Raw genomic sequence first — 144,179 nt, forward strand, 5'->3', positions numbered from 1 at the left:
ACATTTTACATTTTTAACCTAGGTCAGCTTTGCAGAATATGCTACTTCAGCTATTCAAGGCTTATACATGTAACTGTGGCAGCCTCCTGCATTTCTGCAAATTTAAAAGCATTGTTTTTCATCCAAGGCCTAAATGTTAATTCTATTTGTTATTCCATTCATTTTCAGTTTTTCAAAATGCTCTAATACCCCCAGTAGCTTGTCTGGCCAGAAAATAGTGAATGCCTCCTATTGTGAGTCTTGGACAGACTGGGAAAGAACTTTATTTTCCTTTGAAATGTATCTATTAAACTGTATCCCCACATTGCAAACTTCTGTTTTTGTGCTTGCTTTGTTGTAGCTGCTGCTCATCATTGACATGTGCTTGGTTATGGTGGTGGTAGCCTTTTATTTCCATATTATTGGCTCTGGGGGAGCATCTAGTGTTGGGCCCTAAGGATTAATCTGACCTTAACTTTTAGTTGGCTGGTAGTAGTTAGCAGCAGAGTGCTCTTACTAAGACATAATTTTGGACACTGTAAATAAATTGGATTACTGAACATTTGTCTGTTTGCAGTGCTATCTTAAGACTTTTCTGGACCCCAGGCAAGACCTATTCTGGGACATCCTGCTGAGAACTCCATTTAATTAATTACTAAATCTAACTTGAACCTCATATTGTCTAGAATCATGCAAAAACAGCTAAAGCTCCAGTTGCCTGAAGTCTTCCAGCCAAATGGCACCAAAAGAAAGGGCGAAGAAACATTAATAAAGCCAATAATATTTTATGTGGGATTCAGTGTCTCACCAGCCAAATTGTAGGAAAATCATGATAGGGGTGACTTGGAAGATATTCAGTGGACTCATGCACAATATAAAAAAATGTACACATGGCGCTGGAAATTGTAGCTTTAAATGCCCGATATGCTTAATACAAATAAATTCCACTTCACAACTGTCCTTTTCTCTACAATAGTGAATTTCAAAACTTTTCTCTGTGGATTTTCACAAATGTCATCAGTGCAATAATAGTTCCTTAATTTTCTTCCTCTGCCTTGTCTCTCCTCTCCACTTCCTCTTTGTATACTCCTCAAGATACACAATGACCTCCGGGTGTGATGAGTAAGAGCAATAGGAAGGGGTTACAGAAAGTACAAGGTCTGAGAGGTAATGAGAATGGCAGGAAGAGTGAGGTGAAGTACAGGGGGACAAGACGTACAGATAGAGATAAAGCACAAGATACGCAAGGGAGAAATGGATGTAGCGTAATGAGAGAAAGCTGAAGTAAGCAGAATGAAAGCTACAGAGAGGTAGAAAGAGGAAGAGGTTAAGTTGAAAAATAAAGTTAGAAAGATGGGTTAGGTGTGAGAGCAGGCATCTCCAACGAGTAGCTTGTGAGCTACTGGTAGCTCTCCGGCTACTTGCAATTAGCTCTCCAGAGTGCCTCCCAGCCTACTAAATTAGGAGCTTTAGCTTGGCTGAATTATTGTGTGTATCCCAAAACTGAAAAGGTGATATTTGATTGTTCAATCACTCGTCTTTATGGAGACATATTACTAGTATTATTACAGATGCAATGCAGCTATGGCTGTCATATATTAACCATAAGAGGCATTCCAAACTCATAAAGCATTTTTCATGTTACTTCTGGCAACCCTGACTGATGAAATGAGGTGAACATTGCTGATAATATTGCATTGGCTGGCCGCTTATGTAATCTTCTCTGAGGAGGTCACTGTTACCACACTAGTAGATCTGGATGATTTTCATTTACCTTAAGTAGCTCTCATCACAGAAAATGTTGACGTGAAGTAGAAGTGAAAATAGAGGGAAAGAAATAAACAAATAGGGATGGGGATGGGTACAGAGAGGAGTGAGATACGGAAGCTAGTTAGGTAGAAAGAAGTGACAGTGATACTCCAGAAGAAAAGAAGAAAAGGTAGACAAGTAGAGAGCTAAGGTTTTCATAGCATTATAGAGAGATGGACGGTAAAGAGAGAGCGGCGAAGGGCAATACGAAAAATGAGATACAGGTCAGGTAAATAGAGTAATGTGGCAGAGAGAGAGATGATAGGTAAAAATAGAGAGAAGTTGTAGACAGAAAAGAGATGAAATAAAGCAACATCGAGTAGAGAAAGAGAATTGAGATTGATAGTGGTTGATGGAGTGGCGAGGTGAAGAGACATTTAATAAGAGAGTGGTAGGGAGGGAAGTGCAGTAAAGAGGGTGAGTTGAAAAAGGGGTGGTGTGGGAGATGTAGAGAGAGGGACAGAAAGGGGGAGAGAGGAAGTAATGACAGAATTTTAAAAAAGAGTAAAAGACAGAGAAGCATGGATATTGAAAAAGGAGTAAGGTAGAGAGAAAGAATGAGGTAGGGGGGACAGAGGAAGACAGATAGAGGGAGTAGTGAACAAATAGTGAGGTTTATTGAAATGTTATGTGATGAGATAGAAAGAAGTGGATTCGAGAGAGATGCTGTAGTGAGTAACATGTTAGGGGTTCAGCACATGAAGATGTAGAGAGAGATAAAGTTAGAGGTGAGGAAAAAAGAGAGGGAGGTGAGATGAAGTAAAGAGAGAGGCATGAGACAGAAAGATAGGTGAGGCAGAGAAAGGGAGGAAGAGAGTGGTAAAGGGACGCAATCAGAGAGAAGGTTAGAAAGAGAAGTGAGATAGAGAGAAGGATGGAGTGTTCAGTGACTGGTGAGGTACAGAGAAATGACAGAGAGGTAGACAGAGGTGGAGTAGGGGAAGGTGAGGTAGAAAGAGAGAGGGAAGGTATAAAAAGAGTGAGGCAAGGAGACAGAGGTGAGATGCACAGTATGAAAAGTAGAGATGGATGAGCTAAGTAGAAGGATATAAAATAGAGATGGGTGAGGAGACAAAGAATAGTAGATAGAAATGTAGAATGGTGAAGTTGGGCTAGAGAGAAAGAGAGCGAGAGACAGAGGCAGAAGTTGCTAAAGGATGGTGAGATGGGCCAAGAGAAAGAGAGAGAGAGAGGGTGAGAGAGACTGATGAAGCCAGATGTAGAGGGACGTAGAGAGAGGGAGAGTGCTCAAAGGTAAGGGTCTCAAGTCACTAGGGGGAGGGCAGTTGCAGTTCAGTCGAAGAGCCAGGTCTTGAGGTCCTTCTTGAATTGAAGCAGTGAGGGTGATTGTCTGAGGTGTAGCGGAAGAGCGTTCTAGGTCTGAGGAGTAAGGTATGAGAAGGATCTTCCTCCAGCTGAGTTCTTGCGGATCCTTGAGGTTGTGGCGAGGGCCAGTTGGGTGGAGCAGACGTGTCTGGGGGACATGTAGAAGTACAGGTGCTGGTTGAGGTATGTGGATCCAATGTTGTGGAGGGCCTTGAAGGCATGCGTGATGAGCTTGAAATTGATTCTTTTGTTGATTGGGAGCTAGTGAAGGCTCTCAGGTGAGCGGTAATGTGGCTGTGGCGAGGGATGTCCAGGATGAGTCTGGCCAAGGCATTCTGGATTCTCTGCAGTTTCTTTTGGAGTTTTTGGGTGGTGCCGGCATAGAGTATGTTGCCATAGTCTAATTTGCTGCTGACGAGCACCTGGGTGACTGTCCTTCTGGACTCAATGGGATCCATTTGAAAATCTTTTGGATCAAGCTGAGCGTGTGGAAACAGGAGGATGAGACGATGTTGATTTGGTGGTTCATTGACAGCAGGAGTCGAGGATGATGCCGAGGTTGCATTTGTGGGTTTGGGGGGGGGGTGGTTCATAGCGCTGAGGGCCACCAGAAGTTGTCCCAGGCAGAGAGGGTGGAACCTGAGATGAGGACCTGGGTTTTGTTGGAGCTGAGTTTCAGGCCGCTGTCCTTCACCCAGGCGATGACTGCCTTCATTCTGTTGTGGAAGTTGCTTTTGGTGCTTGTAGGGCCGTCGGTGAGGGAGATGATCAGCTGGGTGTTGTTGGCATAGGAGACGATGCTGAGTCAGTGCTTTTCTGATGTTTGCAAGCAGGGCCATGTAGAGGTTGAAGAGGGTGGGGATCAGAGAGGAGCCCTGAGGAACTCCGCAGCTGATCTCTGTCAGTTTTTAGGAGAACGGTAGAAGCCTGGCTCTCTGGGTTCGGCCGGTGAGGAAGGAGCGGATCCATTCTAAGGCTCTGTCGCAGATGCTGGCGTCATGGAGTCGGAGGCAGAGGGTGTGGTGGGAGATGGTGTTGAAGGCAGCAGAGAGGTCCAGGAGGATGAGGGCTGCAGTTTCACCTCAGTCGAGGATAGTGCGGATGTTGTCTGTTGCTGCGAAGAGTGCGCTCTTGGAGCTGTGGTTGCTTCTGCAGCCTGATTGGGAGGGGTCCTGGGTGTGGTTGGTTTTGATGAATCCAGTGAGTTGGACATTGATGGCCTCCTCTATGACTTTAGCTGGGAAGGGCAATAGTGAGATAGGTCTGTAGTTTTGAGGTCCTTCTGGTCAGCAGAGAGTTTTTTCAGCAGGGGGTGGATTTTTGCGTGTTTCCAGTCTTCCGGGAAGGTGGCAGACTCTACGGAGCAGTTGATGGTGTGGCATAGTTCAGGGACAATGGTAGCTCCGGCTCGGTTGAAGATGTGTCTGAGAATGGGTCTGAGGGGGTTCCAGAGTAGACAGTTTTCATGATCTTTAGGGTGTCGTCTGTGGTGACGGTGGCCCAGTTGAACAGGGTGGGGTGGGTCTTGGGTTGTGAAGCTGTTGTGGATGTCTAAGATCTTGCGCTGGAAGATGGCAGTGAGGTTATCGCAGAGGTCTTGCGAGGGGGATGTCAGTGGAGTCCCTGCAGGGTTTGGTGAATTCTTTGATCATGGTGAAGAGTTCTTTGCTGTTGTGTGAGTTGGCTTTGATGCGTTAGTCAATGGCCATTTTCTTTGTGGTTCCGATGAGGTGGTGGTGTGTGATGATGGCAGATTTGAAGGCTGTGTGGTTGGTCGGGTTCTTGCTGCTCCTCCATCTTCTCTCAAGCCATCTGCGGGTGTGCTTTGACTCTTGGAGGGCAGGGGAGAACCAGTTGGCTTTCTTGGGATGTTGTTTGTCAGAGGGTTTTCTGAAGGGGGTTAATGTGTTGGCGCAGTCAGTGATCCAGTGGTGGAGGATGCATGCTAATGTGTTGGTGTCTGTGGTAGCTGGCGGTGGTGTTTAGTGGAGGGTGGTGGCAAGTTAGTCTTCGCAGACCTTGTTCCGGCTTCTGCCTGGGTGGTGGTGGGCAGGGTGGTGTTCAGTGAGTTTGGTGAAGGAGATGAGGGCGCAGTGGTGGTCGGTCCAGTGCAATTCAAAGGTGTGGATGATGGAGATGTTGCTAGCAGAAAATATGGGGTAGAGCATGTATCCATCTGAGTGGGCTGGGAAGGTGACCAGTTATTTGAGTCTTAGGGTGGCAAGGTTCTCCAGTAGGGATGATATGTTATGGTCGTTGAGGTTTTCCAGGTGGAAATTGAGGTCACTGAGGAGGATGTAGTCCATTGAGGTGAGGGTGTGGTGTGAGATGAAATCAGCTATGGATTCGCTGAAGGTGGGTTGGGGTCTGGAGGCGTCTGTAGATGAGGGTGCCACAGAGGGTGGTGTTCGGCTTGGTCTGGATCTGGAAGTGGAGGTGCTCCATGTCAGGAGAGTGGTCGTCGGAGCTGGTAGTGAGGTGGAGGGTGTTTTTGTGAACGATGGAGATGCCTCCTCCTGGTCGGTTGATGCGATCTTTATGGATAATTTTGTAGCCGTCAGGAATGGTGGTGGCAATGTGTGGGACTAAGGTGGTGTTTTGCTTCACTAATGACCGAGCTGAAATACTCACGCACTGACAAAAATCTCTGGCATGCGCTTCTAAGGCTAAAGAAGACATTTATTATTTCACTTCGCAAGGTTCGTAAAGGTAGATTAGCTTAAAGCACACATTTAAAAATGGTCACAGCAATGAAATTAAAACATGTACAAATGATTCTCCACTGAAATATACACAGCAAATATATGTATCTATATGATAATGCAAAGCAAATAATGAATTAAAAAATATGCATCACCATGAGGCAAGGACACAACTGCTTCATCTCCCTCCTATTCAGCATCAGATCGCTAGATCCCAGAATCGACTGAGGAGAGCGAGATCAATTATCCTCCCGGGAAGGATGACACACCCCGGCATCCTGGGCATGTCTGAGATCTGAACCACTCTCAGTCCCCGGTCCATCTGGTCTCAGCCTCTTATACTTTGAAAAAACAAGAGAGGAAAATTCTAGAACCTCCCTCTCACTGCAGAAGTTTATTATTAAAAAAATGCTGATTACTTTAAGGCAGCTTTGAAAATAACATGTCGAGACTTGGTCACAATCCCAAGGTGCCACTTCAAAACAGGACCGTTCCCTGCGATCTCAGCACATTCTTATCAGCCTAAGCCCTTTGTGGGAAAGAACACGAAAAAAAAACATGAGTACAGTGTACAACGTGGAAAACTACTTGGAGCTTTTAACGTGGAGGTGGCTAATGCTAAAATAAAGTCAATAGGCAAAATTAAGCTGGTGGTCACTAATGTGACGGTGTGCTGCTAGGCTAAGAGCAACATGGAGTCAGTGGTCAAAACACACATATCATTACAGGTGGGGGTCATCCAGTTTCAATGAAGAAGGCGACGTCTGGAGAGATGGAGTCAAGCAGGTCCCAGATCTACACTGCGTGTCTGATGAGGGCTACTTGCACAGCCTGCGCTGTATATATGGTAATAGCAGTTGTTAGGGCAAGGGTTGATAGTCTCCAGCTGTCAAGTGTAAATGAGGATTTTCTGCCTATGCTTTATCTCCACATGCCAACTCCACGACCTCATTGCCTTCTGCTGTTTGATTTGAAATTGTTTTTGTATACATTTTCTGTTGACTGTAGTGTCAAGCACTAGTGTAAGGAGCTTTGTTCTTGGTGGCCTATTTTTTCTCAGACATAAAGAAGACAGATACCTGCCCCTTCATATCTGTCTGTCTGTTTCTTACCACTATAGCAATAACCACACCTCTTTCTCACCCATCAACTATTTGCATGCTTCTCGTTAATTTCTTTTTGCATTATGGAATCTATCACCTGTACGGCTCATTCTCTGTGGCTATCCCTAGCCTTCCACTCTCCACCTGTGCCACCTTCCCTTCTCTAGAGCCCTGCCCTTCCTGACTGCATGTGTGTTGCTCTTCCTGACACTGTGGTCCTGCTGTTGTCCATTATCTATGTCTGTTCAAACCCCACCTTCCCTCTTCCTCACCTCTCCACCTCGCTCTCACAATGCCCCTTCTCTCATCCCTATGATCTCTATGTCCACAGGTCTATTGTTTTTCTTTAAATTCTATCTGTGACATTGCATGTTTCTACTACAGTGGTATGTGTACAACAGGCCAAGGCACTGTGTGGATGACTTCTGTTCTTCTTAATCAAGGTACTAAGTGCTTTCATTCTTGCTGGGAACCAGCTTTTTACTTGTAGAGTCTGACTTCTGGTCGCATTACTGCTAATGTTGCATCATCTGATCCCACCAACACGTTTATTACCCATCAAGACAGATTGTGAAGTGTCCAAAGTCCAGTGAGATACTATGTCAGAGGATGCTGAGAGCACAAAAAGCACACTGTCAGCTGTGCAAGTATCACTCACAGAACAAGCACAGCTGGACATTAGCGGAGTACGTTTCCCTCTCTCACAGAACCAATAAACGTTGTGCATCAGTTGACAAGCTTCCCATCTTCCCAGAACAAGTACACCATCACATTATCCCACACACAACAGGTACATCTGGCCATTGTCAGTGCAGGCTTCCATGCCTCATGGAACAGGTACAGAAGTGCCTTCCAGTGTTCTTCTCCACTGAACAGGTACAGCACAGTAACCGCAGTAAAAGCTTCCACAACAGTAGTACAAGCTTCCTGCCGTCACAGAACTCCTCTCTCAAATAACAGTATGGGTGTCTTGATTGGTGCGTGGATGTTTGAGCAAGTAAAATAGTTAAGTATGGCTGGATGAGTATGTTATTTCAGCGGCAAGATGCCACTAGGGGTGAACAAGCACTTACAAATACACATATCATATCATGATATGCTACGTATAAAGGGTGAATGGCTGTATTGATACACGACTAAGTGAATGTAGAAGTGAATGGTGGTGTCAAATGGTGGACAACTCGGTGAGTGGGAGACTGAATGTCTTGTGAATTTATATTTGATCAATGCTAAATTAGTGTGGACAAATGGACGAGTAGATGAATGGAGAATGTGGATGTAGAATGCATGTGAAAGCAAAATATCTGTGTATTGATGGGTATTTGCTCAAGGATATTTGATAGTCTTGGTGTCTGAGTGGATTAAAGGTCACTTTGCGTATGTGGCATATGTGTATGCCAGTTGTGTCCGATGGATGTGTGTATGATTGAAATAATCTTCTGTATGTGTATCTGTGTGTGCCCAAGTGGATGTACATGTGGATGGATATGTTTAAAGGATCTTGATGCTACTGCATTTGAAGCTGGTCCTCTTGTTTGTATGCTGAGTTGTAAAAAAGAGGCTATTAGCTTTGAAGGGCTGTGCAACAAGGCATGGAAAATCTCTCTGATGGGGAAGCACTCTTACAGAATCGCATCAAGGATTCTGATACTGCACAGTGAGTGATGGTTGTCTTATGTGCAATTAGGTGTCATTCCTCAGTAACGGAAGATTCTATACTGGCAGTAGGTTGCTTTGATATGGCACTGTCACAATCCACTGTTTGCTGTAAGAGAAGTTCATAACAGAACGAATTGCAGTGAGCCATCTCAGATTTATGTATAAAATGTTCTTGACATGTATGCTTCCATTTTAAGGTCACATATGTAACTATGACTCCAGCAATTGAGTTAACCATGTGCCCAGATTTATCAGACTATTCATTATTTACAGTGCTTCAGAATGGCACAACATTAAGCACTATAAGAACTAATCATTGAGATACTAATGAACTGTCAGTAAAGAATACCTGTTTGCACTGCTACTCTATGAGTAGATATGAAACTGCCACACATATTGGCCCTTGACCACTGTCACACTCCATAGACAGAAGGGTGACAGTCCAGGCTGAGCCTGAGGGAAGCAGGTGGTGTGGTGCTGAAGACCTGAACCTGGAGAAAGTCAACAAAGATGTATTTTGTTAGGACCCGACAGATCCTATGTTTGATAACTCTCATGTAAACAAGGGAATTAATACAGAGGAAACTCAATGCTGTTATAATTTAAGAACTGACTTCAGCTGCTGAAGCACTGTGTCCCAGGTGTCAGAGCACCACACATGAGGCCTGAGGGGCGTGAAGCTCCAGCACTGTGCGTTGATTGGATCACTGTGGTCATCATCCCAGGTGGCCGGTGCTTCACCTGTGATGGAAAAGGTGAGGAGTCTCTAAAAGGGGAACTGGCAAAGAAGTGTAACTAGGAATTCTTTCCAAGAGGCTTGGGCTATGTAATTAAGGAAGTAGCTTAAAACATGAAATCTAAAATCTTACGCTTTACCAAGCATCCCACCTGGTTCCTTGGGCAGTTACTCCCCATGAGTTGTATGGTATAGCATCCACACATAACACTCCCACAGGCATACACCTAAAAACAAGCCAGACCTAATGGATTTGCAAGTGCTTGTTAGTAGTATTAAATAAATGAATATCAAACAGTTTTAGTGACTAATTAGAATTGAAAATGTTTCATGCATTTAGCTTTGCTAAGATCTCTGGAAGGCTAGACAGTCTTTAGTGTGTCTTAGTCACTTCTGTTCCCCTTCATGCCACTTGGATCTGCTATGAATCACTGTTAGACCCTTCACTCCCTTTTCCCCCTCATCTTTCTGAAATCCTCTATCTGCATATCCGTTAGCTGCACAAACGTCTGTTTATCACCTCACTACACCATCCTCCCACACACACAACCTACAAGCTCAGCTTTAACCATTGCATTGTTTCCCTTTGGTGTGGTCAATATTTGGACAGCTGTGTACCCCCTTCAAACATTTTGTCATAGAATCAGACTTACAATTGTCACATATGTGAGCTTCACTCTGTACACTCTGCAGAAAGACAGAAGACTGCATGAGTATGAAGTCTAAACACCCTTATGGTCCAGTGTGAGACATTCACACTACTTTGATACTGATCCTCTGAGGTCACACTCATGCCCCTTCATGGTCACTCACTCACAACCTCACCCAGACTCCTAGAAGCGACTTGTTTCACATAGGTTATATGTTATAGGACAAAAAGACAGAAACACAGCATATGGAAAAAAATATTCTTATGGAATGCAAGATGAAGCTAAAATGAAATGCTAAAATGAAATGTTATGGATTACTTCAAGGGTTTCTACAGTTGTTGTTGGAAATCTGAACATTGTTGTTGCCTCTAAAGGACATGGATTTAGAACACAAAATGAACCCATTTTACAGACAGCTTTTAATTACAGTTGCATCAGAAACTGGGCAGAACCTGACCCACTTAAAGCCCTGCAAGCCGCACACTGAAATGTAGTGAGTTACGGGCAGAGGCCATTCAGATCTGTGCCCTTGGCCCTGCCTGCTCATCCTACACATCTTCATAAGTAACTCTGCCATGCCAGACCCAATCTTAGAGGTGAACGAGCCACCGAAAGCTCGATCCAGATGCTTGGCTCATCTCGAGGTCTTCTTAGATCCTCCAGCCCAACAACAGCAGAGCTTTTAGGTTACTTCTGCTTGCCCTCATGCTCTAACCTCATGCGTCAAGAATTAAAGGCAAAGCAATGACCTTTGATGTTAAATAAGAGAGAGAGAAAGAGATATCTCTCTGGTAGTTAATTGCATAGTGTGAAAGCAGAAAATGAATATTTATGCAGCAAACGAACAGTAATAAAGCGAAAATTTGACACAAGAAAAATCCCAAACTAATTTTAAAAAATTTAGTTAATTTTAATAAAATGTCTCCAATACAAACAAAATCCAATCAGGAGAACCAGAGATAATAGTTTTTAAAGTTTTAGGTCAAAATAGTACTAAGAAGCAGAACACACTGGACCAGAGAAGAGTCGTCTACGTGTTGGCTACAGGGACCAGGTTCGTACCACTGAAGAGTTACATTCTTAAGTCTGGTACAAAGAGTTCTGTTCACATTGGAGAACGCTGCAAGGAGTAGGTCTAGTGTCACAGATGGTCACTGCTGTACCATGAAGAGCTAGTCGTTGCTGGAGCTTCACATTGATTGGTCTCGCGTAGCCAGTTATTGCGGACGGTCACTGTCAGAATGAAGAGCAAATTGCCCTGTAGCTTTGCATTGGTAGTTGTTGTGGCTAGTCAATTCTCTGCATTGAGGTCACTTTGCGGTTGCGAGCAGCCCAAACGTCGGGATTTTCACCTTTTGTTCGCAGAAGAGTTCTTACTGATGTCAGACAATTTTCAATGACCTGGGGGTACTTCTTGGGGATCAACACTCACTCCAGCTGATGCCAGCAGCATGGGTCAGGCAGTTCCAGGCAGGTCCAGGAAGGTCCAGTTGGTGCTGGTCTGTTACAGGTAGACCTATAAAAGATTGTTGTGTTGTGTACCTTAGATAGGAGGTCAGACAAGTGACCCTTGGAGTCACTCTGGGTAGCCTGGGATCAAGGCAAGCAAGACCAATCTTCCTTATTCAGATAGCAAGGCAGTCCATCCAGCAGCTGGGTAGTTCTTCTGGCAGCGGGCAGTCCTTATGAATCATAAACCGGTCCAGGAGTGTTCTGATGAGAGGTTCTGCAGGTACTACTTTTATCCGAAGTACCAACCTGTGAGTAGGACATTCCCCCTTTGTCTAGCTTTCCCCCTTTCCTGGGTTTGACTCCAAACTGTCCGGGGTAGCAAAGGGCAGGCAGGCTTAGATGTGAGTTGCATTTTGTCAGTGGCAGGGTAGGCAGCCCTTACAAGGCAGGGAGGGAGTGGGCAAGCCCTGACGCTGCCCTTTGAAGTCCAAGGACGCAGCAACCAACCCACCAGGACATCCTGCTCAGAAGAGCAGTGCCTTGCCAAACACCCAAGGCCCTTTTGTCTCCATGTCTAAAAGGAATACACAGAACACCACAGGAGAGTCAATCACAGTCACGTGGCACTGGCAGAAAGACATGGTTTGTTTAGGCACAAAAATACCAACTTTCTAAAAGTGGCATTTTCAGTATTGCAACTTAAAATCCGACTTTACCATTAAAGAAGATTTTAAATTACAATTCATTTGAGTGTGAACAGCATATCTCTATCTGGACCCCAACAGAAGTAAGCATTTATTAAGAGTAATAAGGTAACCCAGTGTTAGTCTATGGAAGAAATAGCCTTACAACAGTGAAAAGTGACTTTGGGAGTTTTTTACTGTCAGGGCATGGAAACCTTAAACCCACAAGTCCTACTTTTCTAAGTACCTTGCCCCCAATCTTCAGGACCTAACTCAGGGGTGACTTATAAGTATTAAAAGGGAGGTTTAGGACTAGCACAAGGTTTATTTTGCCAGGTGAAATGGCAATTTAAAACTACATCACAGGCTGCAGTGGCATGCCTAAAACATGTTTTAAGAGGCTATTATACAATGAGTGCTGCTTACAACTAATAGCATTTAATTACAGGCCCTGGGTAGAGGTAGTACCATTTAATAGGGATTTAGAAGTAGTTAAATAAGTCAATTAGGTGTAGGCCAGTTTTACCAAGTTTTAAGGAGAGAGCACAAGCACGTAAGCAATGGTTTGCTGGGATAAAGTGCACAGAGTCCTAATGCCAACATCATCGAGATCAGCAAAGTAAGGGAGTGAAGGCAAAAAGTTTGGGAGAATACCACGCAAATGATATCAGGTCTAATAACCACCTTCTCTTTCTATTCGTTGTTGTATAATTACTTGTTTAGCAGTTTTTCTAACTATTTCCCAATTCACGCCTTAGGGTGGTGGTTCGTAGCCTGGGGTCAACAGATCCATGTGGTTCCACAACACCAACTCAGGGCGTCTGCAGCTGTTAAAAAAATTAAATAATAGTACCAGATTAATAAAGTATATCTACATAAAAAATAAATGTGTAACTGAAAGTTTTAAAATAATCTGCAAACTTGAAGGAATTTGAAATTAGAAGCTAAAAATAAAGTTGGTATGCTTAGCTTTATTTGTGGGAGCAGTTCAAGTGCAGTGAACGGTAATATAGATAATTAGTGACTGTAATTTAAGCGCTTGTATGCACTGATAAAAAGCATACATTAATAGTAAAAAAAACAAAGCAATAAGCTAGAGCCTAACATATTGCTTTGCCTTTTAGAAAAAAGTCCAGGTTTTCGAAATGCTCCAACCTTCCAGTTAAAATTTATATTTTGACTTTTATATATCTGTGTATTATACAAAATGCACCCCCAAATGTTTGGACTGATGCTGCTGTTTTTTTTACTCTGACAGCAGTCTGAGGCCTGCTTACTAGACCTCTGTGCCCTGACCCTAAAATATGGATGTTGAATTGGTTTACACCCAATTGGCATAATATAACTTATCTATAAGTCCCTAGTGTATGGTACCCAGGGTACTCAGGGCATGTAACCTGAGGGTCACCCGAGGGATTGCAGCACTGGTTGTGCTACTGGGCATGCCACAGGTAAAATAAGTCTCAAAATCCACCAATGCAGACTGGAAGGGCAGTTTTGAACTGCTGACCCAACTTTGCCATTTAAAGGCAATGGCAAAGCCAAGCCTCTCACTACAATATGTAGAAGCCACCCCTATGGCAGGCCTACTGTGCCCTAAGGCAGGCTGTGGTATATTTCACAGGCAGAACATACATGTTACATGTTTTGACAGTAAAGAAACATGAAAGTGTCATTTTTAGTGTGGAAATAATTAGTCACCTGTTAGACCTGGCATCTTTTTGGCGTGTCTTCCTTGTTTTTTGCCTTCTGACTGCCTGTTTTTATGGTGTACTGGACTCTGTTTTTGCTGGTTTATTGTCTCTGTGCACTTTACCTCTGCTAATCAGTGCTAAAGTGCATGTGCTTTCTATAAAAAATTGTACTGTTGATTAGTTTATCCATGATTGGCATATTTGATTTACTGGTAAGTCCCTAGAGGTGCCCAGGGCCTGTAAATCAAATCCTACCAGTGGGCCTGCAGCACTGATTGTGCCACCCACATGAGTGGCCCTGAAAACATGGTTCAGACCTGCCACTGCAGTGTCTGTGTGCAGTTTTAAAACTGCCAATTCGACTTGGCAAGTGTACCCATTTGCCAGGCCTAAATCTACCCTTTTACTACATGTAAGGCACCCCCAAGGGAGGTCCTAGGTAGTCCCATGGGCAGGGTGCAGTTCATGTTAAAGGTGGAACATGTACTGATGTGTGTTACATGTCCCAACAGTGAAATATTGCTAAATTTAGTCTTCACGTTTGCAAGGCCTATCTCTCTCATAAGTTAACATGGGGGTTGCCTTTAAATAACCTTAAAGTGCAGATTCCCTTTGAGAGCAGATAAAAATGTGGAGTTTGGGGTCTCTGAACTCACAATTTAAAAATACATCTTTTAGTGTAGTTGTTTTTTTGATTGCTAGTTTGAAAATGCCACTTTTAGAAAGTAGGCATTTGCTTGCTTAAACCATCCTGTGACTCTACCTGTTTGTGGATTCCCTGTCTGGGTCAGTTTGAAAGTTGGGCTGTTTATACCTCTCCTCTAGACAGTGGCACAAAGGGAGTTGGGGTGTAGCTTGCATATCCTGATGAGCCATCTGAGCTACAGTGGAGGGAGGAGTGGTCACTTACACCTGAAAGGACTGTGCCTGCCGTCACAAAATGCAGTCTCCACCCCCCTGGTGTGTGTCTGGGGCCTGGCCTGGACAAGGAAGGATCTTGCAAGCAACTGAGACTTTCCTTTCTAGTTTGCCAACTTCAAAGGCAGAAAGGGGTATAAGTATTGGACCCAAAACCCCAGACTTTTAGAATCTTTCTGGAATCAAGGGGAACCTCTGCCAAGGAGAAGAGCTGAAGAACTGGAGGAGGAGTCCTGTCCTTTTGCTGTGTTGTTGGATTGGCCTGCAGTTGCTGCTTCTGCCTTAAAAGAGAGCAAAGGAGGAACTTTGCTGTGTATCCTGCTTGGGAAAGTTCTCCAAGGGCTTGGAGTAGAGCTTGCCTCCTGTTGGAAGTCTCAGGGATATCAAAGACTTCAGTTTCATCTTCCTACAGCACTGGAAACTATGTGTTTTGTGCTGTTCAAGGAGAAAAATCAATGTGATGCCGTCAACGACGCCGCTGGCCTGCACCGTGACCTGCCAACGCCGCACGGAGCCACACTGCCCCTCTTCACACCACGACCCATGTCTCACTGATGCCGTCATCGGACGACTTCACTGAGCTGCTGCTCGCACCATGACCAGTGGGCCCCGCACTCCGGCATCGCCTGCTCACACCACAGCTGGGCATCCCTTACGACGAGGCTCCTGCTGACACCAGCGCCGCTGCCTGCACGGTGGCCTGTGGACACTGCTCGTGAGATACACGAAGCACCATCCCATCCCGCACCACAGCCCCGGTCCACCGATGCCAGCACCATCGACTCCAGTGTCGTCAACAGACGTCCCTGTCTGCACTGCAACCCGTGGATGCCGCATGGAGCTCGTCCCTCACCGCACCGCCGACTTGGGCCTACTGACGACACCGCTTCAGCAACGATGACGGAGCTGCCTGCACCATGACCTGGTGACACCGCAAATCACAAGGCCCCATTTCACACCGCAGCCCTGGTCTCACCGACGCCACTGGATGCCATCACCGAGCCACTGCCTGCACCATGACCTGTGGGCACCGCGCGTCGCATCGTCCCACTTTGCACCGCAACCCCAACCCCATCCACGCTAGAGCTCCTGACTTCATCAGCGTGGAGTTTGATCTGCAACGGTTGTGACTTCAAGGGTCTGACGACCCCCGCACCGACTCCGGAACCATCACTGTGACGCCAGCGATGCCGCTCTTCGGATCTCATCACGAGGATCCGAAACCCTGCAAATCCAAAGGTACTGTTTGCGGGTCTTCCCGACACCGTAGCTGGCCAGTGACGCTGCGGCCAGTCTGAACTGTTGGTTTTGTTGATCACGACGCCGTGATAGCCCCAGGTGAAGCTATCAACTTCAAGGAACTGTATTTTTAAGTTAAATCTTGCAGAATTCATATCTTTATTACTATATGTCGGATTTTTACTAGTTTGGTTTTGTTTTACACAGATAAATATTGGCTATTTTTCTAAAACTGGTGTGGTGTCCTTTTGTAGTGTTTTCACTGTGTTACTGTGTGTTATGTGCAAATGCTTTACACGTTGCTTCTGAGATAAGCTTGACTGCTCGTGCCAAGGTACCAAGGGGGTGAGCAGGGGTTATCTGAGTTGGTATCTCCCTTATCCTGACTAGAGTGAGGGTCACAACTTGGACAGGGTGCAAACCGCCTACCAACTAGAGACCCCATTTTTAACATCGCCCAATTAGTGACTACAGAATTGCATTCTGACCCCTCAGCTTCGCTAACTCCGGAACGGTCTGACCAAAGTTGATAATCCAAGGTGACAAACAACTCGTTACATTAACCCCCTTTGATACTTAAGGCGAAATTAATGTAACTTGTTGTGGTGTGCAGCTTTTGTAAAGTTGCTACTTTGTTGCCTTTTGTTTCCTGTGCCCTGAACAGTTGCACATGAGGTCTGTCCTGGAGACAGCTTTCTGCCGTCATGGAGAGGCATGCTAATGACTCCCAAGACAGGTTACAATAGAAGCCTGCACAGGAGACAAGTGTTACTTCCCTCCTGCAGGAAGCCGCACCAGTGTTCGCCCAAAAGGTGAGCTTTAAAGGAGAAGCCTCCTTTTAAAGGGCGAATGGGAAACATCTGGGTGAAGACTGCTCTATTGTTCAGGCAGACAGACTGGCACTAGTACAGGGAAGGGGAAGTCGGTTGCCAAAGTGGTTTTCCAGGAGCGTGTAGTCCCCTTCGTAGCCACACCTCTGGGTTGTGCTACGGAGCTCTGGACGCGAGGAGCGGGGTTATTCCATGTTGGTAGAGGGCAGAATGGTGCATCCTGGAATAGCCAGATGCCACACTTCCCAGGAAATGGTCATCAAGAGGGAAGGAAAATAGTAACCCATAGGCTACTGACCCCTTCTAACCTGACAGCAAATAAAAAGGGAACCCCAACACCCAGAATTCAGATTTCCACTGTATGGAAAAAGGACAAAGGAGGATTGCCCTCCTGCTGCAAGGACCTGGCAAAGAGAGACAGCACCGAAGTGGAAATACCCTGCTGAACCTGGTGGTTAGCAAAGGAGAAGGGACTGTACCTGCTGGGTCCTGCTTGTGGAAAAGTTGTTTGTGGAGCCCAGCAGAAGCAAGAGACTCCTAGGGGCAGTTGGCTGAACTCCAGTTTGCTTTGCAGGGCCACAACAGCTGAAAAAGCTTCCCGGGAGAAAATGTTGCCCAGAATCTTCACACCACTGCCAACTGCCGCAGTGCAGTCCAGAGACTAGGATGTGACCGTCAAAGTTGCACCCAAGTCCCCTGGATCCAGGACAGTTGTCGTTCTGCAGCTTGGTCACACAGAAGATGAATTATTGCCAAGGGAAGGATTTGACTGTGACCGCAATAACAGGCGACTGGTAGCCTAGTGACAACTGGACTTCTATCAGGACAGAGAAGACTTTGAGGAACTTCAAACCTGTGGTCAGGACCGCCTCACCCCCTCCAGGGACCAAGGAGTAGCCGCAGGAAGACCCCATTGACTGCATAGCGTACACAACATTTTTGAGCATCTTCAGCACACTGTATCCCTTGCATCAGGACCACTGCCACAGGAACATACAGCAAAGCAATAAAGTGCCTGGAACAGACTCCAGACTGCTTTCTCTGCCAAGGTAACTGTTTCTGAGGACTTTACTGGTCCACCTGACTGGCTCTATTCTGGAGTCGGTCACCCAATGTGACTCTAACCAACTACAATACAACTAGCCAAAGTTTTTGCTCAAAACATTTCAATGTGACAAATTCACTGAATTTGCCAATGCTTGTTCATGGTTGAGTAAAAAGTGCATACTTACTGTACCTTGTAAAATATGCATTTCCGGAACCCTCTGGCAGATCTTTTTGCATTTTGGTGTCCAACATTATATGAAAATCTGCTCTGTTTTTATAAATTGGTGTTGGATTTCATGAGCATCTCAGTTATTTCTTCTTTAATTGCTTTGGTGCTGTTTAAATACTTTACGTGTGTTCCTTAGTGTGGGCCTGACTGCTCAGAGCCACAGCTACCCAGGGTAGAGCCAGAGGGTTTAACAAACACAACCTACTGGTCCCACAGGGGTGGGTAAGTGTATTACACAGCGGGGTCACACAACCACACCATAGAATACCCCCAGTTCCTTACACAAGATATTTCAGAATGCATGTACTAGTTTAATGTATACTTGTTTCAGTAGTTTTGTGTTTTGTTTTGAGGATCAAATTGTAGACATTGCTAGGAAGGGGTCCCCGGTGTCAAGTAGTCATTCACTGGTTGGTGCCCAGAAGTCAAAAGGTTAAGATCCACTGCCCTAGAATACTGAAAGGGTTAACTAGGCTGTTACCTATTGGTATTTTATCACTAACGTCTTGATGTGTCATGACTGTTAGGTTGTCCCCTGAGGACAAAAACTAGATGTGAGCATAGACATACACCAGTGCTGTTTACATGTGTTACATGCAAACCCCTGTTTATCATTTTAAAGCCAGTCCTATTGGCGTTGACAACGCGGGGGAAAGCGTAGGGTTGGTTTCTTTACAGAATATGGGAGAGAAATAATTGAATTTGACAAACAGCTCGATAATAGAGTGTAAATGTAAAATAGTTCCTCATGCATTCCAAAGGAAGCACTAGGTAGGAGGTGGAAGGATACAACAAAAAACAATACTTCGCTTGGTGGAGCAATCCCTACACCATGTATATTTTAAAGATTTGAGCCCATATTTATACTTTTTGACGCTAAACTGCGCTAACGCAGTTTAGCGTCAAAAAATTTAGCGCCGTCTAACGCCATTCTGAAGCGCCATGCGGGCGCCGTATTTATGGAATGGCGTTAGCCGGCGCAAGCAGACCGGCGCTGCCTGGTGTGCGTGGAAAAAAACCACGTAGACCAGGCAGCGCCGGCGTTGGGAAAAAATTACGTTAGGGCGTCTTAAAATGGGGCAAGTCAGGTTGAGGCAAAAAAATCGCCTCAACCCGATTTGCGCCATTTTTTTACGACGCCCAGACGCCATTTCATGACTCCTGTCTTAGTAAAGACAGGAGTCATGCCCCCTTGCCCAATGGCCATGCCCAGGGGACTTGTGTCCCCTGGGCATGGTCATTGGGCATAGTGGCATGTAGGGGGGCACAAATAAGGCCCCCCTATGCCACCCCAAAAAAATAAAAAAATATAAAAAATTATACTTACCTGAACTTACCTGAATGTCCCTGGGGTGGGTCCCTCCATCCTTGGGTGTCCTCCTGGGGTGGGCAGGGGTGGCAGGGGGGGTCCCTGGGGGCAGGGGAGGGCACCTGTGGGCTCATTTTGAGCCCACAGGCCCCTTAACGCCTACCCTGACCCAGGCGTTAAATAGTGGCGCAAATGCGGGGTTTTTTGACCCGCCACCTCCCGGGCGTGATTTTTGCCCGGGAGTATAAATACGACGCATTTGCGTCGCCGTCATTTTTTTAGACGGGAACGCCTTCCTTGCATCTCATTAACGCAAGGAAGGCGTTCACGCAAAAAAATGACGCTATTTGGCCATACTTTGGCGCTAGACGCGTCTAACGCCAAAGTATAAATATGGCGTTAGTTTTGCGCCGAATTTGCGTCGAAAAAAACGACGCTAATTCGGCGCAAACGGAGTATAAATACGGGCCCTGATAACGTCTTGCAAATGACTGCGCTGATAGGCTAGACCTAAAAACCTTTCAAGAACGTGTTTACAGCACATTTTCCCTGTTTGTGTGTGTGTTTTAAAGTAATGAGAAAACCCGCTATGGGGTGTGTGTCTGTACTGCGTCAGTGGGACGGTGCAACCACAAAGCCCTTAACAACTTGTATTTTTAATGTCAAAATAAAACTGGTGATAACTGTGCGGTGAAGAATATCAGAATGGGGTCTCTCCCTTACTCCACCCAGCTCCTCCTTCTGTTTGGTCCAATGTTAGTGCTATGAAGTAACTGCAAGGGCGCATGCAGCGCTTTACAAAGCTTCTCATTCCATAAATAAACACACTTTAGGGTGGCACCAGCACGAAGATTTCTGCCAACGGGGGGAGGGGTTCTTTTCTGAAAGGGATGTGGTTCTGTTTTGCTCTGAGAGCAAGACGTGCCTTCCCGGGCTTTGATTTAAAAAAAATTACTCCTGTGTTGTTGCTTTCTGACAAAGATTGGACATAGCAGAGTGCCAGGGCGCTTCTCCGGAAGGAGCATGCCTTCTATGCGCTGAAGGTCGGGGTGACTGAAGAGGGGGTACTGGGATCCGAATGAAAGCGGAAGAAGAATTAGGGAAAGTGTGGGCTTGTTATATATGACTTATAAAGTGCTCTTGTGGGGTGGGAAACTCAAACTGCAGTGTTGTGAGTGTGACCGGCATGTAAACACGTGAGTGTGAACCCCTGGGTAAGCATGTGGGAGTGAAGCACATGTGAACACATCAGTGTATTGGTATGTACTCTTGGACACCGCCATCTCTTGTTCACAAATTTCCTTCATCTACACTCCGTTGAAAGATAAAACTCCGGGAATTAATTTATAGGGATTTATACAAAACGTATGACCACTCTGTCCAGCACGCAGCGCCTTGAGGCCATTTAGCTTATGGAGTCGTGCAATACACCCCACTCTAACGTAAAATTAAATCAGAAATGCGTATTCAGTATAGGAAGATTCGTCATTGATAATTGACAGATGACATACTGTGCAAATGTTTAAATCAACCTTTAATTAAATTTAATTATAGATGTATTCATTCTACATATGCACACACTTATCTTACCAGATCACACGATATCAGATTCAGGTCTGGCGCTGTTATTTAACAGATCAGTGCATTCTGGGATTTGTAGTTCATGGTTACTGATGTGACTACCGCGCCTAAAAGAATGATTTGTGAACAGAGGTAGCTGGGCTGGAAAGCCTGTATCCGGGTGCCACGGAGCCCTTTACTCTGCTGTTGGGGTTTGCTGAGCTGGGCTCCCTGGGCACCTCTGGACACACGTAGTTACCCTCCTAGATCCTGCTAACGTCACCACTGCACGTGTGAGGCTTGCGCGCTCCACACACGGAGGTTGCCCCTCTCGTTTCTATGTGACATGAAAGTTACCTGAAGTGTCCCCCGCGGGGGTCTGTACCCTTCACCGCAGGGCAGCTCTGCCCGGTTCTCGCCCACGCCTCGCTCTTCTCAGGGGTATGTTGGCATGAGAGCTGAGGCAGAGGGGGCTTTTTATAGCCCTCCGGGCCCACCCTGACTCCTGCAGCTATTTATACGCTGCTGTGTCACAACACGTCCCAGCTCTGTGCAACTGCACCCCAGACCCAAGGATGCGGTTCTGTCTTTGTGTTATGCTAGGGTGTTGGCATATGTATAGCACACAGCGCCTATGGACGTGGCCTTGTAGCACTTTGTTGGACAGGTAGTGCTCCTACAGGGCACAGGTGGGGTGCGTGGTTGTCACACATGCCCATGCCATCAGGGCACCATGTTTACAGTCTTGGGCTTTTACTTCGCCTTTGGTGCTTGAACAGTTTTCAGAGCGCTGCCATCTTTTATCACACTTCAGAATTACAAAACATGTGCTTCATTTGTTCTGTACAAAAGGATGATATATTCTGACATATTTCTGTAGTTCATGTACAGGTATTTACATTTTGTTGTGTCTTGGCAAAAATGGCATCCTACAGACATTCCTTTCACACTCCCTATGTCCTCTGTACCCCAGCAGGATTGTCACCTCGTCACTTATAAAATCCTCTCACTTTGCAGTTAGAAAAAGTAAACACTGAGCTTCATATTAAAAAATGAGCAGCCAATTGGCAGAAGACAAATTGACCTACGTCATTGAAGCCGCAGCCAATGGTAGAACACATTTGAAAGGACTCGCTATTGTCCTTCATCTTTTGAAATCCAGCATGGTTATTTTGGGGGTGTTGCAGCGCCCAAGTATCCACACTTCCAGTGCCTGTGCCCTTCACAGGCTCTTGGGTTCTGTAGTCACGGTTTGTTTCCATCTAGCAAACAAAGTTATGATTTGTAACAGGAAAGCCCAGGCCTGGAGCATGGGATGATGACGTGTAGCTAGGCGGTAACCCTGGTTGGGTGGAGGGAGTCCTGTGTTGCATGTAGTCCGGTGTTGTGTGTGATGGTCTGCAGTGTGCCATGCACCTTGTTACTTTGGACACTGGGTACCAGCGTACCCAAAGACACAGTTCATTGTCAGTGTTTCACCAGGACGGGGCTCTAGGCTTGACCCATGTTTGACAGGGTACCAGGATGAGGTGTGATCCATGTCAGAGGATGTGCGGAGTCATGTGTGACGACCTTTAATGTCTCCTCGAACATCTCCCTGTCTCTTCTGCCAATGTGGCTTGGCACGTCTGCTGGCTCAGTGGACTAATGCATCCAATGCTGGAATCAATGTCAGGCCTCTAAATCCTAGTGGATGCACCCTGCCTTTCATCCTTCTGAGGTCGATAAAGTGAGTATCTTTGAGTTGGATGAGTGTACACATCTATTATTCAGTATCAAGATACCCCAAAGGGTGAATGTGTACTATACAAATATCCATGGTACTCTGCACAGAGGTGTGTTCCTATGCATAATGTTGCTTATGTGGTCAGCTTTTCAGTTTAATGTTTACATATTGAACAGTTTTAGACAGGACTACACGTCACAGTTCGGTTACTGTACAGTGCTGTGTGTGAGTTGTGGGTAAATAAAAAGTCTGAATGTTTTCTTGATGGAGGACGCTCAGCTTGGGAAATGGGAACATCTGTCTAATATCCTTTAGTCACTGCCCCCAAGTATGTGGAATTCAGAAGTAGGTGATCCAGGGCAATTTTATTTTCAGGCCTTTTCTGAAAAGTGTGTACTTTGGCACAGTCCTGAGGTGGGGGTTCACTGCGCCCCACAGGCTGGGCTTGGACCTCCAGAGACCCTTCTCTGTGCTCCAGTCTGCTGAAGGTTCTTTGGAAGATGACAATTGCCCATGCTGAACACTGGAGGATCCTGCTGGGAGCACAGTGTGGTGCAAATTATTGTAGGGCAGGAAAAAGACAGACTGGCAAATAGTGGCATTGTTTGTCTAATTTAGAGATAGGCACCACACGAGGTGCATATGAATTCAATATACATTATTAATGACTGTTGGACTTTTGCTTATGCAGGGTCATCCTGAATCTTTTTGCCTCCTGCCGCCTATTTTTTTCTGAACTGTTGCTGTTGGCTTTTGAACTCTGAGCACTTTCCCACTGCTAACCAGTGCTAAAGTGCATATGCTCTCCGTGTAAATTGTATGTAATTGGTTTATCCATGATTGGCCTATTTGATTTACTAGTAATTCCCTAGTAAGGTGCACTAGAGGTGCCAGGGCCTGTAAATCAAATGCTACTAGTGGGCCTGCAGCACTGGTTGTGCCACCCACATAAGTAGCTCTGTAATCATGTCTCAGACCTGCCACTGCAGTGTCTGTGTGTGTATTTTTACACTGTAAATTCGACTTGGCAAGTGTACCCACTTGCCAGGCCTAAACCTTCCCTTTTCTTACATGTAAGGACCCCTAAGGTAGGCCCTAGGTAGCCCCAAGGGCAGGGTGCAGTGTAATTGATAAGGTAGGACATATAGTAATGTGATTTATATGTCCTGACAGTGAAATACTGCCAACTTAATTTTTCACTGTTGCAAGGCCTGTCTCTCTCATAGGATAATATGGGGGCTACCTTTAAATATGATTAAAGTGTAGATTCCCCTAGAGAGTAGATGGACATGTGGAGTTTGGGGTCCCTGAACTCACAATTTAAAAATACATCTTTTAGTAAAGTTGATTTTAAAATTGTGCGTTTGAAAATGCCACTTTTAGAAAGTGAGCATTTTCTTGCTTAAACCATTCTGTGACTCTGCCTTGTTTGTGGATTCCCTGTCTGGGTCAGTTTGACAGTTGGGTTGTTTTTCACCTCGCACTAGACAGTGACACAAAGGGAGCTGGGGTGTAGCCTGCATTTCCTGATTAGCCATCTCTGCTAGGAGGGAGGGGTGGAGTGGTCACTCTCATCTGAAAGGACTGTGCCTGCCTCTGACAATGCCGGCTCCAACCCCCTGGTGTGTGTCTGAGGCCTTGCCTGGGCAAGGCAGGATTTCACAAGTAGGTGTGAGTCCCCTTTGAAGAAAGGTGACTTCAAAGACTAAAATGGGTATAAGAAGGGCACCCAAATCTACAGACTTCAGAAACACTTCTGGATCCAAGAGGAACCTCTGCCTGGAGAAGAGCTGATAGCTGAGGAAGAAGTCCTGCCCTGCCTGTGACTGTGCTTTGTGGAGCTTTCCTGCAGTGCTGCGTCTGCCAGAGTAAGAGGGCAAAGACTGGACTTTGTGTGCCTTCCATCTTGTGAAGAAATCTCCAAGGGCTTGAGTTAGAGCTTGCCTCCTGTTGTTTGAAGTCTCAGGGACAGCAAAGACTTCTCTCTGCCAGCACCTGGAGTCTCTGGAGAGACTCCTGCCCCGACAAGTGGTGTCCTATCCAGTCCTTGGGCCCTTGAAAGGAAAGCTGGTGGAATCCAAGGAAATCGACTTCGGACGACTTCGGACAGACGCCGCTGCTGAATCCGGTAACGCCGCCTGCACCTGACGGCGTGACCTTCGCTGGAACGCGACGCTCTTCGCAGGCCCGACGCCGCAGCAGCGCCGCTGAAGTCCGCGACTCCGTGGAAGTCGCCGCACCACGTCGTGACCGACGCCGCTCGAAGTGCACGGATTCAACGTTTCGCACAGACGCGCAATCCCTGACTTCGCGCATCGGCTTGTTCTCACTCTTCACCAAAGGTACTGTACTTGGGGGTCTACACAACTCCGTGTCCGGCGCCGCTGGTGTCGGCGTGTTGGGAACTACTCCGTCACGACGCCGTGTTAACATCTCATCGAAGCATTTTTGTTTCTAAGCGCTATTTTTGAGTTTAATCTTTAAAAATTCATAACTTGACTTGTGTATGTCGGATTTTTGTCGTTTTGGTCTTGTGTTGTTTAGATAAATATTTCCTATTTTTCTAAACCGGTGTTGTGTCATTTTGTAGTGTTTTCATGAAGTTACTGTGTGTGTTGGTACTTTACACCTAGCGCTCTGAAGTTAAGCCTACTGCTCTGCCAAGCTACCAAGTGGGTAAGCAGGGGTTGGCTGAGGGTGATTCTCTTTTACCCTGACTAGAGTGAGGGTCCTTGCTTGAACAGGGGGTAACCTGACTGCCAACCAAAGACCCCATTTCTAACAATGACTAACCCTTGCCACCCAAGCCATTCTTGTACCACTGTGGCCTGGAATAGTCTGAATTGTCACACTTGTAGGAGTGTGATGGTTAGTAGTTGTGTTGGTACTGGCCTTGGCAGCACTGACAGGGGCAATGGGTGGTTCAAGCTGCAGAGGCCTCCTGCCGACGGCCCTATCATCTATATTTTTACACCTTAAGCGCTGGTTCAGGCATCATCTAGCAGCCTGACCTTGAAGTCTTTGCATCCTGTTATTGAGCTTCTGTGGGAGACTAAATAATATTGCAAGAGTCCAACGAAGACAGCAGCAAAGCTACTGAAGAAATGAACAGTGAACTTTTGAGATTCTTTGCCACAGTTTTGCGTGTTATGCAAAGCGACGCAAAGCATAGAATTGATTTACTCATCAATGTATGAGGTCAGTAGGAGTGCCCAGAATTACTACTTAAGGAAGAAAATCTGGGAAAAGGCCACAGCAGAGGAAGGAATGTGGGATAGACACAGCCTGAGAGGTGTAAGTTGTTCTGCAGAGGATGTGAACAAAGTTAACGACCAGGAGGAGAAGGTATGGTTGGTGAGACAGCTACCTATATGGGTTTACAAAACCATTGAGAACACATCTTGTAGCCACCATGTAAGGAAATGCCTCTTTGGCATGGTTACCCCCTAACTTTTTGCCTTTGCTGATGCTAAGTTATGATTTGAAAGTGTGCTGAGGCCTGCTAACCAGGCCCCAGCACCAGTGTTCTTTCCCTAAACTGTACCTTTGTCTCCACAATTAGCACAACCCTGGCACTCAGGTAAGTCCCTTGTAACTGGTACCCCTGGTACCAAGGGCCCTGTTGCCAGGGAAGGTCTCTAAGGGCTGCAGCATGTCTTATGCCACCCTAGAGACCCCTTACTCAGCACTTGCACACTGCTTCACAGCTTGTGTGTGCTGGTGGGGAGAAAATTACTAAGTCGACATGGCACTCCCCTCAGAGTGCCATGCCAACCTCACACTGCCTGTGGCATAGGTAAGTCACCCCTCTAGCAGGCCTTACAGCCCTAAGGCAGGGTGCACTATACCACAGGTGAGGGCATATGTGCATGAGCACTATGCCCCTACAGTGTCTAAGCAAAACCTTAGACTTTGTAAGTGCAGGGTAGCCACAAGAGTATATGGTCTGGAAGTTTGTCAAACACGAACTCCACAGTTCCATAATAGCTACACTGAAAACTGGGAAGTTTGGTATCAAACCTCTCAGCACAATAAAAGCACACTGATGCCAGTGTGCAATTTATTATAAAACACACCAGGAGGGCATCTTAGAGATGCCTCCTGAATACCTACCCGACTTCTAGTGTAGGCTGACCAGTTCCTGCCAGCCTGCCACACACCAGACATGTTGCTGGCCACATGGGGAGAGTGCCTTTGTCACTCTGTGGCCAGGAACAAAGCCTGTACTGGGTGGAGGTGCTTCTCACCTCCCCCTGCAGGAACTGTAACACCTGGCGGTGAGCCTCAAAGGCTCACCCCTTTTGTTACAGCACCCCAGGGCATCCCAGCTAATGGAGATGCCCGCCCCTCCGGCCACTGCCCCCACTTTTGGCGGCAAGGCTGGAGGAGATAATGAGAAAAACAAGGAGGAGTCACCCATCAGTCAGGACAGCCCCTAAGGTGTCCTGAGCTGAGGTGACCCCTGCCTTGAGAAATCCTCCATCTTGAGATTGGAGGATTCCCCCAATAGGATTAGGGATGTGCCCCCCTCCCCACAGGGAGGAGTCACAAAGAGGGTGTAGCCACCCTCAAGGACAGTAGCCATTGGCCACTGCCCTCCCAGACCTAAATACACCCCTAAATTCAGTACTTAGGTGCTCCCCAGATCCCAGGAAATCAGATTCCTGCAACCTGAAGAAAGAAGAAGGACTGCTGACCTACAAGCCTGCAGAGAAGGAGGAAGACGACAACTGCTTTGGCCCCAGCCCCACCGGCCTGTCTCCAACTTCGAAAACCTGCTCCAGCGACGCATCCGACAGGGACCAGCGACCTCTGAAGCCTCAGAGGACTGCCCTGGACTACAGGACCAAGAAACTCCAGTGAACAGTGGCCCTGTTCAAAACCAGCTACTTCTTTGCAACAAAGAAGCAACTTCCAAGGACTTCACGTTTCCCACCGGAAGCGTGAGACTCTACACTCTGCACCCGACGCCCCCAGCTAGACCTGCAGAAAACCAACACCTCAGGGAGGACTCCCCGGCGATTGCGAGCCCGTGAGTAACCAGAGACGACCCCCCTGAACCCCCACAGCGACACCTGCATAGAGAATCCAGAGGCTCCCCCTGACTGTGACTGCCTGTAACAAGGGACCCGACGCCTGGAACCAACACTGCACCTGCAGGACCCCCAGGACCTGAAGGAACTGAACTTCGACGCAGGAGTGACCCCCGGATGACCGTCTGCCTAGCCCAGGTGGTGGCTGTCCCGAGAAGCCCCCCCTGTGCCTGCCTGCACCGCTAGAGTGACCCCCGGGTCCCTCCTTTGAAACCTATACAAAACCCGACGCCTGCTTTTCACACTGCACCCGGCCGCCCCTGTGCCGCTGAGGGTGTGTTTTGTGTTCGTACTTGTGTCCCCCCTGGTCTGCCCCCGAGGACGCAGGTACTTACCTGCTGGCAGACTGGAACCGGGGTACCCCTGTTCTCTATAGGCGCCTGTGTGTTTTGGGCACTTCTTTGACCTCTGCACCTGACCGGTCCTGAGCTGCTGGTGTGGTAACTTTGGGGTTGCCTTGAACCCCCAACAGTGGGCTGCCTATGCTCCAGGACTGAGACTTGTAAGTGTTTTACTTACCTCCTAATCTAACCTTTACTTACCTCCCTCAGGAACTGTTGATTTTTGCACTGTGTCCACTTTGAAAATTGCTTATTGCCATTTTCACAAAGACTGTACATGATATTGTTTTCATTCAAAGTTCCTAAAGTATCTAAGTGAAGTTCCTTACATTTAAATTATTAATTGTAAATCTTGAACCCGTGGTTCTTAAAATAAACTAAGAAAATATTATTTTTCAATATAAAAACCTATTGGCCTGGAGTAAGTCTTTGAGTGTGTGTTCCTCATTTATTGCCTGTGTTTACAACAAATGCTTAACACTACCCTCTGATAAGCCCACTGCTCGACCACACTACCACAAAATAGAGCATTAGAATTATCTACTTTTGCCACTATCTTACCTCTAAGGGGAACCCTTGGACTCTGTGCACCCTCTTTGTTACTTTGAAATAGTACATACAGAGCCAACTTCCTACACGCCACAACAGACAGGATATGGGCAAAGTTGTTCATTGTTATTTTCAAATTGTGATACAGAGAAATACTTTGTAAGGAGAGTTCAAATGAGGAGGAACGTGGGATGGAAAAGAGGTCAAGAGTCCTTGCCCAAGTGAAGACTGGACACAGGCAATTCCAATATATGACGTCTATTGTGCAAGAGGGAGCCAGAACACAGTGTCTCATACTGAAATACATAGATGTAATAAGACCAGCAGACAGCAGCTTTGGTAGCACAGTCTGGTTAAGAAATAATGAGGAGAACAGAGCAAAGAAACGTGAAGATGGAAGAGTGATGAATGGTGAACTTTATAATGGCCCAGGATTGCATTCAAAGGTGTTAACGCTCAATTTTACTGACAAATATTCATGTATTCTGCATGTTCAATCAGCATAGAAAATGAGTTAATATAGAAAAATGAGACACAAATTTGAAAATGTGCCTACTTGAGTGGCCTTCAGTAATCACAAAGTGCCTTTATTAATTGCTTATTAACATGAAATGTCGTGCCCATGTTTAGGTTAATGTAGTAATATGTTATATTAATGAATATGTATTATGTATTTGCTCTAAAAATCGTAGGCCTTAAGTTAATGAGGTCTTGGGTTCAGTTGCACAGCCTCATGTTAAGTTGCACTGCTTAAAAAAAGTCACATAAAATGCCCGCAAAGAGAAATTAATATTTGTATTTTGCCACCGTGTTGACCAAATGCTACTTGCTAGAATATGCTCTATTAGTTTGTAGTAAAGTACCTTCTTTTTGGCATGTTACCAGTCACGGTTTGCGGGTGTAACAGGGGAAGGGTGGCGTGATTAATATTAATAAAATATATATATATATATATATAAAAAACACTTACCTCCTCTGTCGCGCCGTGATGCTCCTCTCCCTCCTAGTCACAGCAGGCACAGGCGCCCAGCCTGCCCTGCACCAATCCTGACACTGCTCAGAGCAGCATCAGGATTGGCTGGGAGGGCCCAGCCTGGGCACTCCTAGGCAGACTGGGAGCCTGTGCAGGCTCTTGCCAGCCCAGCGAGACAGCCTATTGCGCATGTGTGTTTGGCCGGCCCAAGACAGCCGGCCAAACACACAAGCGCTCTGAGGGGAGTGAACTGTGCACTCCCCTCACAGCTCGTGACCCAAATGCCCTGCCCCTTTCGCAAGGAAAGGATAATAAACATGGTTTCTTGGGAAAGGAATTGCAGCGGTTGCTGCTGGCGGGGGGCAACGCTCCTCCGCTCTAGCGGAGGAGCCGCCACTGCATGTTACCCCCAAATTCTGCCTGATGTCAGTGTGTTTTGACTGTATCAGTGGGATCCTGCTAGCCAGGACCCCAGTGCTTATGGTTTTTGGCCTGCTTGTCAGTATGTTTCACAGTTTTTGAAAGTATGCTTGACTGTGTCACTGGAGTCCTGCTAACCAGGACCCCAGTGCTTATGCTCTTTCTCCTCTCAAATTGATCACTACATACTGGTAACCCAGTATTTCATCCCAATTGGCATACTGGTCACCCCTTATAAGTCCCTAGTATATGGTACTTAGGTACCCAGGGCATTGGGGTTCCAGGGGATCCCTATGTGCTGCAGCATTACTTTTGCCACCCATAGGGAGCCCATGCAAATACTTCTGCAGGTCTGCCAGTGCAGACTGCGTGAAATGGTGCATGCACCCTTTCACATCCATTTTCACTGCACCAGGTCACTTATAAGTCACCTATATGTCAGGCCTTCCAACCCTGAAGGCTGGGTGCAAAGTACCTGTGTCTGAGGGCACCCCTGCACTAGCATAGGTGTCCCCACATCACCCAGGACCATTTTCCCATACTTCGTGAGTGCAGGGACACCATTTTACGCGTGCACTGGACATAGGCCAATACCTATGTCCAGCTTCACAATGGTAACCCTGAATATGGCCATGTAAGGTGTCTAGCAACTGGGAATTGTACCCCAATACTGATTCCAGTATTAGTTGTACAATCCCATGCACTCTGGGGGCTCCACAGTGGACCCCCATTACTGCCAAACAGCCTTCTGAGGTTTTCCAGGCAGCCCCAGCTGCTGCCACCTCACAGACAGGCCTCTGCCCTCCTGTTGCTTGAGCAGCTCAAGCACAGAAAGGCAAAACAAAGGATTTCCTTTGGGAGAGGGGTGTTACACCCTCTCGCTTTGGAAATAGGTGTTACAGGCATGGGAGGGGTAGCCTCCCAGAGCCTCTGGAAATGCTTTGAAGGGCACAGATGGTGCATTCTTTGCATAATCCAGTCTATACCAGTTCAGGGATCCCCAGGCCCCGCTCTGGCATGAAACTGGACAAGGGAAAGGGGAGTGACCACTCCCCTGTCCATCACCACCCCAGGATGATGCCCAGATCTCCTCCAGACTGTCACTGGGTTTTGCCATCTTGGTTTCCAAGGTGGTGGGGCACTCTGGGAGCATCGGAGTGGCCAGGGGCAGTAGATGATGTCAGAGCCCTCCCCTGATAGATGCTTACCTTGTTAGGTGTCCAATCCCCCTTTCAGGGCTATTTAGGGTCTCTCCTCTGGGTGTTTCCTCCTATTCGGATTGCAAGACTCCAGTAGGAATCCTCTGCATCCTTTACTTCATCTTCTACCGACGGAACCGCAGCTGACCCCTCCAGGAACTCTACAAAGTCTAACAAAGACCCAAAGACGACTTCTGCAACATTGTATCTTCATTTCCTACCAGCAACTGCAACTGTTTCTGGATCGTGCATCCTCTGAGGACTGCCTGACTTCAGCCTGCACCAGAAGAACCAAAGGAATCTCCAGTGGAGTGATGGAGTCACTTCCCTGCTTCAGCAGGCACCTCTCTGCAGCGTCGACTGGTGGCGTGGGTCCCCTCTCCAGATAACAAGCGTGGATCCAGCAACTCCGATGTTGGACTAAAGTGACCCCGTCAGTCCCAAGGTCCAGCTGTCCAACTTTGGTGAAAGTAAGGGCTCGCATCCCCATGCAAGACAGTACCCCGTGCACTGCGTGACTTGCAGTTGCCAAGGCTTGTGTGTGACCTTCCAAGACGTTCTTCGTGCACAGCACAGCTTAGGCCCCCAGCACTCCATGCTGCAACGTACAGTTTCCTGAATGGTTCTCCGGCAGCGTTGGATCCCTTTGTGTTGTGCTGCGTGGGCCTCCATTTGCATCTTCTTTGTCCCCATGCTATGGGACTCTTGTGCATCCTGCCTGGTCTTCTGAGGGGTCTCTGAGTTGCTGAGAGCCCCCTCTGCCTCCCCCTCCTGGGTAGCGGCCACAAGGTCCCTTCTGGTCCCGGGCAGCACCATTTTCTGCTAACTGCGAACTTTGCGTGTGCCAATGCTTGTTGAAGGAATCCAGTGACACAAACCAGACTACAATCATCCATCCAGCGTGAGACATTTTCTGCACCAACCAGGAACCTGCATCTGTCTTCTTGGATGCATAACTGACTTTGTCTTCTCACCAATGGTTCTTCTTTTGCACCTTCATCCGGGTTAGCAGGGGCTCATGTTTTCCCTGGACTCTTCAGTGCTTCTTGGACTTGGTCCCCTTCTTCCACAGGTCTTCAGGTCCAGAAATCCATTGTTTGTGACTTGCAGTCTCTTATGGTTCTTGCATAATCTTCTATCACAACTTCTTGTGTGTTTCAGGAAACCTACTGTGATTTACTCCTGTTTTCCTGGGCTCTGGGGTGGGTTCTATTACTTACTTTTGGTGTTTTCTTACACTCCCAGTGCCCCTCTACATACTACACTTCCCTAGGTGGGAAACAGACGTTCGCATTCCACTATTTTAGTTTATGGTTTGTGTTCTCCCTAGGCCCATTGCAACCTATTGTGATTTTCACTATTTGCACTGTTTTCTAACTGTTTACTTACCTGTTTTTGGATACTAGTGTGTATATATTGTGTATATTACTTACCTCCTAAGGGAGTATAGTCTCTAAGGTATTTTTGGCATTTGTGTCACCAAAATAAAGTACTTTTAATTTTGTAACACTGAATATTTTCTTTCATGTGTGTGAGTACTGTGTGACTCCAGTGATATTGGAAGAGCTTTGCATGTCTCCTAATTCAGCCTTTGCTGCTCAGCTACAGCTAGCCCTAGGCAACCTGGTTCTAGACACTGACTACATTTCACTAATAAGGGATAACTGGACCTGGTATAAGGTATAAGTACTTCTGGTACCCACTACAAACCAGCCCAGCCTCCTACATAGCTATTGTTACAGTGTAAGGTTTTGTGTGTGTGAAAACGATGTTCCCAGGAGTGATTAATGGATGTACTGAATGGAGGATGGAGAGATATAAAATTGTTACCTGACGAGTCCGATGATGGGAACAGGAGAAAAGGAACCAATCATTGACATGTGAAAGACAGGTTAGTTATATCTTAGATTTGAGGTTCTACATTCATTGGACTAAAAGTAAACGTACAATTCTTTGACCAATAGCAACATGGAAAGAAGAGTCCTAAAGAACTTTAAGTTAGCCCGACTGCACCGAGAGGAGAGCGCTCACTTTTTCTTAATCTTTTACTGAGAAGCGCCATTCCGATTATCCCCATTCCTTGAGAGACATTTTCCCATTTTCCTTCTTCACCGATGAGGTGTACTGGCCTTGATTCTTTACTAAGAGAATTCTATCTTGAACTTTATTGGGAGTTCCTGATGCTGATTTTGACCGAACAGATGTCCAATTGACGAAGACTATCGCAGCTTGCTGATCCATACCTAGGAGAGGTATATCAGAATGTTATTGTTCTTGATGTAATTTGTCTTTTGGTACCAACCGCTAATTTTGATAGAGCCATAGCTAGATGTTTTTCCAAATTTGTGTTGACTAAATTGTTTTGCTTGAAGCCCAAACATGCTATTCCAATCAGAAGGTTAGTTAGGAGACTCACAGAAGATGTTTGCTAATTATTAACAACAGTTGATGTCAGTTCTTTGCTGAGTCTAAATGCAAGCTATTTCTATTGCACAACTATTCTTGCTATTGATTTGTACTGCCATTCTAGAGTGCATAACCATCCATGCTTTGATTAAATTGAGATTCTTAGGAGATTTGGTCAACCAGTATTGTTTCTGTATGTCTATCATTTGATTTTGAGATTAAGTTAATTGATATTAGCATTGTTAATATAGGGGAATAAACATTCTAACTCTTACAAAAGAGGTGTGGTTATTCATGGCCAAGGGGGTCATGGTGAGTGGAAATTACTGACTCTCTTTGTCAGCTACTGTATGTGTGAGTGTGGCGTCATTGGAGCCGCGCTGGGATAGGTCACTTCGTGAGAAAGATCGCGCATGGATTGGCGGACAACCGTGAAGCACAATTGGTTGAGAAGGTCTGGGAAAAGGATTTTGGGATTGAAAGTCACTTCCTGATTTGATTGAAAGTTGCATAAAAGTCGCAGAAATTAAATTTTTCAAAGCTTTAAAGAGTGCCTTAAGGGGAGATACGTATATTTCAACGAGTATAGGAGAAATTACACCGCCAGAAGGTACATCCGCCTGCATTGTATTCAAAGTGAAGGGTGCTGAGCCATGTATTTGGCTGAAACAAGTGTGCAAAGTGACTGGGAAAGATGGGAGCTTAGCGTTCCCTGCCCACAGAACATTTAATTTCAGGAGCTTAGAGAATTTGTGGAGGGTGCTGCATGATTTGAAACGTCCTCCGAGACCAGCACAGTTTGAGGTCTAAGCAATTTGGGAACTAGTAGCCAGACAGCAGCAGCAACCAAAATTTGAGAGAAGAATGAGAAAAGCGCAGAAAACACTAGTAGAGGCTAGATGGGACAGTGATCAGAAATTTTGGAGAACTGAGACGTTACAGGGAGTTAAGTTGTTTCACGCAATTACACAACAGAATGAGAACAAAGCTAGAAAGAGTACTAAAGAGAGGGATTCATATCCTTCCGATAACAAAGAGCAGAAATCCACAAGATCTAGGAAGCCTCTGATATATGAAGAAGAGTCAAATGATGATGAATTCATTTTACAGTTATTGAAAAACCGTCCCCGCCATAAGCAGTGCATGAGAGAAGTTCAAGCACAAGTGCTGGTCCTACACCCCGATATCAACCCAGAGCCAATTACAGGTTAGCCATAATTCTCCAGCTACTTCGACAGTTAAGAGGCCTTTGCCACAAAGGGATATTCCAAGAATTTACCCTGATGTACCTATTGGCTACTAGTTACACGTATTGTAGATACTGCAACAAACTTGACAGTGCCTACCGGACAACTTTACCAGAAGCCAACATTGGTCCAGATAGAGTCCACCCCGAAGTTGATGTCCTGGATACATTCACAGACCGTCCCACAATACACACCTATAACAGGATCACAGACTAGTGCACATACGAGAGCCAAATGTCAGACCAAGCCCAGATGCTGTGACAGTACCAGTAGTGGTTCAGAATGATGTGCAGGGAATGAAGAGATTGTTGCCATGTCACACTTGCGGAGGGCTCGGACATTGGAAGCGGGAGTGTCCGATGTTGGTACAGGAAGGTGTTGTTCAGCAAACAAGTGACATTAATTCTTTCCAAAACATGAGAGGACCAAGAATGAGAGGTCATAATCCAAATTTTCAAAATAATGTGAATCAGATGCAAAGTTTTCAGCCCATGCAACAGGTGCAAATGATAGGTTTTCAGATGCCCACCTCAAGCCAATGCAACAGCATGTTCAAATGGTACCTAGACAGCAAATTCAAATACCTCAAGCCCCAATGGAACAGCAGCATGTGATGCATCCTCAGCAGGTCACAGGTCAAAGGTTTAACCAGAGTAATAACATAGCGCACCAATTCCCGTTACACAGTGAGAATAGAATAAACAATGATTGGGTGAGTGAGAGTTCGGATAAAGAAGAATCCGTGCTTGCAGCTTCCCTAGAAGTAGATCAGAGAGGTCCATACGTAAAGAGAAAGGTAATAGGTCACAAAGTTTCATTCTTGGTCGACACAGGAGCTACACGCTCTACAGTAAGAACTGCAGAAGTTCCAACCTTGCCCCTTTCAGGGAAAACAGTCCAGATTGTAGGAGTTGCGAATCAGTGTTTGACCAACCCAATTGAAGAACCAGTTCAGGTTAAAACTGACAACTTTAAAGGATTACACAAATTTGTAGTGTGTGACTCAAGTCCAGTATCCTTACTGGGAAGGGACTTGCTGTGTAAAGCAAGATGCTCGATTACTTGCTGAAATGATAGAACTGAAAAACAGACAAACAGTGATGATGAGGATGACCCAGCTCCAGAGGCAGATTGTCAGACAATAAGTAAAGAGTACCCTTTGATTAGCTTCTTTCCAGTTTTCAAAGTGAGAGATCTTCCTTCTGACTTACAGGGAACAGTTACAATGAAGGTGTGGGATTTGACAGGGAAAGACATTGGTCTGATAAAAGGAGTTGAGCCAGTTAAAGTCACAGTCGAGCAGAACACGATTTTTCCCCAGATTCCTCAGTACCACATGACACAGGACACAATTGAAGGGATTGCACCCATAATTGCTGAATTTGTGAACCAAGGTGTTTTAAAAGAAGTGCTGAGCTGGCCATGTAACTCACCAGTAATTGGATTGCGAAAGCCCTATGGGAATTTTCCAATTGTTCAGGATTTGAGAAAAATAAATGACATTGTGATTAAATGTTGCCCTGTAGTGCCAAATCCAGCAGTGATCTTTTTTCAGATCCTGTGCGATGCTGAAAGGTTCATCGTAATAGACATGTCACAAGCATTCTTTTCTGTTCCTCTTCATGAGGATAGTCAATTTATCTTCTAATTCAAATTTTTAGATCAAATCTACTGTTGGTGTAGAATTCCTCAAGGGTTTTCAGAATCACCTTCCCTTTTCAACCAGATCTTGAAAAAGAACCTGGAGTCATTGGAAATACCTTTCCAATCGACATTGGTGCAATACATTGATGATTTGTTGGTTGTGTCCAAAACAAAAGAAGAATGCAAGTATGATACGATTGCCTTACTGAATCATCTAGAGAAAAATAGTCATAAAGTGTTCCAAGCAAAAACGCAGTTCTGTTAGAGAGAAGTGAAATATTTGTGTCACCTAATTGAGAAATGCATTAGGAAGATATCCAAAGAAAGGGCCACAGCAATATTGCAGTTGAATCCCCCAGCAACACAGAGAGATGTCAAGATGTTTTTGGGAATGGTAGGCTATTATCGTCAGAGGATTCCCAGCTTTTCAGTCATTTCAAAGCCATTGAAGAAGCTGACTCACAAAAAAGTTACTGATCCTTTAGTGTTAGATCAAGCCTGTATGAAAGCATTTTCTGAGTTAAGAGAAAGTTTGTGCAAAGCCCGGCTTTTGGAATGCCTGATTACACAAAACCTTTCACAATGTTTTGTCATGAGCGAGATGCATGTTCTTTGTCTGTCTTGACTCGAGTCCATGGTAGACTAAACCGGCCAGTATCATATTTTTCACCTACTTTGCACCCAGTTACAGCAGCTTCACCTTGGTTGTCTGTGTTCAGTAGCTGCTATTGAACCGAGCCTCAGTCAGAGTGAGAGCATTGTAATGGTCCCTCACTTCATTGAAGTTTTGGTTACATGAACCAAAACGCAATATCTTGCAGGCGGCAGGCTGACTTGCTACGAAACGAGCATCCTGGGGTCCCCAAATGTGTTATTGAAAAGGTGTACAGTGCTTAACCCAGCAACTTTACTCCTGAAAGAGAATGTTGAAATTGACAAAAGGGAAGACGTTGAACATGATTGTCTCGAAGTAACTGATCTGTGCACATAGCCGAGACCTTATATTAGAGATACCTGATTGGAGGAAAATGACCAAATTATTTTTGTCAATGGTTCCTGTTTAAGAGACAACACAGGAACACTGGGAGCAGGATATGCTGTGTGCACAATTTCTGGTATACCTGAAGTGTCTTGGCTTCAAGGAGTATATTCTGCACAAGTGGTGGAACTGGTAGTCCTTACTAGAGCATATCATGTTTCTGCACAGCTTAAAGTTTCCAGCTATATGGACAGCCAGTATGGATTTGGAATAGTGCATGATTGTGGCCAATTGTGGTCACAGAGAGGTTCCCTGACCTCTTCTGGTTCACCAGTCAGAAATGGTGAGAGAATTCACAAATTGTTGCAAGCTATTCAAATGCCCGAGAAGCTTGCCGTGGTGAAATGCAGTGCACACCTGAAATCACAAGATTTTGTGTCAATGGGAAATGGATATGCAGATCAATTCGCAAGGTTTTGTGCTTTGAACTGTGTCTAGTTCAAAGATAAATGGAATTGTTACCTGAGGAAGATGAGACGTGCCCAAGTTATGCATTACGTGTTATAGATACACTTGAAGAACTGAAAGCATTGCAGGATAATGTTGAAAAGGAAGAGAAAAAATCATGGGTCAAATTGAAATGTGTACAGTGTGAGGAAGAACTATGGGTTTCAGAAGAGGGTCAGTTGGTCCTGCTGAATAGCTTGTTGACTCAAACGGCTAGATATTATCGCGGTCAAGCACATGTTGGGAGGGATGCTAAGATTCGAGTGTTTAAACAAAATTGATTCAATCCAAAGTTTAGAAAAGTTGCCGAAGCAGTTTGCCATCATTGCGTAATTTGTCAACAAATGAACGCGGGTAAAGGGACAGTGTTCATTTGGAGCCACATTGGATGAGCAGGAGGTCCATTCAGCAGGATGCAGATGGATTTTATTGGGATGCCTGTGTGTGGAGGATTGAGATATATGTTGGCGATTGTCTGCATCTTTAGCCATTGGATTGAAGCTTACCCTACACGAAGAAATGGCAGCCTCACAGTAGCGAAATTACTGCTCAGGGAACTGATACCACGGTTTGGGTTTCCGGTCTCTTTAAAATCAGATAGAGGAAGTCAGTTCAATAATGAAGTAATTAAATTAGTATGGTCAGCTTTAAACACTGAGCAGAACTTGCATTGTAGCTACCACCCTGAAGCATCAGGACTTGTGGAACAGATGAATGATACTTTGTAATCAAGAATGGTGAAAATGTGTACGTCCACAAACCTGAAATTGCCCGACGTACTACCGTTAGTTCTGATGACAATGAGCAACACATCCGATAGGAAGACAGGACTGTCACTGCATGAGATCCTCATGGGCAGAGCAATGAGGTTGCCAGCGGTTCCTGTAAATGCTCTTGTGAACATACCAGATGATATGGTGTTTAAATATTGCAAACGTCTGGCTGATGTGGTTAGCTCTTTTTCTCATCAGGTGGAAGCCACCACACTGCAACCGTCTCAAGATCAAGGACACAACATGAGAGCAGGTGATTGGGTTGCGATAAAAAAGCATGTGAGGAAGACGTGTTTGGAGCCTCGGTGTAAAGGCCCTTTCCAGGTAGTGCTGATCACTACCACAGCTGTGAAGTGCGCTGGAGTTCCGAATTGGATCCACACAAGCCACACGAGGAAATTGGCATGTCCGTTGGACAATGAAGAGGAATTGTTGAGAGTACCAACAACGTCCAGACCAACCCCAGAACTGGAGAAGGGAGAAGGAGAAACTGAGACTGAATCTGAGCAAACTGAAAGCAGTTCAGCCACTCCTGCGAGACATGAAGGAGAAGACCCACAGCAAGGTGGAAGTGAACCAACCTCAACTGAGGCAGCAGAAGAGTCTATTCAGAGGAGGGCTCTCCCAGAAGCAGAAAGTCTTGAGAGACAAACAGAGCAAACAAAGGACCCAGAGTGGGAAGGATTTGAGGGGAATCAAAGCCAATGTTATCTGACTCCTCCTGAACCAGTTGCAGGTCCGTCAAGTCCTGCAGAATAAGGAGAAATTACAAGTCCGACACTGAAAAGGGCATTGACGAAAGGTCCACTGAAAGGAGATAAGTGGCCAAAGTCGCAAGCAAAGAGAAAAGAAACAATTACAGTGACAACAATGAAGGAGGAAGTAGACACAAAAGGAAAGAATATTTGAGTGATGGAGAATTAAATGAAGATCGAAGATTGAACAGAAAGAGAATTGCAAGTCAAAGGTACGCTGATCCGGAATGGGCGTATGCAACAACAAGTGAATGGCAGAGAGATTTTTTGTCTTTTTGTTTTGATCAATACATTTCAGGGTCAATATTTTGGGACTTGAAGAAAGTCAATGAACTGAACTGTTGAAACTGTAAGCTGAGAGGAGTGCTAGAGAGAGACTATTGAAAGCAACAGGAAAAGACTTTGATAACCTGATTTGACAAGCTGCAAACCAGATCTTTGACACGCTTACCGATTTTTACAAAATTATCCTGGAAAAAAGACTGAAAGCTCTGAATAATTTTGAAGAAGATTGAAGATTTTGTTTTTGATTTTTTCTGCAAAGTTATAAATTTTTTCTCTTCTACTTTCTGATTCTTTACAGATCATGAGTAACCTTAGCCAACAGGGTAGGAAGAATAGGTGCTGTAAATACATGAGTATTGGTTTGGTGATTGTATGCCTGATATTGTGCCTGGTATTGATTGTGGGAATGACTGTTATTGACAAGATTAAAGCCAACCATACCTTAGCATTAGAGACAGCTACTACACTTACAAAAATAGAGAAGTTTAGGCTAGATGAGAAATATCTGCACATGGATGGCACACAAGGAGAGCTTTCTTCTAACGTTGTCTATCGCTTATTGAGTGAGTATGTTTAGACGATGTATGCGAGAGACTGTTATGTTTGCACGCAGATTCCTTCATCAGTCGAGGAAGGAGTTACTTATCATAGTTTGCCCCTCTCTTATGGAATAAGTTGTAGTCGGTTACTAACAAGATTCTATAACCAGGAATACATTCACTATTTCTATTTCAATTATGATGTTGAGTTTTCATTTGTCCCTATAACTAAGTACCTGAGTAGAGTAGCTAAGGAGAACACTATAGAATTAGTGAGAGGATTCTTTGTGCCTACGTTGATGTTTGGCACCACATACGTACACTGCAACAATTTGACATGTTTGCTTACACCCATAGAAAAGAACATTTTAGATCAGACAGATGATAGGAGAAAGACATTAAAAAAGAAATTAGAGAAGGTCTTAGAGAAAAGGACATTTAGAAATGATTATGAATGTAGTGAAATAAAAACACAAGGAAGGTTAGCTTTAGATGAGCAACATGTAGGAATGCTGTGTGTATATAGGCCTAAATCTAGAACTGATACATTGTTTGTGTGAATGAGTGAATGCAGACATGTATTTTTGTTTCAGAGTAAATGGACGTTCACGTTGAATGGACAGGATCTGGCAATTCCTGGAGTTTATTACATCTGTTGACCAAATGAGTACTACTGTCTTCCAAGAGGATGGAATGGCACATATTACTTGGGGATAGTTTTCCCAAATATATTTCAGATAGAGAGCTTGAGTAAATTACCGAAAATGACTGAATTACATCATGTTAGACAAAAGCGAGAATCATATTCTGGCATCGTCAGAGACATATTTGGAGCAATCATTCCTTCAGTAGGAGTTGTTCTGAATTCATTGAAAATTCAAAAGTTGTCTACCATTGTGGATAACATGCTGACAAAGTTTTCAGGAACCATGATCCTAATGGACACAGAAATGGCTGTGGTAAGATCTATGACTCTTCAGAACCGCCTTGCGTTAGACATTCTTTTAGCAAAGGATGGAGGAGTTTGCAAAATGTTGAATTCAACGTAATGGTGTTCGTATAGTCCTGATAACAGCAAAGAAATTAGAAGCTTGATTAGTAATCTGACTAACGATAGTGCTGATTTGAAAGAGCTGAAAAAAACAGGAGTTTGGGAAAAAGTTGGCAAGGGATTTGCTTCCATGGGAGACTGGTTTGGCAACTTGGGAAAAGGGATAGTATTGAAAATAATACAAGGGATATTGATTATTGTGATTTGCATTATTGGAGCATGGGGAATATGTAAATTGTATCATGTGATTAAATGAAAGAGAATAAAAAATGATCAGAGGAGGGAAGAAATTAAAATGGAAAAATTGTTTAGGGAAAATTTGAAGAGGGAACGAAAAAGTAAAAGAGATACGGATGATAAATTTTAGCGGAGTGAAAATTTGTACGGGGAGATGTAAGTGTGATGAAATATTTAGTCATCAGAGGAGGAATTGTTAACGTTTAATTTTACTAATAAATTCATGTATTCTGAACATTGAATCAGCATAGAAAATTAGTTAATAGAGAAAAATAATACATGACTTTGAAAATGTGCCTACTTGGGTGGCCGACAGAAATCACAAAGGTGGTCATTACGACCCTGGCGGTCAGAGACCGCCAGGGGTAATGTGGCATCCGTACCGCCAACAGGCTGACGGTACGGAGGCCCTTATTACGACCGCGGCGGTAGCGCCGCGGTCGCACCGCCGGGGCCTGCGGTTTACCGCCGTTTTAGCCCCGGCGGTGATAATCCGCCAGGGCAGCGCTGCAAGCAGCGATGCCCTGGGGATTATGACCCCTCATTCCCGCCGGCCCAGCGGGAATGTCATAATGGGGGCCGCGTGAGTGCGGCCGCACTGGCGGGCGAAGGTCGTAATGACCCCCAAAGTGTCTTTATTAATTGCTTATTAACATGAAATGTCGTGCTCATGTTTAGGTTAATGTAGTAGTATGTTATATTAATGACTATGTATTATGTATTTGCTTTATAAATCGTAGGCCTTAAGTTAACAAGGGATTGGGCCTAGTTGCACAGCTCATGTTAAGTTGCACTGCTTAAAAAAAAAGTCACATAAAATGGCTGTGTAGAGAAATGAATGTTTGTATTTTTCCACTGTGTTGACCAAATGCTAGTAAATGATTTTTCCCATAAGAACTGCTTGCTAGAATACGCTGTATTAGCTATCGTTACAATGTAAAGTTTTGTGTGTGTGAAAGCGATGTTCCCAGGAGCTAACAATGGATGTACTGACTAGAGGACAGAGAGTTACAAAATTGTTACCTGACGAATCCGACGATGGGAACAGGAGAAGTGGAACCAATCATCGACATGTGAAGGACAGTTTAGTTATATCTTAAATTTGAGGTTCTACTTTCATTGGATTAAAAGTAAACGTACAATTCTTTGACCAATTGCAATATGGGAAGAAGAGTCCTAAAGAACTTTAACTTAGCCCGACATCACCAAGAAGAGAGCGCTCACTTTTTCTTAGTCTTTTACTGAGAAGCACCATTCCGACTATCCCCATTCCTTGAGAGACATTTTCCCGTTTTCCTTCTTCTCCGATGCGGTGTATTCGCCTTAATTCTGTACTTAGAGAATTCTATCTCCATACCGAGGAGAGGTATATCAGAATGTTATTGTTCTTGATGTAATTTGTCTTTTGTCCCTAGGTACCAACTGCTAATTTTGATAGAGCCATAGCTAGGTGTTTTGTCAAATTTGTGTTGACTAAATTGTTTTGCATGAAGGCCAAACATGGTATTCTAATCAGAAGGTTAATTAGGAGACTCACAGAAGATGTTTGCTAATTATTAACAATAGTTGATGTAAATTCTTTGCTGAGTCTAAATGTATGCTATTTCTATTGCACAATTATTCTTGCTATTGATTTGTACTGTGATTCTAGAGTGCATAACCATCCATGCTTTGATTAAATTGAGATTCATATGAGATTTGGTCAACCAGTATTGTTTCTATAAGTCTATCATTTGATTTTGAGATTAAGTTACGTGATATTAGCATTGTTAATATAGGGAAGTATCCATTCTAACTTTTACAAAAAAGGTGTGGTTATTCATGGCCAAAGGGGTCATGGTGAGTGGAAATTACTGACTCTCAAGATTATTGAGCCTATTGATTGACATTGTTATTGATTTATATTGAAATTGGGTCCGATGGTGGGAATTACTCTAAGCGCAGTCATAAGGTCCATCGAACCTCTAACACGTCCCCTTATAAAGTAAAGATAAGAAACCAAATAAGGTCAGAGGTGCTAACAATGGCACTGACTAAATGCTATGTGCTGAGGCAGATGTCAATTAGAAGATGGCAGGTGTTCCTGCTCCTCTGGCAGGATGACTATTTGAACAGTGCCTGAGAACTTAATTATCTTCAAAGGAGTCTCCCCTGTAACAAGCAGTTGTCAGCCTGGCTCCAATCCCAATGTTGAGAGAGCTGCCACCAGAACTGGTTTGAAGTGACCACAGAAAAGGGGTTGCTCATGTCCCTACCCACACCTCTGGAGAGGGCACCCAGGCTCTGCACAAGGGGAGATGATTTTCACCATCTCTGATTTAGTCAGGGAGGGGCACTGTGGAATTGGTTGCTCTAGTGCACACACAAAATACTTCACAGGTGGTTAGAGGTACCCCTGGGATATATCACCCCATTGTTTAGGGTGGGGGCAGAAGTTTCCCCCACCAAAAGGCTAGTGCCAGGCACATGTGGCATTCACAGTACCCTCCACAGACCACTACTGGACCTGAGGAAGAACAGAAGAGGACTGGACCTGCTGTCTGTGACCTCAGGGGGCCTGCACAACTGGACATGCAGTGTCTTGTTCCCAGGACAAATAGGTAGACTCTTAGGGGCATTAGGCTGACCTCCTGTCCAAGCTACATGTATACAACAAGCTATACAAAGCCTTTGTTGCTCCAGGTATACAACAAGCTATACAAAGCCTTTGTTGTAACTGCCCAGCTGACCAGTGACAACTGGACCTTGACTGTTCCCTGCATTTGACCTCTCCCTGACACCTTGTGAGTATCTGAGTGCCTCCCCTGAGGTCCTAGTTGGGCTTTAGAAGTGTATTTTTGTGGTGGATTTGGACTTAAAGTCAGAAGGTAAAAAACCTTTGAGGAACCTAGCTGGTGAATACAATCTGTGCTCCATCTCATTCAGCCTCAAAGTGTGCCTAGCTCCCGAACTACCATGACAATTGTCTATCATTGATGCTTTATGCTTCTTGGTGTTATTTCCCTTAAATAAAAAAAAAGAATATCTCTGGTTTCTCTTATTGGATTGTTGTCATTTTGTGCATTACGTTTTATTCTATTTTTATAGTTTGGTTTTTATTGGTAGGTCATAGAGAGGGTTCATGTCCCAGAATATTGCAAGAATCCCTGGATATGACTCAGGTGTTAGGTGTACCCCTAGAAGTGGAAAAAGCCAGAGGAGCGTATTAGTCTTTTTGGGTATTGAGTTGGACTGGAAGCTACTGAAATCTCAAAGCTGAGGAATAAACTGCTTTTCATTATTGGAGAGCTGAAACATCTGATAATGTGTGAGCTGGACGTTTAGCAGTTGTCGGAACACCTAAACTTTGCATGTAACGTGGTTGTCCCAGTCTGAGCTCTTTGTAGGTGTTTGGCAAATTTGACAATGGGGGGTGTAGGGGAAACAAGACTGACAACAGAGTGTTTTTGATTAAATGGGTGCAAGATGATATGGAGATGTGGGAGTTTGTGATTTGTTTTTCCAGAAAATGCATACTTCTGGACAAAAAGTTGAGGAGTTTGAAATGCATTCTTATGTCACTGAAGCACTGTTTTTCTTGCATATTGGAATGGCTCATGGTGCCCAGAGAAGTGGCCTGCAGACTGGATGGAATGAAGATAATCTTAGCCATCTTGGATTTTTTCTGAGACTTGTGGCATTGCAAATATAGGAAGTTCTGCAACACTAGTGATGCCTTCAAGTGACAAGAAAACATTGGGACATGTGGCAAACAAATTGCTGGCCATGGATAAGTGGCTGACTAAATTAACTATGACATTGAGATGTTTGACTTTGAATGTGGTGCTACACACATCACTGGTCTGTTAAACACCATAGCTAATGTTCTTTCATGTTCTCATTTGATGATGTTCCATAGATAAGCCTTAGAGGTGATGATTTGCTCACTGCAACGCCAGGCGCCATATGGATGTTGAGGTATTGATAATGGAAAGTTAACTGGAAGTATTGCTCTTTATATATTTTCAATATCCGTAGAGCTGCTTAGAGGGGATTTGTGCATGGATGTGCTAGTTGTAGATGGGAACATGTAAAAAGTTTCTGGTTGCGAAGGGGGGTATGATAAGGTATGTTTTGGGATTGATCAGAAAGGGTGTGGCACCACCACATTAACAGTGAAGATAGCAGGTGTACTGTACTGGAGATATGAGCTGGTCGGGCGAATGGTGTCCGACAATGTTTGAGGGATTGATGAGGCTGAGCAATCATGAAAAAGACGGCAGGATACCAAATGCCCTTCATATTTTAAGAAGCCTGGTAGGACATCTAGAAGCAGTTTGTTATTTGAAGTGGAAATCTGGTCTGTTTGGACCTTGGTCATGGCTATGATCTCTAGAGCTTTTAGAGTTTCAGAAATGGTTGTGAGGAGGTGAAGGGATGTGGGTTGGTGTACAGTGAGTATAGGGATGAGCAAAAATAAAAAGAGCTGTGTGGGAGTGGTGGCATAGCTGCACAGGATCGATGGGGAGTGACTTGCCCTCGGAGTATGCAATCTTTTTGCGGTAGAAGAAAGGAGAGGAAGGTAGGTTCTTTGTGTACGAGAACGTCCGTGAGGTGAATGAAGTACAGGTATTGGTGGTGTAGAGAAACGTTTTTTGGTGGCATATTGTTTACCTGAATTGGAATTTGGTGCTCACTCATTCCACAGAGGCATTTAGGATTGGTCTACATAAGAGAGAAGCAATGCAATTGGGCAAGTAGAGATTGGAAAGGTATGGAAGTTCAACCCAATGGCTGTTTAATGGAACTTGGAGGTGATTGAAATCTATATCTTTCCAGACAAGGTGAGCAGTGATGAACATCTGAGGGTGACATGGCTTTGCGGTCACTCCAGCATTAGATGAGCTGGTACACAAGTAGGCAACTAAGGATGTGACAGGCAAATGGTGTTGTTATCCAAAGAAGTAATGTTGACAATGGCTGGGGGAGATGAGGTGGTTGCAACTGTTGCCCATGTGGTAGGAATGTTTTGGACAAAGAGGTAGGATGCACCAGTTGATGATACACCTCAGAGAAAATGGTATAAAGCAGGTTTAGGACCTGACAGTGCTGAAGATGATGAAGAGAGATTTGCGGGACATTCTTAGGATGTTCGCAGGCATGGCTACTCAGACTGTTGCTAGTAAACAATAAAAATCAGGCTACTTCTATGTGAGTTAACAATCTATATGAAGTATGTTAGTTCTATTAGATTGCTGGTAGCAAACTTACATCACTGCCAATATCCACAATCAATTAGGATGCTATTAGAAACTAGTAAGTGAATCCTAATATTTTGTTCTAATGTTTATTAGACTTTTACAAAATCACATACCTGAAAAAATGTCACAGCTACCTCAATTAAAATTGGCATAGAAATTATAAACTCTTGAAAACACAACTCCGTGTGTCTCTTTGCATGTACACACCGTTTATGGAACTCAGTTGAACTGAAATATAAAATCACACCTTTATGAACCATTTGTTCAGTACAAAATCACCACTCCTTCTCTCCCACCAAAAGCTGCTGAAGAAAGACCACCATAGATGGAGTTTCTCCAATGTGAAACTAACTATGGAATCGAGTAAGGGTTTGAAACCCAATGGACATACACACCAGAAGATAATCACCTGGGAGCCTTTTCTTATCGGAATTGTAATTTATTGTTAGATAATTGCTAGCACCTATCATTGACAATTCTGAATCTTTTCATCTATTAGATCTCTGCCAGTGAGCAATATTGGCAATAGTCTCAACCAACACGCACAATACTAATTCTGGCTAACAGAAAATTATGTCTATTTGTGAATACATTCTAGCATTTTGAGTTTGGGTAATAAAGGAATGAAACTCATTGCATTCATTTTCATTCGTCATGATACCTAATGTCTGTGTCAGATATGATTTGGAAGAATTCAAGACTGAACAGGCTCTTTTTGTCGATTGTGAAAAATAGGGTAAAGTGAGCATTTATTAGATGACACTGTTTTGTGTGGGTTTACAAACCAACCCCACTTTTTATGGATGAAATACAAAAACAACCTTTACATTAAGTATAGTTATTTTGTACACATCAAAATATAGCAAGAAATGTAATCAATTTAGAAAAAATGATTTAATTGCAAGCTGTAAGACTAAGCAATGGGTTGGAGGCTTACATGATTGCTTGTACATTGTGTACAATGCTATATAACATGATTGTCAGTTCTTCTCTAAAGTAAATCTAGTTCAAATGTAGTAGACTTCAGCTGTATCTTGTTTTTGGCTCTTAACAGGGTTTGACAGGGGAGAAAAGCTGCATAGCGGTGGCCGAGGAGCTATGTCCACAATCATCATGGGCATGTAGAAGAAGCGAGCGCTTGATGATGATGTTGGTGGGATTTTCACGCGGAGCCTTTAGCAATTGAAAGCTTGATTGGGAGCATGAATGTTGATTAAGTTATGAAGTCCGAGGCAGGTCATCCAAACGTGTTCACAACCACAGCAAATCCCCAGAAGAAGAAGAGGACTGTCTGTAGGGATGAAGAAAGGTTTCTTGTGCTTGGTGCTAGGAGGGAGAAAAAAATTGTGCATTACATATAGAGAGAAAACAGTGCATTACATAGAGAGAGCGCAATCATTATCTGGGTTTTGAGGAAAATTAATGAATGGAAAAAGTTAAACAACACATGCTCAGGGTGTACACAATATATGACCATCATAACAAATCTTCTAATAGTATTGTTTTGATAATAATCATGGGTTTAGTTCTTAAACTCCAGTGGTATTGCCACTCTGGTTTCTGGGCCAAATCTTCCAAGTCAAACCTGAGAATTACATACAGTGTACATACAGAAATTGGTACTACTGATTTCCATAGGTAATTCCCCATTCCATGAAGGCCTGAGGGGAAATCACATGGAATGGTGTGGTAATACCACAACCTGGTATTACTCATGCACCTGGTATTGGTAATTACCACCCACAAATACAGCAGGAGTTGAAATGCAGTGCTATGTCTGAAACAGATTTAGTTGGGCTCCTATTATCCCTCCTGCCATGTTGCTAAAATCAGAGCACTTGCAAATAGCTCATGCATCAAGAGGCAAGTTAGCATTGTGAATGAGGTTTTTCTACTACCAAGGTACATTTAATTAAAAGGGTAAGCACTGCATTTTAAAGCACATTTCCCCAAACATGCTGGCTTCAGCCAAGAGCCTCAATTAGGTTTTTGGAGAATAATTTATAAAATCCTATGCCTTCAATTCCGAAAGTCATTCTATTTTATAGGAAGTCTAAATGTTTCTATACCTGACACTTTGGGGCTTAATTACTTCCTCAACAGAAAAAACAAACACTGGCAAAGCCAATTGATAGGGCCTGGCTACCATCCTTTTGGCTTTGCTGCTGCCTATTTGGATTGACTTTTGTATGAAGCCATGCAATATGCAAATGGTCCACTTGGAATGTTGTCGTAGATGCCAGCCCTTTGCCTGAGTAAAATAAGCATTGACAAAAGCCATTTGTAAATCTATGCGCAAATTGTACAAGTAGCTCTCACCACTGAAGAGGACATCTTATTCACTGCCAGATAAGGCAATGACTGAATTTTGCTGACTGTGCCCCATTCTGTATAATGCGGTGGAAGTAAGCAAACTGTGAATGACACTACAACAGACCAATGGATGAAGAAGACATGCTGAAAACCTTGTATGGAAGTATGACTAGAATGTATTTTAGTAAAAACAAAAAGTCTTGGCTAATGCCAGACCTAATAAGTGAAAATCACTTGTTAAACATGAAAGTCAAGTATCTAAATATCATGTCTGTGAAGGCCAGCCCTAAAATTCTTGCAATAAAATTCGAAGAGAATATATTGACTATTGAAATCATGGCTGATTATGACTGATGGGCTCTTCTGAATTTAAATTGAATTAGTTACCTAAGTTGACATATATTTATTTTTTACAATGTGTAAGCAAATGTGTGTAAAATAAATCTATGCACTGTATTGAGTAGCACTACATTGTGGCACACAACATCCCCACCACTACATCATGGGACAATAGTTTGTCTTGGGGGGCATGGGTGGACCCTGCTGACTGCCCTTCTTTATTCATTTATTTTTTTATTAATTGATGTCACCCATATGCTATTTCTAACTAATTAATCCTTACTTGAAACCTGTTGATATTACTTACATTTAACAATTTACTATTTCACAATGTAACGCCCCATAATGTGTGTGTGCAGCATAATTTGTGGTCACTACATTAAATGATACTGCATTGTGGGGCACTACATTGTCACCACCATAGCACGGGACATTATATCATTTCAGGGAGAGACTCTCCCGACTCCTAGCTTTATTTTTTATTTTATTATGAAGTTATCACCACTCTAGTTTATTGATGTAACCCTCACCTTAACATATTGCTTTTACTTCCCTTTAACAATTTAATTTTCATAAATATACTGATGGAAATTTAGTGTCCTCACAATGTAGGGGATGTGATTAACATTGGATGTAGCTAAGGTTGCTCTACTGAGTGATATTACATTGTAGAGCACTAGATTACCACCACCACACCATTGGACATTTCCGTGTCTTTGCTCAATTGGCCCTTACGCTTCACTTATTTATGTTACTGGTCTGTGTGGTGGTAGGATCCCATCTAAAAGAGAACTGAAAGGGGCATACTCTGACCTACTAAAACATCAACAGCACATTAAACTCGATCACATTTGGTGTGAATGAATCGCAGACCAAGTAGCCACCAATGAGGATGCCTGTGAAGGTAAGTGCCTTGTGTGGTATTCTTCTGTGGACAACAGTGTCCCCCTCTAGCAGCATCTGGGACCACCATTAGCAATACCAGGGTCATCGTTAGCACTATGGTGGCTATTCATGACACTGGCCTTCTCAGTAAACAATTGACCAATCAAAGTGATCCTTCTAGCCACTTTGACATCATGTGCCCACCCCTGCCACAGTGCTGGTCCTTCTGAACATATTTTAGGCATACTTGGTCCAGTCATGGCATGATATCAGCCATTCTTGGAATATTGTGGGCGTCATTGTCCTATTCCTGGTCATCCGTGGCATAACGGAGATGACCCCCGGCACATTGATGGTCTGAAACAAAGGTGGACATCCTTGGCATACTGTCAGCATTTATGCCATTTTGCTGGCAATGCCAAACATGGGAGGGTATTACATGGACATGTGTGGCAGAATCAATCCATGTAAGCCAGTTTTACAAGTGAGTCATTGATGAAAATGGCACACTGATGAATGTATGGCTACCATATATGTATTTACAGAAAATAAAACTAGTATTTTCAGCCAAATGATTCTTAGCACATTGTTTACATCCCTGGCATGATGGGTCCTATCCATGACATTGTGATCCCCACAAAATAGTTGTACTTCCTGGCATATTTTGGACATCCATGACACAGTGGTTTCATCTGTTGTATTGCACAGGTCTTGCATAATAGTGGTAAATCTTAGCATATCCGGAATGACTAACAGGATGATCAGGTGAATGAATTAGCTGGAGGAGTGAGTGGATACTGCAACTTACGTAATGAACACTATGGGCCTAATTATGACATTTGCTGAGGGGACTACTCCGTCACAAATGTGACAGATATCCTGGTCGATTTATTACAAGTTCCATATGGCGGGCTGGAGATTGTGCACCCGATGCAAGTTTGCTAACGTTAAATAAGCGCAGATGAGGGCTTGCCCTATTCCTTATTTGCCTCCCTTTGGGGGCGAATGAAGCCCTCGAATCTATGTTGACACCTAGGTATGCATATGCAGGGGTCTCGTCAATCATAGCTCAGCTAAGAAACCATTTGCCCTGGTTTAGAATCCGGCGATTAAGTGAGATGACTATCATCTTCTTACGGTTCATCTCCAGACCGTTATCCTCTACATATGATCGAAACAATCCAGTAATGTCTGCAATCCTATTCTGGTGTTACTAAGAGGTGGCAAGTCATCTGCTATACAGGATGTTTGAAAATGGATGACCGCCAAGGGTCGGGGTATGAGATACCTGTCCATCTAACGTCAAGGAAAGGTCCACGATATATAAGTTGAAAATAAGGGGTGCTAAAACGCACTTTTGTTTTAGTCCGGTCGAGGTTCTCACTTCCCTTGACAAGTGGGTGCTGTCCCGATCTTGATCTTGACGCAGGTGTCCGAGTATAGCAGTCTGATGGCCCTTAATAAGTTAGATGGGATTCCCCATTGCTGACCTTTTGCCTCTTGCTTGTCACGTAGGACACAATCGAATGCTGCCTTAAAGTCAACAAAGCACATATAAAGCGGAGTACCAGTGGCCTTTGCTCTGTTGAGGATGAGGCCTATTGCCATGGGGTTTGTAAATGTACCTTGGTTCTTTGTGAACCCGGTATGGTTTAGCGGTAGTCTGCTTATGTCTGAAGCCCATGCTTCTAGGTCTTGAAGCAACAGAGTGGACATTTTTTTATGGTCTACATCCAGCAGCGTAATTAAACAATAGTTATTTGCCGATGACGCCACACCTCCCTTGAAGATGGGTTGTTGCTTGAATCTTACCAGCTTACAGGGATAACTCCTTCCGCCAGGATGGTATTAAATATCCTAGACAAGAAGCTGTCCCACCGTGAGGTGGAGTGCTTAAAAAGCACTTTCGCGATTCCATTTGGACCGGGGGCGCAGTCAGACCAAGATTTTTGGATGATCTTAGTGATCTCTGCGGATGTATATACTAGTTGGACTGAAGAGTTGGTAGTTCGGTTTTCCCCCTGGAGCCACTCCAGACCGGGTGCATCAAGGATGCTTCTCAAAAAAGTGAAATGTCAGGTGTTCGATCCAAGCATCCTCACTTATATTTGCATTGAGAGCTGTCCGTGGGCCTTTCTCAATGGTATTAATCAGTTCCCAAAATGTCTTTGAGTCATTTGACTTTGAGGCATGCAACAGTTGGGCCGACAGAGCTTCTTGCTTTGATCTTTTGAAGGCCCATATCTCCCTTTTCAGTAGTCTCCTCTCCTTATGCAGAGCCCCTAATAAATTTCCATCCTTGGGGGATCGCTGTAGTTGTCTGAGCATTCTGCCTACTTTGGCGCTTCTCAGGCAGACGGGCCTTAGCAGGACTGTGATCTTACGGCACCCTAGCTGCGCTTCCTTGTTCACACATCTGACGGGATATCTATTTGTCAAGTTTTCTGTAAAGGTTTCCCAGACTGATATCTAGTTAAAATCTGCTAGAGCCGTGGATTTAAGCGTGACCACCACTTCCTCTGCATGGTCCTTAACCAAACTGGAGCTCCCCTTCAGATGTTTTAAATTGTCAGTGCCAACATCTCTTGAGAGAGCTGTTACAGCCTTGTGCTTGCACAAAGTGGCCCCAACCAGGATTACCTGAGGATGATGATCACTCTCTTGGTGGTGAGTTATTCTAAATTCACTCACCTGGTTATATAATAGAAGGTTCACCAATGTATAGTCTAGGTATGAGACGGACTTGCCAGTTGCGCTGGTCCATGTTGGCATAACATAAACATAAACATTCAGACTATCAAGACTGAATCTGTTAAAATCTTGATATGTAGATGATGACTTTCATGCTACGTTATATATTATCGGACATTACATGCAATTAATAAACGGATCAGTCTTTATTGAATTAGATATACATGTGATGTCTTTTGTGCCTCTCCCCCAAGTAACTCTTGCTTTTTATGTTTATGTTGTATTAACTTTATTTTGCGGCATATTAGGAAGGATCCTTCAATCATGTTATTGTGATTAGAAGTATTTTGAGTGGGCCTGGGCTATATAATATGTTGTATTTTGTACTCTTTTTCAACCTAAATATTTTAGGAATTGTATTGAATTGTGGTGTTTGTAAATATACCATTAAAGCTTGATGCTTTCTATCTATACTGTAGTGGTAGTGATATTTTTCTTTGTGTAACGGAAGTGTGATTGGTTGAGATACCCTGCATGATAGGATGTGTGTTTGAATGGATTGTATGTTGGATGGTCTGTTGCTTCCCCAAGGGGAGATTGTATTTTTAGCACTCCTGTTGGCACCCCATCTCCTTGGCTTAAGGGGCCCTCCCTCTTGTATGTCTGGCTGCTGCATAGAACAGCGCCACTGATCCTATATCAGAATGTTTGTCCCTGAGACCTACAAGGAGTCACATTGTTTGTGTAGTTGTTTTTGGCAACTCTGTTGTATTTTCTTTGCTTGCTTTCTGTAGTTAATAAATGAGAAATATTTATGATAACAAGAAAATGCATCCATGATAGTAATAACCAATGTCATGATCAAAATAAATGTCTGCAATACTGTTTTTAAAGTCAGAGAAGACTGATATGCAACCTACGCTCAGAAGCTGTACAGTGGAGCTGCTCCACCTTGTGCAAATGATCCTGCAAGGACATCTTGAATATACTTTTGAGCTCTAAACACTGGTTTAGTGTTTGGTCAATTTATGGTTTTAATAGAAACTTTTGTATACAAGCAATGGTGGTAATGCCGCCCCAGTGCTAATGCTACTTTAAACATTGTGAGTACCTCAGTTATTCCTCAGGGTGATCTAGCATATGCTGAGCATGGCAGACTTCTAGAAGAAATCCTCAAGTGCACCTGACACATAACACCTGCACCACAGGAATTTACTGGCTCTCACTTACCGCACAGGTGGAGATCATGTGCTTTGCAGTGCACGTAGAACCAGAAGAAAGACTACTCTTCCTTCACCAATATTTGTTTTCCAAGTTGACGAGTAAGGAGTTTGTGATTCACTTTAGGTTGTGCCCTGACCACGATGTGGCTCACAAAGAAGCCGTAAAGCAGTTGTTACTTGGCAAATTGTGGTTCTAGTCTATATCGTAGCAATTGATGACTACCTACATTTATAGGTTATACTGCAACCACTCAGACAAACCAGTGAGGGTTTATCCATCCAACACTCAGGCATTCTTCACATTTCAACGCCTCCAGGTATTTTCAGTACTGTTAAGATACTTCTATGTGCTGCAATCCAAGGGTGCTTGCAAAAAATGCACCCTGAGATAAAATGCCTTACCACTTGGTACCGCATTGCACCCTGTGTATAAAAGAAAGTTGTTGTTCTGGACTATTGTTTTGTAACAGAATGTTAAAAAATTGTGAAGTTGATCATCCTAGACTGCAATCTGCCAGAGTAGGGGGTAGCCCGCACAAGTTTTTTTACAACCATCTCTACATTTCATTCGAACTCATCACAAAGGTGGCCACAGCCTATATTTTTAAAGAGGCACTACCTATTCCAATGTCACCACTGCTGCTTCTGAAATGGCATTGGTAATTTCAGGTAGGTAACTGTGATAGAATCCTTAAGCAGCCAATTTGTTTTGTGGAAGATTTGCAGCATTTCAATGTGTTTGTGAATCTAATTTACACAGCAGTTATTTTTGTTTGGTAAATATTTCGTTATTGAAAATTCTATTGTCTCGTTGGTGCTTCTGAACATCTCATTCTTAGCTCCAGCTGCAGACAGAATGTGATAGGCTTGGAGAAACAGTGAGAGAGATAGCGAGAGCTAGAGAGATAGACAAGGATATAGCAGATAGAGAGAGTCAGAAAGAGAGAAGAGAGGAGAGACATGGGCAGGCAGAAGAGGAGAGAGAGGAGAGACAGAAAGCAATAGACACAAAGAAATAGGAAATAGAAAAAGACAGCAATGAAAAAGGAGAGCGTGAGAACTAGTTAAAAGAGAAGACTTAAAGAGAAATAGTGTCAGGGAGGCAGAGGAATAGTGAGACAGTGAGGTCACTGAGTGAGAGGCAGAAACATAAGAGAGAAAGGAAGACTGAAATCAGATATCCTTGTGGGGATTGGTGCCACAAATGCACATACACTTGGGTGGTGCTTTTTACATCTGTTCTATTCATGTATGGACACAATCATAAAAATAAGAAGAACATAAACTTACCAGAGTCAAAAAGGCATGTGAGCGATTTATATAGTTGTTTTGCACAGAAAATAAAAGTATAAACTCATTACTTAATTTGAAGGCCAGGACAAACGAAAAGTTCCCTAGGACAAGGTTTTCAAGTATTTTAGTGATGGTCCAGTACTGTGGGCATGCTCCATGTGAATGAGCACAATTAACACATTCTGTGCAAGAACTATCAGTCGTTTCAATTATACCAGCTTCTAATAGTGTAAGCACTTGTCGTCAGTAACAGAGATTCTTTTGTTACTCCACTCTATCTTAATCTAGACCCCAATGGGCACCCAGCACACTCTTGAATATGCTTATATCTGTCTAGAAGATGGTACTGGAATCCTTTCTTTTGATAATATGCCTCACCTTTGTGTCAAATACCGTATTCATTCCTGAATCACTAACATCAATGTATTCTATAATTTGTTTTAGTTTTCTGGATAAAATTGCACTGGTCCATTTTATGCAACAGCTGGTCCCATGGCTCATTCACATTTTATAAAATTGAAAATAACTAATACATTATGCACACCCTTGAGTATCTGCCCAAAGCATCAGCAGCTCACAAAACATGCTTAAGAAGTACATCTATCTTGCAAATCCTTAAACCCATCTCACATTTTTCTGCCCAATTGTGTGCGTGTGTGTTTTTATTTCCTGCCTTACTTCATTTTTGTAGGTCTGCTATATATGGACACCTACCTGCGTTGCTTGAAGCATTCAGTAACGTATTACACTAGTTCAGTAATTCATACAAAGGAGTGATATTCTTCAGCCGTGCAAAGTAGTGCAAGAACAGCGCAAGACAAAGACAATCATGTGTTTCATCACTTTACCCCAGTGAATATGTTTAGAGTGCAGGTCTTTATGGGCATCTTCTCTGGAATATGCACCAATGAGATACCACCACCACTTGCGCCACCTGTGCCACCCCCACCAACCCTACAAATATTGATATCACCGCCACTGGCAGAGATACAACCACAATTGATACCAGTGCCCATTCCAATACTACTGAAACGTCCTTCACAGATACCATCCATTGTGATACCACCATCACTAGCACCAATTCCACTTCAATTGGTACCACTAATGCATGTCCACTGACATAAACCATCAGGTCCATTCTTCTTTAATTGTGAAGCTCCTGAATCAAAGAGAGATATAAGAAAGAAGGAAGAAGACATTGAGGTGCCTGTCCCTTTCCATGAGTGAAGGTGAATTTGTCCTAAGTCAGGATTGCCATCATAGCCACAGGATTTGCACATCCTTTCAATCACAACTCCTTGAAATGACACAAGTGAAAGGAGAAAACAAAAGAGGGTATTGAAGCATTGCTCATAATTTAGGCCCTTACAAGAGTAGACAAAGATGCCACAGAAGGAATTCCAAGAATGTGTTTGACTCAGATCTATATGAGGGAGGTGGTAAAAGCTGAATGGAAACCCAGCTTGGAGGAATCAACTGAGGTGGGGTGTCACCCTGTGAAAACACCCTCTCATGAGAACCTTCTCTTCACTCTTTCTGTTTGGTTTCAGTAGATTTGCTGCCTGAACTGTAGCATATCTGTTGACTGCATCTCTCCACGAGGATCGGATTGTGATCACACTCCAGGCTTTGGAAGGGCCAGTGGGGCTGCGGCTGCTCTCTCCACTTTGGATGCTTATTTCTTTCCATGCAACTAGAGTATCCTGAGAGGTGATGAGGGCTCCACCTACTCTACTTGAAAAGGGTTCATGCACTCCAATATCACTATGGTCCTCATCCATGGAGACCGGAGAGCATCCATTTGCAGATGAGGTCATTGGATAGACTACAGTTATAACAAAGTTCTTAGCTTAATGGAGGAAATGCTTCTACCTACTTCTTTCCAGTCACATTTGTAACACTTGCTTTTGCGACCCTGTACCACCTAAGCAGAGGACCCACTGGACCATTCTTGTTTGACACATGAAACAACTTAGTGCTGAGGAGGAACCTTCTTTCACGTTCATCAACAGATAACTGGCCATTCATTCTGGTGAGGTTCTCCAGAGACATTCGGATTCTGTGCCTGAGACTTTGCAAGTTGTTCTCCGGTCCTACGAATGACTCCAGGACACTCAAATACTATTACAGGAGGGCCATGGTTAGCGCACACCATTGTATTTGGTGCCTACACTGCTCTATTGAACCTCAAACTGCCCACTGAGAGAGCCTCCTTGGCTCCTCTTTTCCCATCTTCCCTACTACTCAGCTGTGGGTTTTGTCAGCTTTGGCGTTTGTTGGGTCTGGCCTGCAATCTACAATATGTCTCGACCCACAGCTCACTCTGACTTTGTCTTTTATGTTGAGTAAGGAACCAGGCTGATCCTCACCCCTGACGTGGTACAGTGATAAGATCATTGGGTTATAGACCTCTTTTACTCACACTTTGGAACCTTGAATAATTTGCCTTATGCTCTTTCATTTCAAACTCATAATTAATTGTGTCTGCTTAGAAGCAGTTCTTTATTAAGCACTACATAAAACCTGAGCATTTTAAATTTACATTCCTGCTGTAGTTGAAGGGCAGGGTCTTCATAGAGGTGAGTATAGAACCACCCAGTTATTAGGTAAGCTATTAATTCTGGGTTACAGCCCTAGGCCTATGAGTATAAAGCCACTTTTCTATTGCAAGCCATGTGATTCAAAGGATCACAGGGTTTGGAACTAGAATTTGACTCTATCCTATACACTAAACCCATTTTGTGAGTCAGAGTACATTTCAATCTCATATCAATCGGCTAGTCAAACAGCCAATAAATGTGTGCAAACATATCAAACCTGTCATTGTGGCACAGAAAGAAAAGATTATTTTGAACTAATGGGATGTATATGACTCTTCATGGTAAACAGGCATGTGCCCCTGCCATGAATGACCCAAATACATATGATATCTGGTATTCTGACCTTCGATGGCCTAGCTCACATGTGAATCCTGCATGCATGCTCAGGCCTAGACCTGTCCTTTGACTCTGAGGTCCAGATCCTGGTTCTGATACATGGAGCAAGTCCTCAAACTGACATAGGACTACTGTCCATGTTCTAGGTTGTTGACATTAAGCTGAGCTGGTAGCGTACTGTTTTAATAATTCTAGCACATATGTTTATCTTTGATTGAGTAGGAATGTGTACTTGTGTAAAGATCCACTTTTACTAGGCACCCAGATCCTTGTGCTGACATCCTGTCTGCATTCCTGAGCTAAAGGGTGTAACCCTAGACAACGAGGTGTGCGGATGCAGGAGTTTCACAAACAATTGCGCTCATGAGTCAGGTAGCCTTGCCTGGAGTTAGCATTGTCACTATCTTCTGTGGGATCCACCATCCTTTATAATGGCTGTATCTACGCTGAGGAAAGAACATGAAATAGGAACAGGAACCACCCCAAACCAACTCCTTAGCATGATAGCGGAATCAACATCCCCGGTCTGAGAAGTATGCATTAAAGTGGGACTCAAACTACCCCACTTGGCTCCATTTCCAAGTTCTTCAAGAATAAGGAAAGGAGTGATCTGGAGAATATTTGATGAACTGCTGAGATCCAGGGCTAGTGTCAGTTTGATAGCTCATCTCCCAGGAGAGGGGACATCTCCTGAGGTTTGACCCTCTTGCTGGATGAGCTGTGAGTCTGCTTGTGACCAGGGAACCTGTTTGACCTGCAGGGAAGGTGGAGAACTTTATCTGACCATGCAGGAGCTGAGTGCTCAAGGAAGGAGAAGCACAGCTGCCGAGGAAGTCATCGTAGTATTAGGGGGTAGCCAGGAAGCCCCCATATAACATAAACTGTCAATATTCTAGGCTAGAGATAGCCACAGATCCCATCCTAATATACCCAAAGGACCCTTGACTTGAGGGGTTGCACCAGTGATGAGGAGCCTGGGGCACACTCATTGATTTTCTGTGAACCTCTAGGTTGCCCCGTGAGGTGTTTACTTTATCATCAGCTGAAGCAAAGCAAACCTCCTTGGAGAGTATTCACCATCACTTTACAAAATACGTTGCACGCTCTGCTTTCATCAACTAATAGTTTGGTAGAACCATTTGTTTACCACATTGACTTCACTTCCGGAGTTCAGCATCTTCAACTGCCACACTGGATTAGGACTAAATTATATATATAATAACACAGGGACTCAGGGATATCCGGTTCAAATCCATGTGTTCCCCTTACCCCCTTTTGTCAGGGAGAAATATTGGGCCCAAGTCCGCATATATCTATCACCTTCTTCAAGCAGGCGGTAAGTGTGCGTGCAGGCTACTAGGAGGACACGGGGAGGGCAGAGGGAGAGCACATTAGTGAGGGGAGAGTTTTCTGCTCCAAGACCATAAAGTTTTAGAGACCATGCAGGACCCGGCACAACCACTGCCCACGGCCCCTGAAACTCTGCTGAAAAGTCTATATCATGAAGTCTGATGCCCTGGTAATTGTAGCCAGGATACAGAGAAAACTTAAGACAGTTGAGGGGGGATACACTCGTAATGAGGACCATGAAAATTGATTTGACTACACAGAAAGATCCCTTTTCATGTGATTTGAAGAGTCCAAGTTACTGCATCACCATATAGGTACAATTATGTAGACAAGCTTTTTTCATGTCCTCAGTTTTATCATCTGTCCCCTTGTATTTGGAGTAGAGAACTCCCTATCAGGGCTAACTTCAAATGAACTGTCATGGCTCATCCTGAGAATCTGACATGGATCCGGCCCCAGGACCTACGCTGGACACCCCTGATGAAGGGCAGTGACCCTGTTTGCTTAAACCCAGATGGGTTCATACCATTAAGAGGGGCACATACATAACATTTCTTCCAGCATTTAAAAAATACCATGCTCTGATGTGTAAATATTAAATGTCACAAGTTGTCGACTACAGAGGCCCAAAGCCAGAGTTTTCTGTGCTCTTGGAATCTGATCACACAAATCAGAAATGCCATTAATAAATGTTCTATAATGAGCTGACTGTTCCCATTTAAACAGATGTGCATCATCACAGGCATTAAATAGAGTTCATGCTATTATCAGAGGGGCAACTGAGAAGATGAGAAACCCAACCACTGGCTGTCGAGATAACGTAAACGTCCATATCTGCACCAGTTCTACGTTTTTTGCAGATTTCTTTGTACTTCATTGAATGTTTCGGGCACTTTAGACAGTGGCTCTGGCAACCAGTTCTTGTTGAATTGTATGTCATAACACCAGCTGCAGTTCAAACTTGGAAACACTCGGGTGACAAACAAATGACCACAGCATGCAAAGCAACTTTGCGATATCATCATGCATGTTACTTTATATTGTTGGGTTAAAACTACTGGGGGTGGTTGAAAACCCATATTGTTTTTTAAAACACCTTTTGACATTAGGATACTATTGGGGCAGGCATGTCCCCTGCTGGTGTACATCATGTTCCCCTGCCCGAGAGCCTGACTGCATCTCTGGTATCCTGGCTTTTGATTTTTGGCCCAACGTCACAGTAAGGTAGTGCATGTGCAGAGGCCCTGACCTGTCCATTGACGCGAGTGAGGTCCTGGACCGGTCCTGCGTGCTGGGGGGGGGGGGGGTGCACCAAGCGTGCCCTCAGAGGAAAGGCAAAGCTCCTTTAGAAATCTGGAGAAGCTTTTGCCAAGCAAGGAGCTGCTGATTACTCTTTCTGAAGTCCTCCCACTGGATATATGATGGAGGTGAAGGTTGGGACCACAGGCTCAGTTGTGCAAGGTGAAAGGGAGCCCTTGGTGAGACCCAGTCTTTTATGTTTCCCTGATCGCTCTTTCAGTTTGACTGATGACATCTGGTACACAAAGCTCGCACCTCTTTGTGCCTCCGTTGTTGATGCTCCAGGGTAGAGACTACCTTGCTGGGAGGACCATCACTCTACAGAAAGCAGAATATGAAGAGCAGCCTGGACATTACACTTGCAAAAAGGACCATCCCAAACCTGTCCTGAAAGGGCAGACAATGGATCCAGATCTTGTGTCTGTTTTTATTTTTTACTGGTGGGATCCACTGACCCACTTGTCATTCCAGTTTCAAGGTCTCTATGTCCAAGGAAGGGAGTGCACCACAGAGTACTCAGTGGACTACTGTGCAGCTAGGGCTGGTGTCTGCCTGACAGCCAGCTTCCCAGAGGTAAGGAGATATCACCTCAGTCTACCCCTTGCTGAAGAACTTTTCACCTATCCTTGAGTGCCTAGAAGCCAGCCTGCCTGCTGAAACAGGACAAGTGTCTGCCAACCCTGCAGGAGGGGTGACTGTCCAGGAGGACCAAGGTACACCATGACACCTGGTGTGGTGGGTCTACATAAGACAAATACTGCAGACAGTGTTCTGTGTGCCCTGGTGTGGGCATACTCTAGACTCTCCACTGTGAGTCTTGGCTGGAGTCTTAAAGCTGCGCCATGACCTGAGCCACTAAGCCCAAATCGTAAAGCTGCAATGTGACCCGCGCCGCTGAGCCCAAATTCCGAAGCTGGGGAGTGATGTGGGCTGCTGAACAACCTGAGAACTCTGCATGACTTGAGCTGCGGTCCCTAGCCAATGCTTGAGCCCAGCCTGTGGGGTGCTGCATTGATCAGAATGCAATCAGCCCCAATGGGGCTGCACTGAGCACCCACCAGACAAGCGTGGAGGATCCAGCACTTCCCACAGCACCCATCTCCCACAGCCCTGAGAAGCCGCATCACCACAGGAATGACCACTGAGAAGGCTGAGAGAAACTGCAGTCTGATGCTCAAGTCAGAAGAGGAAAAGGAGGTGAGCGGAGGAGGAGCAGAGCGGACGTCTGAGAGTTCTGACACGAAAATGGACTGAGAGACCTATTGATGAAAGAAAGAATCAGCAGAAAGAAAGACCATGTGCAATTACAAGAGCAAATGGGTCATCTGTACCTGATCCTAATCGCACTAAACATTGACCCAGGGAGGGAACCACCAGGACTGTAAGGAGCGGCCAGGGCCTATAGCGGAAAGAGGCACAGACATTCTCCATCACCAGACATTGCATCATGTACATTTTAAAATTTATAGCATTTAATTCTAGTGTGCATTAGTCATTTTTTCTTCAAAGTCAAGCACTGGTTTGGACAATCAGTTATTATACTAATGTGTGTTTGTAGGGTGTTGAGCTCAGGCACTTCCACATTGCTTCCTCGAAAGGCCTGTGACTGCTTGCCATCGCTACCACTGAGAGTCAAGTGCTGAATGAGTTGTTCATGGCCCACTTGAACCATCTCCTGTGGTGTGATCTGGGTACATTCCAATCATGGGGATAAAAGGTCTTGGGTGCAGAATAGGGTGTCTCATTCCAGAGCAGAAAGGCTTTGGGGGGCTGTAGTCAGCCCTATCTGTGCTTCATAGGGTAACCTGAGGGCTGTACCTAGTCCCTTCCAGTCTTCAAAGGTTGCTTGCCTGCCACTGACACATGCAGCTCACACCTAGGGCTACTTATCCTTTGTTCCCCTAGACAGATTGGAGCCAAATTGAGGGAAGGTGAAGGTTAGACAAAGAGCACATCCCCCATGCACAGAGCAGCACTGGGCATAAAAGTGGCACAGTAAGACCCTATCGTCAGAACACTCCTGTGTCAGTGAAAGAAGGAGGACTGCTGTACTATCTGAAGAAGGAAGACTGCTCATGCTTGCCCTGAACCCAGGGATCCCAGCAGTGACTCCAAGGTCCAGCTGGCTGACCTTCAGTTTGAGCTACAGGGACACAACAAACATCCAGAGGCCTTCCCTGCAACTGCTCAGCTGACCTGCACCAACTGGACCTGCCTGGGCTCTTCTTTTGGCCTCTGCTGGAGTGAGTCCTGGTCCACAGCAGGTGCCCCACCAGGTTCGGGACCCTTGCTTGGAATCAGAGTGTACTGCTGCTGCTGCAAAACCAAAAATCTTAACTGCAGGTGAAAAGCCAAACATTTTGTGCGCTTCCCGACCATTAGTGGTCTCCTCGTGTCAGCAATGACTGTTGTGTCTCCCACCAATGCGAAGTTCTAAACTGCTGTTCGCGCCAACAGCGATGTCCCCCTTCAACCTGAAGTTCTGACTGACGTTCCTCACTTGGACTTGGACTGTGAGAAAGTTAAATCTTCATTGGGATGAAACTGGTTCCTATATCTGGCTTTTTCTCCAATCAAGGATGGCCTAAACTTGTGACTTTGAGCAGGTCAAGAACAACCAGCTAACAGCTAGTGGTGCTTTATGCTTTTTGGCTCTATTTTCTCCTGAAACTTTAAAAATTCATAGCTCCAGTTGCAGGCATTGGATTTTTGGTATTTTGGTGTCATTTTTTGGTGTCATTTTATTTATTAAAATGTAGTTGAATTTTCTAAATTGGCTTGGGATTTTACTTGTTTTGTTGTTTCACTTTATTACTGTTTCGGTGCTGCATCAATCCTGAATGAGTTGTTCATTGCCTCTAAGTTTTTGTGCCAGGCTACTTCAGGGTGAAGCACAGGATTATACAGTAACTTTTGTGGTTTACCTTGGCAAGGAGTGTGTTTATTATTTGAGTAAGCCTCCCATCCCACTCAACTAAAAACCCAATTTTTTACAAAGATCTTCACATTGGATCGAATATTTTGTTTTTCATTTCTGCAGTGAAGTTATGTCACTACGATTGCAATCTGCTTCATTTAAAAGCAATTTCACTGTTTGAGCTCAGTGAGTTGAAAGATTGCTGCTTAGATCTATCCATGACCTGAATGTCACATGTTCAAATCCATAAAAGTTTGAGTTGGTTGAATGAAAAGTTGACCACTTACCGTCCTACAAAGTAGCAAACTTTGATAGCAAGTGCTATGAAGAAAAAAAGCATTAATTGAAAAGATGGTAAGTTCGTCTTTGCAAAGATCAAGTAATGAATATACCAAATAAGGCAGAGCTCGATGCCCTTTTTATAGCTATTGAGGCAGTTTTATGTAGCAAATATCAGATCATAAAGTGTCTGAGAACCTTCTGCACTTAAGGTAAACATATGAGATTTGAAAATGCAGCAAAGCATGCTTTCAGGTTTCATTAATAATTATTTACAATACAATGAGTGGGATATGGCTCTGCCCAGAGGACTATTGCTGACAGTTCATTGGATGTTTGGGGTATCATCCCACATCTCAGGGAGTGTTGCACTGAAATGCATGAAGGACTGTTTTGTGACACAAGAGTAACCTCAGTCATAAAACATTAAATTATTTAGCTCATAGAAGCACAGATCACATAATGCAATCATTATTTTTTTCTCAGTGCAGCAGGCTTTTTCAATGATTTAAGTGGCTCAAAATGCAAGCCAGACCTATTGGATGTGCCAATGATTGTTTCCCTTAAAGAGCAAACTTGTAAGACAACAATATCTAGGTAAAGGAGAAGCAAATGAGAGTAGAACAGTAAAATAAAGACAGGGTTTTCGAATTTCTACAATGAATATTTATGAGGAGAATCTATTCATAACGATTATTTGTGTTATTGTTCATCATTCTAATATCTCGTTTGTGTTTTACGTCTTTACTCATTATGCACTCTCAGTTGGACAACAGGATTGACTTACCTGTCGCAAACGCACAGTTGTAGTTGCTGACCTTTTCCATCGATTGAAGGCCAATGATACTCTTGTCCCTGTCTTTGCTGAAACTGGTTACTTTGAACTTTTCATAAGGTGGGATGAGTATCTCCTCTTCTCCAGGAGAGAAGGAGAAATCCTTGATGCTGACCCCATAGCAGGTCTTGATGGTGAAGAATGTATCCTCCCCATACCTCCGGGCTGTGCCTTCGTTCGAGGATGAAGATGCAAACTGGCCAAAGCGCATGTGTTGCTTTTCCACAGCTTTGAACTGAACCTTTCTAATGCCCCTGTAGACTGTTTGGCACTTTGAATTGTCGTGCTCCTTGAGCACACGGTGGGCATTTGTCAGGAAATAGTGCAGGGCTTTAAATTGAAAGTTCCCCAGAGATTTTTTGGATTGACCAGCTTCCCTCACTGCAGTATTGAAGACTTCAAATAGAGGCCCATGGAGGGTGTAGGCCAGAATAGCAATGGCATATTCATCTTTGAAGCCTGGGGGCTTCACCGCTCCTGGCTTCTTCTTCTCCCATTCTTTTTTTGCTGTGCTCCAAGCAAAGGCAAAGTCTGGGTTTGACTTGTTCTCAAGCTGGAATAGCTGGGGGATCTTGGCTTCCATGACCTTCTCACAACCCTTGTACTGGTCATCGTAGGCACTGTCAACCATGTCGAGGGTATAACCCTGAAAGGAGTCGACATCTCCTCTGATGACGTGAACACTTTGGACCTAGGGTGGGGGACAAGGAAATATATTTTTGATGTGCCTATGAGGTGAACCAACACAACATATTATCAACCATGTTTCTTTCAGTATTTTCACTGATTATACTCCTGGTCACACCAGTATCCAGTACCCAGTTATTTGCTGCAGCTCTATAGCCTGCTGTAGTGGGCTACACCGGACATTAAAGGCTCGATCCAGCGTTAAAGACCCAAATCGAAGACAAAGGTCTTTAACAATGCAGCGGGCCTTTAATGGCCAGTATAGCCCAGCTATGGCAGGCTATAAAGCTATTAGAACATTAGGCCCTATCAGGGTACAAGTAAAAAAGGGCCTCACAGAGGTCAAGAGGGTTGACATCCCATTAGGCTCCGTGAGGCCTTTGTTCACAGCTGTTGCCATGCTCTGGGATTTTACCAGCTGTTAGAAGCCCAGACCTACTCCATTGTCTCCAAAGGAGCTCTAAACATTCCAATGTTCGAATACAATGTGATCACTTTTGCAAACTGTTGTAGTAGCACCACGGCTGTCCAGGCTTCGGTTTCTCATTCTGTCTATCCTTTTTGCATTATGTTTTCTGCACTCCATCATAATGGGTAAATATATTTAGTGCCTCATTCCAAGTCGCCCCAGTGGTCCTGCTAGAACAGTAATGGGAGATACGTACTGCAATGAGTTAAAAGTTTCCATGCCTCACCTGGTAGGAAGGAGGGGAGTTCTCAATCTTTGCTCTTGTATTTGTGCTACTTTGTCAAATACATTTACTGAGTCTAATCTGTGACTTGCGACTTGTTTTTTTTAAATATTTGACAAATACTATTCACAGTATTTTTCAGAACATCTCCAGGGCAGTCCAAGTGGCTCTGAGTCAAACCACCTCCATTTGTATACTAAAAGCCCCTTCCCAGGAACCCCCTGCAGTCTTGATGGGGTCGGTGATAGGAGTTATGAAGTTTGAACCAGAGCCTACGACTACTGGAAGAAGTCAAAACTGTTGGGTGAAGCTCTGGAGTAAAACATTTGAGAATCAGAGGGAAATCACCAATTCCTGCACATTATTCTCTAAAATATGCAATGGGGAATATTTTTGCCCCATACTCTGTTGCCAGTGTAGCAGGTATTGATATTTCCAAGCGCAGCAATATCAGGCTGAGACCCACCTAGCTTGTATTTCCACCCATTTTAGCAAAACACATAATCCAAATAAATGGAAAAGTACATAAAAGGATGAATAGACTTGCATAGCCTAACTATATGAAGAAAATAATTTGAAGGTGCCTGGGTAAATTAAGAAAATATAATCTTTGTTTTTTTTTCTTTAGGTTTGGTGGCTGGTCCTGGTTGTGTCTGGCCCTGGTTGTCAAGGAAAGTGCTTTGCAGCTGAGGTCAAATCACTTTCTGAGCCACAGACTTTTTGGGACATCCAGAGTACATTTTGGTTACATGAACATAAGAAGTATGCAGAGCTGTATTTTGGTGTTGAGTTCAGTCAGAGAGCTCCATGGATGCATCTGCTGCTCTGATAGACCTCTTTGAATGTTACCCACACACAGATAAGCAGCCAGTGAAGTAATATAAAGATCAAGAGAAAAGTGTAAATATTGTGCACATATCTAGTCCAGTTCCCTGGTCTGAAGAAGTCTTATACAATTGTAGAACGGGCAGTAACGTGTCAGACGAAATAAATAGATGCCAACAAGGAAAGGTCTAGAGATTAACCTTTCACGATCAGAAACCATAGAACACCCATACAAGTATTCATCTCAGCATAAAATATTACTGACCAAAATGTTGGAACCAGCTATTTATTTTATTTTTTCACTGCTTTAGTTAGAGTGAGAAATCAAACATTACAACATCACTTTGGTCTATATTTACACTATGTGTGTTGCATTCTAAGTTCACATAGGGGTAAACTCACCGTAACTCATTTAACTAAATTGGAAATTACTGCACAGCTGTATTGAAAAGTGTACATTAAAACGAACGGCCTCATTACGTAACTGGTGGTTCTACGACTGCCAGCCCTGCGGTGGCAGTCGGACTGACACGTCTGTGGAGTTACGACCGCCGCATTGCAAGATGGCAGGCAGAGCGGGCCACAGACAGCCGTCCCCGCCAGGATCAAAGATCCCAACATGAAAAGGCTGGATGAGAACAAGTGCAGGGGTCCCCCTGCCCAGCACCCTTGAAATACGCACTGAATGATTTGCAGACAGTGCGCATTTCAACGGTGCTGGTGCACCCTGCGTGCAGCAGCATTGGTGCTGACTCTATTATGAGCCAAGAACAATGCTGCAGCACCCTTCCCACTGGATTGACAGGCGGAGACCTGCCTGTCAGTCCAGTGGGAAAGTCATAACAGGCCCAGTGAGAAGACGTCCATGTCCACAGCGGTCTTCCCACCATGTGGCTGGCGGGCCGACGGTCAGCCCGCCAGCCTCGTAATGAGGCCCTAAATCGATATAGTGAGAAGTACACATTCAGATTGCATAATTTATTAGTGCATCAGCCACATTTATCAATTTGTTCCTCTCTGGAAAGCTTCCTTAAATCACGATTTTCTTTGGTTTGTAACCCAAAGTAACACAACGCAACACAGTACACTGCCTTGCTTTACTCTACATCAAGAAAGCATTCCACAAGTGATGCAAAGGTGTTCCATGCAGCCACCTATGGGTTTTGATGCAAATCTCTGTCTACAAAGGACTGTAGCCAGGTATTTGTGCCATAGTCTTATGCCTCACTGAGGCAGGCATAATAAGGGGAAATGTTCTAATTTCTTGTCATTTTTTCCTCTGTGTATGTGTGCACACATGCAATGAGGACAATGCCTTATAGCATAGTTTTTGTGTAGGAAGGGAATTCTTCCTGCATAAAACTATGCTGAGTACAGCGCAGACACTCTTGCACTGTTGGGCAGGAGTGCATAATTTGGTGCATGACAGCCAGGGGAGGGAGAGAGCAGAACTGTGCCTCTTCTAAGAAGTTATGGTGCAGTTCTGCTCTCTCCCATTCACATAGTGCAACAACTTTACTTGCTGCATTACGCTGAGTGAACCCTTTGTTAATATGGCCTCCATGTTCATGTTCTCAGCAACTGTGAAGTTCCAAGCACCAGGAGTACACAAGAACCCCTCATTCTGCTTCCTGGAAAGTGACTCCTTATAGTAAAACAGCAACTCACCTCCCTCCAAGCAGGGCTGAACCAGGATTGATTCATGGCTAATTACACGTCATTTCCTGCAGTCTCAGTGCTTGCTGCTAACCCACTACATCTGTCAGTCACTTAAGTGCAAGACTAGGTGTCATCTGTCGCCTCCTGTAGGTGATGGCAAAACTTTTCAAGATATCACTCAGCAAACCTGTTCTTTACCTTAAGTATTTTCCTGTTTCTGTGAGCCAGATGGCTCTGTGAATGGAGCATTGTTGAATGCATTGAGGTGTAATCGACAGGTGAGTGAGGATGTAAAATCCTACATTTCCAAGTCGGTCAGTCATCCTTCAGGGGTTGAATTGTGAATGTGGCCTGAAGTGGCAAGCGTACGCCCAGACTTGTGTCTCACGTTCACAGTGCCACTGGAAGCAAGCTACAGCTGAGTCAGGAGCCTCAATCAGGGTGAAACTGTTTTTGGGTGGCTTGTGTTCTGGTTTATGGAGGATCTGGCCAGCAGTTCGGGCTGGACTGTTCCTATTGATGCAGTGCCAAGACGGATTTGCATATGGCTGGATCCAAACTGGGGTGGCACGGTGGACAAAAGAACGATTAATTGGAGTGCTACCATTAACGACTGCAAGTGGTTAGACAAATTGCAAGCATTCCTCCCATCAGCTTTTGTGAGTTTGGTGGTATCTCAAATTAGGCGCCATTAAGCCTTGATACAGTACTACAAAAAGAGAGACAGCAGTTGCAGGTTTTATTTAAAAACAGATGTCAAAAATACTCTTAAATATGAAATCACGGGGCCATCTTTAATAAGCTGCCCTCATTGCAAGTCCCCACAGCTATTCGTGGCTGTGTTTGGTATTGCAACACAAACCCCCTCATGCATTAAGGTGAGGCACAGAGTCATCTGCAGGCTCATCCCAAACTGCATAACCATTTACCTTATGATACTATCTAATTGTAATAAATTGGATTGGCTTTTGAAAGCCAGGCATGTTGCCACTGCCAATGTCTGCTTAGGTAGTTAGTAGTTATTTGATTTTTGTAAAAATGCGAATTGCAAAATATTCCGAAAAGCCTCCAGAGAAGTCCCTCCAACATGTCCTGAATATCAATAGCCTGAAGAAGGGAGGCGGAAAAACGAATGAGCACTTGCCCATGGAAATCAATCCACCAAAATACCAGGGATAGTGGAAGTGACATTGTGTGCCCTTCGAACCCTTACGGCGTTACATGGCTAAACCCTTGCCTCATTCTCCACCTTTCGAAAGACTCTTCTTTGGTGTTGAGATGCCAGGGGTAAGGAACTTAGGGCCTGATTTAGAGTTTGGTGGATGGGGTAACTCCGTCGTAAACGTGACCGATATCCGTCCGCCGTATTACGATTCCATTATATCCTATTGAAAACGTAATATGGCAGATGGAAGATCTGTCATGTTTGTGACGAAGTAACCCGTCCACCAAACTCTAAATCAGGGCCATAGTGATGTTTCATAAACAGAACACGATTATTAAAAACTTGTTTTTCTGTTTCTGCTGCTGCCTCCATGATCCCATGTACCTTAACATTGCAAAAGCAGTGCTAGGACTAGGAAAGGGTAAATCAGCCTGTGCTGTCCTTGGCTTAATTCATTCACAAGCATGAACACTTCCTACCTGAGCAGGCTTCATCCAGAACACTGCAGAAACCAAAGAAAAGATCACAGTCCAAGACCCCATGTTTGGCTTCATTTTCTGCAACAGAAACAAAATTAGAGTGAAGATAGACATAATATGCATGATTAATAGCACTAACATGAACACTCAAGTATATGAAGGGAGATCTGCAAATAAATGTTGCATTTGCAAACAAGAGTTAAAAAATATATTTAGCAAAAGCAATATCCCAATATGCGATGTGCAAAATGGACAACACACATAGCAAGTGACACCACAAATATCAATACATTCATTACAAACCCATGCAAGTCACAAGGAAGGTAGGCTGCAAAGGAGCATCTCCCATCTTAGCTGCTTTCTAGGAACAGCTCACATGGCCAGAAAGCAGTTAATGGCCCTTTGGAGGGGGGCAGGCATTTCTTAAAGGATCAGCTGCCCACAGCGGACAGCTTCCAAGTGAAGATGAGGATGGAAGCCTGGTATTAGCAGACATCTTCTTCCTGGGAGAAGTAGTGAAGTTCTGAGACTAGGCCAATTAGCACATCAGGGTTATGGTAAGGATGTTTACAAAAAGGTAATTTTCTACCCCAAGCCAATTGAGCTGTTGCACTGCAGCTGAAGTGGGATGTTGCACTGAATGATTCCATCTTCACCTGTGTGACATCGTCACATATATCTTAGACCAAGTAAACCAGAGGATGGCATGATCCAGTGAAGCATGAAGTATGTTGGCTGCCTCGCATGGGGTATAAAGTTATCCGATGGATAATTGAATAGAATGGGGTACTGAGCATAAGGAATGGAGCACTAATCAGCAAGAGATGCTGGGGGTAGAGTAAGAAGGCTTGCAGGTTCACTGGCTGATGACCTATCTGCCATAATCCAACATGGCTTTGGTGCATGATAGTTACGTTCTTTAATGATTGACTTGTGTTGGCAAGAGGTGGCCTTGAGAAAAAGTAATGCAATCGTAAAAAGTCACAAGAGAGCAAATGTGGGAGTGATATTTAAAGTGTATGGTAATTTGATGAAAGTAGTAGAAAGAATAGAGAATACAAGTGCGAGGAGAAGCCCTGGTCCGAGTGAGTGTAGCCTGGCTAGGACACCATTGAATCCTGGTGATGGAGGACAGATGGGCCCAAATGACAGATGCAGGACAGTAAGCCTGGAGCATGAGTGGTAAGCCTGCAAGAGTATCAATACACCTCAGAAACATTCCATGCCACAGATTGAGAAAGTTGTTAAATTTGGGGAGTGTGAGAAGCTGGCCTGGTTTGTAGTGGGTACCAGAGGTATTTACACCTTATACCAGGTCCAGTGATCCACCTTAGTGAAATGTAGGCAGTGTCTAGCAGCTTAGGCTGTCTAGAGGTAGCTGTAGCAGAGCAACCAAGGCTGAACTAGGAGACATGCAAAGCTCTTGCAATACCACTTATAGTCACACAGTACTTATACACAAGAAAGACAATACTCAGTGTTACCAAAAATAAAGGTACTTTATTTTAGTGACACAAGGCCACAAATATCTTAGAGACAATACTCCTAATGGAGGTAAGTATTATACACAATATATACACTAGTAACCAAAATCAGGTAAGTATGGAGTCAGAAAATAGTGCAAACAGTGAAAACCACAATAGATTGCAATGGACCTTGGGGCAACACAGACCATATACTAAAATACTGGAATGCGAATGTCGGTTTCCCCCCTAGGCAAGTGTAGTGTGTAGAGGGGCAGTGGGAGGGTAAGAAAACACTAAGGCCCATATTTATACTTTTATAGTGCCGCATTTGCGCCGCTTTTTGACGCAAAAGCGGCGCAAATTTACAAAATACAATTGTATTTTGTAAGTTTGCGCCGCTTTTGTGTAAAAAAGAGGTGCAAATGTGACGCTAAAAAAGTACAAATATGGGCCTAAATGTATGTAAAATACCCCACCCCTGAGCCCAGGAAAACAGGAGTAAAGTACAGCAAGTTTCCTCAGAACACACTAGAAGTTGTGATAAAGGATTTTGCAAAGACCAAGAAAGACTACAAGAAACCAATGATGGATTCCTGAACCTGAAGACCTGTGGAGAGAGGAGACCAAGTCCAGAAGTCAATGAAGAGTCCAGGAAGAACAGGAGCCCCTGCCAACCTGGATGAAGGTGCAAAAGTGGATTCTCCAGTTAGAAGAAAAGTACAGAAATGCACCAAAGAAGATAGCTGTGGGTTTCTGCTTGGTGCAACAGATGTCCCACGTCGAGTCATTGGATGCAGGCAGTTTTTGTCACTTGATTCTGCCAACAAGCCTTGGTTCATGCAAGAACTTGTTTTGCATCGAAGAGGCGCTGCCAGGCCCAGGAGGGACCTGGTGGTCTCAACTCAGACTGAGGAGACAGAGGGGACTCTCGGCACTTTAGGGAGCCCTCAGAAGACCAGGCAGCACCTACTGGGGTCCCAGGACACGGGGACAAAGTAGTTGCAAAGTACATTCATTGCAGCTCTACACAAAGGCATCCCACGCCCCCGGAGAACAACTGAGGGAGCTGAGCACCGCAGGATAGAGTTCTGGTGACCTGAGCTATGCCGTGCACAAAGAACATTTGGAAGAAGTGCACAGAAGCCCAAGGAGCTTCAGAGGGCACGGTGCACAGGTGTACTGTCTGGAACGGGGAGACAAGCTCTTAACCTCCACCAGATTTGGACAGCTGGACCTGTGGACAGTCAGGGTCACTTCGGTCCACCACATGTGTTTCAGGGATCATGCTCGTCTACAGGAGAGGAGTCCCAGAGTACTGGTCGTCGTTGCAGAGGGGTGCCTGCTGAAGCAGGGAAGTGACTCCATCACTCCATGGGATATTCCTTCGGTACTTCTAGTGCAGAAAGAAGACAGTCAGTCCTCAGAGCATGCACAACCTGGAAACTGTTGCAGTTGCTGGCTGGAGCTGAAGTTGCAGGGTCACAGTAGCCTTCCTAGATACTTTGTTGCAGTTACAGTGGTTCCTGGAGCAGTCTGCGGTTGATCCAATGGTCAGAAGCTGAAGCAAAGGATGCAGAGGAGTCCTGATGGAGTCTTGCAAACCGAATCTGAGGAAACACTCAGAGGAGAAACCCTAAATGCCCCTGAGAGGGGGATTGGCTACCTTTCAAGGTATGCACCTATCACGAGAACTGTCTGATGTCACCTGCTGGCCTTGGTCACTCAGATGCTCCCAGAGGGTCCCCACACCTTGGAATCCAAAATGGTTAACGCCAGGGACACTCTTGAGGAGCTCTGGGCACCACCCCTGGGGTGGTGATGGACAGGGGAGTGGTCACTCCCCTTTCCTTGGTCCAGCTTCATGCCAGAGCAGGGGCTGGGGGTCCTTGAACCGGTGTAGACTGGATTATGCAAGGAGGGCACCGTTTGTGCCCTTCAAAGCATTTCCAGAGGCTCTGGGAGGCTACCCCTCCCAAGCCTCTGACACCTATTTCCAAAGGGAGAGGGTGTAACACTCTCCTCCCAAAAAAAACACTAGACACCAGGGATTATTTTTTTGGGACAATTTCACAAAAGGGGTGCAACCCCTTAGGCAAGGGTCGCTCCCCTGGTTGGTAAATTTATTTTAGGCCATTCCTGCCCTCTTTGGGGGCAGATTGGCCTATTTTAATTAGGCCAATCTGCCCCCGTGGGGGGCAGAAACCACTATGCACCAGGGATTTATTTTTGTTTTTTTACAGATGGGGATCGACCCCTTAGGCAAGGGGCGCTCCCCTGGGGGGCAAATTTATTTTAGGGCATTCTGCCCACCTTAGGGGCAGATCGTCCTATTTCTATTAGGCCAATATGCCCCCAGGAGGGGCAGAAACCATATAGGCACCAGGGATTGGTGTGTGTGTTTTGTTTGGGGGGGCAGCCCCTTGGGCAAGGGTCGCTCCCCATGAGGGCACATTATTGTTGCCCATTTCTGCCCCACTTGGGGGCAGATCAGCATATTTTTGTAAGGCTTACCTGGCCCCAAGGGGGGGCAGAAAGCCCAGCAGAGACCAGGGAAGAATTGTTTCAAAAAAAGAGTGTGGGGGTATGGCCATACCCGCACCCCAAATAAATGGGGACAAAGTTGTTCTGCCCACCGGTGGGGAGATGGGGCAATTACCCCCAATCCACTCCCCAAGGGGGGCAGAAATCCTACTAGATGCCAGGGAATTAAAAAAAAAAATAGTGGGGTGGTGGCTACCAACCAGTATGGGCATGGTTATGCCCCCACCCCAACTAAAGGGTGTAACAGTCTATCAGCTCTCCCCCCGCACACTAAAAGTTCTTAACCCAATGGCTGGCAAGATGACATTTGATTATTTTGGGGTTGGTTTTACATGTTGGCCATGAGAGCTTGTCTTCTCTCAATTGTTAGGGCTGCACTTTTTGGACTTTGGGACGCTGCCATGTAGAAAAATCTATGAGACCTAGACACATCTGAAAACTGTGCTTCACATGCACCCTGCACCATTATCTAACCCACAATGCCCTGCAAACCTCCAACTTTGCTTGAAATCACACATTTTCCCCATATTTTTGTGATGGAACCTTCTGGAATCTGCAGGCATCCACAAAATTCCTACCACCCAGCATTGTCGCATCTATACCGATAAAAATTCTGCCCCACTTGTCAGCCTAAAAATGTTTTTTTTGCAAACTGCCCTTTTGGGCCAGCTTTGGTTCCCCCTCAATTTCGACATGTTTTTGGTTCTTCCCTGTCACAGGCACTAGGCCCACCTACACAAGTGAGGTATAATTTTTATCGGGAGACTGAGGGCAACGTTGGGTAGTAGGAAATTTGTGCGGTGATCCCACACAGAAATGTGGGAAAACTGTGTCAGGATCAAGGCTGCGAGTGGGCCAGGTTCTACCTGAAGGTCCGCTGTGAGGATTAGCAGCGCGTTATGCGCACCACTGGTCATCCCCTCGTGTTCCAAGAATGGCCAGCAAAGTCACATACCCTGTGGGAAAACCCACATAGCTGCAGGTTCTGGCCATTGGTGGTTAAGATGCACTTATCAGTGCTATTCTATGAAAGGGCTACATTACCCATTTTTTTAGAGGCAGAAGCCATCTTGGGGTGTGGCTGGCCTATAAAGCCCAGCCACACCCAACCTTGTGGCTCACTATTTTGAAGACTTCGTTGCAGGCACACCTCAAGGGACCTTCCTTTGGAGCAAAAAAGAATTTCTTCAAAAGGCAGCTTCAAAGAAACTCGAAGGTTCCAGTTATTCCCTTTAGGGAATTCAGATAAGAGTAGGTTGTACTCGTGAGCGGTAAGGTCGTGAAGAGCCCAAGTCAAAAGGGAGTTGTTTCTCCCTAACTTTCAGCATTCCCCTAGACTAACGAGCATGGCGTTTTAGGCCGCTTCAGTTCACGGCAACAAACGCATCCAGCAAGGCGCTTCAGTTCACGGCGGCAAAACGCGCTCAGCAAATCGCTTCAATTCACGGCAGCAAACACGTCCAGCAAGACGCTTCAGTCCACGGCAGCAAACACGCTCAGCAAAGCGCTTCAGTCCACGGCAGCAAACGTGCTCAGCAAAGCGCTTCAGTCCACTGTAGCAAAACACGCTCAGCAAAGCGCATCAATCCACAGCAGCAAACGCGCTCAGTAAAGTGCTTCAGTCCATGACAGTAAACGCGCTCAGTAAAGCACTTCAGTCCATGGCAGCAAACGCGCTCAGTAAAGCGCTTCAGTCCACGACAGTAAACGCGCGCAGTAAAGCGCTTCAGTTCATCGGAGCAAGACGCGCTCAGTAAAGCGCTTCAAGTCACGGAAGTAACACGCTCTAGTAAAAGCGCTTTTCATGCACAAAATAATCTTATTTGAAAAAGGGTTACAAAGATTAAGAAATCACAGTTCATTGTTTTATGATGCATGATATGTGAGATACATATTAAGGTGCTTTACAATGTTTGAAGAGACCTCTTTAAGTGTTTAATGACTCTTCTAAACAGAGATTTATGTTTAAAGCTTTATCAATGCATTAGCGGTTCTATGATTGATATTTTCAGAGAGTGTCCATGGTCTAAAACTCTAGTCTTCTTAGGACTCTGAAGTCTCAGATTATTCTGGTGTTGTGATTTACAGAAGGGGCTATTTGCCCAATTACAAAGAGTTTCAATCTGGTGTTATGGAGATGCATGTACGCAAAGGCTTCAATGGTGAATTAGATTGTCATTAATAAATATATGCATGCTTGTACTAACCTGTTCTTTTTCAGATCTCAGCTGTTCCCTGCCCTAATACCCTTCCCCCGCCTGGCTTCATCATAACTCTGTGCTATTAAAGCTTTCTGAGTCAATGACGCCGGGAGGTGGGCCTTCTTGTTCAGCGACGTGCAGATCCCGAGGAAAAGCCACCCTGACAAACTGTGATTTTTTAGCTAACTGTGAGATTTGCTGAGGATTCTGGGTAAGAAAACACCGGGGGTTATATGCAAGTGACACCTCCCTGGACTCCCTCGGTGTCTATTTTTCAGAAATGTCTGGGTTTGGTAGGGTTCCCTAGATGGCTGCTGAGCCCAGGACCAAAAACGCAGGTGCCTCCCTCCCCACAAAAACAGGTAGTTTTGTATTTGATCATTTTGATGTGTCCACGCAGTGTTTTGGGGCATTTCCTGTCGCGGGCACTAGGCCTACCCACACAAGTGAGGTACAATTTTTATCGGAAGGCCTGGGGGAACGCTGGGTAGAAGGAAGTTTGTGGCTCCCCTCAGATTCCAGAACTTTGCAGCACCAAAATGTAAGGAAAAGGTGTTTTTTTGCTGCATTTTGAGGTTTGCAAAGGATTCTGGGTAACAGAACCTGGTGAGAGCCCCACAAGTCGCCCCATTCTGAATTCCACTAGGTATTTAAAAAATTTATAGGTTTGCTAGGTTTCCCTAGGTGCCTGGCTGAGCTACAGGCCAAAATCCACAGCTAGGCACTTTGCAAAAAACAGGTCAGTTTTCTTTGGGAAAATGTGATGTGTTCATGTTGTGTTTTGGGGAATTTCCTGTCACAGGCACTAGGCCTACCCATACAAGTGAGGTACCATTTATCAGGAGACTTGAGAGAATGCTTTGTGGAAGGAAATTTGTGGCTCCTTCCATGTTCCAGAACTTTCTATCACAGAAATGTGAGGAAAAAGTGTTTTTTTGCCAAATTTTGAGGTTTGCAAAGGATTCTGGGTAACAGAACCTGGCGAGAGCCTCACAAATCACCCCATTCTAGATTCCCCTAGGTGTCTAGTTTTGAAAAATGCACAGGTTTGGTAGGTTTCCCTAGATGCTGGCTGAGCTAGAGGCCAAAAGCCACAGCTAGGCACTTTCCAAAAAACACACCAGATTTCAATGTAAAAATGTGATGTGTCCATGTTGCATTTCCTGTCGTGGGCACTAGGCCTACCCATGCAAGTGAGGTGCCATTTTTATCGGGAGAGCTGGGGAAACACAGAATCGCAGAAAAAGTGTTATTGCCTATCTTTCTCTACATTATTTTCTTCCAAATGTACGACAGGGTGTAAAAAAGACGTCTATTTGAGAAATGCCCTGTAATTCACATGCTAGTATGGGGACCACGGAAATCATAGATGTGAAAATAACCACTGCTTCTCAACACCTTATCTTGTGCCCATTTGAAAATGCAAAGGTTTCCTTGATACCTATTTTTCACACTTGTGGCCATATTTATACTTTTTGACGCAAAACTGCGCTAACGCAGTTTTGCGCCAAAAAAATTAGCGCCGGCTAACGCCATTCTGAAGCGCCATGCGGGCGCCGTATTTATTGAATGACGTTAGCCGGCGTTAGCCGACCGGCGCTGCCTGGTGTGCGTGAAAAAAAACCACGTACACCAGGCAGCGCCGGCGTAGGGAAAAATGGCGTTCGGGCGTCCAAAAATGGGGCAAGTCAGGCTGAGGCAAAAAAAACGTCTTAACCCGATTTGCGCCATTTTTTTTGGGCGCCCAGACGCCATTAACATGACTCCTGTCTTAGCAAAGACAGGAGTCATGCCCCCTTGCCCAATGGCCATGCCCAGGGGACTTCTGTCCCATGGGCATGGTCATTGGGCATAGTGGCATGTAGGGGGGCACAAATCAGGCCCCCCTATGCCAAAAAAAATAATAAAAAAATACTTACCACAACTTACCTTTTCTTCCCTGGGGTGGGTCCCTCCATCCTTGGGTGTCCTCCTGGGGTGGGCAAGGGTGGCAGGGGGTGTCCCTGGGGGCTTGGGAGGGCACCTCTGGGCTCATTCTGAGCCCACAGGTCCCTTAACGCCTGCCCTGACCCAGGCGCTAAAATCCGGCGCAAATACGGGTTTTTTAGTCCCGCCCACTCCCGGGTGTCATTTTTGCCCGGGAGTAGAAATCCGACGCAAAGCATCAGAGTCATTTTTTTAGACGGGAACGCCTACCTTGCATATCATTAACGCAAGGAAGGTGTTCACGCAAAAAAATGACGCTGACTCCATGAACTTTGGCGCTAGACGCGTCTAACGCCAAAGTATAAATATGGAGTTAGTTTTGCGTCGAATTTGCGTCGAAAAAAACGACGCAAATTCGGCGCAAACGGAGTATAAATATGCCCCTTTATATTTCACCACATGAATTGCTGTATACCCGGTATACAATGAAAACCCATTGCAAGGTGCAGCTCCTTTACTGGCTCTGGGTACCTAGGGTTCCTGATGAACCTACAAGCCCTATACATCCCCACAACTAGAAGAGTCCAGCAGATGTAACAGTATATTGCTTTCAAAAATCTGCGATAGATAGAAAAAGTTATAGCAGAAAACATGAACAGAAATGGCTCTTTTTTCACATCAATTTCAATATGTTTTTATTTTACCTGTTACTTTCTGTAGGAAAACCTTGAAAGATCTACACAAATGACCCCTTCCTGAATTCATAATTGTATCTACTTTTCATAAATGTTTAGCTGTCTGGGATCCAGCATTGGTTTCCTACCCATTTTTGTCACTAACTGGAAGGCGTCTGAAAGCACAAAAAATAGTACAAATGGGGTATGTCCCAGTAAAATGCCAAAATTGTGTTGAAAAATGTGGTTGTCTGATTCACGTCTCCCTTTTTCGGAAAGCTGGGATGATGGTGATTTTAGCACCGCAAACCCTTTGTTGATGCCATTTTCAGGGAAAAATCCACAAGCATTCTTCTGCAGGCCTTTTTTCCTATTTTTGTGAAAATAAAAAAAAAAATTGCTGTATTTTGGCTAATTTCTTGGTCTTCTCCAGGGAAACCCACAAACTCTGGGTACCTCTAAAATCCCTAGGATGTTGGAAAAAAGGATGCAAATTTGGCTTGAGTAGCTTATGTGGACAAAAGTTTATGAAGGCCTTAGAGCGGACTACCGCAAATAGCCAAAAAAAGGCTTGGCACAGGAGGGGGAAAAGGCCTGGCAGCGAAGGGGTTAACATAATATACCTTTCTCTTTCTGTTCCTATCATACACAATCTAGATTGGATCACAAATTCATTCGCAAGCAACTAACCCAAAATCTGATAAATCCCTAAAATTTGATCCATTTTGAATTCAGATTATTCTGTTGTTTATACTGATATTGATGTGATCCCTGGTCATAAACCGTTAAGAACTCATTATGGTATGCAGTCTGTTATAATCATAAATAAATTAGATAGAACATTTGTTATTTCTCTTTCATTATGCAGAAGAGGACCATTAGTGTTGCATAGTAGCCTGTTTCTTAATAATACCAGTCTCAATTCTACAACTAAGAAAGCAATTCTTGTGGAAAACTTTAAACCCCCCACAAAGAGAGTTATTCCTCTGGGATTTTAGTTTTTAATTGCCATCTTAACTGTTTCACACATGTGTAGGGTATTTATTCTATATTTTTTCAAGCTCACATTTCTCAATATATTATACTCATAGGTTGTATACAGTCAATATCTGACCATGTTCCCTCTCCTTCTGTTCCCTTCCCATTCTTTCAATACTAACAATTTATTGTTCTACATAATACTTCAGAATATGATTAATCCCTATGTAATTAGAAGTTTTAAGCTTTTTATTGTTGTATTATATTTTACTCTTTTTGATGATAACTAACATATTTTTAGCTTTTTTATTAAGTTTCTCAATTATTTCAAATCATTTGATAAATCTGTGGGATTGTGTAGCATGGAGGTACAGAAAGCTGGCACAAATACTTTATTTATTTACAGTTTTTATAGAGTGCATGAGACCAAAAGGTATCACAGCGCTAAAAAACAGAGGAAAATCAGGTGACAAACCAGATCTGGATGGTCCATCCTAGATCCTAAACAGCATCTACACCTGCGCCTAACAAGTAAGCAGCCATGTTTTCAGCTGTTTACGGAATCCTCAGTAACACTCATTACCACAAATATGCTCTGGGGGGGAATTCCACAGCCTACCGGCTGCTACCATAAAAGCTCCTGGGGGCAAACAAGTTCCCAGAAGCTGTCAGGTAACCTGAGCCGTGGCCATGTAAGGTTTTATGCAACAGGCACAGGGCCTTAAAGGATACCCACTTCCTAATGGACAACCAATGGAGACAATGTAGCCCTTCAGAAATAGATGAATGTTTAGGCAGACCCAAGACTAATTGCACGGCCTCATTCTGGATGATTTGCAATTTGTACAGAGAGAGCTGATTGATATTCAAATACAAGGCAATACAGTAGTCCACCTGCAATGAAATAAGAGCCAGGACTACCGACACCCTGTGCTCTTTAGGCAACAAAGGCAAAAGTTTCATTAAAATCCAAATCATCCAGAAGCATGAGCCTACCATTCTATTCACCTCGGTGTCAAATGTTAAGGTGTTGTCAAACATCACCCCCAGATTTTTGGTTGCAACTAAAGGAACAGGGAGTGCACCACAATTTTTAGGCCACCACCATTCAGACCTATACCTGCCAAATACAACAATCTCTGTTTTTCGCCATTCAAGTGTAGCCAATTCCTATTCATCCATCCAGAGATTTCCTGCATACAGGCCCAAAAACTGTCCGCGACCTCCTTCCAATTGTTCATGCTAGACACAATTATCTAGGCATAATCCTCATAAGACGACACCTGAAATCCAAAAGATCAGAGCCACATAGAGATTAAATAAGATCAGGCTCAAAGAGGACCCTGTGGCACTCCACATGGGGGCTAAAAGGGGGCTGCCCTTTAATCATCACAGCTTGCAGTAATAGCTGTTTCCTGCAGAAACGATTCCAACAGCTTCAAAGCCTTATCTCTCAGGCCCACCTGCCTCATCCTTTGCACCATCAGAGCAGGAGAGATGGTGTCGAAGGCTGCTGAGAGATCTAAATAAAAATATAGCAAAACCTCCCTGGCCTACTTGCTGGCGGATAGTGTCTGCAGTAGCAAGGAAAGCGGATTCCATACTATGATTCTTCCTGAACCCGTTCTGCAGAGAGTCCAGGAGATCGCTATCATGGAGAAAATTAGATAATTCCTGGTTTACAAGTCTTTCCAAGGTCTTAGCCGGAAGGGGTAACAGTGAAATAGGGCAAACATTTTTCAAGTCACTAGGGTCACCCTCAGGCTTCTTTTTCAGTGAAATTACCACTTCTTCCTTCCAAACCCCGGGATATATCCCCATCTGCATTACCTCTAAGGTCTCTTCCAGGGCCTCCTCTATGAGGTCTGGAACAGCCTGCAGAACACTCAGCGGACAAGGGTCGTCTGAGGAACCAGAGTTAGTGCTCATGAGCAGGGACTTTATCTTAGAGGCAGGCAGCGGGCGAATCTCATCAACCCCTCTGAGGCAGGATGTTACAGGGCAGACCTCGCTTTCTTCTGATCTAACTGGGGTATAGAGTTAGAGGAATGCACCACAGGGGTAGGAAACTCCACATGCATCTTCAGAATTTTCTCTTTAAAATACAGAGCTGTTTTATTACAGAACTCTTGAGAATTTTCCACATCTAGCTGCAGCCGCGGAGACATGAGGGAACGAACCGTAATAAACAGTTCCATAGGTCCGTTTGAGGAAGCTCTAATCTTCTGGGCAAAAAAGGCTGATTTAGCCTCCTTATTCGCCAATTTATATTTGGTGGTTAGCTCTCTAAGTCTATGTTTCTGCACCATATCCATGGACAGTTTCCATTTACTCCCCTGCCTCCTACATTGCCTTTGCAGCTCCTTCAGCTCCTCTGAGTACCACGGAGCCAAGAATTTCCTCCTACCCTTAGTTTTAACTTTGGTCATGGGGACTACCTCTTGCACTGCTGACCTAACCCAATTATTAAAATTCTCTCCTAGGCGACCTTGTTCTAACATGCCCATCCTTTTAAATTTCTTTAGGGCCTAACCAAACTCCTCTATTTAAATTGCATCCAGTTTCTTCTGCTCTTTTGCATGCTGTAGCGATAATTCATCAGCTGTGCCTCCTCAACCTTAAAGGTTACCAGCTTGTGATCTGACCAATCTACCTGTGAACTCTCCACTTTCATGGAGACCTCATGGCTGGCAAAAACCCCATCAAGTCTGTGGCCAGCTTCATGTGTAGCTGAACCCAGTCGTTGGGTCAATCCAAAGCTGGTCATAAGATCTAGAAAAGATCTAATGCCCCGTCTTGCTCGTCCTCTAGATGTAGATTAAACCCCCCCTGTAATCTATGTGACTTTTTGTTATGGTCACCATAATCCATTTTGTTTTCTAGTGTGGTCAACTTAATAATTAAACAGAATTGTTTTTCATTATTAAATGCCTTTTTAAAGAATGTGTTTTGCAGTTCATAGATAGGGAAACAGCTACAGCTTACAAGGTCGCTATAATGACATAGGGGGTCATTCTGACCCTGGCGGTCATTGACCGCCAGGGTCAACGACCGCGGGAGCACCGCCAACAGGCTGGCGGTGCTCCCAAGGGCATTCTGACCGCGGCGGTATGGCCGCGGTCAGAAAGGGAAAACCGGCGGTGTCCCACCGGTTTTCCGCTGCCCTGAGGAATCCTCCATGGCGGCGCAGCTTTTGACCACCAGGAACAGGATGGCGGTGAGGGGTGTCGTGGGGCCCCTGGGGGCCCCTGCAGTGCCCATGCCTTGCAGACACTGAAAATCGCGACGGGTGCAACTGCACCCGTCGCACCCTTCCCACTCCGCCGGCTCCATTCAGAGCCGGCTTCCTCGTGGGAATGGGTTTCCCGCTGGGCTGGCGGGCGGCCTTCTGGCGGTCACCCGCCAGCCCAGCGGGAAACACAGAATAACCGCGGCGGTCTTCTGACCGCGTAGCGGTATTCTGTTGCGGGAACTTTGGCGGGCGGCCTCCGCCGCCCGTCAAAGTTGGAATCACCCCCTTAGACAGTTGTCTGTTTTGTAATTGGGTGATAGACTAACACCCCATGAACTAACCAATAGGGTTATCACTGAATTATGATTTAATGTTCTGTCACTTATTCTAGAGCTTAGAAGTCGTTAGGGAAAAGTTGTCAGGAGTGGGTCATTCTCCTATTCTCATTCTAGGGGTCTGGCCGGGAGTGTTATTGTTGTTATTGTGTTCTATGCACATGATATGTAAATGGTTTAGTGAATCTTACTGCCCAAAATGAAAATCATTACCCTATCCTATCCTGTATCCTGATGCTGGCAGATGATGGTGTCCCTCTGCTGAAGTGTCTTTGCTGTTGATTATTGGATGATAGTGTATGAGAATCAGAACTGTTATGTGTTCTTTTGTTTTCCAAGTACCAAGCTGCAATTGATATTAACTGCACTATAATTATTCTCATACAACCCAAGATAGTATGTTTTTCTAAATTTATGTTTCTAAAACTTTTACATGAAGTCCAACATGTCAATGCTGATTAGAGGTTAGTGAAGGTGTTCTGATTCTCCATGCCCATGATTTGTGTTGATGTTCTTTGATTATTGCTTCAATGTATATGATTACACTAGCTCAGATCTTGCTGCTATTGTTTTGTGTATTAATATTAGAATTGATTTGTGTCATTGCTTTGATTAAACTAAGATATATACGATGTTCCAATCAGCCGTTCATATCTCTCTATGCTTATCATTTGTGTTCGAGAATCATCTTTGTGACCTTAACATTGTTAATATAGGGAACTAAACTTTCAAACCTTCATAATAAACTGGTGTGGTTTTTGTGGTTACGATTTGATTGTTTATTATTGTTATGTGGATTAGTATGCTATGTACTACTATTTGACGTCATGCCCAGTGACAACCCCTTCTAACTTTGTTGGGTTGGTCCATCAGCCTGGGGTGCGTGTGATTCACTATCCCCCTGGGTGTTGACGATAGCTGGGATCTGTCCGCGCTGCAGCACTGCCCAACATCCTGGAAAGTCCATTGCGTGAGATTCTTCGCACTTAAGACATTTGGCTCATCGATCCGTGATGTCCCTGCAGAGACTGGTTCAGAGAAGACTATTGAGAGCTCCCTGACAGCTGCTGTTCCTACATCACCAGTGCAGGTCACGGACAATCCTCCTGACTTTTCCAAGTTTCCTAAGACATGATGAGGATGTGTGATTAGAGCTCCATGACAACTCATTGAAGAATTATAATGTATATCTGTAAAAGGGGGAGATGTAGTGTCATGTGAGTTAGCAATGACAGAACTCTTTTGGTTCTTGGTGGACTCCATAGAACTGTGATGTACGTGCACGAGTGTAGTGAAGAGAATGCAGGTTTGGAATGTTGAGTTCACGGTTACACAGACACAAATAAAGATGTGTGAGATCAAGATCTGTGTGTGGCATATTCATTTACGAGTACCCAGGCTGAGGAGAACACTGCACTCTGTGAACTTCAAGGCTTTCTTTGAAGTCTCCCCCACTTCAAAGGCACAACTGGCTGTAAGTACTGGACCCATGACAGCACAACTTCAGTATATTTTTTGACCTATGGCCACTGTGCCAGGAATCAAAGGATCTGCTGTGCTGCTCAAGGACTGCCACTCTGCTGGACCTGTTGTTTGCTGAACTCCTGCCTTGCTGTGTTGCTCTGCTACCTGCTGCTCTATTTCAGCCTAGATGAGAAGGACTGAACCTGCATCACTTGAGCCCAGAGTGATTTCAAGGGCTTGCCTCCTGTTTTCTAAGTCTCAGGGACACAAAAGAATTACAACTCTCCTGTTCTGCTTGTGAGTCTGTCCTGTGAGTGTGTTAGTGGCATCCTCCCAGTTCTGGACCGTTGGAGGAAGTCCTAGGGGTTTGCTCCAGTGGAGTCAAAGCATCCTTGCTGCAAGAGCAGAATCGACGCATCACCCCTGTTGTGGGAACCAGATTGGTGCATCACACTCAGAACCACCAAATTGCATCCAGAACCGCTGCTACAGAACCAATGCATTGCTGCCACCGCGTACAGAAGCTCAATGCATATCTTCTACAGTGTGGAGAATCCCTGCGCATCTCATTCAGAACCACCACACTTCCGAACCAGCACTTCACTCACAGAAGCGTTGCATCGCCACTGTTGTGTGGAGAAATCCGGTGCATCACCCAACTGCGTGGAGATCACAGACGCATCGCTCAGCTGCACCCTGCATCTTTACCGACGCAAACCAAGAATCAAGGAACTTTTGTTCAGTGGGCTGAAGTCGGTCCCTGTATTCGCACTTCATCACGGTTGCCTGAACTCTTGACTTTGTCCCAGTCCAGCGCAACCAATTAACTCTTTAAGCACTATTTGCTTCTAAGTGCATTTAATCTTAACAAATTAATATCTCAACTTCTACACATTGGATTTTTGTAATTGTAGTCTTATTCTATTTATTAAATTAAATTCTGTTTTACTAAACTGGTGTTTGTACTTTTTGTGTGGTATTTTACTGTTTTACACTTTAAGTGTGGCACAGATACTTTACACATTGCCTATTAAGGTAAGCCTGACTGCTCTGTGCCAAGCTACCAGAGGGGGAGCACATGATAATTTAGGTTGTGTAGTGACTTACCCTGACTAGGACTGTAGTTCCTGCTTAGACAGGGTGCCTACCTCTGCTAGCCAGAAAATCAATTTTTAACACACAACAATAAATTCCTAGCTCAGATATGGTAGTGTGGCACAGAGCAGTCAGACTTTACTTGAGGAACATGTGTTAACATGGACAATAAGTAATAGACATGACTCAAAAGAAATCCTACACCAATTTATAATAATAGAGTAGAATTCTATATACATTTAGACACCAAAATGAACACCTCTGGATAAGTATAACTGGAGTTATAAATTTTAGAAGGAAAAATCTGTCAGTGCAATTCACTATAGTAAATCTTTAACGTTGCGGTCAATGGAGAAAACAACTAGTGACAATCGGTCACTTGCAGGTTAAGTCCAGTGGAAAACAATGTGGGTTAAGGTGATGCGGGTCCCATTTCCAAGCCACAACAGTCAGCTAACTTTTACCTGGCTCATGGGACCGGTAAAACGATCACCCTGCAGTCCCACTTCAGCACCATATTTGTCGTGGCTGTCGTTGGTACTGAAGTGGGACTGCAGGGGTGATCGTTTTACCGGGAAGACGGTGCTAGTGAGGAAACAGATCAAAAACTTGACAACAGGGCCACTAAAGTGACCAGGGGAAGATGCTGCAGAGTTTCCTTGAGGCACAGCGTCGAGCAAAGGTATTGGTAGCCGGACTGAACACCAACAAATCTGGGCAGCAGCATCCTCATCCCTCGGTTATTTTAATGTCCTGGAGTCTGGGGGAAAATGGGAGCTGCCTGAAATTTGTTGGGGATCAGGACTACATTCCACACAATGCATTAGACCATTTACTTTTGGGTGGTCCTTTGGTGGGTCCAAAGGTCAGTGATTCTTTGACTCCAGGAAGATGCTTTTACGTCTGGGCTGCAGGGGACTAATGCCTCTAGTCCAAGCAAGTTCTGGAGTTGCCTTTGGTACTCAGAGTGATTTCTTATGACTTTGAAGCTGGTCACTGGTCAGGGAAGAGTCGTACAGTTGCAGGGTGCTTGCCACAGGTGCAGGGTGCTTTGTGCAGGTCCTAAAGTTGCAGACTCAGTTCTCTTCTTTGTCCTTTGTTGCAGGTTGCATCAGATATGAGGTTCTGATGTGAAGGGTGCCCCTGGAATCTTAATTGTAATGGTCATTCGAGGTGTGGATGCAAGTAGCCAATGGGCTACTAGCTATAGCGGCTAATCCGCCCCTGAAGTGACCACATTCAGGAGTGTGTGCCACCCTTTTTACCCAGAACCCTCTATTCTGACACTTCTAAAAATGGTAGAACCCTTTCACAGCTGTCCAGACCAGGTAGCCCACCATTGGGGTGTGGCTTGACTTCTGGGGGTGTACGCCTCCTGACTATCTGTAGGAAGTTGGCTCTGTATGTACTATTTCAAAGTAAGAAATAACATGCACAGAGTCCAAGGGTTCACCTTAGAGGTAAGATAGTGGCAAAAAGAGATAATTCTAATACTCTATTTTGTGGTAGTGTGGTCGAGCAGTAGGCTTATCAGAGGATAGTGTTAAGCATTTGTTGTACACACACAGGCAATAAATGGGGAACTCACACTTAAAGACAATTCCAGGCCAATAGGTTTTTATATAGAAAAATATATTTTCTTAGTTTATTTTAAGAACCACAGGTTCAAGATTTACAAACAATACTTTAAATGAAAGGTATTTCACTTAGGAACTTTAAGAACTTTGAATTAGCAAAATAGCATATACAGTTTTCACACAAATGGCAATAGGCTATTTTAAAACTGGACACACTGCAATTTTCAACAGTTCATGGGGGAGGTAAGTGTTTGTTAGTTTTGCGGGTAAGTAAACCACCTACAGGGTTCAAAGTTGGGTCCAAGGTAGCCCACCGTTGAGGGTTCGGAGTAACCCCAAAGTTACCTCACTAGCAGCTCAGGGCCGGTCAGGTGCAGAGGTCAAAGTGGTGCCCAAAACGCATGGGCTTCAATGGAGAAGGGGGTGCCCCGGTTCCAGTCTGCCAGCAGGTAAGTACCTGCGTCTTCGGAGGGCAGACCAGGGGGGTTTTGTAGGGCACCGGGGGGACACAAGTCAGCACAAAAAGTACACCCTCAGCGGCACGGGGCGGCCAGATGCAGTGTGCAAACAGGCGTCGGGTTTGCAATGTAGTTCAATGGGAGACCCAGGGGTCTCTTCAGCAATGCAGGCACGCAGGGGGGGGGGGGTCCTCAGGGTAGCCACCACCTGGGCAAGGGAAAAGGCCACCTGGGGGTCGCTCCTGCACTGGAGGTCGGATCCTTCAGGTCCTGGGGGCTGCGGGTGCAGTGTCCTTACCAGGCGTCGGGTTCTTAGAAGCAGGCAGTCGCGGTCAGGGGGAGCCTCTGGATTCCCTCTGCAGGCGTCGCTGTGGGGTTTCAGGGGGGTCAACTCTGGCTACTCACGGGCTTGCACGCGCCGGGGAGTCCTCCCTGTAGTGTTGGTTCTCCACAAGTCGAGCCGGGGGCATCGGGTGCAGAGTGCAAAGTCTCACGCTTCCGGCGGGAAACGTGTGTTCTTTAAAAGTTGCTTCTTTGTTGCAAAGATACTTCTTCCTTGGAGCACAGCCGCTGTCCTCGGGTCCTTTTAGATGCAGGGTAGTCCTGTGAGGCTTCAGAGGTCGCTGGACCCTGTGGAACGCGTCGCTGGAGCAGTTCTTTTGAAGTGGGGAGACAGGCCGGTAGAGCTGGAGCCAAAGCAGTTGGTGTCTCCATCTTCTCTGCAGGTTTTTCAGCTCAGCAGTCCTTCTTCTTCTTAGGTTGCAGGAATCTAGTTACCTAGGTTCTGGGAGCCCCTAAATACTAGATTTAGGGGTGTGTTTAGGTCTGGGGGGTTAGTAGCCAATGGCTACTAGCCCCGAGGGTGGCTACACCCTCTTTGTGCCTCCTCCCTGAGGGGAGGGGGGCACATCCCTAATCCTATTGGGGGAATCCTCCATCTGCAAGATGGAGGATTTCTAAAAGTCAGAGTCACCTCAGCTCAGGACACCTTAGGGGTTGTCCTGACTGGCCAGTGACTCCTCCTTGTTTTTCTCATTATCTCCTCCGGCCTTGCCGCCAAAAGTGGGGCCGTGGCCGGAGGAGGCGGGCAACTCCACTAGCTGGAGTGCCCTGGGGTGCTGTAACAAAGGGGGTGAGCCTTTGAGGCTCACCGCCAGGTGTTACAGTTCCTGCAGGGGGAGGTGAGAAGCACCTCCACCCAGTACAGGCTTTGTTACTAGCCACAGAGTGACAAAGGCACTCTCCCCATGTGGCCAGCAACATGTCTGGTGTGTGGCAGGCTGCTAAAACTAGTCAGCCCACACAGGTAGTCGGGTATGGTTTCAGGGGGCATCTCTAAGATGCCCTCTGGGGTGTATTTCACAATAAAATGTACACTGGCATCACCAAACTTCCCAGTTTTCAGTGTAGCCATTATGGTGCTGTGGAGTTCGTGCATGACAGACTCCCAGACCATACACTCTTATGGCTACCCTGCACTTACAATGTCTAAGGTTTTGCTTAGACACTGTAGGGGCATAGTGCTCATGGACTTATGCCCTCACCTATGGTATAGTGCACCCTGCCTTAGGGCTGTAAAGCCTGCTAGAGGGGTGACTTATCTATACTTATAGGCAGTGTGAGGTTGGCATGGCACCCTGAGGGGAGTGCCATGTCGACTTAGTAATTTTATCCCCACCAGCACACACAAGCTGGCAAGCAGTGTGTCTGTGCTGAGTGAGGGTTCTCCAGGGTGGCATAAGACATGCTGCAGCCCTTAGAGACCTTCCCTGGCATCAGGGCCCTTGGTACCAGGGATACCAGTTACAAGGGACTTACCTGGATGCCAGGGGGTGCCAAATGTGGAAACAAAGGTACAGGTTAGGGAAAGAACACTGGTGCTGGGGCCTGGTTAGCAGGCCTCAGCACACTTTCAAATCATAACTTGGCATCAGCAAAGGCAAAAAGTCAGGGGGTAACCATGCCAAGGAGGCATTTCCTTACACTATCTAAATATCCTGCCTGCAAAGTGCCTGGGGGAAGGGGAGGGTTGTTTCCTCCTTTGGCAGGCAGACTGCTTGCAAATCAGAGGTGGTGTATGCTTTGAAACTCACCACCTTTATTTGCCACTTCACTAGACATCCTGTCAGAGAGGGAAGGGTCACCTCCTTCCCAGACAGGCCTTTGTTTCTACTCCTGAGAGGATTCACACCTCCTGGCAAGGGATCAGATTCCTGTCTTGGCAGAAGCAGCTGCAGGCTGCCTGCCAGGGCACAGGAATAGGTGAGGCAACCAGGTGGGCAACCTTTAAGGTAGCCGCTTGTGTGCATGTCACATTAAATCTGACTTTGGGAAAAAGTTGCATTTAATGAGGCACGTTGTTTTATACCAAACATGACATTTTTAGTGCAACCATAATGGAGCTGGCAACCTAGGTGTGCCTGCATGCCAGCTGATGTTCTCCTGTGTCCCCCTGAACATTTTTAGTAGCCCTTAATAGAAATAGGCTAGCATAGGGACATATAAGCTTGCACCTATATGTACACACCTTTAATATAATGCACCCTGCCTCCAGGGCTCAGGAGGCTTACCTTAGGGGTGAATGACATATTAAAAACAGTGCTTCAACTGTGCCACTCCTGGTGGGGGCAAAGTCGAGTTTGAGCAGTTTGCACTGCTTATGCAGTCTGCCATGTCAGGACTGCTGTCATCTGTTAACTTGGGTCACTCAGGGTGGCACAATCAGTGTGTCAGGCCTGGGACCCCTTTTACACCTATGCCCTGGGTACCTTTTGCACCACTTACCAGGGACTTATAAGGGGGTTAAAGACCTTGTTAATTGGGGTTGCCAATTTACTTATATCATTTTTAGGGAGAGAGCACTGGAACTGGGGCCTAGGTAGGGGGCTCCAGTGTAATTTCAGAGTCATAACCATCAGCATGGAGGAAACAGAAATGGGGGGGTGGGTATACAAAAAGGGTATTTCCTATGGGCCACATCTTGCGGCTGATTTAACTTACCCTCCTGAGACTTGAGGCACTGAAAATGTATATGTTATACATGTCCCTCTCTGCAGGCTCATTCCCAAACATTTTGCCTTTTACCCTCCACTTTTTACTGAATTTGTTGTTTGTGTTGGCCTTAGGACTCTGTGCACTTTACCACTGCTAAACACTGTAAAAGTGTTTGTGCTATCTTCTTTAAAACATTGTTGATTTGGCTTATAGTGAATTTAAATATTTATTTTGCTGATAAGTCCCTTGTAGAGTGGTACTACATGTAGCTAGGGCTGTAAATTAAATGCCACTAGTGGAACTTTAGCACTGACTGTGCCACCCATTTAAGTAGACCTTTAGAGATGCCTAAGGCCTGCCTTTGCCTTTACATCTTGTGTGTGCAGTTTTAAAGTGCCATTTCGCCTAGAAAAATAAACCACTTGCAAGGCCCACCCCGTCCTTTTTAATACACGTGTCACCCCTAGAGTAGGCTCTGGACAGCCCAGAAAGCAGGGTGTAGGACATGTACTTTTAAGTTTTCCATGTCCTGTTAGTGAAAAAATCCTAAATTCCTTTTTCACTACTGCAAAGCCTACCTCTCCCGTATGATAACATTGGGTTAACTTATTACATTTAATAAGTAATAACTTTCAATTGGGTGCAGGTGCGATGTCATGTTTGGTGTCTGCAAAATTGTAAATAAAAATCCTTTTAATGTTGAACTCTGAATTAGATTTACAATTTTGAAACTGACACTTTTAGAAAGTTGTCATTTTCCTGCCCTAACTATTTGGTGTCTGCAGAGTGTTTTTGGGTCACATTACTCGGCGTACTTGGCAGATGTACTTTGTTTATTCCTTTCAGACAGCCACACAATAGAGGGATTCGATGTGCCTGGATGGTCCATCAAATGGCAGGATGGGTGGGCCGAGCTGGGCACAGCCCCACTTGCAACCGAATAGGATGCCCTGCCTTCACCAAAGGAGTTATCACCACAGCACTGTTCATGCAGCCAGCTTGGAGCCTGGACAGGGGAGGCAGCAAACTTCAAGGACTTCAAAGGAAATTCTTTAGAACCTTTTCCTACTTCAAAGTGGGCACCAGATAAATATTGGACCCTCATACCCAACTCATCAGTACACCTCAGGACCTGTGGAAGTCTCAGAAGTACTGATGTGCTGCTCTGCAAGATGGACTGCTACTCCATTGCCCTGCTGACCTGCTGCCTTCTGTCTGAGAGAAGGACTGGACCTGCATATTGAACTCAGGAACACTGGAGTGACTCCAAAGCCTAGTTGACTGGCCTCCTGATCATAGCTTCAGGAAAAGAAAAGGCTCCACCCACCTTGAACCCTGCACCTGGACTCTGCTTGCTGAATTCTTTCCCCCAAGTGGAGCCACCCTAGTCCCGGACCCTTTGAAGTGGACCTGAAGGTGCTCTGCCAGCCTACCTGTGATCCCATCAAAACCGACACAACGTGATGCGAAGCCCTGCAAAGGCTGGCCATACAGCTGTCAGCCTCATCGGAATCGAGGGCAAGGACTGCAAAGACTCGCTGTACAACTGCCAGCTCCCTTGGAACTGACGCAAAGCAATGCAAAGCCTCCCCTGGGCATCTTAATCGGAACTGATGCTGGATGCTCTGAAGCATCGCAAAGCAACCCCATGCATACCTCACACCAGGATTTAAGATACTTTCTTCAAGGGGCCTATCTGGGTCCCTTTAAGTGGCCTACACTCTATCACGGTCAACCTGACATTTTGACTTTGTCCCGGTTAGGCGCAATAAGAAAACCACAGTTGGCACTTTGCGCTTTTATGCACTATTTTTACCTAAACCTTTAAAATTGCATATCATATTGGTTTTAGTAATTAGATTCTTGTTTTGGTCTCAAATCATTTATTACATTTTATTCTATATTTCTAAATTGGTGTGGGATTTTTCTTGTGTTGTGTTTCTGCTTTACTACTGTTTGAAGTGCTGCATAAATACATAAACATTGCCTCTAAGTTAACCCTGACTACTTTGTGACAAGCTAACGGAGGTTTGAGCACAGGTGCATTAGGGGTTTGCTTGTGTCTTATCCTCACAGGGATTGTGCTTGATGCCTAAGTAGGGTTTCACCCCTCAACTCCCCCAGGACTAAACAGCATTTCTTTTTTTTGCTGCAATTTTAGTTTAAAAAAAAAAAACAGTTCTCCCTCTCTTGTTTCTGTGAGGCCCCCAGGTAGGCCAGATCTCAGGGGCATTTACATTTTAATGAGCGGGGCCCTCTGGCCCCCCCAGCCCCAGAGACACCCACCTCCACTGGCATTGCTCAAATTGTATGTGGGGGAACCGCGCAATCCCCCACATCTCCAGGGACCACCATCTCCCCTGGACATTTCACAAATTGTATGTGGGGGGGCGTGCGGCTCCTCCACAGCCTGGGAACCGCCACCTCCCCGGGGCATTTATCAAAATTGTACACAGGGGCCACCCACAGCCCAAGGTAATCCACCTCTCAAATGCTGAAAAGCTCCCTGGGGCTATTTTAGTTGGAAGGGGGCCACGTGGCCCCCCTCATGGAGCCACTGATTGCCCTGGGGACCTCCACACCCCAGGGCCAGCTCCTCCTATATCCCGGGGTACCCACACCCGGGACACAGCTGTTGCCAAATCACAGAAAACACTCTGCTAACAGCGAGAGAGAGCTGTCAAACAACTCTCCTTTGTTGCAAGCAGAGGTATCCCCTGTCTCCTTGCCCACGGAAATGCAGGCAGGGAGAAAGAGGAAACATTGCTCTCACAGAGAGGGAGCTACTATAGCATCTCCCTCTCTGTGGCGGCAATGCTGTCTCTCGTAGGAGGCGTGGAGCCAGCTGGCACTGTTGAGGGCTTCAGGCTTCCCCCATGGACCCCAACATTGTGACTCGATGCCCTGTGGGGCACCCAGGTCACATGACGGGACCCAGAGGGATGGGGTCCCCGGGGCAGAGATCGGTCCTGGGGAGGGGGCCCAAAAAACAAAAAAAAATTCGGCCGGGCTATATGGGATTGGGACCCCAGGGCCTAGATCCGCCTAGGGAGGGGGGCCACAACACCCCGCTCCCAACCCAAAAAAAAAAATAATAATAATTAGGCTGTGCCCCGGCGAATATGGTACCCACGGCCAAGATTAGCCTGGGGAGTGGGGCCATTCAGCCCTTCTCCCCTAACAAAAAAATATTTAGGCCAGTATGGAGTCTGTAGGATATGGGGTCCCTGGGGCTGAGATCAGCCAGGGGAGGCGGGGCCACACGGCACCCTCGCCAACAAAATGAAATATTTAAGCTAGGCCCTGGGGGATTGGGTCCCGGGGGCTGAGATCGGCCTGGGGAAAGGGGGTGCCATGCAGGGTTGGGTTGTTGCGGCCAACACCTGCTGCTCACGGCCGAAAGGTTGTTCGCAGAGCAGATCAGCACATCGCTGCGCAGGGTGGTTATAGGGTTTAGCCGCAGGTCCTGGGCGCACTCATCCACTCACAGACCCACTCAGACTCACACACCCACTCACAAACCCACTGAAACCCTAAGGCACCCAGTCATAGACCCACACAGACACTGACACACCCACTCACAGACCCACTAAGACACTGACGCACCCACTCACACCCAAACAGACACTCTCACAGCCATTGTCACACCCAGATACACCCTGTCACACCTATTCTAAAACCCAGAAAGACAGACCGTGCCAACTCCCACCACGCACATCCAAAGGACTGTGAGCAGCATGTGGTTGGGTGGTTAGGGGGAATGGCCACAGGGTCTGACTGCAGGCCAGGCCCTGCGGTTGGTTGGATTAACATATGTAGGCAAGCACCCTCTTTCTTGGCATGTTTACACCCATGTTCTGCCTGATATCAGTGTGTTTGAATCTGTTCACTGGGAGCCTGCTAACCAGGGCCCCAGTGATTATGCTCTCTCTCTCAAAACTCTGTATTTCATCCTCCTGCACTAACAGAAGTGCCCCAACATCTCCAGGCTCACTTTCCCAGACTTCATGAGTGCAGGGACACCATAGGTCAATACCTATATCCAGCTACATATTGGTAACTCCGACTATAGGCATGTTTGGTATCAAACATTTTGGAATCGTACCCCAATGCTTTTGCAAGCATTGTTGTATGATTCCGTGCACCCTCCTTAGAGGACCCCCAGTATTGCCATTACAGCCTTCTGAGGGTTTACAGGCAGCCCCTGCTGCTGCCACCTTCCAGACAGGTTTCTGCCCTCCAGTTGCTTGAAAAGCCTGAGCCCAGGAAGGCAGAACAAAGGATTTCCTCTGGGAGAGGGGTGTTACACCCTCTCACTTTGAAAAAAGGTGTTACAGGCTTGGGCGGGGTAGCCTCCCCAAGCCACTGGAAATGCTTTGGAGGGCACATTTGGTGCCCTTCTTGCATAAACCAGTCTACACTGGTTCAGGGACCCCCAGACCCTGCTCTGGCGTGAAACTGGACAATGGAAATGGGAGTGACCACTCTCCTGTCCATCACCAGCCTAGGGTTGGTGCTCAGAGCTCCTCTAGAGGGTCCCTGGGTTCTGTCATCTTGATTCCAAGGTTGGCAGGGAACTCTGGGAGCATCTGAGTGGCCAGTGCTAGCTGGTGACATCAGAGCCCTCCCATGATATGTGCTTACCTGGTTAGGTGACCAATCCCCCTTTCAGGGCTATTTAGGGTCTCTGCTTTGGGTGGTTCATCAGATTCAGATTGCAAGACTCCAGCAGAAATCCTCTGCATCCTCTACTTCGACTTCTGACCAAAGAAACTGCATCTGGGCTCTTCAGGACCCTACAAGCTGCACCAAAGAAGCAAGACGCCTCCTGCAACATTGTATCTTCAGCTCCTGCCAGCAACTGCAACATTTTCCTGGTCATGCATCCTCTGAGGACAGCCGTCTTCAGCCTGCATCAGAAAGAAGAAGGAATCTCCCTTAGGGTGAAGTAGTCACTTCCCTGCTTCTGCAGGCACCAACTGGGATGGCGACCGGATTCATGGATCCCCTCTCCTGCAGAGCTGTCTGGATCCTGCATCACGGGTGGTGGACTGAAGTGGTCCCAACGGTCCTCTCTTCTAACTGCCCAACTTACTGCCCAACTTGGATGGAGGAAAGCCCTTGACTGCCCACGCAGAACAGTACCCCTGTGCAGCACGTCCTTTGGAGCTGCCAAGGCTTGTTGGCATCCTTCCTCGAAGTTCTTTGTGCATCTTGAAGCTCTGGCCTCCAGCGGCGTGGGAGCCTTTCTCGTAGTGCTGCATGGGCCTCTTCTGGGACTCTTCTGTCCCCGTCCTGTGGACCACAACCACCTCCGCCACGTCACGGAGCAGGCGAGATAGGAACCGTTGGATCAGGGAAATCAGGGGAAAGGTGTAGAGAAGACCCGGAGGCCATGGACGGGACAGGGCATCGGTCCCCAGCGCACCCTGAGAGAGAAATGTAGATAGGCATCTTGAAGATCGATCTTGGTCATGAAGTCCCACGGAGTGACCAATGGAATCACCTGACGCAAAGTGGGCACCCGAAAATGCAACGTTGGGACAAAGCGGTCCAGAAATCTCAGGTTGACGATCAGACGAAAATCCCCTGTGACTTTCCTGACCATGAAGACAGAGGAATACCATCCGTACCCCCTTTCCAGAGGAGGAACCGGCCGAAGGGCACTATGCAGAACCAGTGAGGTGATACCATCGGCGAGAGTCAACCACTTCACCGGACCCCAAGGCCAAGCAGTCTGAAGGAAGTGAGGATCTGGAAACGCCAGAGAAATGTCCAGAAAACACCCTGGGAAACCACCTGAAGAACCCAGGCATCCGTGATGGAGGCAGCCCAAATTGGAAAGAACCGAGCCAGGCACCTCACGACTGGAGAACCTGAGGGGCTGGCCCAGTCAGGACCACCCCTACCGCTAGGCTGACAAGAGGCACCCCCTCCCCATAGGAGGACCCCTATGCTGGAACCGGGAGCGGAGAGCAGAGGCAAGGAATCAGGCTGGTGTTTCTGAAACTGATCCCCCCACCTTCTACCACCATCCCAAACCTTAGGACTCGGACAGAAAGGCTGAACATGTTTCTGACTCTTAAAGGATTTCCTGAGGACCTCCTCCAGTTCATCCCCAAAGAGTTTAGAACCACCAAATGGCTTCCACGATAAACAATTCTTCTGGGATGAATCAACCCTCCAGCCCCTGAGATTGAAATGATGGTGAGCAGAAACAGAACCAGCAATGGCCGTAGAAGAAGTCTTAAGAGAGTCAAAAGCAATATCTTTAAAAAACTTAGCTTGAACTTCCATACAGGACAGCAAATCAGAAAAATCTACACCCTCCTGAATGGCAGAGGAAAGGGACTGATAATCCTTAACAAGAAACTGAGAAGAATAGACCCCAAAGACCTCAGAACGCAAAGAGAGACAAAGACCAGCGTGAGATCTCTTGAAAGCAGCCTCGACCTTCTTAGCAACAGGATAGGACAAAGTCACATCCTCAGAAGTAGATAAGGTTTACCCACAGGTTAGAAATTAAAGGGTCCAAAGCGAGAACCTGAGGAACAGAAGTCTTCTCTTGTGACAAAGGATACAAGCGATTCATAAAGCAAGGAACAGAGACTCTATCAGGATACTTCCATTCACGCTGCAGTAAGGATTGGACAGCAGGGATAACAGGAAGCTTGGGAAAGGAAGGACACTGAAACTGCCGGAATGAATCACCACTAGTAAAAGGTTGAGCTGAATCCACAGGGAGCTGGAGATTGGAGGACAAGAAAGAGACCACCAGTTCCAAATCATCTTTCAAAATATATTTTGCTTTAGAGGAGGCACAAGTCAGAAATCCCAGCTCATCCTCATCATAATCCAGAGACAACCAGGAGGAGACCGAAGAAACAGACCAGGCAGAACCAGGAGAAGAAACCTGATAAACAGGGGAAGACTGCCCACGTTGAGAATTACAGGCTTCCGACAGCTGACAAACCATGTCCTGGGGCTGAACGTCAGGTACAGGGGGTGATGATGGCAAACTGCACCATCACGCACCCTTTTAGGAGGCAAAGGAGAAAGATGGTGACTCTTCCCATTGTGCTTCCCCACGGTGGCTTTGTACAGAACAAACAGAAACCCACAGCGTGACCAGAAGAAAAAACAACCTAGGACCCAACGGAGGTCCACCAGAAAAAACAGAAGGACCCCCAGGCGCAATAAAAGACACACGAGGGAGGAGAACAAGGGGAAGGGTAGGCAAATGTTGTAACCAGCCCACAACCCAAAAAACCAGCATCCATGGAAAGTAGGCCAAAATCAGGCATGCAAGGTCACCAATCACCGCTGACTGCCTGTTGTGTCGTGGGGCCATAGGCCCACATGCTGTGATAAAGCACGACACACACACCAGGATGCAGGTTACTTAACTGGCCACAAGCTTTTGTACTCTGGCTCTTTTTATTAGCAGGGTCACCTGACCAGTGATGCCTGTGTTGGATGGGTGTGGGGTGAGTGTGGAAGCCAGCCCTCAGCAGAGAGGCTGGTGGAAACACTAGAATGTGTCCAGCAGGACAATTCATTCCTCCCAAATTTTATTGAAAACCAAAAACAAAGTCCAACCTGTAAAAGAAAAGAAAAAACTAAGCACCATCAGTTTCTCGGCCTCGAGAGACAGGCTGCAGGATTGCAGTGTACAGATGCAGCTGGGAGCACCCGAACATATCTGCATGTGTCCATGATTTAACAAGGTACTGCTGGGCACAAACACTATGGATGAAATCCAGATTCGGTGACAGCCAGAAGGTTGGTTCAGTGTCCACTTACGTACTGTGGGTCAGTCATGTAGGCACTTGTGGCATGGCTGTTGGTGTAAACAGTTCAGTTTGTTCAAACCTGGTGGATCAGAAACATTGGTGGAGTCCGCTGCAAATATACTTCATGAGACACCCTGGCTTCATGAAGGCCAATCCCTTGAAGAGTGTGAAGGCATCTGCAGTGATGTAATGTCCTCCTCTGAAGCCCTGGTGAGTCCTGGTACCTGTCAGTGGAGCAGCTTACAGACCACCTCTTGTTAGGGATTCCTCATTCAGGAATTTCCTTGAGGCCCCTTCAATGGGATGGCATGGCAGGGTTGCCCTTGGCAAGGTTGGTCACTCCATGTGGCACTCTCATTGATGGGCCACCGGTGGCCACTTGGTGCTGGGGTGGTTATACATTATCTCTGCGCTTCTTCAGCTGGTGCCGTTTCAGGCAGTGGTGGGGCAACCAGGCAGTCTCTTCATGGGCGCCCTCACCTGGCACCTGGCATGCTTGCTCGTCTTTATTGTGGTTTCACTGCCGTGGCAGGGCTTTTCTTGGTTGGGCCATGTCCTAAGGCTCGTTGAAGGGCCCTGAGGTATTTGTCAGATTTTAATCCTCCTGGTCGTGACTTGTTTATTGTCAGTCTGCACGCTGTTTAGGGTACCCTGATAGCGCACAGTTCAGGGGGTCACTGTATTCCTCTGAGTGGGGCCTTGTGGATTTTTTTGTAGAGAGTTCGCCTCCCCTGTACCTGCGGGACTATCAAGCATTTACCAGGGGGCGCGCAGTGTTCTCTGCACCCCTTGCAATTTTCCTGTCCCCCATGTGCTGGTCTCACCCTCTGCCCTGCCGTGCTCTTCCTGGGGTGCTGTCTCTTCTCCAGATGTGAAGCACGGACTGTGTTTGTCCCTCCATGTGTCACAACAGCGATTGCATGGTTGCAGGCTGTACCAGTAAGATGCAGCAGAGGGCTGCATTGTTTATTGTTCAGCTGTGCGCCTCACTGAATGGTGTCGTGAGGGGAAACCAGATCTTCTCTTCACGTTTTCTTTCAGCAGTCCTTTGGGGTTGCTATGTGTTTTCTTTTGATGGTTACTGCTCAGGATCGTGCGAGCCTCTACCATGGCCCGTCGGGGTCTGCCTCGCCCCGTCTGCTTGCAGCAGTTATCAGGCTGCCGAGCGCTCTTGCAACAGCCTTCCAGGCACGGCGCGGTAAATGATCTCCAAGTGCACTGCAGACCGGCAGCCTTCCGCCACTAGAGATGTCGGTGCAGGCTTCCGTCATCTCTTCCGTCAGGCTGCAGCCACTCTCAATGCGGCGGGAGCCTTTGGGCATCGGTGCCTATTCGGGGCTGGAAATGCCAATGCCGGCTGGGTCCGGCCCCAGGCCTCTCCCCTGCACAGCCTGTGGTCAGTAGAGGATGCAGGCAGCGGCGAGAGGTCAGCCTCTTGGCTCTGTCCTGGCAATACCGCTTACAGGGGGGTTCGCAGCGGCCAGCTTGTTTCCTGAAGCGTCTCCCTCTTGCGATTGGGGGCTGGCAGAGTTTAGGGGTGCTCACGAGTTCCAGAGCCCTGGGGTGACGGTAGTGACCGCTGGGTGCTGAGAGGCCTCGTCGATGGCGCTACATGGGCTTCTTGGCTCTGCTCGCCCAATCACAGCAGCACTAGCGGGGGGCATAGGAGGGGAGCAGTCTCCGTCCTCTCCTCTTCCTCGGTCGGCCCAAAGGTCGCCCTCGTCTTCGAGGCGACGTGCCCAGTTCCCTGGGCGGCAGCAGTGCTTATGGCTCTAGTACTCTTCCTCCCAGTTAACGCTGCAAGTGGCACAGCATGTAGGGTCAACCCCCTTGTCCCCAAATGTTGTGTCCTGGGCCCCAGGCCACATCCTGTGATAAAGCACAGGGTGTAGGTTCCTTAAGTGGCCAAGGGCACGTGCATTCGAGCTCTTTTTATTAGCAGGGTCCCTTCACGGGTGACACCTGTGCTGGATGGGTGTGGGGCGAGTGTGGAAGCCAACCCGCAGCAGAGAGGCTTGTGGCAACACTAGAATGTGTCCAGCAGGGCACTAAGCAGGTCAGCACAAAAGCACCAGGTTGTGGGGCACAACACCAAGCTAATAGACCCAGGCAAAAAGGTAAGGCACAGGAAAAATCCCAGCATGGGAGAGGGCAGCGCAAAGGTAACATAGGGTGCCATGCCCCTCTGTTATGCTATTAATTGTGTTTGACCAATGACTTTGTGTTTCACCACTGCGCATATTAGTTGCTCAATGTTCACCAGTAGCACATTACATGTTGTATTCAGTTAAGCTGCCTATTGGCTTTAACATGGTATTAGCCCTTACATTCTGTATTCAGTTTAGCTGCCTATTGGCTTTAACATGGCATTAGACATCACATTTGGTATTTAGGTTAGCTGCCTATTGGACATTTGGTATTTAGGTTAGCTGCCTATTGGCTTTAACGTGGAGTTAGACATTGCAGTTGAGACATTGCAGATGAGCTGTGTTTTTCCCTGCTGTGTTTTTCACACCAAACCCTAGCTGATAAGAGAGAGTACATTTGGAGTTTTCCTTTCTGCTCAGCCTTGGGACGAGGAGGGGTCTAGGAGATCTGGTCAGTCCCCAAAGGCTTACTTAGTTTTCCCGGGTCTGAGAGGAGGGGGCACGTTTTTGGAACGATGGCCCTGGGCAGCAGCGAGGGGGAGAAGGATCTTGACTTCAGACAGGAATGGACGTCAGTCACCAACTTGCAGCCCTTAGAAAGATGAAGCGGAGTAATAGGCCCTACAGTGATGCAATTTTGACTTTTATGCTTTGCTTTGAAGTTATGCTATAATATAATCACATGTAATTGCTGCCTGCATTGCAATGAGAAGTACTTTGATATATTTTGCTGCAACTACTTTTAAACGTGTGCTTACAACCTACTCATTTCGTCTTTCAGGAACCTCGTTGTGAAGTAATAATAGCAATAAATGTCTTTTTTAAACAAAGAAGTGCATTCCAGAGAAGTTTTGTAAGCTCGGTCATAAGATAAGAGAAGGAAAGCAAAACATTTTGGTGTGAGTCGTCAGTCTGGGAGTCAAATTGGAGATTGGAAGTGCACTATTTAAAAGTGTAATTGTTTGTTTGCTGTTTAGAGAATTAAAGAAGCACGGCAGACCATGTTTGAAAATGCATGTGAAGTTAAACTGCCTTATGGTGCTGTGAGAAACATGTTTTCTTGTTTATCAGGACTGTGTGAGTCTAGGGATGAGTGTTTTGATAAAGCATATTTAGAAAATGTACCTTTTGAAAGAAAGGATGTCCCTTTTGTTCTTGACAGAAGGGTTTGGATACTTTTGTCTGCTTACAGAAAAATGCAGGAGAGATGTAGGCAGTTAGAACATGAAAATAAGAATTTACGTGAGCAAATTAGCCAGAACACGTTATTGCAAGATAATGCAGAAATCTATAAAACTGCTGTTTTATAAGAATCTAGCTTTTCCCATTCCAGTAATGAGAAGGTTAAAAAAAATGAGCCTCTTGAGAAGAGCGTAGATGTGCAGAACAGCCCACAGTTCTTGGCAGTTGAAGTGCATTCCTTAACAGATAACACTGAGAACAGAGTTAGGAATGTTATTTTCAGACCGTTTTTGCAAAGTATGATGTTTAAAATTAATTCAGACAAGGCAGAAGTACTGTTGCAAAATGTGCAGTTACTGGGAATTCAGTGGAATCCAGAAAATAGACAGATGTTGTCACAAGTACAACAAGAGATTTTATAGTTTTTAACTATTTGCACCAAGCAAGAGACACCAAGTTTCATGAGCTTGTTTGATTTTTGGAAACAGTATAGCCCTCATATGAGTGAAATCTTAACACTTTTGGTACAAAGTAACTAGGAAACATCATGAGCAGCTGCGCGCTTTTGATTTTGGCAAATGAAATAATTCAGACTTTAGGTTTCTGCGCAGTGCAAGAGGGAAACACTGATACAGGGGAGGACAAGAGTGCCCCTGGAACTTTGGATTAAGCTTTTGACTTATTATTGGGCTCTAGTGAATACTGAGCAAATGACATTAAATGAGAATGTAATTCTGAAACCTGAAATATCAAGCATGCAGTGGGTGATGAGTTCACCTAAAGCTCACAGTATAGGACAGGCACAGGAGGCTAGTATCATACACTGGATCTGGTACATGCAAGACAGGGCTAGAGTCACTGTAGCCCTACATGAACAGGTGTCACAAGCCCCTTTTCAGGATGAGGAGAGGGTGCAGGGAGTACCACAGGTAAAAGAGTCACTAGTGAAATTGAGTGCACCATTTGAATTTGTGTCCCCTGAGGATAAAAAGCATGTTTGTTTGACTAATGATTCATTGACTGAAAAGTGGGGGTCCACCACAGGAGAAGGAACAGAGTTGTACAATGTGTGTCAGACTTTAAAGCAAGAGCTGCTTGAGATGTGTCATTTTTACACTGATTCTTGGTTCGCTGCCAGTGGTTTAGCCGTTTGGTTTCCACATGGCTTGTACATAACTGGTTCAATTCCCTTGGCTGATGTTAAAGAGAAAAGTACAGCAGTGTCCACCCAGAATTCTGACTAAGTGGGGATGGCTAAGTGGGTGCACCAGAAATGTGGACATCTGGGAGAAAAAGCCACTTACAGGTGGGCAGAGATTAGAGAGATGCACATTCACCTAGAGTGGCTAAAACTGTGATTTGTCAATGTCCTATTTGTCAGCACACACAAGGGCAATCTGTCCCACAAACAGTCAAAGATCAGCTGGGGAGAGGAAAGTTACCAGGACAGATATGGCAAATTGATCAGATTGTAGGGGGAGTGATTGCTGCAGATTACCAATGAGAAATCAAAATTATGCTGATAACTAGAAAATAATCTGATTTCTGCTTTCATTGCTGCGGCTACTTTCAAACGTGTGCTTCCAACCTACTAATTTTGTCTTTCAGGAACCTCGTGGTGAAGTAATAATAACAATAAATGTCTTCTTTGAACTAAGAAGTGCATTCCAGAGAAGTTTTGTAAGCTCGGTCATAAGATAAGAGAAGGAAAGCAAAACACCCTCGCCCACCGGGAACAGTGCACCCTGCAACCCAGGAGGCACCAAACGCAGCCTAAGCTATTGAAAAGGCAAACGGCACCGGGAGCCCCAAACGAAACAGCAGAATGACCTGCAAAGAAGCTGCAAGCACAGAAGTAGAAGCAGCACCCATGCAGCCGCACTCACCGTAACGCAACTTCAGAAGAACACCAAGGCCACCTCTGCAGCCCAGACGACACTTGTGACACTAGAAACGGCAGTCGTGACACTAGAAATGAAAGCTGCACAAAAAAGAGAACAGGTAGTTCCTGGGGAGAGGAAGGGGCTATATGCACTTCCTTCTTCCCTTAAGAAGTAGCTTTGTAAAAAATGATGTGAGGAGTCAAGAGGGCTCTACGAAAGGGGCGGAGGAGGGACGATGAAGAGGTAATCATAAATAGGCTCCTTGTTTTCCATTTAGACAGGTTTTTGCATATAAATACAGACAAAATGTTTTTCCTTTTTTGTATTTATAAATAGAAACATAAAAATGACAATAAATATGTTCAACTTTTGCTGCTGTTTTCAAGGAGAAGATGAGCCTTTCCCAACGCAAGCAGTTAGAGGGCTTGGATTTCAGCTGAGGCAATAACAAAGGTCAAGGTTAAGGGGCCATCAGGCCTCCTTTTGTTTAAGTATCCTGGCTGGGAGCTCTGCGAGGGCGGGGGGACACGCACAACTAAAAGAAAATAAGGCACAACAAATGCACACAGCTTCTCGCTTCACAGACACTTAAGAGTCCCTGGATCCAAGAGATATGGATGCACTGTAGGAATGTCAGATGTGTTGGTCTGTCCCAGTCGTTACACAAATAGCAATTTAAATACCACTATAGCACTATTCATCCCAATTTATGGTGTCAGAGCGCTTACATCACATGTTACATTGACAATAAATCATATGTGTGTAAATCAATGTGTATGATATGTTACATAAGACAGTGAGGGTTACAAGGTCCTTCGCAGCTCACTGTGCTACATTAGAAGGATTGTAATGTATTAACTGCAGGTAACAAAAGGATCTCTTTGTTAAAAGCAGTAACCCATTTACCCATCTACATAAATCTATCTAAACCTATAACAAAAAGCGTGCATTGCCTATTTAAAGAAATTTGAAAAAATACTAGCTGCAGCCTTTTTTTTCTTGCGACAAAATAAAATGTGGATAAATACAGATAAAGAGCCAGATGTATCAAGCGATTCTGCATTCGCAAATGGTGCGAATCGCAAAATTCGGCCGTTTGTGAATGCAAAAATGCCTTTCTCAATGTATGAAAGGCATTCGCAGTGCAGTTTTAAGGAATCGCTAAAATAGGGATTCCTTAAAATTGCGAGCCCTTTAGAGAATCGCAAATTGCAAATTCTCTAAATAAGAAATCGCAAATAAGGGATCCTTATTTGTGATTTCTTAAGCACATGTGTCAAGCATTTCCTAAATGCGAATTGGGCATTTAGGAAATGCAATTACCATGAATTAAAGTTTGGTGGTAACCATGTGCAAATTTAAAAAATGCAATATAAAATTGACATGTAGCGCACACATGCCCCTAAGGCATGTGTGTGCTTCACATGTCCGTAAAAATATTTTTGGGGTGCAGCAGATGGGGCCTTAGGCCCCCAACACCCTGGGATTTGCATTTCCTTATTTGCGAATTCCTAACTGGAATTCGCAATTTGGGAAATGCAAAAAACATTCGCAACAGGCCCATAGGTGCGAATGGGGTCGGATTCTCTATTTGCGATTCGGTAATAGCATTTGCGAATTTTAAGAAATCGCTATTACTGAATCGCAAACATCATACATACCATTTTGCATTTCTTAAATAGTAATTTCTAAAGATTCGCTATTTATGAAACGCAAATCGGTATCTTGATATATCTGGCCCCCTTTCCATGTTCCACGCCCCCAACACCAGCACAGCAGCTGAGCATTAATGAGCCAGCGCCTCAAATACCTCCTCTGTCGTCCAGTCATCACTGGCATCTTTCCACTCTCTCCAAGCCATGAATGAGTACGCACCCTGCAAGCTTCCTGTAGGAACACCGTCCACGTGCTGGCTACACAATCACAATAATTAACTTGGTTTGTGTTTTTAGGTTTTTTTTGCCATTTCGTAGCGCGATACACAAGGACTAGGGCAAAATACGGTTTAATAACAGAGCCAGCGTGAGGGGTATCTGCGTCGCCATCGGTTGTACATTCACTAGAACTCTGAAATAGCAGTGTTATGTTTGATGGTGTTTGGTGTTGAAAAGATTTGGTCATGTGGTGTTTGTGTTGTGATAGTTAGTGGAGAGAGGTTCTCTGATGTGATGTTTGACGAAGCACCAAGATATGATGTTTCGTGATGTGATGTGTGGTGATCTTTGTTCACATCTGATGAGGTGATGTTTAGTGGTGTGATGCTGGTGATGTCATTTTGACAATGTTATGTTATTTCAATGGTATGGTATGTCAGGGTATATGGTATGGTACCTTATGGTGAGTTATGGTATGTCGTGATATGGTATGGTGTTGTATGGTATCGTGCTGGATGGCATGGTATGGTATGTCTTGATGTGATACATTTTGTTACTGTAGCAAACCTGTCTGACAGACTACAGGTTAGAGAGGCTACATTTTATATCTCAGTTGCACCTGAACTCCCATACAGTCAGAAGTGAATGATTCATAAAGGTAATCAGTTTCAATATGACTTCACCATAGGGATCACCACCCACCTCCCAGCAAGACAACAGATAATACAAAACTCTGCAGGAAGACTCATTCTCAACCCCCCCAGAGGGACCCACATCACACCCCACCTCAAGAAGCTACACTGGTCCCGATTCAGAAGAGATGCTAGATCAAGATGCTGACCCACGCCTACAGAACCCTGCACAATGAGGGACCAGCATACATCGACAAGCGCATAACTTTCCACTGACCGACCAGACACCTACGAGCCGCCATCTTCTCTCTCGCAAACACACCCCCCCCAAAAAATCCGCCAAAGCAAAAGCGGAGGATGCTCCTTCTCTCACCTACCGACCAAACCTTGCAATGACCTGCCCCTGCACCTCAGGACCGCCCCTTCACTCCAACAATTCAGGAAAAGACTCAAGCCCTACCTGTTCGAATGAGTAGATGACCACCAAGCTTGAGACCCTCTTAGGTGATTTGCTGTGCTTTATAAATCTTTAATTGACTGATTGATTGATTGGTTGTCTTGGCTTGCCTTTGGTAGGGTGGCTTCCTTAAGAAAGCAGTCTTTAAAGAGAAGGCACACAATTGTATGTTTCAGATTCCATTTAGCATTTTGTGGGTTTCTTTCAGCCAAGTGTGAATGTTTTTAGGTCTTATGTGGAATTTATACCAGTCTGCTCATGTAAAGAATATTAATGCAAATAATATAAAGAGATGGCTTTTGGTCGGCCCCCCTTCAACCATTGCCTCGTAGTGCCATTCAGAATATCGATCAGACCACTGAGATGCATACACGTAGGTGGGCAATGGATCTGCCCCCTTCCACCTGTGCTCCGTTGACAATGGCATTTACACAGTAGGTCAGCCCACAGAATGTCCTTTCAGTGATTGTAGTGTTTATCACTGTCACTGGTAGAATTGTGTCTTTCTACATCTGATTGTGCATTGTAAAGGGATGAACCTGCAAAGGATAGTGTCTCTCTCGCTCTACCAACGAAAGCATCACCCCGCCTCCTTCAAGTTGCTCTGCCATGGGGACTTCTCAATCAAGCAGTACTTATGGAGCCCCGGCTATTCACCCCCAAGGGTATCCAGGCACTGCAATCTCGCTGGGCTCAGTCAAAGAGCCAGGTCTTGTGTACCCTTCTGAATTCCACAAGAGTGGGAAATGTTTGTAGGTTGAGGGGGTGGGTCATTCCAGGACTTGGTCACGAGGTAGGAGAAGGAACGACCTCCACTGTAGCTCCAGCGAATGCGGGGAGTGTGTGCAAGGGTGGGGAAGCGCAGGTGTCTGGCAGGCTGCTGGAAGTTCAGGTGGTGGTTAATGAAGGCTGTACCCTGGTTGTGGACGGCCTTGCAGTCGTGTGTCAGCATCTTGAACTGGCATCTCTCCTAGACGGCGAGTCAGTGGAGCTTCCTAAGGTGGGGTGGTATTTGAGTCCATTTGAGGAGGTTGAGGCTGAGTCTGGCTGCTGCGTTCTGTATAGTCTGGCGTCTTTTGAGTAGTTGGGTGGTGATTTCCGTGTACAGAGTGTTTCCATAGTCCAGCCAGGTGGTGACAAGGGCTTGATTGACAGTTTTCCTGCTGTTGACATGGATCCATCTGAATATCTTCTGGGGCAGAGCAAGCAGTTTGGTCTTGGCAAAAGTCCCACCAACGCCCCTTTCCTCATTAGGAAGATGGTCAACTCTTTTGCCGTTCTCTGTACACTCAAAATTGAAATGCAACAGGGTGCAGTCTCCTAAGTAACAAGCAGTGGAAAAGCCAATAGCTCTTTGCTTTACACATCTGATGCAACTGGTTTGATATAGGTTTTGAAAACATTACTAAATGCATCTAAGATGGCCGCTATGTTCATGTGCCCATCCACAGTATTCATCCTAGTATGTATTTGAGATGTTTTAACAAATGCTGTGCAAAGATGGTCGCCAGGGACGCACATGCATATGCAGCTACCATATGTGAATGTATTTTGTTTTATTTTAAGAAATCCCTTTCAAAGATGACCGCAATGGATTTGCACGCATCCACGTCAGGCGTCTATGAATGAGATTTGCAAAAATTAAACAAAACCATTCAAAGATGCTTGCCGCACTTGCAAACACATGCACACACTCATGGGGACAGCCATCTCGAAATTATTAAAATAAACACTTTATTATGGTTGTCCGATGATAGCACTGTGGGTGGCAAAACATTTTAAACATGGGAATGGGTGAATGAGGGCACTGGGTTGGGGAAAGCAGACGAAGAAAGGGGGTTTACGGTGAAGGGGAAGCAGGGTGAGAGGGGTTGCAGACTGTACCAGTAAGACGCAGCAGAGGGCCCTGTTTGTTTTATTGTTTATGCTGCAGCGCCCTCCAGTGGCCTTTCAGAGTATCGCGAAGACTCGTCTGACTTGACAGAGTCCGAAGGTGTCTTCCAGCCGTTCGGGGAGGAGGATGAACTTGTGCTGTGATGAAGTGGTTCTCTGCAGGACCAGCTGCGCCAGGACGGAGATGCGCCCCTCAGCTGTGCGCCTCACTGAATGGTGTCGCGAGGGGAAACCAGATCTTCTCTTCTCTTTTCCTTTCAGCAGTCCTTTGAGGTTGCTATGTGTTTTCTTTTGATGCTTGCTGCTCAGGAACGTGGGAGCCTCTACCATGGCTCGCCGGGGTCTGCCTCGCCCCGTCTGCTTGCAGCAGTTCTCAGCCTGCCGAGCGCTCTTGCAACAGCCTTCCAGGCACGGCGCGGAGAATGATCTCTAAGTGCACTGCAGACCGGCAGCCTTCCGCCACTGGAGATGTTGGTGCAGGTTTCCGTCATCTCTTCCGTCAGGCTGCAGCCATTCTCAATGCGGCGGGAACCTTCGGGCATCGGTGTCTATGCGGGGCTGGAAATGCCAATGCCGGCTAGATCCGGCCCCAGGCCTCTCCCCTGCACCGCCTGTGGTCAGTAGAGGATGCAGGCAGCGGCGAGAGGTCAGCCTCTTGGCTCTGTCCTGGCAATACCGCTTACAGGGGGGGTTCGCAGCGACCAGCTTGTTTCCTGAAGCGTCTCCCTCTTGCGATTGAGGGCTGGCAGAGTTTAGGGGTGCTCACGAGTTCCAGAGCCCTGGAGTGACGGTAGTGACCGCTGGGCGCTGAGAGGCCTCGTCGATGACGCTACATGGGCTTCTTGGCTCTGCTCGCCCAATCACAGCAGCAGTAGCGGGGGGCATAGGAGGGGAGCAGTCTCCGTCCTCTCCTCTTCCTCGGCCGGCCCAAGGGTCGCCCTCGTCTTCGAGGCAACGTGCCCAGTTCCCCTGGCGGGCAGCAGTGCCGATGGCTCTAGAACTCTTCCTCCCAATTGACACAGCAAGTGGCACAGCATGTAGGGTCAACCTCCTCGTCGCCAAATGTTGTGGGGTGGGCCCCAGGCCACATGCTGTGATAAAGCACAGGGTGTAGATTACTTAAGTGGCCAAGGGCACGTGCACTTGGGCTCTTTTTATTAGCAGGGTCCCCTCACGGGTGACACCTGTGCTGGATGGGTGTGGGGCGAGTGTGGAAGCCAGCCCGCAGCAGAGAGGCTTGTGGAAAGACTAGAATGTAAGCAGGTCTGCACAAAAGCACCAGGTTCTGGGGCACAACACCAAGCCCAGGGACCCAGGCAAAGAGGTAAGGCAGAGGAAAAATCCCAGCGTGGGGGAGGGCAGTGCTGTAGGTAACATAGGGTGCCATGCCCCTCCCCCACCGGGAATCGGGCACCTTGCAACCCAGGAGGCACCAAACGCAGCCTAAGATATTAAAAAGGCGCCTGGGCAAACGGCACCGGGAGCCCCAAACGAAACGGGAGAATGACCTGCAAAGAAGCCGCAAGCACAGAAGTAGAAGCAGCGCCCATGCAGCCGCACTCACCGTAATGCGACTTCAGAAGAACACCAAGGCCACCTCTGCAGCCCAAACAACACTTGTGACACTAGAAACTGCACTTGTGACACTAGTATTTAAAACTGCACAAAAAAGAGAACAGGTAGTTCCTGGGGTGAGGAGGGGGCTATATGCACTTCCTTCTTCCCATAAGAAGTAGCTTTGTAAAAAATGAGGGAGGAGGCAGGAGGGCTCTACGGAAGGGGCGGAGGAGGGACGATGAAGAGGTAATCATAAATAGGCTCCTTGTTTTCCGTTTAAACAGATTTTTGCATATAAATGCAGACAAAAATGTTTTTCCTTTTTCTGTATTTATAAATAGAAACATAAAAATGACAATAAATATGTTCAACTTTTGCTGCTGTTTGCAAGGAGAAGATGAGCCTTTCCCAACAAGCAGGGAGAGGGCTTGGATTTCAGCTGAGCCAATAACAAAGGTCAAGGTTAAGGGGCCATCAGGCCTCCTTTTGTTTAAGTATCCTGGCTGGGAGCTCTGCGAGGGCGGGGGGACAAGCACAACTAAAAGTAAATAAGGCACAACAAATGCACTCAGCTTCTCGCTTCACAGATACTTAAGAGTCCCTGGATCCAAGAGATATGGATGCACTGTAGGAATGTCAGATGTGTTGGTCTGTCCCAGTCGTTACACAAATAGCAATTTAAATACCACTATAGCACTATTCATCCCAATTTAGGGTGTCAGAGCGCTTATATCACACTTTATATTGAAAATACATCATATGTGTGTAAATCAATGTGTATGATATGTTACATAAGACAGTGAGGGTTACAAGGTCCTTCGCAGCTCACTGTGCTACATTAGAAGGATTGTAATGTATTAACTGCAAGTAACAAAAGGATCTCTTTGTTAAAAGCAGTAACCCATTTACCCATCTACATAAATCTATGTAAACCTATAACAAAAAAGCGTGCATTGCCTATTTAAAGAAATTTGAAAAAATACTAGCTGCAGCCTTTTTTTTCTTGCGACAAAATAAAATGTGGATAAATACAGATAAAGGGCCAGATGTATCAAGCGATTTTGCATTTGCAAATGGTGCGAATCGCAAAATTCGGCCGTTTGTGAATGCAAAAATGCCTTTCTCAATGTATGAAAGGCATTCGCAGTGCAGTTTTAAGGAATCGCTAAAATAGGGATTCCTTAAAATTGCGAGCCCTTTAGAGAATCGCAAATTGCAAATTCTCTAAATAAGAAATCGCAAATAAGGAATCCTTATTTGTGATTTCTTAAGCACCTGTGTCAAGCATTTCCTAAATGCGAATTGGGCATTTAGGAAATGCAATTACCACGAATGAAAGATTGGTGGTACCCATGTGCAAATTAAAAAAATGCATCATAAATGCATTTTTAAAATTGACATGTAGCCCACACATGCACCTAAGGCATGTGTGTGCTTCACATGTCCGTAAAAATATTTTTGTGGTGCAGCAGAGGGGGTCTTAGGCCCCCAGCACCCTGGGATTTGCATTTCCTTATTTGCGAATTCCTAACTGGAATTCGCAATTTGGGAAATGCAAAAAACATTCGCAACAGGCCCATGGGTGAGAATGGGGTCGGAGTCTCTATTTACGATTCAGTAATAGCATTTACTTATTTTAAGAAATCGCTATTACCGAATCGCACAAATCATACATACAATTTAGCATTTCTTAAATAGCAATTTCTTAAAATTCGCTATTTAAGAAATGCAAATTGGTATCTTGATACATCTGGCTTAAAATCACCCAAAAACAAATATGGATAAATACAGACGGAAATGCTAAAAAAATAAATACCATAAAACCGGGAGCCCTATTCATAAACAAGCATGTCAGAAATCTTTGACATGTTGTGCGTATGTCACATGAGTTGTGGATCATGCCACAGTGACACGTGTCGATGTCGCTTCATTTCTGATGGCGCAGCACCTGCTGTAAATACTGTACGTAGAATGACGTAAAACTTTACCTTTCTTTTTCCAGTTGACGCCTCGCTTCAGGTCGGTTGTCCGAGACCCCTTTTCCATGTTCCGCGCCCCGACACCAGCACAGCAGCTGAGCATTGATGAGCCAGCGCCCTAAATCCCTCCTCTGACGTCCCATCAGCTCTGGCATCTTTCTACACTCTCCCAGCCATGTGTGAGCGCACATCCTGCAAGCTTCCTGTAGGAACACCGTCCACGTGCTGGCTACACAATCACAATAATTAACTTAGTTTGTGTTTTTAGTTTTTTTTTGCCATTTCGTAGCACGGTACGTAAGGGCCAGGGCAAAATATTGTTTAATAATAGAGCCAGCGTGAGGGCATCCACGTCACCATCGGTTGTACATTCACTAGAACTCTGAAATAGCAGTGTTATGTTTGATGGTGTTTGTTGTTGAAAACATTTCGTAATGTGGTGTTCGTGTTGTGAGTTATTGAAGAGAGGTTTCTTGATGTGATGTTTGGTGAACCACCAAGATATGATGTTTCGTGATGTAATCTGTGGTGATCTTTGATGAGGTGATGTTTAGTGGTGTAATGTTGGGGATGTCATTTTGACAATGTTATGTTATTTCAATGGTATAGTATGTCAGGGTATATGGTATGGTACCTTATGGTGAGTTATGGTATGTCGTGATATGGTATGGTGTTGTATTGTTTCGTGCTGTATGGCATGGTATGGTCATGATGCATGATGTGAAACATTTTGTTACTGTAGCAAATTTGTCTGACACACTACAGGTTAGAGAGGCCACATTTTATATCTCAGTTGCACCTGAACTCCCATACAGTCAGAAGTGAATGATTCATAAAGGTAATCAGTTTCAATATGACTTCACCATAGGGATCACCACCCGCCTCCTGACGAGACTACAGATAATACAAAACTCTGCAGAAAGACTCATTCTCAACCCTGCCAGAGGGACCCACATTACACCCCACCTCAAGAAGCTACACTGCTCCCGAATCAGATGAGATGCTAGTTCAAGATGATGACCCGCACCTACAAAACCCTGCACAATGAGGGACCAGCATACATCAACAAGAGCTTAACTTTCCACTGACCGACCAGACACCTACGAGCCACCATCCTCTCTCTCGTAAACACGTCCCCCCCAAAGCAACAGCGGAGGATGCTCCTTATCTCACCTACTGGCCAAACCTTGAAAAGACCTGCCCCTGCACCTCAGGACCCCCCCTTCTCTCCAACAATTCAGGAAAGGACTCAAGCCCTAGCTGTTCGAATGAGTAGATGACCATCAAGCAATCAGCTTGAGCCCCTCTTAGGTGATTTGCTTTGCTTTATAAATCTTTAATTGACTGATTGATTGGTTGTCTTGCCTCACCTTTGGTAGGGTGGCTTCCTTAAGAAAGCAGTCCTTAAAGAGAAGGCACGCAATTGTATGTTTCAGATTCCATTTAGCATTTTGTGGGTTTCTTTCAGCCAAGTGTGAATGTTTTTATGGCTTATGTGGAATTTATACCAGTCTGCTCATGTAAAGAGTATTAATACAAATAATATAAAGAGATGGCTTTCGGTCGGCCCCCTTCAACCATTGCCTCATAGTGCCATTCAGAATATCGAGCAGACCACTGAGATGTATACACGTAGTGGGGCAATGGATCTGCCCCCTTCCACCTGTGCTCTGTTGACAGTGGCATTCACACAGTGGGTCAGCCCACAGAACGTCCTTTCAGTGATTGTAGTGTTTATCACTGTCACTGGTAGAATTGTATCTTTCTACATCTGATTGTGCATTGTAAAGGGATGAACCTGCAAAGGATAGTGTCTCTCTCGCTCTGCCAATGAAAGCACCACCCCATCTCCTTCAACTTGCCGTGCCATGGGGGACTTCTCAATCAAGCCCGGCTATTCACCCTCAAGGGTATCCAGGTGCTGCGATTTTGCTGGGCTCAGTTAAAGAGCCAGGTCTTGCGTGCCCTTCTGAATTCCACAAGAGTGGGAAATGTTTGTAGGTGGAGGGGTAGGTCATTCCAGGACTTGGTCATGAGGTAGGAGAAGGCACAACCTCCACTGTAGCCTCAGCGAATGCGGGGAGTGTGTGCAAGGGTGGGGAAGCGCAGGTGTCTGGCAGGCTGCTGGAAGTTCAGGCGGTGGTTGATGTAGGCTGTACCCTGGTTGTGGAGGGCCTTGCAGTCGTGTGTCAGCATCTTGAACTGGCATCTTTTCTAGACAGGGAGTCAGTGTAGCTTCCTAAGGTGGGGTATGATGTGGGTCCATTTGAGGAGGTTGAGGATGAGTCTGGCTGCTGCGTTCTGTATAGTCAGGAGTGTTTTGAGTAGTTGGGTGGTGATTTCTGTGTACAGCGTGTTTCCATAGTCCAGCGAGGTGGTGACAAGGGCTTGAGTGACAGTTTTCCAGGTGTTGACAGGGATCCATCTGAATATCTTCTGGGGCAGAGCAATGAATGAGATTTGCAAAAATTAAACAAAACCATTCAAAGATGTTTGCCACACTTGCAAACACATGCACACACTCATGTGGACAGCCATCTCGAAATTATTAAAAAATCATTTTATTATGGTTGTTCGATGATAGCACTTTGGGTGGCAAAAATTTGTAAAAATGGGGATGGGTGAATGAGGGCACTGGGTTGGGGGGAAGGAGTGAGGAAGAAAGGGGGTTTACAGTGGAAGAGGAGAGGGGGGCAGAAAATAGTCCAGGCAAGGTCCGATGTCAGCAGTGAAAGGAACCTCTTCCAGTCAGAACACAGTGAGACCTCAATGCTCCAGGGCAGGGCAAACACAAAAATAGTGAGGAAAGTCATTGAATCAGGAGCAGGGAAGTGACATAGACAGCAAAGCCATCTAATCATGAGCAAAAGCTGACCAGTGAAGCTGCCTTTCTCACATCAATGGTTCACATTGGCTGTGGCCTTTGAGAACAGTAGAAGTTTATGTCATGCTCTTCTCTTACAGATGATGGCAAATAATGTTAACATTTTAGCTTGATTGTTCAAAGTAATAGAAAAACTAAACTGCAAACATGATGCCCTGGTTAGTTTACTGGCTCCAGGTCTGTTTTACTTTTACATCATTGCCTAGGCTTAGCCCATTCCATATACCAACAATCAAATGTACATGCCTTAAACAAAATGTTTGGAAACTGCATATAAGATTAAAGGTACGCTCATCACACCAAAAAGTGATCTATCAAGAGAATATCATATATGCCGATCGGTGGCAACGCCTGAGTGGAAGTGGACCAAGGGCAACAGATGTGCCCATTGGCCCAGGGGTACTGGAACAGTGGAAACAACAGAAAGCTCTTTTAGTTCAAACAAAAACAGTTACTGTAATTTAGGGTCAGTTGACATATTTCCACCTTGCTAATACATTAAGCATCCATCACAGATCTCACCCTAAATATAACTGCAAACCAAATTCCTAACTTTCTTAAATCTTCCACCTTCCATTACGACTGCATGTGAACCTCCACTCATCTTTAATGCCCCATTCCTTCTCCATGATTCTTCTCCATTGTGCCCGTCAACTCGGAGCTTCACAGCTCAACTGCACTCGCACATCCACTACTCTTGAGCGAGACTGCAGAGTCATAGGAGAAACCATCCTGAGACCCCTCTACGTGGCCCTCAGGCAGCAACCCAGGAACTGATCTCTCTCCGGAGGAGGTTTCCTGGACCCCAGCTGGCCCAACAGTCTCAGCTAGCAATCAAGCGAGCACACCCTGCACCTCTGGAAGGTAGTATGTGTTGCCCAATTAGGAATGATCTATCCCAACTGGACGAAATCATTGAGAACTCTCAAACCTTATGTCCTTGTGCTGGATCTTTTCTATAGCATCCATTGCACAAAACTCCTGCACCTCTCTGTTGATCACAACCTTTCTATGGCTGCTGGCCTTAATGAGGTCATCCACACCTTACTCTGAACCACTTTGGTGCAAATGACACATGTCCCCAATCACTCTCACCTCTCCCAGATCTTTTTTTATTTCTTTCAAGATTATTCCCATGTTTCCCCTCTGCACGAGTAGAGAGGAGGGGAGTCGCAATTTTATTCTCTAATTCTGTGGATTGGCAGATAAGGGATGGCAAAGGCAGGTGGAGCTGGGTAAATGTCTGTGTGGCAGGTAGTGATTTGAACCTGCTGAATTACTGTGGCCCTGTATCAGATGAAACTGAGTCATTGGAGCAAATCTACAATCTGGCAATACAAATAAAATAGAAAAATGAAAATAAAGAATACAAATCATGATTATCCCCATTAATTAAACCACTGAGCTGACTGAGCAGCATATTTTGGAGTCCATGTCCTGTGACTAATATGGCTGATGTCAGCAGTTCCTACCTGGTGCCTCATTTTCTCCATCACTGCACTGCAATCCAATAGGTTGTAAAGACCCAGCTGTCTGCCAAAGGGCCTCTGCTCAGCTTGATTAATTGCCCATTTCACTTACAAATGTATGACAATGCCCAGCCCAGGTTCCCTTCCTCAGGTCCCAGTAAACATCCTTCATCATGCAGTGCAGAAACATAAACAATTGATTTGAAGATGAGAGCTGTGGGGGGTCAGGAAAGGGGCTTTGGGAGATGAATGATGCAAAATTATCATTCATGCTCATTACTATTCGGTTTAGAACACCTCCTTATGGTCTTATGATAATCTGTGCAAAAAATCAATCTCCATCACACTACGATGCTTATACCTTCTTCTAAAGAATTAACCTCACTCCTCTTCTGTGCCACTCCTACTCTGAATGTACGAGCCAGAGAAAATTACCTCCCAAAATACCTCCATATCCCATTCAAAAACCTCCACTGTCACTGGAAGCCTCCACCTGTTCCCCAGCAGTGAGTTCATAGACTCAACAACAATTTCCATGAAAAAACAAACTTCCTAATTTACCCAGCTTGTTACTGGTGGCCAACTGTATTCTATGAACCCCAGAATTAAATTAACCACATCCTATGTTCTATTCTCTAGTAACATTTCCCAAACCTTCTGCTTTACATTACACATCTCAAATATCTTTCACCATGTCTAACTTCACTTTGCCTGCTGCCGGTTCTATGCATGAAATTCCTACCACTTAAAACCAGGTAATGCATTTGCGCTATTGTTATAAATTCCCAAAGTGTGTCTTACCCTGAATATGATGTTCTGTCTTAAATACCACTGGACAAAAAATATGCAAGAGCTTAAATATTTTTTCATGTTTTTTCTGAGTGGTGAACAGACAATCACATCACTGCCTCATTGTCTACAATGAAGGTACCACTCATACTTGTGAGTTCTTTGCCCCATAGCAACTCGGCCACTCTACGGGGATAAATCCAAAAAGGCAATGTTCTTGCCTTCTACCAATCACCAACCATCTTTTTGCTCACTGTTCTCCATAACCTCTGCCCTGCCAAAAGAGGACACGACTTGCACCAACATCAGAAAAAAAATTCATCCACCACTCAGTCTCCTCACCCAACAAGCATTTAATCATCCTGTTAAATCTCCTCTAACAGGCTACGTGCACCCACAGGTTGGCCCTCACACTCACCTTAAGCCTAATGTGATGGTTTGGTGAAACAGCTCCATACATTGCAAAGTCAATGCTCCTGTAGAAGCTCTTCCTACAAGTATGAAATACCTCATGGTAGGCAATAACAGACTCACAGGGTGTCAGATAGAGGCCAGACAACTGCATCCTGTCCTGGTCCAGTTGCCACTGTACAACTGGACAGTTGCAAGAAAGGCCTCTTATAGCCTGCTGTGTCCCTGCAGCTTGATAATGAGGTCAGCCCTAGGATCCTTGTATTACAAGTCTTTGTCCTTGATACAAGAGAGAGCAAGTCCAGTTCCTCTGGGATCTTCTCAGGCGGCAAAAGGAGCATGAGCCTCTTCTGACCCTCCTCAGGTCCAGGAGTGTTCTGAAGTGGATCCCTGGAGGTGCCACATATATGCCTGGCATGAGCTAGTGGGTGTGAAGGACTCCTGGGCAAACCCTAACCAATGGGGTAACAGTTCCCGGGGCTGGGGAATTTTGAAGACAGCAGAATTCTTCAGCTGCACTACACTTGGGCTCTCAGGGGTGTGTGTGGGCATGGGGAGTGTTCTATGGTAATCCTATTGTCCTCTCACACCTAACACTAAAATGCACTTTGTGGCAGTCGCTGTACCCACAATAAATCAAGAGACAGGTGTCTGGTAGAACAAAAGCAGGGTTTTCCAGCAACCCGACAGTGGATTCGCAAGAATTGCTTTGGCATCCTGTTTCCCCACCTTTTTAAGTGCAGCCCCAGTGTTGTATGTGAAACCCAACAGCTCTGTCAAGCAGGGTTTGACATTCAGACAGGAATTGACACTGTGATGTCATAAAGAGGCCCACTATGATTGGAGCCTGCCTGGCTTTAGGGACAAAGGAAGGGTCCTGCCCAGGTGCTAACTAGTGTTTGCCTGTGACAGAAATTAATTCACCTATTACGCCCAACCACACTGGTCATCCTGTCAAGGGAACAACAACACCTCCCTGTACTCAGAACTTTGTTCTGTGCTCTGGGAGAAGTTTTCAAAGCTCTTCAAATGCAAATTTCTGGCTCGCAAAAGTAGGACAGAAAATGTAAATTTAGCCTCCAGGAACTTCAGGTAGGGGAAGGGTAAATTTATTTAAAAAAAAGATTTTCTTAATATTTATTAAAACTTCGACTTCACAATTGATTTGGACTTTTGATAACTATTAAAAATAGTTGTTTAAATATTTTGTAGGTCATCCCATTCCTGAGGTACAGTTTCAGGATTTTTAATCCCTACTCTTGTTTTCTACATGGGACAGCTAGGCCTGACACAGTGAAAAATACCATTTTTTTGGGTGCCCATCACTATAAAGACTGTAAATGCCTACATATTCTACTTTTAAATAGCATGCACCCTGCCTTATGGACTAAAATGCCTACAGAGGGGTGACATTTGTATTTAAAAGGGAGGGTTTGACCTGTCAAAAGGACCCAGTCAGTCTCCAATGGTAGGTCTGAAAGCAATGTTTTACACTGTCAATGTAGTGGATGGCACAATAGGTACTGCAGTCTACCAGTGACATTTAATTTACCAGTCCTATGTACATTTTGTACCATATACATTTCTCACTGTCACTTCCTTCTCAATCATGCTATGGTGCCCTCCAGACTTGTCTTCATTCTGTCTGCATTCAAGTCACCCCTAGAAATCAACATTGAACCTTGGCTCTCCAATTTCTTGGGCACCAAGGCACCGACAAGCTACTAATCAAAATCTGAAAACCAGTTCAAGTCAGCCCCAAGAAATGTCAACATTGAACCTTGGCTCTCCAATTTCTCAAGCGCTAAGGCACTTACAAGCCACTAATAAAATCTGAAAACTGTGCAAAGCTCTTTTGCAAGGATTCTCCTTCTGTTTAGCCACAAAGGCTTAAAACGTTAGCAGTGTTGCTGCTGTGAAAACCGACAGCAAACATGTGCTAAATATTAGACCTGTTAGCCTTAAGGTGATCACCCCTAACGTTTTGCTGGTTTTAGGACTCTGCGCACTTGACCACTGCTAACCAGTGCTAAAGTGCATATGCTCTCTCCCTTCAAACATGGTGACATTGGTTCATACCCAATTGGCTTATTTAGTCTACCTGTAAGTCCCCAGTAAAGTGCACTACATGTGCCCAGGGCCTGTAGAGTAAATGCTACTAGTGGGCCTGCAGCACTGATTGTGCCACCCACATAAGTAGCCCCTTAACCATGCCCCAGGCCTGACATTGCAAGGCCTGTGTGTACAGTTTCACTGCCACTTCTACTTGGCATTTAAAAGTACTTGCCAAACGTTAGAGTCCCCTTTTTCTACTCATAAGTGACCCCTAAAGTAGTCCCTAGGTAACCCAATGGGGCAGGGTGCTATGTAGGTAAAAGGCAGGACATGTACCTGTGTAGTTCATATGTCCTGGTAGTGTAAAACTCCTAAATTCATTTCATACTGCTGTGAGGCCTGCTCCTTTCATAGGCTAACATTAGGGCTACCCTCATAGACTGTTTGAGTGGTAGATCCTCATCTGAATGGAGTAACAAGGTCATATTTAGTGTGGCCAGAATGGTAATACAAAATCCTGCTGACTGGTGAAGCTGGATTTAATATTACTATTTTAGAAATGCCACTTTTAGAAAGTGAACATTTCTCTGCACTTAAATCCTTAAATCCTTATGTGCCTTACAATCCATGTCTGGCTGGGTTAGTTGACAGCTCTCTTGTGCATTTCACTCAGACAACCCCAAACACAGAATGCTCAGCCACACTTGCACACATCTGCATACTGAATGGGTCTTCCGGGGCTGGGAGGGTGGAGGGCCAGACACTTAATTATCAGAGGGCAGTGGCCTGCCCTTACACAATGGACTACGACACCCCTACTGGGACCCTGGCAGACAGCAAAGATTTGAAAGGGGACATTGTGCACTTCTAAGCCACTCTTTGAAGTCTCCCCATCTTCAAATGCACATTTGAGTATTTAAACAGGGCCTCTGCCCCTACCAACTCAGACACTTCTTGGGAAAGAAACTCTGTACCAGAACCTGCAACCTGCCAAGAGAAGCTGCCTGGCTGCCAAAGGACTCACCTGACTGCTTTGCTGAGAAGGACTGCTACCTTGATGTTGCCCTGTTGCCTTGCTGCTATCTGGTTCTGCTGAAGAAGTGCTCTCCAAGGGCTTGGATAGAGCTTGCCTCCTGTTCCTTGAGGTCTCAGGCGAAAATTAGACGCACTGCCTGCAAGAAACAATGCACAGCCTGCATTGTGGTGCAAAATTCACGCAGCCCTGCTTCTCGAGAGGAGATCAAAGCAGTACCAGCGTTGCGACCGGAATTTCGATGAATGGCCATCTGGATTGACGCACAGCCGAGCCAGAACGACGCAGCCCAACTTCTGGAGAAGAAGAATCAACGCAGCACCTGGCGTGTGACAGATCTTTCAACGCAATGCCCTTCGATCGACGCAGCGCCTGTGACTTCACCCTGCACGGCCAGGATTTCAACGCATCATCCCCGGGGGTGTCCGAAAACCCTGCAACCCGAAGAGGATCCAAGTCCACGTGCCGGAAATCGACGCAAAGCCTTCCCTGCAAGAAAAATAACAACGCATCGTGTGTGTGCGCCCGGAGAAATCAACGCACACCTCCCTGTTTTCCACCCATCTCCTCCTTTGCGGTCCCTTGTGGAGAATTTGAACGCAAACCAGGTACTTTGTGCTTGCAAGAGACACTTGTTGCTATTTAAAGACTAAAGAAACTTTATATCATTTCCACAGTGGTATTGTCCCATATACTTATTGAATCTTGATCGTTTCGACCTGCATTTAACCAGATAAATAATTTATATATTTTTTAAACACTGTGTTGCGTATTTTTGTGGTGTTATACTGTGTTATTGCATGAGTTAATGCTCAAATACTTTGCACATTGCCTTCTACGTTAAGCCTGACTGCTCAGTGCCAAGCTACCAGAGGGTGGGCACAGGGTAATTTGGATTGTGAGTGATTTACCCTGACTAGAGTGTTCGTCCTTGCTTGGACAGGGGGTAACCTGACTGCCAACCAAAGACCCCATTTCTAACACTAAACATCTCAAAAATATAATTGTCAAACTGTAAACCTGGAAAAAGGCCAGGGTGCACAGGCAGTAGCCTAAATTGCAACAAGAATTTACACTTGACCCTTTCTGCTCTTTTCACACACTGCCTTCTCACCATCTCATAATAGCATCATGTACCTCATCCTAATGAACTGTAGTATCTTATTCTGGTATTAAATCAATATTGTTTGTCTCCAGGGCCCCTATAAATGGTAGATCAACTGAGCTTCCCTGCCGCCGCCTTCTGTTCTACTGCTAGAGGAAAGAAAATCATCTCTCTTTCATCTTGGTTGCCCCCACTTTCTTCCTGACACTAATAACTTTGCTACCTAGGATTTCAAATTCTCTACCCATCACCTCTCTATAGAACTCCTGCATCCAAAAGTCACCAATCTTGAAATCCCTAGCCCAAAACCTCAGCTTCTCTCCCACCTGGATAAAATGCTAGCTAACATTTAAATCTTTCCACACTAACAGGCGTATCAACATTTTCCCAAGCCCATTGTACCAATCAGTTGTTTTAATATTGCTGTTCTTGGCTGTCATTTTCCCATTATTACGTTCCCACGTGTCGCTTCTTTGTCAGCCTATTTATTTTATTATTTATTTTAAGACGGATGCCTTTGTTTCTAGTTAGAGAAATGTTTTGATTTACGTTATCAGTGTCACTCTGTGGAGGCGTCACTATCAGTGACATAATCAAGTGCTGTACATAGGTAGACCTTCTCACTTATAAGTGATAGGAACATAATGTACACTTGTCGGGGATTGCCGTCACAAGTATGCCTCCTTATCTATTGTTTTGGAACACACCTGCGTCAGGAGTCCTACGTGGTCTGTATAAATACACTTCACACAGACAGGGTTATAAGAGGGATCCCTCCCAGATGCCATAGACGCCATCTATGCTGCACATCACCTTGATGCAGACCCAGCCTTCATGTCACCACAGAGTCTGATCACAAGACCTCATTCCAAGGCAACGAGGTTTGGACATGGTACTGGCAGATTAGGTTTATCACACCTAGCTCTCATTAGGTTAGAGATTAGCTATGTCACACATCTCAAGTCCATGAGGAATCTAAGCAGATGACACACATTGGCAACCACACCTGTGAAACCGTAAGGGAAATGTACAACTCAGTTACCATATACTGGTTGAAATCGACAGACAGGATAGAGGTAGAAGTGTGAAAGTACTTGTAGTGGGCAGGAATGTGTTCTCACCTGTGTGTCATTGGAAATATTGCTGGATAACTGAGTCCCTGTTGTCAATGTCTTCTTCCTCTGCTTCCTCCTCATCACTATCCACAGGCTCCACAGCTGCCACAACACCGCCATCTGGACCATCCTCCTGCAGAAAAGGCACCTGTTGTCGCAAAGCCAGATTGTGAAGCATACAGCATGCCACGATGATCTGGCACACCTTCCTTGGTGAGTAGAATAGGGAACCACCTGTCATATGGAAACACCTGAACCTGGCCTTCAGGAGGCGGAAGGTCCTTTCTATCACTCTCCTACTCCGCCAATTGGCCTCATTGTAGCGTTCCTCTGCCCTGGTCCTGGGATTCCTCACTAGGGTCAGTAGCCATGACAGGTTGGGGTAACCAGAGTCCCCTAATAGCCACACCCCGTGCCTCTGGAGTGGACCCATCACATAAGGGATGCTGCTATTCCGCAGGATGTAGGCACCATGCACAGAGCCAGGGAACATAGCATTCACCTGGGAGATGTACTTGTCTGCCAAACATACCATCTGTACATTCATGGAATTATAACTCTTCGGGTTCCTGTACACCTGTTCACTGCTGTGGGGGGGGACCAGAGCTACATGGGTCCCATCAATGGCACCTATGATGTTAGGGATATGTCCCAGGGCATAGAAGTCACCTTTAACTGTAGCCAAATCCTCCACCTGAGGGAAAACGATGTAGCCCTGAATGTGTTTCAGCAGGGCAGACAACACTCTGAACAACACGTTGGAAAACATAGGCTGGGAGATCCCTGATGCCATGGCCACTGTTGTTAGAAATGACCCACTTGCTAGGAAATGGAGCACTTATAGCACCTGCACTTGAGGGGGGATCCCTGTGGGATGGCGGATTGCTGACATCAGGTCAGGCTCCAACTGGGTACACAATTCCTGGATTGTGGCACGGTCAAACCTGTAGGTGATGATTAAATGTCGCTCCTCCATTGTCAACAGGTCCACCAGCGGTCTGCCATCTCCTCACATGTCCCAGCGGACGGTGCCTAGAAGGACAACAGCGACCACAGAGTCAACCAACTCAGAGGTATGTACCCACAGTCTACACAGAACACGAAACATAATCCAAAAAGTTGTCTGTATGTGTGTTGAGTCTAGGCCTAGGTATGTGTGACGCAGTTGAAAATGAAGCCATGTGGGCCCCTGAAATGGCGGCTGCCTGACCTCTAAACTGGGACAATGGGATGTGAGGTAACTGCGCTGGCGTTCTACACCGTCGCGGTAGGCGGTCGAAGACCGCGGCGCAATGCTGCATTGGTTAACATTGGACCCTATGGGTCCCAGGAGCCAATGACGAAGTGCGCCGGCGGTGATGATACGCACCGCCGCGGACGTCACCACCACGGACGTGACCGCCATTTTCTATCTGTTCAATCACTCGATACCTGATCTTCGACAGGAGAGGACCTACACTGCAAGTGCTGCTGTGGCCTCGGTCTGGAAGAGACAATGGCTCATGCGTCTGGGGAAAGGGCCCCTGCCTTCACTGCACAGGAGTTGGAGAAGCTCGTGGACAGGGTCCTCCCCCAGTACACGCTACTCTACGGTACTCCAGACCAACAGGTAAGTACACAGGGAGCACGTTGTATGGGCTATGCCTGAGTGGAGGGGGCTGGTTGTAAGAAGGAAGGGGCCACAGTTCTGCGTGCATGAAGGACTGTGAATGCATGTGCTACATGGCAAGGGTAGGGATGTGGGCCACTCACTTTGACGGTGCAGTTGGTAATGACTTCTCTTCTTCCCCTGTCCATGTCATGTAGGTCAGCGCCCACCAGAAGAAGGATATTTGGCGTGCCATCGCCAAGGACGTCCGGACCCTGGGGGTCTACCGTAGACAGAGCACCCACTGCCGTAAAAGATGGGAGGACATTCACCGCTGGAGCAAGAAGATGGTGGAGGCTCAGCTGGGGATGGCCTCCCAACGTGGGAGGGGTGCCCTTTGCACCATAACCCCCCTGATGTTCCGGATCCTGGCGGTGGCCTACCCTGAGTTGGATGGGCGCTTGAGGGCATTACAGCAGACACAAGGGGGTGAGTCAACCATCATTCTGCTGACTTTGCGCGCAGTGAAGGTGTCTGGGTGGGGGAGGAGGGCTGTGGGTTTCCCTAGGCCAGGGCAAGTTCCGTAGGCTAGGCCCCTCCGTAATGCAGGCCATGTGGCACTCCACCCCACCCCTGTAGAATGGCAAATACAGGTATACATGCCCCTGTGTCATCTATGTGTGCAGATGTCGACCATAGCCGTGTAGGACATATCCCTAGAAATTGCATCTGTAGAGCCCAACAGCGTGGCATAGTGCAGGGGGCTGCTGTGTCTGTATTGTCCGCCAACGGTAGCAGTAAGCCAGGCACTCAACCTGTCTTTCTTCTGTCGTTCCCCCCCCCTTTTTTTGGTCTCCGTGTTCTTGTGTGCATCAGCATCATCAGGCGGAGGTACAGTGGCACCGTAGCACGAGGGAGCTGCATCCCACATGGCCATGGATGGCCACACCACGGACTCAGAATACACCAGTGGGACGGAGGGTGAGGGGAGTTTCACGGTGGTCACCGGATCAGCAACCAGCGACATGGACTCGTCCTCCAATGGGAGCTCCCTTGTGGTGGTGGCAAAATCTGTGCCCCCACTTCTACAGGTACAGCCGCCACCCCCCCCCTACCAGCACCACCCACCCAGCAGCCCCTCAGCCTTCGCCCCGTGGCCACTCACCCAGGAGGGTGGGCATCACCTTCGCCCCAGGCACCTCAGCCCCTGCCCCTGTCACCTCTGCTGCCCTCAGTGAGGAGGCCATTGACCTCCTCAGGTCCCTCACTGTTGGGCAGTCTACCATTTTGAATGCCATCCAGAGTGTAGAAAGGGAATTGCAACACACAAATGCATTCCTGGAGGGCATTCATTCTGGTCAGGCTGTCCTTCATCGAACCCTGCAAACTCTGGCCTCAGCACTGATGGCAGTCATTGTCCCAGTCTCTAGCCTCCCCCCTCCAACTTCCTCCACCCAGACCCAATCCCCTGTACCCCTGCCTATCCCAAGCACACCATCAGACCAGCCTGCACACACCTCAACACACAAGGGAAGCTCAGGCAAACATGAGCACCACACATCCCACAGGCACTCACACAAGCATCACACACATACAGACACAGCAACATCCACTGCCTCCACTGTGTCCCCCTCCTCGTCGTCTACACTCTCACCTGCATGCACTACCACTACAGCCACTAGGTCCCGCACCAGCACACCCACCACCACAGCCCGCTCACCTGCACCCACCACCCCCACTACCATTTACACGTCCCCTGTGTCCTCTCCCAGTGTGTCTGTGACACCCCCTCCCAAAGTACACAAACGCAGGCACACACCCACACAACATACATCCACCTCACAACAGCCTCCAGCGCTTCACCTTCACCCAAAGCCACAAAAGTTACACCTCCTACAACCACCTCCTCTTCCTCCACTCCCAGACCCTCTCCAGCTACCCATCCCAGAGTACCGAAGAAACTTTTACTGACCAAGCTTGACCTCTTTTCCACCCCCCCCCTCCAATTCATAGGTTCCGTACTAGCACCTCAGCCAAAAAATCTCCGGTACCAGTGGTGCCTGTTAGAGGTATGTGGAGTGCACCGGGCACCAGGGCAACCAGTGTGACACGGAGCCACAGCACAGCCAGTCCCCCCCGTGAAGCACCAGAAGTTGGACAGTACCTGGCATGTGTGGGGGAAGACTCCAGCCAGCAAAGCCGCTCACAAGGGTCCCGGGGGGAGTGTCCACTCAGCTGTGACTCCTCCCAAGGTGGGGAAGGGGCAGAAGAAATCGCCAAAGTCTGGGAAGAGCAGCACGGCGGAGAAGACCGCCATCATCCCTGCTGCCCAGGAGGCCACCACCAGCCCCATCGTCACTGGCCAGGAGGCTACTGCCAGGGTCAGTGCCCAGGAGGGCAGCCCCATCGTCACTGGCCAGGAGGCCACCGCCAGAGTCAGTGCCCAGGAGGGCAGCCCCATCGTCAGTGGCCAGGAGGCCACTACCAGAATCAGTGCCCAGTAGGGCAGTCCATCGTCAGTTGCCAGGAGGCCACCGCCAGCCACAGCCTAGCTGCCCAATGAAGGACCGCCAGCCCAGCTGGGCAATGGAGGACCGCCATGGCAAGCACCGCTGAACAGGTCAGACACTGCAAACTCAAGCACTGCTGAACAGGGCAAAGACCGCTGAACAGGGCAAAGACCACCATGGCAAGCACCGCTGAACACGTCAGACACTGCAAACTCAAGCACCGGTGAACAGGGCAAAGACCGCTGAACAGGGCAAAGACCGCCATGGCAAGCACCGCTGAACAGGTCAGACACTGCAAACTCAAGCACCGCTAAACAGGGCAAAGACCCCTGAACAGGGCAAGGACCACCATGGCAAGCACGGCTGAACAGGTCAGACACTGCAAACTCATGCACCGCTTAACAGGGCAAGGACCGCCAACTGAAGCACCGCTAGCCCATGAGCGGCAGGGCCAGTGACGGAACTGGGACCGTCATGGGGAGAGTGATGCACTCTGGGCACCAGTCTCCCTCCAGAACCAGTGGAGACATGCATCCACTACCTCTGTCCTTAACAGGATGAAGCACTCTGGGCACCAGTCCCCCTCCAGTACCAGTGGAGACTGTCATCCACCACTGTAGAGACTTGAGAGACTGTGGCTTTGCACTCCCCAGGATGGTCCAGTGGGCAACCCACCCACTGTAGAGACTTGAGAGACTGTGGCTTTGCACTCCCCAGGATGGTACAGTGGGCAACCCACCTACTGTAGAGACTTGGGAGACTGTGGCTTTGCACTCCCCAGGATGGTACAGTGGGCAACCCACCCACTGTAGAGACTTGAGAGACTGTGGATTTGCACTCCCCTGGATACATCAATGGGCATGGAGCCCTATCGTGGATCTGGCGTGGTGCACTAATCCGGCTGAGGTGCCCCCCCTTCCCTTCCCCCTGAGGTGCCTGTTGTATTTCTATCTGATGCCCCTGCAGTGTTCTCTCCATTTTGATCAGCTATCTGATGTGGGCCTCGCCCATGCATTTTGGGCCCAGTGGTCCACGGACAATGAATGGTGCATTACCTGCACTACTAATCGTGATGTACATTTTGTTGAATGTGTATATATATCTGTATATATTTGCTTCCTGTATTTTTATATATTACAATGGTTGAGCTCATTTCCTTTTGTCTTTGCATTCTTCCGGGGGTGTTAGGGGTTGTTACTGTAATGTTTGGATATGCATTGGTGTGTGTGTTGTAGTGGGTGAGGGTCGGGTGGGGGTGGGGGTGTTGCGTGTGTGTGTCCCTGACTTTTGCCTCCCCCTCCCCTATGTCATAGGTGCAGTACTCACCGTTGTCTTCGGCGCCGGCGTTGATGATGGTCGTACAGGAGCAGGAAGACTAGTGCAGGAAGTATTTGGAGTTCCGGCTCCATGGTGTCCTCCTTCCTCGTGGAGTGTGTAGAGGTGAGCGTTTTCCCTTTGAATTGCTATTTCCGCTGTGTTTTTATCCACGGTGATTCTGCCCCGGAAAAGGTGGCGGATTGGTAGGTTGTGATACTGTGGGCGGTACTTTGTCTTCTGCCTGTCTGTTGGCGGTGACCGCCGCGCTGTTTGTCTGTACCGCCGTGGCGGTCGGAGTGTGAAAGTGGCTGTCTTTGTTGGCGGTTTCTGCCACGGTCATAATTCCCATTTTTTTACCGCCGGCCTGTTTGCTTGATTAACCTTTTGGGATCTGCATGGGCCCATGTCTGCCATTTCTCAACAGTGAAAGAATTGCGGATGTCTTCAAAGAAATCTTCAGTTTTTATGATACATAGGACCTTGTCAGGAGCAATGATAGCTCTGGAGAATGGAACTGCAGGCAACGTGGTAGACTCTTGGCGGGACAAGGCGTCAGCTTTGCGATTATCTTTACCAGACCGGAATGTTACCACAAAATCAAATTCGGCAAAAAACAGCATCCAGCGTAATTGGTGAGAAGTCAAAAGTCTGGTGAAACTCATAAATTGAAGATTGCGATGATCAGTATATACTGTGGCAGTGTATTTGGCACCCAACAAATGACGTCTCCATTCTTTAAAGGCGTCACGAATCGCCAGAAGCTCTTTTTCAGCAATAACGTAGTTCTGTTCGGCTTCGTTCAACTTCCGAGACATGTAAGCTACAGGATGAAGTTGACCAGTGTCTTTGTTTCGTTGCGACAAGACTGCTCCAATTGCCACGTCTGAAGCATCAGCTTCCACTATGAAAGGTCGATCCGCATCAGGATGAGTCAAGACTGGGGCAGTGGAGAAAGCTTCCTTCAAAGTTGAAAAGGCTTGGTCAGCTTCTGGGGACCATACACATTTTTCTTTCTTTCTTAATAGCTTAGTGATTGGAGCCACTGTCTGGGCGAAATGATTTCTGAACCTCCGGTAAAAATTTGCAAACCCCAGGAAACATTGTACATCACGAACAGTCTTTGGGGTGGGCCAATCAGATAAGGCTTTTACTTTCTTTTCTGCCATCACCATACCTTGAGGGGTAAGGATAACCCCTAAAAACTCAACTGTGGTAACATGAAACTCACACTTGGTTAGTTTGCAATATAAATGGTGCTTTCGAAGGGTTGCAAGAATTTTCTTGACATGTTGGACATGTTCATTTTCATTGTCTGAGTAGATCAACATGTCATCGATGTAAACTATGGCAAATATGTCGAGGTACTCTCTAAGAACGTCATTCAAGAAAAATTGAAATGCTGCTGGAGCATAACACAGACCAAAAGGCATGACGGTGTATTCAAACAGGCCATATCTTGTCTTGAACGCTGTTGTCCATTCGTCACCCTCTCTCATTTTGACCAAATGATAAGCACCTTGAAGGTCAAGCTTTGTGTAGATTTTCGCTTTCTTTACTTGTTCCAGTAAGACTGGAATTAGAGGCAAAGGATATTTATTCTTGATGGTGAATTTGTTCAATCCCCTATAGTCGATACAAGTTCGAAATTCTCCATTCGCCTTCAAAACAAAAAACAAAGGGGAAGCTGCGGGAGACTTGGAGGGGCAAATGAAACCATTCTCCAAGAATTGATCTAGGTATTTTCGTAAATGTTGATTTTCATGTTCTGACAGGGCATACACACGACAGTTGGGAAGTATCGCACCTGGGACTAGATCAATTTGACAGTCACAAGATCAATCAGGAGGTAAGTTCTCTGCTTCTTTCTCATCGAATACATCTTCGTGAGATGAATACTGTTTGGGCAACTGAACTTTTTTCTCCGCGGCAGTAGCTATGTAAGAGCTGCAAACTTTTGATAATTGAACCTTTTGGAGACATTGTTCTTTACATAGCTCAGATGAGAACACAACCTTTCATTCTGTCCAATTAATCTCTGGATTGTGATGAGTTAACCATGGCAAACCAAGGATAATCCTATACTGGGGAGCATGGATCACGTCAAGAATAAGTTTCTCTTTATGTTTCTTTATTTGATTTTTATCTTCACAAATCACCGACAAGGGGACAGTCTGAAGAGTTACCAGTCCTCCAGTCAAGAGTTTTCCATCGACTGCCTGGATGATTTCTGGAGTCTTCTTTTCAATACATGGGATCCCCCACGCATGAACCAATTGGGCATCAACAAAGTTCCCGGTAGCCCCAGAATCGACTAGAGGCTTCTTGAGATAGGTCTTTTTCTTAACCTGAACTCTTATTCCCAATTTGAGATGTCTAGATTGTGAAGGGTCCACGGTGACACCCAAGAGCAACCCTTCTCTGCATCTTGGGTGCTTTAGTTTTCTGACTCGACTGGTGCATTGGCTGCAACCTTCTGAACTGGAACTCTCTTGCTCTTTGGTTTGATTGGACAATCTTTGGCAAAATGACCCTTCCGCCCACAATAGAGACATTGTCCATTCTTTCTGCGTAGGTCCTTTTCCTCTTTGGTCAAAGGTCTCCTGATGGTTCCAATTTCCATCGGTTCCGGCGTTCTTTCCTTCTGAGTTCTTGAGTCTCTGTTACCGTGAACACGCCAGGAATATTGTTCAGTCTTTTTGCGCGTTCCTTTTCATTCAGTTAAACGATGATCAAGCCTCAAGACAAGGTTTAATAATTCTTGACAGTCTGTAGGTTGCAGGTCGATTTGCGCTAAGATATATTTTAGCTCCTCTTTGAGTCCCTTGTAAAACAAGGCCGCTTGTTTTTCCTCAGGCCAGAATGTCTCAGTGACCAGCTGATTAAAGTTGGCAAAATATGACACTAAGTCCTGATTCCCTTGGCGTAAGTCTAATAATTCACGATCTGCTGACAGTGTTACAGTTCTACGATCAAAAACTCGCTCAAACTCACAAAAAAATTTCTCCAGTTGTACAGCAGGGGGCTATCTTTACGCACAAGAGGAATAGCCCAGGTAGCTGCATCTCCAGACAGATATGATAACAAGAAAGCTACTTTGGATTGGGCATCGGGGAAAGTATGTAGTTCCACCTGAACCAGGAAAGATTGCGCTTTCAAGGGGTCACCTGAGAAACGTTCTGGGGGAGCTAAAGGAATGGCTGAAGGAACATTGAGGCAAATGTTTGTCGGATTACCTCCAGAAGTCTGAGAAGTACCTGGCCAAGACACACCTGTGGGACTTTGTTCCTTCTTCTCTACCTTATCCTGTAACTGACTCACTCTCTCAGCTAGGCTAGTTGCCAAATCTTTTGATGATACCACCTCTGCCTGGAGCTGGGTGATAGCCTTGACTAGCTCGTCCAGTGTGGCCATGCTGAGAACATACATAAACCAGGAGGATAATAATTTGTGGGCTCACTATTCTGTCAGAGTCACCAGATCCTCGGGGTCTGTGCATGTTCCCAATACTTCCACCACAAGACAGCCCCAATACTCTGATTAGATTTGTCACAGAGTCTAAGAGAGTCCAAGTGGGGAAAAAGAGATTAGGAAGGGAACAGCTGGGAAGGAGACCTGTAGGAAGCAAAAGGTTAAAACACATAACATCAAAATTACATCTCATGAAATCAATACTAGACTATGACTCTAAGCATCGTCATTCTGAAAACATAAGCAACCTGAGAATTAGACTTAAAATGACTAGGCTTCAAGATGACTGAATACCTGTGAGGGAATCAAGAGAGGTTAAATTAAACTTTCAAATTCAAGTACTTTCTTTTGCATGAGACTCAGGAAAACAATCTGAATAAGTTCTGAACCATCACATGAATCCTTTTTGAGAATACATACTATGAACACACAACATTACATCTAAAGCTCTGGCCTTTTTGTTCTCTCAAAATATTGGAACATGAGTTGCGCACATTGCAGATTTTCACATAGGTAGTAAACACCATAGAAGGATTGTGCACCATGAATAACACAACATAGATTCAAGAATAAATCACACGACTTGTCAACTCAAGTACTATCAAGTAAATGCCTTAGAATGGTAGCGCACAATGAACAATATGAATTAAGCAAGAAGAAAGAATTGCGCGTCTTGCCGATTCAGATGCCACCATGTAACTGCCAAGGAATGGTAGCGTACAATGAATAACATGAATTAAGCACGAGGAAAGAATCGCACGTCTTGCCGATTCGAATGCCACCATGTAACTGCCAAGGAATGGTAGTACACAATGAATAACATGAATTAAGCACGAGGAAAGAATTGCGCGTCCTGCCGATTCGAATGCCACCATGTAACTGTCAAGGAATGGTAGCGTACAAAGAATAACATGAGTTATGCACGAGGAAAGAATTGCGCGTCTTGCCGATTCGAATGCCACCATGTAACTGCCCAGGAATGGTAGCGCACAATGAATATCAAGGGTTAAGCACAAGAAAACGAATCGCGCGTCTTGCCGATTCGTAGGCCACCATGTAATTATCAAGAAATGGTAGCGCACAATGAATATCAAGGGTTAAGCACAAGAAAACAAATTGCGCGTCTTGCCTATTCGAAGGCCACCATGTAATTGTCAAGAAATGGTAGCGCACAGTGATTTTTACATGAATTAAACACGGAGAAAGAATCGCACATCTTGCCAATTCGAGTAACAGCATGCAAGTGCCACAAAACGCCCAAGCGCAACATTCACACGCACAAGAGTAATTTGTTAACTATGCAAGAATTAGGCCCAAGAATTTGAGCGTCCTCGATAACGGAGTCGGGGGCCCAGCCTAACCTCTGTCTTACCGCCCTGAACAAGGATCACCAATGAAGAATGAAGGGCAGAGGCCTGGAAGATCAGACTAGGCCACCGGAACAGGAGCTCAGGAAGTTGCTGCTGCTCTGCACCGGGACCTCTGAATAGTGAGCACGTGGAGCTGGGCTGGCTCCCTTTTTTGGAGTCTTGGCCCAGCCCACAACCACACCCAAGCATGCTGCAGGGAAGGCTTCTAGAAGGCCCTGGAAAGGGACCACACTCTGACACACTGTGAAAGCCTGCAGCAATACATTGCAAATGGACAGTATTTATAAACACCTTAAAAATAAGTCTTCAGGATTGAACTCTGCATTACAAAAGGTTAAACAACAACATATCAGCACAATGCATTAATTACGTTCTTGAGAGTGCTGGGTTTTTGCATTCTAGTCACCCATAGAGGGCGCACTGCCCTGGTGTTGACACCCATTGCTTTTGACGCTGCCCCAGATTTACGAGGATTCATAAACCTGAGGCACCACCAAAAACTAACACCACCCCAGGGGTGGCGTTAGCATGGAGCAACAAGTAGAAATATTTTTATTTCTCCTTGTTTTTGCTTTTCCTATGTGTGCTGGATTCAGCAGCACACATAGGAAGAGCAAAACACAATTAAAGATTGTTTATGTGCAGGAAGGTGCCCCTTCCTGCACATTAATAATCATTAAATAGCAAATCACCATTATTGATTGTTTTTGTTTATAGGTCAACAAGTTATTTCTGAGTTTTCGAAGGATAACGTTGTTATAAGGTTAAAGAAGGCATTTAGTAGTTTTTGGACTTTGTTATTCACACCTAGTTGAAGAGATAATCCCATTCCTTAAATTTTTCAGAAGTATAATTATGTGTTAAGATGGTAAATTGTTATGGAGTTTAGAAAGATGCGCTTTTTAAATACATTAAACATTTATTTAGGGTTGTTTTTAAGAAAAGGTGCAGGTACGTTTGGAATAATGAAGTTTTAAGAGTTGATACTTTCCTTACCTGATTTGAAAAGACACTTCCAAGATGTAAATTTTTTGTCTGTAAAATAAAGTACAATGGTCAGTCAAAACAATGAGAGAGGAAGGGAGATGGGGGCTAAAGTGGAATGGAGTGGAGAGGATTGAAGTGGAGTGGAATGTAGCAGAGTGGAGTGGAGGGAAGTGGAGCGGAGTGGAGTGGAGCGAAGTGGAGCAGAGTGGAGTGGAGTGGAGGGAGTGGAGTGGAGTGGAATGGTGTGGAGTGGAATGGAGTGGAGTGGAGTGGAGTGAAGTAGAGTGGAGTGGAGTAGAGTGGAATGGAGTGAAGAGGAACATTATACCATCTATTACAGTGAATGTTTAACAGTTAAAACATCATTGCAGTGGAAACACCACTTTCTTGTAGCCTTTCATACAATTATTGTGAGAAGGTAAAACAGAAAATTGAAGATTTTGTCAAGCAGTTAAACCTCTAATGTGTCCTCAACTTCGTCGTCCATTTTACTGGCGAAATTTGAGTTTGTAGTCGCCGTCCATCATGACTGCAAAGAAGTTAAGGTTTAGTCCCTGTCATAAATAATCACAAGTCATAATACAGTGGTGGACACAGCTCGTGTCCCAGCCACAGGATCCAACCACATCTTATGGATTGTTCATAGTGTAGACTCATGAGCAACGTGTCTGCAACACCTCAGGGAGTATGTCCTTCATATTAACAACCAAGAGTGGCATGTGAAGGACTGATGGTAACAAAGATACAATGACTTCTTGACCCGAGGTCGAAAACTCTATATACCCCCAACAAGACACCAAATGCATGCTCCATGTGGTGTTATGACTCATAGCCATGCATGCCAATAGACCCAATTCAAGTGGGAGACTCCTGATATTTTTAAGCTAAAAAATGGCTTTATATTGGCTGTCTCCTGTGTGAAGTTGCCTCTCCTTCAACAAAAAGTGAATGGTAAAAATACATTCTCTCAATTATCTTATTAAAAACTCCCACTTTCCTCTTCTAAAATGATGGCATGAATTCTCATAGCTCGCAGACCTCTAGATTAGTTAAAACTCACAACTCACTGAATAAAGACCCAACACTGGTTCTGGTGCCTCAGAGGACTAATGCATCCAGGAGTCTGTGTTGGACCTCATGTCAAAGTTTCCAATTTCAGTAGGTCCACCCAGCATTTACCCCTCTGAGGCTGAGAATAGGAGTATCATTGAGTTGAGTACAAATGAACATCTGCAATTAAACCAAGTGGATTCTTGCAGCTTTCACTTCTATTGCCTAAACCATGGAATTCTCCAACATGGACTTTCTAGAGAATGTACCTCCTACCTCCTAACAAAGTGTAAACCACAGTGCGAGCAGCAGTTTGACTAAAAATGATCAGTTGATCCCTAAGAAAGGGCTAACTACATCTTCTTACAGCACATAGTGAGGCTCTATGTCTTACCCAGTCTCTGAGAGAGGGCTGTGATTGTTTCTGGAGTTTGGCCAGCATTTTATACTTAATTAGGAGTTTAACTAAGGTTATCCTTCACCTATCATCCTCAAATTGGTGGGAAAACAAGTAATTTATAGACTGAAATGGTAGTTACCTCATAAATAGAATACCAGTGACAGTGTGTCTGATTACCACAAGTCAGGGAGAATTCCCACATATAGTTAGGGAAGCTTCCCCATTCCTTTATGATCTTTCCTGCTTGTTCTTACTTGAGGCAGTATTAATGCTCACAGACGAAAGGCAAACAGATGGACAAGACGCAGTCAGAAGACTTCCAGATCATGGTCATAGCAGAGAGTAAGACTATAACACAAGACAAACACTGATGGGAAGCCTAAGAGAGTCCCAAATTATAAACTGGAGATTTGATTAGTCTATCTTCCAAAAAGTTCACACAGTGCAGTCTAGAAAGTGTAACCATGATTCCTACGGACATTCACAGTAGTGCCCAGAAAGGTTCTTTATTTGGCGTTAGGCAGTAACATCAAAAAACATCCTTGTTTAAACTTGAGGCAGGCTAGGCTTTCAGTACACCCGGACCCTCTGCCTGTTGATGGAATTTCAGAGAATGTAGTTAAAGCTTGCTGGATTCAAGAGGTGTCAGGTATGTTGTAAAATACATGGTGGTCCAAAAGGCGTATTGTCTACAAGGCCAGACTGGCCGTACTAGGCTTTTCCCCGGTAGGCTGGAAGGGTGGGAGCACTTTTGCAGCTGTGCAGCAGTTTTTGGAAGTACTGTAGAGTTCCTTGTATATCCAACAGTTTTCAGGCAGCAATAAAAGTGCCAAGATAACTCTGGTGATTACTTGCTGGAGAGAGATCGGAGTTTTGTCTAGTGGCAGTTTTTATTCATCTAAGGTAGCGCAGAGGGTTACTATGCCTGCTGCAAAGAACGTGTACTATGCAGATTATAGAACACTATTTTATGTGCATAGCCCAGTGGGATACTGTTTTTGTCACAGAGATCTTTTTGTTACTGTGCCGTTCATAAGTTACAATCATAATGTACCACAGTGAGCTATAAACTACAATCAAAGAACTGCATGCAAACTGCATGGTACAGGTTAGAAAGTTATGTTTTTTTTCTCAGTCTTTGATTGTCATAATTTTGCTAAAAAGGGTTTGTTTGGGTAGAAATAAATTATTAGTAAAGTCAACCCTAACCACTGTGTTACATTCCGAATCCTGAGTTTATGCTTCCCCAGGCCAAGCACTCTTAAAAAATACCTACCAGTATGGATGACAGAATCCTACACCTTGTAGTCCCTTTTTGTCACAGTGTCCTTTCCTCGGGATCTGCATGCCGCCGAACAACAGGCCCACCTTCCGGCATCTCTAACTCAGAAAGCTATTATAGCACAGAGTTATGGTGAAGCCAGTCGGGGGGAAGGGAATTAGGGTAGGTAACAGCAGGGAGAGAGATCTGAAAAAGAAAAATGGTTACGCATGTATGTATATACTTGTTCATAACAGCATTAACATTCAATTATACATTTAGACAAAGGCCTCTCCGTGAATGCAAGTGTTGAGACCCTTATGGAATAAACAAAGGGGTCTTAGTGGATGCAAGAGTTGAGACCCTTATGTAATAAACAAAGGCGTCTCCGTGTGTGCAAGAGTTGAGACCCTTATGGAATAGACAAAGGCGTCTCCGTGGATGCAAGTGTTGAGACACTTATGAAATAAACAAAGGCGTCTCCGTGAATGCAAGAGTTAAGACCCTCATGGAATAGACAAAGGCATCTCCGTGAGAGCAAGTGTTGAGACCCTCATAGAATAGACAAAGGCATCTCCGTGAGTGCAAGTGTTGAGACCCTCATGGAATACACAAAGGCGTCTCCGTGAATGCAAGAGTTGAGACCCTTATGGAATAGACAAAGGCGTCTCCGTGAATGCAAGACTTGAGACCCTTATGGAATAGACAAAGGCATCTCTGTGAATGCAAGTGTTGAGACCCTTATGGAATAGACAAAGGCGTTTCCATGTGTGCAAGAGTTGAGACCCTTATGGAATAGACAAAGGCGCCTCCGTGGATGCAAGTGTTAAAACCCTTATGAAATAAACAAAGGCGTCTCCATGGTTGCAAGTGTTGAGACCCTTATGGAATAAACAAAAGTGTCTCCGTGAATGCAAGAGTTGAGACCCTTATTGAATAGACAAAGGCGTCTCCATGGTTGCAAGTGTTGAGACCCTTATGGAATAGACAAAGGCGTCTCCGTAAATGCAAGAGTTGAAACCCTTATGGAATAGACAAGGCGTCTCTGTGAATGCAAGAGTTGAGACTCTTATGGAATATACAAAGGTGTCTACGTGAGAGCAAGTGTTGAGACCCTCATGGAATACACAAAGGCGCCTCCGTGTGTTCAAGAGTTGAGACCCTTATGGAATAAACAAAGGCGTCTCCGTGAATGCAAGAGTTGAGACCCTTATGGAATAGACAAAGGCGTCTCCGTGAATGCAAGAGTTGAGACCCTTATTGAATAGACAAAGGCGTCTCCATGGTTGCAAGTGTTGAGACCCTTATGGAATAGATAAAGGCGTCTCCGTGTGTGCAAGAGTTGAGACCCTTATGGAATAGACAAAGGCGTCTTCGTGACCCTTTTGGAATAGACAAAGGTGTCTCTGTGGATGCAAGAGTTGAGCCCCCTATAGAATAAACAAAGGCGTCTCCGTGGATGCAAGAGTTGAGACCCCTATGGAATAAACAAAGGCGTCTCCGTGGGTGCAAGAGTTGGTAGAATCATGATACTTCAGGATGTCATGAGCATTAGACAAAACTGGGAGTGACCCTTCTCCAAATCATGGAATAAGAACAATTGGTAAAATCATGATACTTCAGGATGTCATGATGATTAAAAAAAACTGGGCGTGGCCCTACTCTGAATCATGGAACAAGAACAATTAGTAAAATCATGATACTTCAGGTGTCATGAGCATTAAACAAAACTGGGCGTGGCCCTTCTCTGAATCATGGAAGAAGAACAATTAGTAAAATCATTATACTTCAGGATGTCATGAACATTAAACAAAACTGGGCGTGGCCCTTCTCTGAATCATGGAACAAGAACAAACTGAGACCTATGAACCTTGAGAAGGCAAGAGCTTGGACCTTGGACATACTCTGAACATCTATCTTGCAACTACTATGCATTCATAAACATAAAACGTTTGGTCTCAGTCTAGAAATTCGCAAAGACTTAAATATGTATTTCACATATCATCAAAGGCTTAAATATGTCTCTCACACGTTATGCTTCCAAAAACAATGAAACTATGATTTGCTTATCTTTGAGATGTTTCACATTTGCCACCTAGGCCTGAAAGTTTTACTCATGTAAACTAAAGTGCCTTGATTATTGGACCAAGGGCGCTTTACTCATATGAACTGAAGCGCTTTGATTGCTGTGCGAAGGGCGCTTTACTTCCAATGAACTGAAGCGATTTGAATGTCGTGCCAAGTGCGCTTTACTCCTGTGAACTAAAGCGATTTGAATGTCGTGCCAAGTGCGCTTCACTCCTGTGAACTGAAGCGTTTTGAATACCATGCCAAGTGCACTTTCCTCCTGTGAACTGAAGCGCTTTGAATACCGTGCCAAGTGCGCTTTACTCCTGTGAACTGAATCGCTTTGAATACCGTGCCAAGTGTGCTTTACTCCTGTGAACTGAAGCGCTTTGAACGTCGTGCCAAGCGTGCTTCACTCCTGTGAACTGAAGTGTTTTGAATACCATGCCAAGTACGCTTTACTCCTGTGAACTGAAACGCTTTGAATACCATGCCAAGTGCGCTTTACTCCTGTGAACTGAAGCGATTTGAATACCATGCCTAGTGCGCTTTACTCCTGTGAACTGAAGCGCTTTGAATACCGTGCCAAGTGTGCTTTACTCCTTTGAACTGAAGCGCTTTGAACGTCGTGACAAGTGCGATTCACTCTTGTGAACTGAAGCGTTTTGAATACCATGCCAAGTGTGCTTTACTCCTATGAACTGAAACGCTTTGAATACCATGCCAAGTGCACTTTACTCATGTGAACTGAAGCGCTTTGAATACCATGCCAAGTGGGCTTTTCTCCTGTGAACTGAAGCGCTTTGAATATCATGCCAATTGCGCATTACTCCTGTGAACTGAAGTGCTTTAAATGTCGTGCCCGGGGCGCTTTACCAGTGTGACCTGAAACGCTTTGCTCGTTATGCTAAGGGGCGCTTTACCTTTTGGAATTAACGACTTCCTTCAAACTCGGATTCAGCAAGGCCTTACCGCTATGAGTACGGCCTACTCGTTTTTTAATGCACCATGGAAACAAGGATACTTTGGTTGGATTATACTCTGCCATTCAGGAACTCTGCTCTTCTCCAGAGAATTCCCCACGAGGTCTGGCTGCATCGATGTCTTCAAAATAGTGAGCAACGTGCTTAGGTGTGGCTGGGCTTTATAGGTCTGCCACACCCCAAGATGGCTTCTGCCTCTAAAAACATGGGAATTGAAGTCCCTTCATGGAATAGCACTGATAAGTGCATCTTGTCCACGAATGACCTGAACCTGCAGCTCTATGAGCTTTGCCACAGGGCAGACGACGTTGATAGCCACCTTTGGAGCAAGAGGGGATGACAAGTGGTGCGCAGAAAGCACCGCAGAGACGTTCAGCGGAGTTTCGGGCGGGACCTGGACCGCGCATGGTTCTATTTCTGACACTTTTGGGTAATGTAACATTGTCTATATACTGATTTACACACATGTGATTCATTGTCTTTGTATGTGTGTGTGATGTAAAGTGCTCTAACACCCAATACTGGTCAGAGAGGAGCTATAAAACAAATGAAATGCATGTCAGAGAGGGGCTATGGGGAGATGAGAGGCGCTGTTAGAGGGTGATGGTGAGCGAATCATTGAAGAGCCCCAAAAAAGATTGTTGTATCCTGGTGCACTGTAAGGCCATCATTTACTATTTTAAAAAAACCAATACAATTGAATATAAAATGAAAAATATGTTGTAAAATGCACCGTTTTGCCAATTGTTCCCAAATTATCTTAGGAGAGAACCCCCCAAGCCCCATTGTAGTGGTCAGACTTGCTCGCTATGCACCCTGTGTGGGCTAGTCTGACAAAATTTGCCAGGGCTGCTTTGAGGTCCCAGTCCAACCCTGATTGTCCAACAGACAGAACATGGAAACCCGCAGCCAGTGTCCACGCCCCACAACTGAACAAGCACTTTCATACAAGGAACCATGTAATACACACCCTGGTCCATGACAGGGCGTGCATTACAGGTCCAGAATACAAGGAATTGTAGAAAGCTGACCCAGCGTACGGCATAAGCATGTGGTTTAGAGGACTAAATAACTATTTGGCACGGAAACACAGAATATGGTGCTGCCTTGCAGAAGGCTATCGTTGAGCTGACATAAATGGCTATTGTAATACTTGTCCTTGAATCCCAATGATTTGCCTGCAGTACGAATGCTCTCAAGACAAGGTCCTCAGAGAAACTCTTGAGAAATGTGAGATCTTGCAGGCTGCTATCTGGGCAGGGTACAGTGTTTGTACCCTGCCCTGCCGCTGCAAAGCCTTTACACCCTCAGAAGTTCCTAGACACAACTGGGAATCTGTGCTGTGTCTGAGGTTCATCATAGATATGGACTGGAAGCAGCTCCTGCACAATGACAAGATAAAGAAACCAAGGCCTGTTTTTAGGAAAAAACCTTTGATTTAGATCTTGGAAAAATAAAACTGACATGTAAACATGGGGATGTATCTAACTAGCATGTGGCCAGAAGACCACCAGTTGGGACTTTTGGCTTTTTGAGAACTATTAAATGACTTTTGATTTCTCATATGAAAGCAATTCATGTGAAAGCTTTATCACTCATGTTACGCATATTTGTTGTAAAAAGAATGATAATAGTAGTAAATATGTGTGATAGAATGGCTAAAAACTCTGGCTTTTGGGGATGTAAATAAATCCCAGATGCGATTAATTTTTATATTCCAGTTGATGATTTGATCTTCAGCCATGTTCTGTCAATCTGGAGAAGCCATATCCCCAACATTGACTGTTGGGTTTTCACTACTTTTTTGGCCGCAGATCAAAAGATTTGTAAATCTGGTAAAGGAATTGTGAGGAGGGGACGGGTGGGAAGGGAATGAGAGGATAATGATGTACATAAAGGAGAAAATGATGTCATATCTATGAAATACCTGGTAAATCACCTCCCATGATGTGCGGGTAAACATTCATCACATGTCAAGTTGAAAAGGATTCCTTAGCTCCATTTACAGAACTGATCCATTTGAAAGTTCCTTGAATCTGTTTTTTACACTATGCTCATGGTTTATTTGGTTGACAATGCATTTTGTGATTGTTGAACACAGATTTGCCCTGCTTACCAATTGCTATCAGTTTTGGTATTATCTGTGTTTGCCTAGACGCTGCCTCTGGCATTATGCAGTGAAGAGGAAAATAAGAATAAAATTAAATTAAAGCAATAAGCATCATTTGTGACACAATCATAGCATTCATTTGGAAGGTTCCATAAAACTGCCATTAACTATTACCTTAATACTGTTTCCATATTCCTTAATACCAAAGGCATGGCAATATTTAAAAATTCATGAGTCTACAACAATAAATACAAACATTTTGGTTAATAACTTATGCTGTATAACTCTTCCCTCTTCTGCAAGTGGTTCCCTTTGGTTATCTTCCTGCCATATCCACTAACCAACATGTACCAACATGTACAGCATGAGCATCATGTCGAAGATCTTTATGGGACCCTATTCAAAGACAGTGATTGCAGTCCGAAGGTGGGTGTCCTGTTTTAATAATATCATGAAATATTTTAGGCTATGCACTCCTCCTCCTCTCATCCTCAACTAAAAACTCTTCCCAAAACCTACTGAACGTCAACCAACAAGATATGTGCTCAGATTACACCATCCAATGCAAAGAGCCTCTTTCTTGGTCTTTGTTTACAAAAATTGTCTCACGCTTTAAACTGTGGGGTGCCCACCTCGCATTTTTCAGGATATTCACTAAGGGCACAATTCACAAAGGTAAAGTTAGACCAAAAGTCTAACTTTATTACTTTTCGGTATTCACAAAGTAAAGTTATACCAAAATTCCATCTTAGTCCAAAAGCTGTTCTTCCAAAATCTGAAGAGCTCTGGTTAAAAGGAAATGCAGAGTTTTATAGTTAGAGTTCTTGTGATAATATTCAGCAGATTGGCCAGCTTCTCTGACAGCTTTGTTAAAGGTTTTGTAGAGTGCCGTACTGGAAGTGATTGCCAAAATGGCAATTGCATGCTCATCCCTGAAGCCACTGGGCAAGACCGTGGTGTCGGTTCTGTTTTCCCATTTTGACTTTGCTGACTTCCAGGCCGTAGCAAAGTACTTGTTCTTTGCAAACTCTGGGGGTCATTACGACCCTGGCTGCTGGCGGTATGTTGGCGGTAACACCGCCAACAGGCGGGCAGTGTTCCGCCAGCAATTAT

The 144,179-nt window shown here is 45.4% G+C and overlaps 2 protein-coding genes across 3 annotated transcripts in view; both read right to left on the reverse strand.

Annotated features, from left to right (window-relative positions):
- Positions 1–21,366, reverse strand: part of LOC138249715 (GPI-linked NAD(P)(+)--arginine ADP-ribosyltransferase 1-like) — a 59,327-nt gene extending 37,961 nt beyond the window's left edge. Inside the window, exon 1 of the mRNA XM_069203734.1 lies at positions 21,283–21,366. The gene's annotated coding sequence lies outside the window, so the exon portion shown is untranslated. The remainder of the gene's footprint in view (positions 1–21,282) is intronic.
- A 26,398-nt stretch (positions 21,367–47,764) lies between these two features.
- LOC138249059 (erythroblast NAD(P)(+)--arginine ADP-ribosyltransferase-like) lies at positions 47,765–111,218 on the reverse strand. 2 transcript variants are annotated; one of them, XM_069203113.1, is made up of 4 exons: positions 111,123–111,218; positions 70,757–70,834; positions 65,202–65,940; positions 47,765–48,215 (listed from the first exon to the last, which is right to left on the reverse strand). In XM_069203113.1, the coding sequence occupies exons 2-4, from the start codon at positions 70,829–70,831 to the stop codon at positions 48,127–48,129; spliced, it is 903 nt and encodes a 300-aa protein (XP_069059214.1). In that variant the 5' UTR covers positions 70,832–70,834; positions 111,123–111,218; the 3' UTR covers positions 47,765–48,126. The 2 variants fall into 2 exon arrangements, with proteins under 2 accessions (XP_069059214.1, XP_069059215.1); XM_069203114.1 differs by lacking the exon at positions 111,123–111,218 and adding an exon at positions 104,706–104,800.
- Between the last annotated feature and the right edge of the window lie 32,961 nt (positions 111,219–144,179).

The sequence above is a fragment of the Pleurodeles waltl genome, chromosome 8 (genome assembly GCF_031143425.1).
Source record: "Pleurodeles waltl isolate 20211129_DDA chromosome 8, aPleWal1.hap1.20221129, whole genome shotgun sequence".
Classification (NCBI taxonomy): Eukaryota; Metazoa; Chordata; class Amphibia; order Caudata; family Salamandridae; genus Pleurodeles; species Pleurodeles waltl.

Bases quoted from the DNA above. Each gene is read 5' to 3' on its own strand.
- LOC138249059 (XM_069203113.1), bottom strand. From the start codon at position 70,831: ATGAAGCCAAACATGGGGTCTTGGACTGTGATCTTTTCTTTGGTTTCT. The intron at 65,941-70,756 runs GTAGGAAGTGTT...CCCCCACCCTAG, and splicing joins TCTGGATGAAGCCTGCTCAG to GTCCAAAGTGTTCACGTCAT. The intron at 48,216-65,201 runs GTAAGTCAATCC...TCTCCCTCCTAG, and splicing joins CAACTGTGCGTTTGCGACAG to CACCAAGCACAAGAAACCTT.